The sequence below is a fragment of the Cinclus cinclus genome, chromosome Z, assembly GCF_963662255.1.
Source record: "Cinclus cinclus chromosome Z, bCinCin1.1, whole genome shotgun sequence".
In the NCBI taxonomy this organism is placed as follows: domain Eukaryota; kingdom Metazoa; phylum Chordata; class Aves; order Passeriformes; family Cinclidae; genus Cinclus; species Cinclus cinclus.
Genome location: NC_085084.1, coordinates 38,998,740 through 39,142,918, shown reverse-complemented (window position 1 = coordinate 39,142,918; position 144,179 = coordinate 38,998,740). Strand labels below are relative to the sequence as shown.

Below are 144,179 nucleotides of genomic sequence, written 5' to 3'. Positions count from 1 at the left end.
CCTCTTCCCTGCACATCTCTGAGGCTGGTGTACTCCCACTCCAACATCCTTATCCTTTGCATCCTTATCCTTTACATCCTTATCCTTTACAAATTTCCTGTTTGCCTTCAGATTCTTACAGCTCATCAGTTGGTGTCAATGACCAGGTTTGTTTCTGGCTATTCTTTTCATCAAAGATAATTGCTCAGACTTGAGTCTGACTGTCTCTTTTCCTTTATTTATTGCCACAGCTGAGAAAATAAACATCCTCACACTCCCCACATCCATATGAAAGCATCAAATTTATAAGTTTTTCTGTCTAGCCCTGTATTCTGTCCCTTTCCCCTGCATGTCCCTTATCTGTCTATGCAACTCAAATGATAGTCTCACTTTCCCCTTCTGGCTGTCTAACACCAGCTTGGGTTGGAAGGAACTGTAAAGATCACTCAACTCTTAGCCCTTTGCTGTGGACAAGAACACTGTCAACTACACTAAGCTGCTCTAAGTTCCATCCAACCTGGTCTTGGACAATTCCAGGAATGAGGCATTCTCCTGGCAACCTCAGTGCCTCACCACCCTTACAGTACTTTGCTGGCATAAAATTATCAGCTCCACTTCTTTCTTTATCAGTTAGTGGAACTGAGAAGACTTCTTTTGGGCCATTGTCTTTATTCACAGCAGTTGATCAGGACTTCTGTCCTGTGAGAGAACAATTTGCTCTCTTTCCTGTCATTTTAATTTTGCAAAGCCTCATATTGGAAGATCTTCAGGGAATGAAGATTCTCACACTTCCTGTATTATTTCAATCCTGTGCAACAGTTGTCTTCAACATACTTGTCAAATGGACAAAATTCAGGAGTAGGTATTCCAGTTATTCATCTGGCCTGCCAGGTGAGGCCATCAGGTAGATAAGATTACTACTTAGGAGCTCCTGCATTTCCAGTCTTCCCAACTGTCCGACAACTATCTGTACTTCTTTCCACAGATAAAATTATTAAATAAATTCAATCCCACTGCAAATATTGCTTATCTGTGTTTTCATTCCAGTTTAGGATAGAATAAATTGATATTTGAAAGCTTGGTGCTTTTTCCAGAGAATTGAAAAGTCCATTTTCTAGTCTTCTCTTTATCTTCTTCATAGAAACTTGGAAAAGTACTAACTGCAGTATGCAGCATCACATGCTAAGGAATTAATTACATTTTATTGTATGCATTTTTATCACAGACAAAAGCTCTCAGTCATGAGAAATCTCTAGAGTTTTCTGTGTAATCTCACTGAAAATACACAACTTAAAAATATTCAGGAAAATATCAGTCAAGGAAAGGTATTGTCACACCTGGCAGATTGATGGCTGAGGGAAGAATTAGGATTCCAATTAAGCACCTTAATAAATTGAGCTGAATTAGATGAAAAATACTTAATTGTTAGGCATCATGACATTTCTAATGCAGTGAAATATTAAGCACTTTTTAATAACACTTAGATTTCTTTTTACAGCTTATTCATTTTCTAGGCATCACAGTTGTTCTGCCTTACTTTTTTAATGGATTAAGGAACATAACAGGACCTGGTATCATTGTGCCCTCTACTTGTGACCATTTCAAGTGTCCTTAGGGGTTTCCTTTATGCAAATAACAATCTTTTTTCATTTGGCTTTTATTGTTCAGTTTCTCCCTAATGAGATGAAACTTTTTATACTGCTTTGGGATACTTAATAGCTTTTTTGTCTCAAAGGTTATGATTCTCTGGCTGATTCAATTAAATGGAGGAAAAATCCTGAGAATCTAACATAACAAGTGTTTTATCTCCTAAATGGGAACAGAGATTACTTCAGCCTGTCTTGTACAGATTTCTGATGTTTCATAAGAATTTGAATTATGTAAGCCTTTCTATAAAGTATTATTTCTCCTATTAATTGAGGATAGGTGAAAAGCACCATATATAAATAAAGGAATGTCTTTTACGTGCACAAAAAATACACAGAAAAACATTTTTATTGACTGTAAACAAAGGTTAGCTTAGAAAGCATAACAGGTGATCCTGCCCCTGCATTGAGTCTTAGTGAGGTGCATCTGGAGAACTGTGTCCAGTTCTGGGCTCCTCAGTACGAGACAGACAGGGAGCTCCTGGAATGAGTCCAGAAGTGGGCTATGAAAATGTTTAAGGGGTAGGAGCATCTCTCTTACAGGGAAAGGCTGAGGGAGCTGGGCCTGTTCAGCTGAAGAGACAACTTAGAGGGGACTGCATCCATGTTTATCAGTACCTGAAGGGAGGGTGTCAGAGGAGGGAGCCAGGCTCTTCTCAGAGGTGCTGAACAAGTGGCAACAGGCAGAAACTGATGCACAGGAAGATCCACTTGAACATGAGGAAGAATTTCTTTACTGGTGACCAGGCACTAGAACACGCTGCCCAGAAAGATTGTGGAGTATCCCTCACAGGAGATATTCAAGAAATATCTGGATGAAATCCTGTGCAATGTGCTCTAGGGTGACTCTGCTAGAACCTTGAGCAGGCAGGTTGGACCAGATAACCCACTGTGATCTCTTCCAATATTACCCATTCTGTGAGCCTGTGATATGTTTATAAAAGAAAATGTTTTGACAAAAGTGTTTGTTGACATTATTTGCTTTTTGTCCTTTAAATCATTCCTTATGCTTTGCCAAGTTCTACTTACATTCTGTCCTCTATATACTGTTATCTTTCTGCTGACACATGCAAATTCCCAAAATATTCATTACTCAGATGAAGGTGAATTTCCAATGTCTATCCTGTGCCTTCCCCTCTCAGTTTTTCATATATTTGCAGCATCCAGGAGTGACAGAGCCATTCTTGTGCCACTGATGGAGAGCACTGAGAGTTTCCCTTCCTACATGTAGTAAAGCAGTTCTCCAGCCATATCTGGAGTTCTCTATAGGGGTAGAAAGTGTAGTCAAATGAGATGGGCAATGCGCAGGCCTTCCAAGGTCTGAGAGAAGAAGTAGAACTACTGGGAAGACTCCACTCAGAGATCACTTCTCAAGGGAAGATGCAAAACACCCCAATATGACAACAACATGACACAGGATCCTCAGGTCCATTCCTGAGATGTATTTGATTCAGTCCAGGCAAATCAGACAGGAATAACTTGTGGTCTCAAGCTGTTTGAAAGGTTTTCCCAAGCTAATTGTCTTCAGAAGGAGTACATATTTTCTGAAGATTGCTCAGAGTCATGAAAGATTATTAAGAAGAGACATAGCAGGATGTATCACAATTCCACGTCAGCTGGGAACAGAAATTAATTAAAAGAACTTGGGAGCATTATTCCAATACACACATATTTGAAATGGTTATTGTAGTGAATGAGACACCGGAGATCATTGACTGAAATATTTACCTCAGGTTGTGGACCTCACCTGTCCTGGGAGTTGAGAGCCACATCTATCTTTCATGTTGATGGGTATGAATGAGGCATTTCACACCCATCTTGTGGTGGCATTACTCCACTGTACAAAACTACCCCAAAGAAGTTGGAGCAGGAATCAACAGGCACAATTTGCTCAGCACCATGGACCAGGTTAAGTTTCATACTAAGTACTCATGCCAGTACCATTTTCCTCCAAGGATGGGTGAATGATCAACCTTCTTGCAGAAGAGGTGATATTATTGATAGCAAGTCCTGGAACTCTTTTGAAGTTCAAGGTTGGTAAAATTTCCCACTGTGCTATTTTTTCTTTCTGTGCAACAAAAAAACCATATTTTATTAGCTTTACCCAAATGTTATATTTCAGTTCCAGCTGTATCTCTCTGTAATATGCTACAATACCAATACCTACACTGTGATTTTGTGCAGCATATGTCACATAAGAACCAAACTAAGTCTAACATACAAAATGTTTACTATAAGTCTTATTAAGACTTAGCTAGAAATAATGGAAACAAGAAATTATAACACATGGATCTGAATTCCAGACAGTCTTGGACTTTTTGCCAAGTCATCAAGACTCAAGTAGAATGCATAGTTTGGAACAGATGGACAAACTTTGCTTCAGACAGAAAAAAAGTTCCACAGAACTGAAGCATTCTATGTTAAAAGAAGAGAAGGATGTAAGTGATGTGAAAATTTACAGGTTTACTGTAATAACTTCTGAGTGGGAAGGTGCCCCATTATCAGCAATTCCCTACGCTTTTGAAAAACTGAACAAAGATTCAGCTGCTGGGAGTAATTTCCTATGCTTGCTCTCATCTTCAGAAAAGATTGGTTATATCTGGCATTTCAGTGTGTCTCTAGCATTCATTGTAGCTGCATATATTCTGCATGATATTGTTGATTAATTAGATTTCTGATAGTAAAGAATAGTAGAAAACAGATGCACAAATACTGAACTCTATGAAGGGCAACCAGTGTTGGTACAAAAGTCCTCTTTTTTTGCTCTGGCAAAGCTTTCAAAATTGTTCAAAAGCTTCACAATTCATGATGGAAACATAAGGTTTTTTTAAATGACTGGTGATTGGCTGGGGAAAGAATTTAAAAAACACACTGTAAAACAAACTTACACAAACCCCCAAACAAACAAAAACTGAACAATCAAAAAACATAGAGACTTTCTTTCAGGGATAGTCTTAGTCTGTGATCATGCTCAGCTCCAGGAAAATAACAAAAAAAATGAAAATTATGATGTGTTATTAAAAGGAAAAAAATCCCAGAAAGATTAATTGTCTAACAAGAATGAAAGAAGGAAATGTCCCTGACCAACACGTTGAGTGGCTTTGAAATGCTATTGAAGTTCTTGCTTCTACATAAGCACAATCCTCTATTGGAAGTGGAAGTGAAGCAGTAGAATTGTTTGTAAAAAAATAGTCATAAAAAGCACATGTGGAGAGGAGAAAGGCTAAGCCACTTGAACTTACTTGAAGTTTACTTGTCTTAGGCAGACACAAAATGCACATGGTTGATCATGTGGCAAGCAAAGAGTAGTGTTTTGCAGACTGTTGTAGGATAAGGCAAGATTCAGAAGGAGGGAGAGAGGGAGGGGTGCAGAGGCTTCCAGGTTTCAGGAAAATATTGTGTTTACTGAAGCTTGGAGCCTAAAGACATCCTTGTGCCAGCTGCAAGTCTAAAATTATCAATAATATTAAAAATATGTCCAAAGAGGTATAATGTAAGGAAGCAGAAAGCTTGTATTTTGCCAAGTCTTGTGCCTGTGGATTGCTACATTACTTCAGCTGGAGGCCAAGTGGGGATTGCAGTGTTTTCTTATATCTCTTAAAGACACATATACAGACAAGAACTAAACCAGACATTCATTTTTCTCAAAATATACTGGTCCATTCTGGACACAGTACTGCAGATGAAGCCTTTCCCTCCCCCTGGAGCATCAATTCAATATTCCTACTAACACATCCCAAAAGAGTTGCAGCAGAATCTTGCTGTTCTTCATGACCTAGTTTCACCCTCAAATTCCTAAAATTACACTAGCCACTGGGTTGCCTTTCTCATATGTGACATTTGGTTTTCTCCCCTCGAAATATATCACTTGCCTCTGGCATTTCATCTTGTTGACCCCAGGTCATCTGTCCAATTTGTAGAGATCATTTTGAATTCTGTTCCAGTTCTGTTCCTCCTGCATGCACCTTTCAGTCTGTGTCATCTGCAAATACTGTAAATGCACTTACTCTTCATCTTCCTAGTCATTAATGAAACAATTGAATAACACAAGGCTCACACAGACCCACATGGGAACCAATTTACGTCTCTTCCCGCAAATTACAGTGAATCTTCAATAACTGTTCTGACTGTCTTCTAAGAAACAAGTAGACAGCCACACAGTCAGGTCTTGGCTCCCTAGGTAGCTCCCTAGAACATTGGTTCATTGTGTGCTAACAGGAAGTGATGTGCAGGTTTACTGAAACTGATATGTATGACATCCACTGGGTGGTGAGGCCAGGTGAGGCCAGCTACTCCATCCTTGACAAATGCCTTCTCCCTGTCTTTGTCTTCCTTTACTCTACAGCAACCTCCATTTAGGCCCAAATCCTGTGGTTTTTGCGGCTCAAGTTAGAGTGGTTACCCCAGAGCTCTCAAAGAATCAGATTTCTCTTTTACAAAAGTGGATGTGTGTTTGCCCTGCATTTTCACAGGTCTTCACATTTCCTATACTACTTCTCAAAAACAGTAATCTTTATGATTACTTTGGGTGTTTCCTCCACCTTTCTCCATACTTGGCCAGGTTTCTCCTTGTATTTTTATCCTGTTCTTTTCCTTACCATAGCCAGTGGTTTGGGGCTTTTCTGTGCTATACTGTTGTCTGGTGACCGTTTAGTGAAGATTAGTGAGAGATAAAAAGAAGTGTAATATTTGTTCCTATCACCTGTTGTTTACTCTTTTTATCTCAAGTAGTAGCAGATCTATACTTTGCTTTTAAGTATTCTGTTGTTCTTAAAGAAGAGTTTTTCATTGCTTTCTCACATGTCTCATACATATTCCTCCCTGTTTATATCATGGTACTGCAGCTTTTGAGCCTGTAGGGTAACATTTGTAGTAACAGCTGTGAAGATTTCCATCAGTGAAAAGGAAATTCTCCTGAAGATGACATTACCAATAAAAATGCAGATGTGATGCCATAAAAATGCAAAATATGAGGAGCTGATGAGGCAAACATTAAGTGTAGTTAGTAAGGTCATAAGAGACTAGTAGAACAGACCTCTGAGAGGTAAGACAAGAACACATGCTCATGATTTTGCATTCCCTTTGTGTTGCTTTATTACCTAGCTCTCCCCTTGTTAGGATGTGGGCTGATATAGTCAAGAAATAGATGGGAAAATAAGAGAACCAAGGGAATTTTCTGATGTTTTTGCTCTTTCGGTATCATGTTTCTAGACCACACTCTCAGCTCCAGTCAGTTCACTAGGAATAATCACATGTAGTTCCTCTCTAAAGACAGCTGAATATCTTAAATGGCTTGGTGGCATAACCATTTTATATGTCTCTCTCAATGTGATGTTTCAGGCTAATGCATATTGCAAGCTGTAGAACTTCAAGTATAAATTGTTAATCAGAGTAACTGGAAGCAGTTTAGAACTGTGACATTGATGGAGAAGTAATATTTGCAGTTTTTCAGACTAATGTAAGAAAATTAAAGACCAATCTTGTTGTTGGCCCAATCTTAAAAAAGTAAACGCCCACAAAGTGACAGCACAGATGACTTGCAAATCTTGTATGAGAGAATTGGCATTAACTGCAAGGCTGAGCTGGAGAACAATGTCAGATTCTTACTGTTCATTAGGATTTTCTTACTGCAAGACTAGTTATTACATACCAAACTGGATACGAAATAAATTTCCACTGGCTTAGTACCTAATGGATAGAGGTATGAGTGACAGTACTGACCACTACAATGCTCATTTCCTACCACGTCTGCATATGCTACAGGTTTGTGAAACACCAGAAGACTATTCTTTTCTTATTGAAGGTGACAGTCACAGCTTCTTGTACCATGTGCTTCCCTATTTAGGAATTCTGACCTAGTGGCCCTGAGCATCATATACACAGTGATGATCAAGAATGACTGTATGTGAGAAGACTTCTTCAATCAGGTCAGCTTCTGCTCATGTAAATAAAAATATAGAGACAATGTGGTCATACTCAGCAGGGTCACATCTGCTTCTCTAAGGAGCTGCTAAGCTGACTTTTTAATTTTTTGGAATAGATATTGGGATTCATCCCAATAGAGATGGACTCCTTGAGGATTTTTATTAAGATTCTGGTCATCAGACGTGTGTTGAGTAGGCAATAGGCAGCTGATTTAGCTGACTGATATTGTGTGGCCTATTTGGTTTAAGCAAGTTTGGAGATATTACCTGGTTTTAATTTGGAAACTATTTCTCTGTAGAATTTTTTGTTTTTTGTAGGCAAAAAACGAGCCAAAACTGACACCCAGGAAATGGAGTGTACATGTAGTTTACATATAAGTGTAACTCATCTACATTATGACAGAGATCATTCTCCTACAATACTACTTTCAATGAAGCAGTATTAAGTATAGGATGTCTTTTGCCATCATGGAAAATTGTTAATCATATACAGCATCCCTGCCTGGAAAAAATACTCTTAAATCTGAATTAGAAGAGCCCTGTCCCCACTTTCCAGCATTGTATTGAATATGAAGTCAATTGGTACTTGTTAAACGGGATATGGATAGTGCACACAGGAAGATAGAGACAGCATAAAAAGTGTTTGACACAGTCCCACACAGCATCCTTGTCTCCAAATAGGAGAGACATGGATTTGAAGGATAAAGTACTTAGTGGACAAAGAACTAGCTGGATGGCTGCACACAAAGGGTTGTGGTCAACAGCTCAGTTTCTGTGTGGATACCTGTGATCAGTGGTGCTCCTCAGGGATCACTACTGGGGCTGACACCATTCAATATCTTGCCAGTGACACATACAGTGGGATCAAGGGCGCTCTCAGCAAGTTTGCCACGGACACCAAGCTCTGTGGAGCCATCAACATACTGGAGAGAAGGGATGTCATCTAGAGGGACCTGGACAGGCTGGAGAGGTGGAACTGTGCAAACCCCATGAAGGTCAAGGCCAAGAGCAAGGTCCTCTACCTGGGTCAGAGCAACCCCAGACACAGCACAGGAGGGAGGGAAGGGATTCTACCCCTCTGCTTGGCTCTTGTGAGACCCCACACAGAACACTGCATCTTGCTCTGGTGCCACCAGCATAAGGACATAGAACTTTTGGAGCAAGTCCAGAGGAATGAACCTGCTAAGAGGACTGGAACACCTTGCTTATAAAGACAGACTGAAGAAGTTGGTTCTGTGCATTCTAGAGAAGAGAAGGCTGTGTGGAGACCTCCTAGCAACCTTGCAGTATCTCAAGGATCCTATAGGGATGCCAGAGAGGGACTTTGCATCAGGAACTGTAGTGATAGGACAAGGAGTAATGGGTACAAACTGCAAGAAGGGAAACTTAGGTTATGTATTGGGAAAAAATCCTTTACTTTGAGGATGAGACACTGGGAACAGATTTCCCAGGGAGATGTGTAGAGGTCCTAACCCTGTCAGTGTTGAAGCCCAGGTTAGATAGGGGTTTGAGCAACCTGATAGAGTGGGAGATATCTCTGCTCAATGCAGCAGGGGCTGGGACTAGATTATCTTTAAGGTCTCTTCCAACTCTTAACATTCTATGTTTCTATGAATCTAACCTATTCAGCTTTGCCTCAGTTTTCTGTACAGAGCTTCATGTCTCCTCTCCTAGAATTTCTCCCTATTGGAATAGGCAGTCTGCAGTTCTGGGGCTTCCCTTTATTTCCTTCATCATGTCTAACCACTGGTGGCAGTGTCTTTGCTTTCACCAGGTTCCAGATTATTTGGTTTTAGTCTGGACAGTACGATGAAAAACAGTAAACTCTAAATTCTGGCTCTTCCTGCTCAACCAGCAGGCACTTTCTTTCCTGTCTTCTGTCAGAAAAAACAAACAAACAAACAAAAACCAACCAACCAACCAGCCAACCAACCAAACAAAACCTCCCAAAAAAAAAAAAAAAAATTAATCTGAGTGTCTGGTCCTGACTTTGGCTCTCGGAAGTCTTAATTTTTCTGCAGTTTTTCAGGGTGAGACCAAGGACAGATGAAGCAAGACTAAGGAAAGCACTTTTTTTTTCATGCTTGCTTCCTATAGGACTCTCCTCTTCTTCCAGTCTACAGCTTTGAAGGCTTCATGTTTTTCCCTTTCTTCTCCTTTCTTTTATTCTGATTCTTCTCCTTTTCTTCCATCAAGCCCTTGGTTATTGCCAAGAATTTATGCATTCAGTCACATTCACTCCAAAGAAACTGGATGGGAATGTGTCAGGAAGGAAAAACAGCTCTTGATGACAATATCATAAGAGAAGAAAAAAAGAGGTTATTCTGGAAATGTTCCCCTTTATCATATTTCTTCATAACATCTGTGGACAAGCTTCATTCCAGGTTCCCTGAGGACAGATTTCCTAAGTATGCTTCAACAGGAAGGGAGGAAATTGAGAAGTAAATTTTGGAGTTATAGAGAGTCCTGCCTCACAGATTAGATCCACGTGGGACTATCAGACTGTCTTTAGCATAAAGCTGGATGTGAGGTGTTCTGTTTATTACCGGTGAACAAAGAGTCTTACTGTAAGAAAAGTGCAGTTTCTGAGGAATAAAAACATCTTCATGTTTAATTGACAAATATCATCATTTAGAAAAGAAAAAAAAAAGTAAAGGGAAAGGGTACATATAATATTTGAAACATTATTTTTAAGCTATGAAGTTTCTTTGAAGTTTGACTTTAATATCAAAAGATTTCACAATCAAAGAGAGTATTAAAATCATTTATTTGTTTGTCAGGCTCAACGCATCAAAAACCCAGACACCTTTAGTCATAAAAGGTAGAAGAATTAAGGGGGAGGAAAATAGTCCTGCAGTTCTACACTGTTTGCTTCTGCAACTGAATGTGGACCCAGTGTTCATGTATAAAGGGACCCAGTGTTCATGCGCACTTCTCTGGCTGAGAGCATTGTACCAAAATATGCAGATGTCCAGGACTCCCTGGTTGTGTATGACCTTTCACAACAAACAGGCTTACACAGTTTGGAACAGAATGCAGATTATACTGGGCTATTTATGTTTAGCACTGGGAAGGCACATCAGAGCACTCACGTGGTAGGCCATGCTAATAATACAGAGTTAAGTAGATGCAGAAGTAAGGCAATGATGCAGTTTTCTGGGAACAAAAACAAAGTGATAGGACTCTACAGACAGCTTTGGACAGAGATAAAGGAATTCATATGGATAAAGAGCTGAGGAATGTCTTGAAATACCAAATTCTGAAGAGGGGAGAGTAGAAGAACAAGTGTTTGCTACAGAATGTGTTGACCTGGCCATGAAAACTTCATTAATTTTACAGCCATTCATTTTTTAGCACTAATGGAATGCATTCATAAATATACAAAGTTAGAAGAAAGTTTAGGGATATCCTTAGGAAGATATGAACAAGAAGGTCATTAAAGCATCTCTAACTCAATGCTGTATTTTGACTAACATGTAGTAAAAAATGGCATCACAGCTTTGCAATGAAATGGGATGAAGCATAAACATTTTTGACATGGAAGAATTTGAAAACTTAAAACATTTTAATAATTCAGTTTTGCAACACAAGTGGTTATATTTCCTAGTAGAAATTGCTTCTGAATAAAAACAGGTTTCCATTTATGGAAAATATTTTGTGTTAATAGCTTCAGAAATTTTTTATGCCTTTGCTAGGGGAAGAAGCATGCAATCAAAAAATTCCTGACCAGGAGTAGCTACAAAATAGGAGATTGATTTCTTCTTCTCTTCCATACTATTAAAACAAAATGGTATTCATGTAACTGTGGCTTTTGAACACTGTGCTTCTGCTAACAGCATAAATCACCAGGATTTCCATGTCTTTTGAAGGTACAGAACAGTGAAAATGAGAGGTCAGCCAGACATTGCGTTAAGTATGATCACATCAAGATAGAAAACAAGCTGCTTTCCCCCCAAAAAAGACTTGATTCAAGAGAGAGGAGTTCACATACCTTTTATCCAGGAACAATGCACAGTGCAAGTTATATAAAGAGGCTGGGATATATTGACTGTGCAGTTGATACTTGCTATATGATTGTGATAAAAACTGCAAAAAATTGTGCCAATTAGACAGCCATAAGTCACCCATTTGAGGCTAGATGTTGGTGGAAACAGCGGGAAATAACTGATCATGTCTGTGCACACAGTATCTTACTTCCTAGAAGTGGAGAAATGAAAATGAACATGAAGCAGGCTAGTCAAGTGTGTCTGTCAGGTGTGCTGTGGAACACTGTACCAGCTGTTGTATTGGGTAGTGAAACACATCTCTAGAAAAACTGCATTTTATTTTCCTTTGTATCATTTCTCTTCTTCTCTCAAAGGGGAAAAGGCAGGTCCTGGCCTCTGTGCAATTAACAGATGTTCTGAGAATTATTTCTATTTTGGTTTTGGCATTTGCTCTTAGCTTTCCCTGTTAATGGAGCTGCCTGGAAGAAAAAAAGATTATTTTCTTCTCAACAGTAAAGAAATAAATATTAGGTTGTTTGGGTTTTTTGTATAATATCTTGATGAAATTAGCATTTTCTTTCACTGCCATTTTCGAAGGGGGGAATTAATTTTGCTCAAATTTATGAGAAAAAGAAACTTTTGACTGGCAAGATTCCTCACTAAAGAGGACACAGTAAACCCTCAAATGGCATTAAATATTTACCAAAATAAAGCTGAAATATTTACCAAGAGAACAAAAACACTTTTGATGCTGCTACTGAAAAACTGCAACAAGCACATTCCCTTTTCATGTTCTTTCATCTTGTCCAAAAACTCAGAAGATAGTAAGAACTATTGTGAAAGAATTCTCATTGCCTCTAATAAGATTCTTTCTACTTACTTTAAAATCCAGAAGAGTCTTTCTTACTAAAGTGAACAGTTTAAATGTTCAGAGCATTCCAAAAACATTGATGTCTCCAGGATAAATCTGCTGAAGTGAAAGGACCTTCCCTGGAGTTTACTTTATTGAGATAACCAAACTACCTATGGTGTTAAACCAAATAATAATGTATGCACTCAACAGTCGTTCATCAGAATTTTTGGAAGAGTGCAGGTCCCAGTTTATTTCAGCAGAATGAGTTCTGCTGAAAAAATGCCACAGGAGAGTTCAGAAAAAAATATCTCTGCACATTCAACTCCTCATGTTAGTTCTTTTTCTTGCTCCATCTTCATAGACACCAGTTGAAGGGGGCTTGAAAGGTACTTAGATCACTGTGCTCTTGCTACAGAAGCAAGACTTCTCTTTTTCCCAAGTCCAGGTTTCACTTAGGAAGGCACTCTAGCATGCTTCATGCTTTGAGAGAAACCTCCAACTCCCCCTTTCTTGTGCTCAGAATGGCACAATATATGCCCTTTTGCTGGAAACTGGAAGGTAGCCAATCCAGATGCCTTTGATGTTTTGGGTTTGTAAGGTCCAGTGGTAGCCAGTGCAGGAATCAGGGGATAATTGCCTACTGCTTCTTCTTGCCTGCATGAAAATGAGTGCCTAGAATAATGTCACTCAACATTGGCTCACCAAACCCATCTTCTTCCGCTTTGGAATTGGAAAATGAAAACAGGATACTTGGGAAAGAAGGATTTCTTTCTTTTCTCCAAACACCTCTCTTCGCCCACAGATCTGCTTTAAGCAGAAGCTAATGTTAGTAATAATCATGAACTGAAACAATGGGAGATGTATCATAACCTTGAACTGGGGAGCACATGTCCCACTTGAGTTGCAATGGCCTTGTTGAGCATAGCAGCATCTCTAAGATAATTTATTATCCAGTATAACTGGGATTTACAAAAATAAATATCTGATGGAGTCTTTTAGTATGAGCTAATGTGATTAATTCATTTGGTTCCCTTTAAATCTTGGCACAGGCCCTCTGAGACCAACATATTTGAGAACTTTCTCCTGTGAAGTTCTGTGATGGTAAGTCCCTAGGGAACCTAGCAGGAACAGGTGGCAGCAGCAGATTCTTCATCCAAAATGTTTATTTGTGTTTAATATTACATTGATGTAGCAGGTTGGGGGTTTTTTCTATGTTAATTTAAAGAAATATATGGATCCTGATGAATATTGTCAGAAGTCTGGACCTGAGCTGTTCCAGTTCAGGAGTTGAAACTGAAGAAAGTACTTGGATTTGAAGAACAAAAAACCTATTAGATTATTGTCACAACCTTAGCGTGGTGACAGACTGATGTGTACATACCCTTGGAAACAACAGTATTGCAAACAGAAAAGGGTCAGATTTCCCAAACTGACATTAAAATTATTAAGGCCCTAAAGCCTGTAAAAGCATAGTTTATCAGGAACTCCAACTTATGATTTCCAGGGAGCAAAGCAATTACTATTTGCTCAAGGAAGGGATCAGCCTTCTGCTGCAGCTGTTCTTCCCTGTACTGAAAGATCAGAGCAAGCCACAATGATATTCATGTCAGCAAATTACTGACTACTTACTACAGACTTACACTTCTTGGCCTCTGCATGAAATACTGTAAGGTGCAAAGAATTAGCTGTGTTCTGTATACAGATGAACTAAACAATCAATTTTCCACAACTGCTTTTTAGGTACCAATTTTTATAAAAGCCGGTATCTTAAAATTATTTTTGCAATTTTATCTCCTATGTAGTGATGAATCTGCTTCCTCTGTACCGCTATTAAAATCATGTACGAAACTATCACTCTTGCATCAGTTTTTGGTTGAGATGTTATTCATCCTTGTTAGTCAAAAGGATACCAAATTAATGAATGGGAATAACAAAGGACCGGGAAGTTACTTCACCTGCCTGAAGAAGCAGGCCAAGTTAGCAGTCTGTGCCAAACTAAGGTTGAGGATTTTTCTACAGCTGCCAGGTAGGAGGGTCCCTGCTCCGTAATCCAGTTCGCAGCATTATTCTGTGTGACCTGAATACAAGGCAATCCTTAGTTAGCAGCTGCACTGTAAGAACACGAACTTTGAAAATGTTGTCAGAAGGAACTGGGTAAAGCTCAAACAAATCACAAGAAATACCTTGATTTTCAAGACACACCACAAGAGCGCTTCTCTTTAGCTAGATCTGCATCTCATAACCACAAGTATTTTTATTTTACCATCCACAAAGTATTGTGCCCAGAGTGCTGCTGGCCTAGGGATTAAGTAAGTGTCTTTTTTTCCTCTAGTCTCTGGGGCTACTATGAGAAGGAACCCAGGAAGAGAGTTTGCCTTCAACTGCTGTGCAATACAGCCAACTTTTGGTCACAACCTTTGTACAGCCTGTCTGTTTGTAGTTTTACTTCTTAAGATGCTGATGGGTCAAAAACATCTGTCTCTCCTAAGAAACTCCCAGTCTTACAGGAGTGCAAGCATCCACATTAGCAGGAAAAGAAGCAATTCATAGACAACACAAAAATGCACTGTGGTCATCATGAAGGCTGTTGCAAAAGGAATTATTGAAAAGGACTCAAAAAAGGAATGAATCAAGGAATTCTACAATTGAGGCTTTAGTACAGCAGAACAAGAAGAGGCTCAAAGCTGAGTTTTCTCACTGCTCCTTTGAATACTTCATGTCTTCAAGGAAAATGCATTCATTTTGATGGAAACATTTTATTCATTGTTTCACTTTACCTATAAAGGCCACAGACAAATGCAAATTATAAAGAAAATACTAATTTGAAATGGCAACTCCATGTTGCCATCTGTAAAAATCCCTGGAGTCAGTAAAGCCCATTCTGAATAGGATTTCAAGGCTGTAATTTTCAAAGCTATCCAAGAAATGCCGAAACTTTTTCTTGATTACCTTGTCTGGAAAATCTGTTAAGCTTTCATTCAAAATCTCAGCGCTACCACTCAGAGAAAAAGTGTGAAACAAGACAGAAATTAAGCTAAACACTACTGTAAGATGGCGGGTTTTCACTCTTTCTCCACATCTGTAAACAAGAAGTAAGGTGTCAGTAAAAGTGTGAGAGAGCAAATAAAAATTTCTTCTGATTAAGGGAAGAAAGCAGAACAAGGAAATCCAAGGAGAAAAAATATTTTTCACAAAGAAATAGCTAGACCAGTTTTTTTTTTTTCCCACCAAGTCCATAGAAAACAAGTTAACAGAAATAAAGTATTCTCTGGTCTCCAGTTTCCACAAGACAAGCAAGTAAAGACAGGGGACAGTTTTTCAGAGTTGTTGTACAATGCACTCAGTACTGATTACCAAACTACTTAAAAAGCCCATACTGGACTATCTTTCACATTTTGGATGAAAGACCTGGGAAGCAAAGAATTATGTAGGTTTAAAAAAACCCTAACCCTTTATCAGGCATTGAAAATATCCTTCCCTTTGATGGTCTTACGATGCTTTAAGTTACTTTAGAGCTCTAAATTTTGCATTACTTTACAGCTCTAGATTTTGCCTTACTATAGCTGAGCCAGAGGATTAACACGGTGCACATTTCATAAAACTATATATATTCTCTCCTTGGAGAATGCTGTCCCTGCTGTGCCTTCCATAGCCTGCTTTCTCCTTTCAGTCCCATTCAAATGATTTATTGAAAATGAGTGATCCTAAAAATACATTGTTTTTTAAATCTTCTGGCAAATTCAAGAAGATTTGATATGCAAATATATCACTGTGACAAATTCAATTAAGAAAGAAGAAAAAGGCAGATTAACCCAATGTCTTTCCTAAATTATACGAAGTTACTTTCAGCCAATTAAATGATGTCAGCTTTAGCTAAACATTTTCTTGAGAAGTACAATTAGAAAAAAAGCCCCTCCAAAGATATCTGAAAACCTGTAAAAAAGTTCTCATCTGTGCTGAAACAACACATTTTAAATTCTAATCTAAAACTATTGCTCTTAGAGTACCTGCATTTTGCGGGACTGCCACTGCTGAAACCCATTCTTTCTAGAAAGGAAATGGTCAGCTGGAATTACTTTTCACATGCTAGGAGTACAGTGATTCATTGTGTCCTCAGCAAGTTGTCTCAGATAGGTGAGATTAGCTTGGGAATGATGCTGATCCGAGTTTGACAGCATGCCATCCTAGTCTGCTTTACAAGAACTTCCTCTTCTTTCTTATGTTGTGGGGTGAGAACTGAGCTCAGGTACTGTTTGAGACAGGATTGGCATAGTCCCCACTATTCAGCCCAGCATGTTTAACAAAGCAATGTCAAATCCCCTGCTGACCAGGACTGGAGGAGGGAAAGAACAGAAAATGACAGAAGTTGGATTTTTAGTGAGGCATCAGGCTTTTCCCATAGGAAGAGGGACTGAAAAGGGATTCAGAAGGAGGTCATAGCAGACTTGAAGACAGCAGCTATTGAAGCAGGATTTCAGAGCTGTACAGACAAAGTAAGGGATGTAAGATCAGTATCAATCCTCCACCAATTTTGTTCTGCAGAGAGGCAGCTCTGAAAAATAATGAACAATTAATTGATTAGAAGATTAAAGCAAGCATTTAGCAGCAACAGGGATTAATATTATTCTTAACCCCTGTAAACCTGTCAACGTTTTTAATTCAGTTAATGCACAAAGACTTGGAAAACTACTCTTCTACTAAACTCCACTATGGAATCTGTTAACATCATAAGCCACACTTGGAAAAGCTGTAGAAGGAAATTTATCAAAGGTTTACAGACTCTGGAGATGGTTTCAGTTTTATGTAATTTACCTTGCTACTATATGCATAAATTTATAAATTGTATCACCCCCAAAATAATATTTGATGCAGAAATTAAATACATATTGATTAATAAGAGGAAAATTTCAGTATGCTACTGTCTCTCTGCACCATTAGAAATACAAGAGGTTTTCTATTTCCATTTTCTCACCTCATATTCTTTAGCCCATTAACTAAAGATCCTCTCATTGCTCTGCTGCAGTTAAGCTGCGTGTGACTGTTTTCTGGTATTCTCATCAATTTAAAGTAGCACTGTCATTTCTTAACATGCAGCACATTGAAATGCACAGTAAGTATGTGGTTAAAATTCAGTATTGCCCAAGTTTTGTGAGAAAAAGTTTTTACCATCTGTAGATCTCTCTTTTCGTAAAAAGTCTTGATGGTTATTGATTATAGATCTAAATTTTAAGCTTATTCTTTTGTACAAGTCCGATCTTCCAGCATGTAATGTAAAGATGAGAGAACATTTCTCTAGATGTAGAAGCATCCCCTTGAGCATTTTGATAGCTTTAAAAATTTGATACCCTCATATATTTTGCATTTATAATTCATAGGATTTGACTCTGAAACAGCCCCTTTCTGGTAGTTTCTGCAGAATGAAATCTCCTTGGAGTCTCATATGGTTGCTTTTTCCTAGCAAGAGGAATCTAATAATTAATGCATACCATAAGATATAAACACCCAGTTTCTATGGATTTCCATTGGTCTTCTTTTTTAAAGCTGGTTCAGCTCTGCCTCAGCAGTTTTCTTCTTCAATATAAATAAATATTTACTATATCATGATTTATATTCTAGGAGTGTCTCACAGTCTCAGACACCTGAAGCCACAGTGGCACACAGCACCTGAAAAAAACATCAATGCAAAATTTTAGATTCAAGGTGAAAAACAAAAAGAGGGAGAGAAAAGCCTGGTCTGGTGACCTAGCTCCTAGTCCACTTGTTTTTCTCCAAGCTAGTGACACTCCATCATTCTTCCTCTGGGATACAATGCACCACCACTGGAACAAGCTAGTTTTCCCTCAGGGCACAAAGAAGCAAGCATTATTCCACTGTCACCCTGTACTCATTCAGTTTGATTTTGTCTTAGCCACAGAATATCCTAAGAGCAGGATGAGACACCAGATACTGAATCTTCATCTTATTTTAGTGATACCTTTTGCTAGCTAGGTCTCAAAGCCAAAAAAAAAAATCCAAAGAAAAATAAGCACTCATGTTATGTTTGTCAATGAGAAGAGAATTTTGCTAGCAAGAGCTCAGTGTTTGTGACATAACTTTAGCAGGTTTTGTAGTGGACTGGGATATTTTGTCTGGCATATGTGTGTATCTGAGTATGTTTGACTGATTACATGCTCTATAGCAGCCTTTTCTCCCAGGAACTTCACATGGCTTGTGGACTTTCTGGGTAATTTGAGTATGTCCAAGTAGGTAATTTGAGCTGGCTCACTCATATCCAGCTCTGACAAGTGCTTTCATCTGCAGCTTCCTATTAGCTCTGCAGTGTTTATTCAATTCTTGTCCTTAGTATGGGAGGGAGGTTTCCAGTGCTGTGCTTATTGCTGTGGGATTAGTTCCTCCACTGTTCCCATCAGTTGTAATTGTTATTTTCATGCAGTTCCTTGACTGTGACAAATCTACACTGGCCTACAGGTTTTCATCCTCAAAACTGTGACTGCAATTAAATCCAGACCTTATTTGTTGGTCTGTCCTGCCTGTTTTTTCCCCTTTGTCTTGAACAGTTTAACTTTTGTCAAGCCACATAAGTAACCGGGGTTCTTTCAAATTGCTGGTAAACTGTAATGCTTCAATTTAAAGTAATGCCTAGCTTGAATGCTGTGGTCCCACTGGACTCCTTTCTGCTGTGATTGCTACTAAAATATCAGTGCTTGGTAGTGACTACTGCATTTAGAAGATATTTTTGTGTAGAGTGGACATGGTTTGGTAATTGTGTTTTACCCAACAATCTCACTCCCAAGAAAAGCATTCCCTTTTATGGCATGTGGAAGAGGTCTAAGGCAGAGTTTTAAAAAAATATATTAATTTAATTTTTACCATTTTATATGCAATGTTCTAAGAAATCATCCAATTCTTTATATCTGATCTTGAATTTAAGAGAAAATTGGTGAGTAATTGCCAAATAAATTGATAGGTGTGGTTTTGTGGAAATGACAGGGGAAACATTGCTAAGGGGAGGGCTTCAATTTGTCACTTTTTCTTAGCTTTGGAACATGAGTTCACAGAAAATGTGCAGGACTTCAAGGAAGGTGTAACCTTGTTATTTTTAATTTCCTTGTCCAGTGCTCCATCCCATATCATATTCTTTTGGAAGACATCTGCTACTTTACATAAGGACATTTGGTTGCTCTCTTTTTTCAAAGTCTCCTTGCCAAAGAAGAGCCAAGCTGTATCTGGTGATTCACAGAGATATAAGAGTGTATTATCTTCTTAAAAAGACATTTCCACAGCAAGCCTGACCACAAGGGGAGATTAGAAGAAGAGAGCTATGGAAGGAACCCCTATTCTGTGGAATCAAGTCTTGGTGGTGTACCATAGCCATTCATCTTCTGCCTTAACCTTTCACAAGAGTTCATAACATAGCTGGAATATGTTCACTAGCAATGTGTCCTTGGGAAGCAATTTGTCTTTAGCAGTTAGACTGCCATAGCTGGTAGTTTCCCAGTGGTGTCTGGTTCTCTCTTCCATTAATCTCAAAGTCATTTGTACCACATTCTGCCCATACTGCTGCCTTCCAGCAACTAACATTACAGCTTCTGTTTGGCACAAGGGTATGCTACAGTGACATGGCACCCATGATCCTGCAGGAATGTGTTTATCTATAAAGTCTCATCACAGAGGGTAAGAGAGTAACATAGTCATGTTGAGATGATGCCTGCTCATGTGGCATTTGTGCCACTCAGTTTGAATCAGTTTGAACCTAAAGACCTGGCTTTGGATGCAGTGCAGTTTTTGTTAAGACAATTCAAAGTTTTAGGCATTGGAGGGTTTTGTCAGATAAGTATCTCTGATCCCAGTGGGAAGTGGTAGGAAGCGTGCATTGTTTGATGAATCAATTAAAATTAATTTCCCCACAGCCAAGCCATCTTTTGCCTTATTAATATGGGTAAATTTCTTGTGAAACTGTCATTTTTCATCAAATTAATACCATCCCAAGAGCATGGAAAGCTTAGTATAGTTAATCCTCTTGAAGATGAGAGTTGCTGGGTTTTTTCCCCTCCCTAGAACATGAGGGTCTTCCTTGGAGAAGCATAAATAAGATTTCTTCACTGTCAACTGCCAAAGTCTATTGGCAATAGCAAGGCAGTCTGTGAAAGATGTAAGCTTAAGTCTCTACCGATTAATGAACCAGAGCACTGTTACATGCCTGCAGAGACCTAGGGTGGACCAGAGCCAGACATTCTCTTCCAAATAGCAACACACTGGAGGAAAGGGCATGTGCATTACCTTCAAATACAAGCTTACAGATGTGGCTATTATTTTTCTTATTTAAACATCTCGGAGTGAATGCACATAAAAATGTTTCATGGCCCGGGTGAAGCTCTCAGTCTTGGGAAAGAAATGGAGCAAGCCTGGAAGAGAAATGTTTCTTAAGCCTACCACTCACAGTAAACAAATCTTAGGCTTCTAGGCAAAATAAATGTCTGGGTATTTTTTCCCCAAAAGCAAGGAAGCTCAGTGACAGCTTAGGTTTGGGAGAAAGGATCTGTTCCACATTTCCCTTTTTGGCCCACTAATACCCAGAAGTTGGAGAAGGCCCCAGGTCCTCAGCGAACATATTCATAACCAAATAATCAGGATGTCATTAGGCAGAAGGAAAAGTATGGAAACAGAAAGCAAAGTATGAAGATGCTGTATGCTGCCACTGACTTCCTGTGTTCTAGTGGCTCTTGGGGAACCTGCTGGCACAGAATTTCTGGGGTGGTCTCTCAGAACAAATGTGGATATCAGCTTGCCAAACAGTGATTGAAGGCCACTGCCTGAAAATTAATTGTCACCAGTTTCTTTTCTGCCTGGGAAAAGCTTCTAGTATGCCGGACATGACTGGCATAAGTGACAAGGGAAAAAAAAGCTACTAATCTTGTGAATTGGTGGTAGAGAGGGCAGAGGTCCCAGATCCATGTCAACAGACAGACATAGAAGGAATGAATCCCGCAAACATGGCAATAGAGATATTGGATGGAACTGGCCAAAAGTGTTTCCACCTGGAAATGTGTCATCCTTTATAGGTAAAAAGGAGAGAGGTTTGGAAAGCCAATTATGATATTTAGAGTCAGCAATGTGCTTCTCTGTGATCACTAGGCAGAGCAGGAAACAGCTTTCTTTGCTAGGCAAGGAAGGCAAACGTTTTCTGGCAGAGATTAGTTGACATGAGAGATCAGCAGAGAATGCTGCAGCTCTTGGAAGCTCTTCCAGTATTTCCATAGCTAAGCCTGATTTTTCCAGGCTTATGAAACCTTTCCTCTGGCAACTGCAAGTCATTCACTCTCAGCAAACAGGACCTCTGCCAAGAGTGACTGTGCAGAGACTCACAAACTGCAGAAAGGAAAGGTATGTACCCTAGCCTTGTCTCTCCAGAAAACTTCAGGGGTCACTCAGCCTTGCTGAGCAGCCATTCCCTGTTCCATAGCATACCACATCACTATTAGTATGTGTTTGTGCCCTTCCTCACACCTTTTGCTTTTATTTAGTCATAAAATCTGTATACCCTGGAGAGAAGCAAGCCAGGAATTTACAAGGTAGGGCAGTCAGGGCTTAAGAGGTCTTTTATGGTCATCAGTGGAGAAATGTGTCTTAGCACAGTAAGCCACTTTCTCAATGCAATGCTGTCTCTATCTCTCTCATTCATTTCTGCTCTCTTGACCAGATAATCATGTTCTGGCACAGGAGATTCGCTGGGCAGTGAGCTCCTGAGAGGCCTGTGCCACTATCCCAACTGCAGCTAGTACCTGATGTCCGAAAACTTGGATGCAGCCTAGGTGCTTCCATGAGGAGCTGTTCTTCACTGGAGACTTCCTGTCACCTGTCTGAGAGTGGTCATGGCAGTCACAGCACTGTGGAACCTCACAATGAACTTGGCTTTTGTTCTGTGCTAAGCATTGCTTTCCATGCTCACTACATCCTCTCTTGGACCCTCACTCAGAGCTGTTTATGGGAAAGAGGCAGGAAGGAGGTCTTGCAAAAGTTTTGCTTTGTTATCTCTTATTATATTTACTAATATGTAAAGCCTTTAGAGTTTTATTCTTTATCAGCTTTGACTAAAAAAAAAAAATTAAAAGCCAAGAATTTCATTGTCTTGCTCTTCCTGGAAGATCCTTGGCCCTGACTTGGAAGAACTCATGTAGAGGTACTTGATATTCTACTTTTGCTGAGACTTAATTTAACAACCATTTAACAACCAACGATATCTGCTGAATTTCTTGAGTGATGCAGGATGGTCTTCTGTCAGCATTAGAAAGAAGAACTGAGGACTGAAACAAAACTTTTGAGTGGAAAACACTAGTAGTCTCTGAGAAATAAAAGCCTTCTAAGTGAAAATTGGTCATTCTCTGGTCTTCTTTAAAGAGGCTTAGATCAGCTCATGCAGAGGGGAAAAAAAGTCACCAACAGGTAAGTTTTACAATCAATGAACATTTAATTGTATTGAACAATGTCTCCCCTGTTTGGTAAACTTCTCTTAGGGAGCACTCCATGTGCTCCACTACATAAGTACGGAGTAGAATTTACAGCAGGTAAATAAATTTCCATCTAAAAATATACGTATTTGAATATCTGATGATCAGCTATATTGCTCTAAATAATATTTTTTGGTGTTATAACCTGCAGCAACATTTGGTAAGCAATGTCTTTTTTAAATCAGTTTTATCATTCCCAGGAATCTTTCTGACATAGATTCCTTCAATATTGTTGATATCTGTTTCAAGAGACCTCAGAGAAGGCTTCTTACGTAAAGGACAATGTGTGTTGCTGGAACAGCTCAAAGATGGTTCAGTATCATTATTATAACTTCACAAGCAGATGAAAATTAGTAGCTTGGTTGCTCTAGCTTCCCCTACTCAGGCCCATGAACTAGACAATGTACAGTGCTCTCTCTTTTTGCTTTGCCTGAGGGGGGATCTCCACAACCTGTTTTTGTGCACGACTTTAGTGTTCATGCTGAGATAGCCTTCACAATCACAGCGAATTAGAGAACTTGTAGAGTCTGCCTAGGAAATTTCCACTAAAATATTCTACTCTCATTTTTCTCCTCCAAATGTAGTGCACAGCTCTCTTGAGTTGAACAAAAAAAAAAAAATCCCAAACCCATGAGCAATTACCATCTGCTTGTGCATTATTTTAGATGTGATGTGGGGATTTTATTTTTCCTTTCTTTGTCATAGTCTATTAAGCTAGTCTGGATCATGTCCACACTAAAAAAGCTGCAAAACCACCAAAAAATGAATGTTGTTAATTTTTAGGTAAAAATATGAGATCATTAAGTGTTTCCTAACACTATACTATACCAAAATGTGAAAAATTCCCAAATGCCTTGCATCTCATTTCCATTTAGCAATGTGAAACCAAATTCTTTATTTAATCATCTAAATAAGAGCTTTCAGTCTGGAACTTGACTGTCAGTTGGCAATACGTGTGCTGGAATTTCTTCAAATATTACTTTGAAAGAGATAATAATGGGTTTTGTCCCCAAATGTCCCAGATGAGTTTCAGTAGCAAGATATTTTTTCAGAGAATCAATCTCTATTAATGTATTTATTTCTAAGTGTGTTCACCTTAAAATGTTCAGATTTAGTCTGAGATTCCCACAGCATTCTCCTGCTGAAACAGTGTTTCCATGGTGGAGTTTACTTGGAAAAAATCCGTCAGGATGGCCAGGCCCAGAGAGTGGTGTTGAATGGAGTTATGTCCAGCTGGGGACCACATTTTTGGGGCTGGTCCTTTTCACTGATACCTGGATGAGCAGGTCCAGAGAAGAGGAATGGAACTGGTGAAAGGTCTGGAGCACAGGTCCTGTGAGGAATGGCTGAGGGAACTGAGAGTGTTTAGCCTGGAGAAAAGGAGGCTCAGGAGAGACCCTGTGACTCTACAGCTGCTTGAAAGGAGGGTGTACCCAGGTAGAGGTGCATTTCTTCCCCAAATAGCAAGTTACAGGGTGAAAAGAAATCGTTTCTTGTTGCCCCAAGAAAGGTCTAGACTGGGCATTAGGATTTGTTTTAATTTTTTTTTTACCCCCAGAAAGAATTGTAGAACATTAGAACAGTCTGGAACAGGGAAGTAGTGGATGGAGTCACCATTCCTGGAAGTGTTCTAAAAACACCTGAATACAGCCCTTGAGGACGTGGTTTAATGGTAAACATAGTGGTAGAGATGCATTGATGGCTGGACCTGGTCTTAAAAGTCTTTTCCTTCTATGATTCTATGAATTTCCATGCTCAGTCTTCACAAAAAGGAGGTTTCTTTGTGACTGAGGGGTGAATATCTGATGAGCATCTGCTCAGGTCTTGATAAGACATGGAAACCTGAAAATGTGTCTCAATTTCAATAATTTGAAAGCAAGCTGCTAGACATTGGGTTTGTATATGCAGAAAATTAAAAGATTATCCAGCTATGAAACTGATAGTCCCATATCAGCCATGCACCAGCTTCAGGTTGATGACACATATAAACAAATTTGAAGTGATTGTACATATACTTCAGCTATTTTCAGCAAAAGTAAAGTGAAAATTGAAACAGAATATGAAGTATGAATACCTTAATTCCATTTCAGTACACGTTCTCCCATTTCATGCAGACTGTTTTTTCTTGGGTTTGACTTTTTTGACCAGAAACTGGCAAATTGGAAAGAGATGTTCTATTTTGTGTAAATTTAAAAGTATTTTTTATTAAAAATATAATAGAAATGAACTATACTTTCAGACAGTTGTTGTTTGTGACAGTCTAAACCTCTCATAGCCCAGCTGAAATGTTCACCACATAGATTTTAAATAAGTCTTTTTCTAATTCAAAATACACTCAGCTGCTGCAGTTCAGGGTTCTCAAATACAATGTTACATCTGACCCTCTCATACAAAAATAGATTTTCTGAGAAAAACAAATCTCGAATGAAAAAATTGTTTCCATCTCACCATGCTAGCAGAATTCAGCTTCTCAATACCAAGGGCTCAGAAAAACATGCGTGTTGGACACCACATGTTTCAGCCATTTATCTTTTTCAGATATACTTTTACCACCTATCTCAAACTGTCTGTAAAATCACAGATGACAGGCTGTAGCAGAGTTATCTTCAACAAGGAATACCCCGATGCACTTACATTCTTGATGTGGAGCTTTTGGTGGTTATTGTGGTGGTGGTGATTTTTTGTTTTTTTCTACTGAAAAGGGGTGGGTCAGTTACAGAAGAAATAAAAATCTCAATTGGGATTTTTTAACTGTGGATGTTTATGGCTGCCACAAACCTCCTGGGATGTGAATATACAGATCAGCATCATGTCAGCACTGTTTAGTAGCCTTTATTCAAATCACATTTTCAGAGAGAGCTTTATAGACCCTACATAATCCCTGGCATTTCAGGACTGAAATAAATTCAAGACATTAAAATGGACTTAATCAGGACCATGATGAGTCTCTTTGCACCCAGATTTTCATTTGGAAGTTTAATAATTGCCCCAAGTATGTAGTGTGTGCTACCACTGCTGTTAGTGAACAAAGGAAGCTTGCAGTAGGGCTAATAATTTCATCCCAGAATCAGTGTCTGAGAAATAAATCACTAATGCATCTTCATAACTGCAGCAATTTTTCACTTTGGAGGGCCTCATGATGTGCCTGCTGATTTCTTTTTCTGCTCTTCTGGAGAGGATTTTGCTTGACACAGTGTGCTTTTAAAATGGGAAAAGGTAGATTGCACCAGCCTAACCCAAAATCACCTGCTTTCCTTCTTCAGTATCTGGATCTTGTCCCCAGCACTAATCTGATATGATAGTTCTGGCTCCCTTAAGCTATCTGTTTCTTGGGGGAACCGGTGAAAAGAATTTTTTTGCTCTGTAATCTTCCTCAAACACAGACTTCACCTGGAACCTGAAGCACATGGAGAGCCTGCCCTTGAACTCACAGTCTGCAGCAGCATTACCATGTGCTTGTTTCACTAGTGCTGGGCTCAAATACTGAGTAGGTATTCTGGCATGTAAATAATATGGGTAGATTCTCCATGACAGTCCTGTGGCTGCTACTGTTAGTAAAACACTCCCAAAAATTAAATTATCAAACAGTGGTCCTAAGGAAGGACAGGTAAAAGGATATCAGGTTTTTCCTATGAGATGTATGGTAATATCTTTTCCTAATGTGATGCAACACTTTCGTGCTGAATATAACAACTAATGATTTGTGCCTGAGCAAGGAAAACAAGCCTTAGCTGTGTGGAACTTGTCATTCAAAGAATTTTGTATAAATCATGAATTCTGGAACCTGAGATACATTTCCATTGTCATTGCAAATCAGTGTGTTACATTTTTTGTATTAGATTCAAACATATTCTCACTAAACCAGAGCTAAATGTCTGTGTTTCTTTCAAAGGAGTGTTATTCTGCTCTTCCTAAGGAAAACTAATTCCTAATAGCAAAACTTATTTAAAATTTGATAACATACACATAAAACATCACCCTTGTTTTTGACAAATGAAAAAATGAGCGTGTATATACAAATGACATCTATGTTGCTCCTCAATTCTGTTACCAGTCTATTTGTATATAAGCAACCATGCTTCAATTTCCAAATGTAGCCTGGTAGGAATTTCACAGGAAAGCATTGCAAACAATTTATGAAATCACTAGGGTTTTTTATTGGCTGTGATTCCATTTTAAAAGAACATCATACCATTTACCCACATCATGCAGGAAAAAATACCAGGAAAATAACAAATTAAAACCACATTCACAATGTCTCTAAATCATCCTCAAATACTGCATGCATCTAAAAGAAAGCTGGGGAGCATTTCTACTAGAAAATGCATGACTAATATAAATTTTGCTCTGTGAGTGTGAAAGAGAAACAGGATTTTTTTTTAATGACAGTACTGAAACATTTTACTAACTCAGTGCATGAAGAAACAGTTATCTTAATAACATATATTCAGAACAAATACAGACAACTCTCAGATACAGAAGACATTACATTTAGATCACAACAGCTAATTTCTAACAATGCTTGTTCTAGCACAAAAAGCTTGGCAAAAAGATGTATTCAGCAGCACTGGTATGGTCTTTCTTGATGAAGGAGAGAGGCTGGGAGGGATCTAAGCCAATGTATGGTACTAGAAACATAGACAGAGGAACTCCAAAGTGATTAAGCACATGATCTTATATTTTGTTTTATTTTAAACACAAGAGTAGCATTGATAATTAATATTGCAGTCTGATTTCATATGGCTTTCTCTACATATAAATGTGAGTTCACAAGGTTCAATGGCAAACTAAATCATTTACCCTCCAAATGAGAAGGCCCTTTGACTATATTTTTACCAACCAGTAAGGTCTTGGAGCTGTGAGGGAAAATGACTGCAGTGTCTAGCCAACAACCTTTCTGTGTAAATAAAAACTAGCTATAAAACTAAAATACCTCATTTACCTGAGATTGAACAGACCAGTGATGCAAATAAAGCAATGTCATGAAAGACAAAAATATATTCAGAATCCAAACAATGAACCATGCTTCTCTTTGGTCTCTTGTTTAAGTGCTTCATCACCTGCTTGAGTGCCCAGGGGAAAAGTGTGTGAGACAGTGCTTCTGACTTCCACACATGAGTCAAAGTGTCTGTGTCCCTTGTTACCAGTTCTGAGTGGGAAGGAAAATAGATGGGCAGAAGAGGACGGAGAGTGCCTTGCTCTCGAGTCTGTTCAGCATGGCTTAGGCACTTCAGGACTGTGGAATGACTTGAGGAGAGGTCCACTCTCATGCAATGTGCCAAAAGTTATGCGAGGCAAAACCAAGCAAAAACTATCCTGTACCTGTGGTAGATCTTCTGTCATGTTTCTTATGGCAAAAAAAGGAAAATGGGAACCACCAGCTCACACCTGGATGAACTCTCTGCTGTCAATGGAGGAAGGGCTGCTGCAGGCATGGCCAATTGAGATACTGAAGTGATGAAATGGCTGAGCTGGGAAGCTCCCACTATGAAAAAGGTTCACTAAACACTATTTAATAAACCACCTCTTTCCTTTTCCTCCAGATTTGTGAGTCTGGAATGAGGCATCCCAGACTCAGTATAGTGATCCTATGGCCCTCTTCAGGGGTTCAATCCAGATGTTCACACAGCTCAGGAGCTCACCTCACAAGGGCAGTATTTTATGTGTTCTGAGCCCAGGGATAGTGCTACCTGGTTAAGAAATTTGAGTACAGTCTACACAAGGTCCTGACTTAGACCACTGATGATTCAATGCCACAGCTGCTGAGGCACAATTATCTGAAATGGTACCAAACAGGCTTCCTTTTTCTCTGTTCTCCCCTTCTCTGATTTCCTCACCTTCCACAGATGTGTGCACAAACATGCACATCAAGCTGCCAGAAAGACTGTGAAAACAGTCAGCACTAACATTCTGCAAGGAGAATGCTAGGCAGAAAATTCTGGTCTTACATTGAACAGTATTTGCTTGGATGAGGAAGGGAATCAGTAATGAGGATTAGGGAAAGGTCAGCAAGCAAGTGGTACAGAAAAGCCAAAGAAAAGTGGAATAAGCTTATCTTCTTATTTATTTATTTGTTTGCAGAGTTCTTCAGCTCAAGGCCAGGGAAACGTAAGAATGGTGTTCATTTTAGCACAGGCACATTTCTGCTGGTTCCGCCTATGTATTAGAGGATGTGTGACACAGAGATTAATCAAGGCATTTCAAAAGTATCGATGTCTGCGTGTCAGTGATCTAGGTAAGGAGATCTAGTGACCAACGAGTAGCTGAAGCAAAGAGCCAGGCTGTGCCTTTTAGCTTTCAGGGATGTTGGATAATCTGTGGCAGAGCATCAAAATGAGCCCCTACCCTATTGATAGAAAACGTTTTAAATTCTGTGAGATTTACTTAAACAGCCTCAAATTACTAGTTGCTGAATTTGCATGGGGTGAGTAGGACACTATTCCTAGAAAATGGTAAATTGTTTAACACTACCATGCTGTACCCAAGCACTGATTCATAGAGTGTTCTAGATTATTAAAAGTCTCAAGAGGGAAGCAGTCATCTTGCTTAAAATGAAAGTTAGGGGAGGAAAAGTCCCACTGACATTATCCAAATGAGTAAAACCTGCCTTCTCTTTCCTCTAGATAGCCTTTGGCAGCTTATACTTGAACAAACAAGTCTTGTTCATAGATCCAGCTTGAAACATGTCGCATCTTTATCAACTTGTTCTGACTCGTATATCAGTCAAACCTCTTCAGCCTCTGCCATGGAGTCAATAGAAAGTTATGTTTGAAATTATTTGAGAAGAAGTGAGGACTATAACACCTGAATTAAAATTGTGCAAGGAGGGCATACTCTATTTATTCTCTTTCAAAACACTCTTTTTCCTATTACAACAGATGCTACTGGAAGCTATAAAGCTCTCATGGTCAATTCCTTAACCATGGTACAGATTTCTTCTGACTACCTGAAAAGAGGATAAATGTGGTACAGATTTCTTCTGCTTACCTGGAAAGGTGATAAATGTCTTCTAAAATATCTTATTCAGGAAAATACTGAGATGTTTGCCTAAACTCAGTTATACTAAAACAGTGTGAAAAAGATCCATTGAAGTAAAATGCTTAATTTAGGTGCATAATGAAGTGTCTGATATTATCCTCCTTTTTGTTACCAGCAGAAAGAGTGTATTTGCTTTCAAATCTTGCCCATGTACTCTGCCAGACAAACCCTGATTCTCCTGAGAAGACTCTGAGACTGAGACGGCATGACACTCTGACAGCATCCACTACAGAGACCTAGCCAGATGCAAAATTTCAGGATTAGCTCTTCAGATGGCAAGCCAGATACCTGATCATGAGGACCTGTACTCAAAATACATCTCTCTCTGTATTGAATCTGTGTAGGTATTAGCAAGTCAATCTCCCATAGAATTTGGATTTTATTATACAATTATGTGATATCTACAGTGTTTCATTGAGGAGACCTCTGTACCTGTGTCTGCAAAAGGCCACAAAAATAATGGTGAGAAAAAAATCTTCTCCCACCCGGTGATCTCCATCAAGGGATGGCACACACTTCTGTAACATTAATTAGCTCCTGCACAGCACTAGAGAAGCATCCTTACCTTATGCCTTTATAGTAGGTAGAGTCTGAAACCTACATTTTACAGGTGCAGAATCTCCATGGGGCAGAAAATAAGTGACCTCCCCAAGGCAATGCAGTAATTTAGCACAATAAGCATCATGGATATTTATGGATCTGCCATGACTAACATTCAGGCCACCACACACTCCCACACACTGCAGGAAAGGGTGGGCAGGACACAGCCATGGCATTATGCTGGAACCCAACCCGCATGCACTGCTGGAAACGGGATGGTTGAATATGGCAGAAACAGGAAGATTGGTTAAACAGAGCAGAAAATACACTTCTCATTGTCTTCAGAAGGTTTGGGGAGGCCCTCTAGCAGAGCACTGTGCACTATTCTATGGTTTCAGCTGTCTGTGTGGCAAGTGCCTGACCAATTTGTTCATTCAATGTAAATGTATGGCTAATTCCCAAAGTAACATGACTCTTGCTTAGATTCTGAGGCATTTAACTTCTACAGCATCTGAGGGCAAATGACTCACTTCTTCCACAATTCTGAGTGATGTCAGCTGTGTAAGTCATGCATGATTTACTTTCCAAACTATCTTTTATTTATGTCACGGATGGAATTAAAACAGAAAAGCTCTACTTCCATTGGAGAGCTGAGATATCCCTTCCGAGAGCAGATATGCTCAACAAAAAATGGCTAATGTGACCCAATCAATAGCAACATTGTAACAATGAACAATCATTATCAATTAAAAAAAATATAATTTAAAAAAAATAAAGAGGCCACTGTTCATACTTAGTGAACACTCCTTCTTGCATTGTATGGAAATGAGATTGTTCCTTTTCTATGCTTGATGTGCAGTTGCCTTATTTCACATACATAATACTATGGCTTATAATAAAAGTTGTGTAGTCTGCAGCTTTTTAATCTTTACATCCATTCAGAGGCATCTACTGGATGTGACTATGTACAAAATTAAGGAATGGATGAGTCTTGGGGTGGAGGAAAGGGGAAGAGGCAGGTGGAAGGGAATGGGAAGCGAAAGAACTCCTAGTGAGCAGTAGAGGGCAGAGGTGGGGAGGACTGCGGGATGAATGGCAAGATTGTAAATCCCCATTGGGCAAAAGAGAAATCCTTTGCAGTACTGTTTATGCCCATCTAACAGTCTGCAGCTATTACTTCTTGAACATGTCCTGCAGGGGCCCTGGTAAGTATTTGATGACTGTGTCTAGGATGCTCTCTTCTTCTTCCTCCTCCTCATCCCCACATCCAGGAGGGATCGCCTTCTTTGGGCGTGTCAGACTCCCTTCAGCATTAGCTTCCAGTGCAGCCTGGGCCTCTGCTTCCTTTTCTTCCTTCTTCTTTATGCCATACTGCAAGGGAGAGATAACACATTGTCTTAATTATAATATGAGAAATAACACATCTGCTGAACAGGATGGCTGATGAAGCCAGCCATTGCATGTGGTTACTCATATTCTGCAGTAAGAATATCACATATTCTCATTTTGCCCTTTTACACAGACACTAGAAGTATCCATACTAACAACCACTAAGTAAAGCCCAGTGGATGGGTAGCCTTTGCAGGACAAGATGCTGAGATAACTTAGAAGTAAGCACAGGGGAGAAACTGGGACTATGAAGCCATAGGTCTCTAGTAAAGAGAAAGCAGTCTCTGTGTTAGTAAAGTGTTAGGGTGGCATTCTGGCATTCTACTGATGTTGATCCTCCCCTTTCCTCTTAACAAGTTCTGATGCTCAGGTCCATCATCCACAATGATTTTGGAAGTCCAACTGTAGCATTTTATACTTTGTAGATGTGGCAAAACTTCAGGGAAAAATTAGTTATCAACAAAAGAAAAGCAAACAGGTCAGGACAGACAGGATGGCAGTGAAGACAACAGGCTTAGATATTCTCGTAAGGGACACATCCTATACCATTCACCCATGTTCTCTTGGTGTAAGTGGGACAGAAAGACATATGTGAAAATAAACCATCATGAGAAAATAAGCTGACTCATACTATTCAAACAGAAACACTCTGAACCCTGTGAGTAGAATAGGTTGAAATTTGCTACTTCCACTAATAATTAGCAGCATGCCACTAAGACATTACATGAGTAACCAGAATCTTATTTTATGACATTACATTCAAGAGGCTAGATCTAATACAGGACTAAATATATGCATATGCTGCCCTTTCCCTAAGTGTTTGCAGAGCTTCACAGGCATTAAGGTGATTCACACTCAAAAAAAAATCAACTCAAACTGACACATGCAAATCTACAGCAAGAGGTATATTTGCAAGCTATCCTCTGTATTACCAAATCATAGAATGGATTGGGCTGGAAGGTGCATTTCAAGGCCATCTAGTCCAAGCAGTAAATAGGAACATTCTCAGCTAGGTCAGCTTGTTCAGGGACCTGCTCTGTTTACTCAGATCAATTCAAATTTCCCCAACTGCTTCCACTTTTTCTGATGATAGCTGGAGGTTAAACTTTCTTGGTACTGTGATCATGATGCAAACTCAGGAATTGTCCCATTCTCCGTGCCCAGCTGTGCTTCAAAGAGGCTAGCTGTACATTTCAATGATGCTTGTGGTCCCCAGGCTCACAGCTCCCTTTCTGGCAGCAATATTCTTTTGCTTATCATTTTTACCTTTCAAAAAGCCACCAAAATGGCTGCTCACTATCAGCCTCTCAGCCACCAGTCACCTCAAAAGCACCTGCACAATTCCTTACAATTAATTTTGCATGAATACACTTGAAAAGAACATTAAAAAGAAAATTAAATATAATTTCAAAAACACCAAATAATTAAGTTGGTATATGTATTCCATATTAAAGTACCAATAAAATGCTACTGCTGAATAGACATGAACTAGATGCTATTTTAATTATTTCTTCTTTTCATTTTTTCTACTTCTAAGATAAGTACAAATAGTTAACCAGTAAAACCAATAGTGCACAGCCGCTTTCATGACTTTCAGATTTCAGAGGTCCATTGGGTATGACTTTTCCTCCTGAACATTTCTGAGCAAAGGCATTATTTTTTGTTCCTCTCTCCATCATTGTTTATAGTTAAGATGACAGCCTGCAAGGTTGAAAGCAGTGGCTTTGAAACACTCTAGTTTTCTAAATCAATTATCTCATGCCAAAATGTTCATTAAGGACATTTGTCTTACAATTTTTATCACCTACTGGCTGCTGGTCACACCTGATTTCATGGGAAAGATATTAAAAACAAATGACATCTCCATTCACATGTGAGACTAAGAAAGAATTTGACCAGTTTGTAGCTACAGGGCTGTACACTACAAAGGATATTCAACACAGGACCAGCTACCATGCAGTGGGAATGGCATGCACTGCTGGACTGTAGTCAGTCTGCATGGCTGTATTAATCCCATTCTCCCTCTCAGGCTACAGGTAGATGTCTCTAGGTGATTCCCAGTGTAATTGATATGCAGATTGTGCCTTCCTTTGCCAGCTAGAGGACAACAGTAGTGGAGGCAACATAAATCATAGCATGGGTAAAAAGCATGGGTACCCTTCATGCTTTCAAATCCTCCATCTCAAAACAAGTATCAGCTCAAGATGTGTTGATCCTCTACCTCAGGAACTTGCTGAACAAACATCCAGCTCACAGGAAAGAGTGGAACGAAACCAACCAGTTAAGAGAATTCAGCATTATCATTTAAATTTGATGGTATTTTGTAATGCTTTGCATTAACAGAAATGTAATCTGTGAAGATTCATATGTGAATAAAATGGCATACTTTAGGTTTGAAATTGTTTCAGAGGAAACAAAATTATAGAAAGGCAAGTCTTAATATAAGCAAAAATTTTAAATAGTGTCTTCACATGAAATCATTTGGCTGAAGTCAACAAATTTTTTTTTTAAAATAGGACTAAAAATAATCTTCCTGGTACTCTTGTTTTCCTGAGGATGAGAAATATTTCATTACTTCCAAAAAATTTGAAGGATGAGAATAGTTTAATTTTTTATTCAAGGTTCAACCCCACAAAATTTAATATCAGAAGTTGTATCATTACCTGCTTGGCCTTCAGTCACATATTCATATCTTGTACTATATGCAGGATTATGGACCTAACCCAGGAAAATACTGAAACATTTTAAGTATGCGTACCCTCTTGCCACTCCTAGAGTTTTTACTCTGTGGCCACATGGGGATTATTGTCACTGGGTCATGTTAGAGAAATATTGGCAGCCTGGAATCCTCAGTCATCAGGTGGGAAGAGTAGGGAAAAATTACCCGGGCCTTTGGCTTAACTCATACTCACTGACTGCATGTCAGGAAAAGACCAAACTAACATGCTAACATACAACATCAACTTCCTCCCTGTCTCTTTTCTTCCCTATTCCTCCAGTTTTTCACAAAGCAAAGTAGGTGCATGAACTAGAAACATTCTGGAAATTTAATCTAATGGCAGTAAGAGTGTCAGGGAGTAGAGAGAGGACTGATGAGCCAATGGGATCTGCAGCCTAAAATGTGAACCTACCATAAATATAGTTACAATTTCTTAAGACAAGCCAACAGTTGCTACTAAAAATGAACATGTTTATCTAGCAAATATCTAGGCCACAGAATGAATAAACAGTAATATCATAGTTAAGACACTTGCAGAAGTAATGGCCTATCTTTGGGTCAGGAGTGGAGCTGCTCTGCAGGAAGACAACTGCAATCAACATGCAAGGCAGCAGTTTTCCTTGGATCAGATTTGGAGCTGCCTACTTAAAAACAAGTGGCTTATTTGAAAAAGCTAAAGAACTAAAAAAGGAAGTTTGTGGGAGATACAATGACAATTCAAAGACTCTATGGTGGGAACAGAGAAGTCAGGAAAGAACTCTTCCTCCCAAGGTGTCTGAGAGCTTGAAACTGGACCTCAGACCAAGTAATACTGCATATTAAATAATACTGCATGAAATAATACTGCATATCACATAACACTGAGCTTTATCTTCTGGGAAAAGGTTGGCATGTGAAGTATAGTGGTTACTTCTCTCTTCAGGGAATTTTACTTCACAGTGGTTTTGCACAGCTGCAGGTAGTACTGAAACTATGACTAAGCAGCTGTGGCAGATACAGCCATCTTTTGAACTACTATTTTATTTACTAGCTAGGGTTTGAAAAGCTACTGAGAAATTTAAATGCTTATTCCTTATCTTGCTTCCTATAAAACTTATGGGAGTCTATACTAACAGCTCTGTCTGTTAAATTTCATTCATATTCTGAACCTCAATACAAAGAAGAAAAAAAAAACTTAAGCCAGACTTGAAAGCATATGGTTAGAAAAGACACTGAAAGGGCAACATGCACACCATTTTATCTCAAGAGTTAACTTTACCTGAGTAAGTCTTTGTCTTAGAGACTTCAACTACTGAAAACCTCTCATCTGATCTGGAACTTAACTATCCTTTGCAATTAAAATATTTTTCCTCATGTCTAATGTGATTTGTCATGAAATGCCTTAAAAAATGTGGGAAATATGCAGCTACTGCAGAAAGACTAATCTTTTGTCTATCATTTTGGACATTATTTATCAGTTGTGCAAAGTTCTTAGTTTTTTCTTCCGCTACCAAAGAGAACATCAGCCCAGTTTAGAGCTTTCCATCATTAATGCATGGAATTTTCTGCCAGGGACATAGATAGGATTCAAACAAATCAAGAGCAGTAAGTAGAGTTCAGCATTGACCTTTAGTTCCACAACTTTGAGAGTCCAGAGTGCAGAAAAAGAGTCCACTTTTTTTTGATTTGTATAAACTTGGAAGTCTTTCTACATGATTTCTTTGGTCTCTCTGTGAGTGAACAGGCTGTCAAATACAGGAGGTGAGGTGCTGAAAGCCAGAGCCCCAAGTACACTGTTCTCACCACTGTTTAAAGCACAGAGCCTGCTTTGATGTAGATCTGCCCAAAAATGTGCCCTGGCTTTTCTTTCATCTCAAATCTGCTGGTTTTATTTTGTGTTAAATTTGGCTCTTTTTGCTTGTTTGTTTTTGTTGGTCTACTGGTCTTTCTAATCATTTCGTTTATCCTGAGCTTGATAGAGAGGATCTCCCAGAAAACTTGTGGGGGAGCCTTTTAACACATATGAAAGGAGGACACTCTCTTTGTCTCTCAAGTAACCCATTTAAGTGCAAGGTCTGCCATGCAGTGTTAGAATTGCACAGACTGCTTTAGGCAACTCAGAAACACCGACCCTAGATAATCTCTGTGCTTTCTGGGGAGTAATGAACTAAGAATCACAACCTGCCACATGAACAATCAGGCAAGTTTCAAGCCGTGGCAATGAATGAAAGGTATGAGAGAGAATGCTGGGTCCATGACAGCCAGCAGGGTGTGTGGGGGTGTGTGCATGGAGTCTCTGTGTGGAGTGAGTGTAGGTGTGGGCATTTTCTTGTCTCTACATGCTGCTGCACAGCTCTGCTGACCCTGTCAATGTGTTAGTAGAAGACAGCTGATTAATAATGGAAAAGAACAAGGCAAAGTCTGGCAACCACAATCCTAAACTACATTGTTCAATTGTGTGTGAGACAAATGGGAGCATAGCTCATGAGAGAGATGGCAGAGAGCAAGAAAGGAGGACAATTAAACTTTAGGTTGGGGACACCTGAGATGCAAAGGAAGGGCCTCATCTCTTCTGGAAAAGGTGCTCCAAAGCCATCTCCCTGGGGGCTGTCAGAGTTTTTCAGGCAGTTTTCCTGCAGTGTTTATTTGTAAACCCGTCTCATGTCCTTTGAATCCTTTACCCCATCCAAGGTTCCTTCTCCCCATAAGTTCCCTGTGGCTACACATGCCTTGCTACTCTGTGCTACCTAAAGTTTTCAGCTCTGTCAAAATCACAGCAATTCTTCTTGTATTCTATCTTGTTTCAGGTCTTCCAATATGCTCTTCAGTCTTATCCTCCTCATTCTCTCAGGGGGCTCCCACAGCAAACACAGAGGTCTACAGGTTTTCTCTTGCACCACAAACACAGACCAGATGCAGATTTCAAAAGGCTCAGCTGATCTTCATCTGCCTCCCATCAGCATCTTCTTCTGGTGATACTGGGTAAATCTAGCAGTCTTTCCTTTTCCCCCATGGCAATATTGCTGAGAACCACACCCCTGGTTTCTGTTCCAATTAGCTGTGGAACTGCAGAACAATCCTACGGGAATACTCAGTGCCCCAAGCACCCAAAAGTAGTACTACCCTAAACAATAGATATGAAGTTTGCTTTTCTGCTGCTCCACAACAGATGGAGTGCAAGATAAAGCACTGCTCTCTGGAGGAGAGAAGATCTTTACTCCAAAAAACCTTGTTTGTTTACTTTGATTGAAAACAACATCATGTCTGTCTACTGTTGCTGTTTAAGTAAAAAACAGAAGTGCATCAGGTTCCTCACTGCAGAAGCCATCTCCGAATTTTATGTAAACTCAGATCAAGGGGAATATTTTTATTGGTTTCAGTGGAGACCACCTCAGACAAACATAGTTAAAAGGAAGAGATCATAGGATTATAGAATGGCTTGGGCTGGAAGTCACCTTACAAATACCTCCTTACCATCCCAAACTCCCTACAGACAGGGACACCTTCCACTAGCATAGTCTGCTTAGAGTCCCATCCAGCCATGGGACAGAGGAGAGGTGCACCAGCCCTTTAATTATCTTTGTGACCCTCCTCTGGACTTGGTCTAACAGGTCCATGTCCTTCTTATGCTGGGGATCCCAGAACTGGACACAGTGCTCCATGTAGGTCCTATGAAATTACAATAGAAGGATAGGACCACTTCACTAGATCTGCTGGCCAAGCTGCTTTTAATGCAGACCAGGACAAGGTGATTTTCTGGACTGCAAGTGCACATTACCAGGCCAAGTCAAAGTTCTCATCCACCTTCAAGTTCTTCTCCTCAGGGCTGCTCTCCATCCACTGCCCAACCTATATCTGTGCTTGGGATTCCCCTGACCCAGGTACAGGACCTTGCACTTTGGCCTTTTTGACCTTCATGGGATTTGCAGAGCCCCATCTCTCCAGCCAGTCCAGGTCCCTCTGGATGACATCCCTTCTCTCCAGTGTTGAGTCCAGAGCTTGGTGTCTGTGGCAAACTTGCTGAGAGTGCCCTTGATCCCACTGTATGTGGCACTGACGAAGATGCTACACAGTGTCAGTTCAACACTGAACCCTGGTGACACCAATCATCTCTGGTGTCCGCTTGGACATTAAGCCTTAAACCACATGTAGAATCCTAGAAAACAAGGCTAAATTTATGTCTCAAACACTGATAGCCCAATAGCTGTGGAGCCAACCATGTTGGTAATAAAACAGCCAAAACCAGCCAAGAATTGTTGATAATAACAGGCCATGGCAAAGAATAAGACTGGCTGGAGATGGGGGCCATGCAGAGATAAGTACATAATTTTTCCAGGACAAAAATCTTTGTTCTGGCTCCTGTAGATAAACCTGATAGCACAACACAAGCACGGGAATGCGGTAAAGAAGTGGGCTTGGACTGTAAGGGGGAAACATGACCATACAAGACCTCTGACACTGGAACCTGTCCCTGATGATGATTCCTTCCTTCCTCCCTTCCTTCCTTCCTTCCTTCCTTCCTTCCTTCCTTCCTTCCTTCCTTCCTGGAATCCTTCCTGGAATCCTTCCTTCCTGGAATCCTTCCTTCCTGGAATCCTTCCTTCCTTCCTCTCTCATTTCCTCTCTAATTAATCTCTTCCCTTGTCACTTCCTTTTCATCTTAACCCTTTACCCAAAATCCACTGTCATATGCTTTTATGGTAGGCCAGGAACTAACTAATTCAAATTTCCATGCCAAGAGTGTAATTTACTAATAAAACGTTGTGAGTTTTTTGTGGACCCACTGACTTGTGTTGTTACTTTTGACTACTAGCATTTTTGCATTTTGCATGCTCCCTTAAGGATAGGATGTTACACCACAGTTCTCTGTGTCCATCCAACCAATTCCTTAACCACTGAGTGGTCCAGCCATTAAATACGTGTCCCTCCAGTTTAGAGGATCTACTCCATGACCTTTCTGGGCATCTTTGCTGGGATTCATTGGTCCTGAGTTTAGAGGTGAAGATCTGTATATATTGAATAGCTTTTTTGGACTCCTATTCACTCCAGGACTTAATCCCAGGGTATTCTACCAAGCAGATCTCTGAAGAGTCTTAAGTCTGCTCTCCTGATACCCAGTTACAGAAGTTACCACACCCCTGTGGTGCCAATAAGATTCCAGCCCTGAATAAAGGGGTCTCTAGCTCCTCTTGTTTTGTCTCCATGCTGGATGTGTTTGCATACAGGCAGATGGGAAACACATTTTGGCTTAACCTACTATGTGTGCTGACTCTGCCAAAGCAAACTGGCCATTCTGCTGACTGCTGAAGTGGCTGGACTACACTAAGACTTCCCAGTCAAATACCATTTTTTCCAATTACTACATGCAGGCAGTGTGAACCAAAATTTGTGAAAAAAATTTACTACTCTTTGGAAACCAAGACTCTGAGAAACTACAGACATAAGTATCACATATTTTCAGAACACTCAGCAGAAATGTTTTAATTTTCTCTGTGTTTGCAAATATGATTATTTTCTTCCTTTTGTGTGTGCAGCACCCATATTGAAATGATGCCTTTCTGCAATATGGTCAGCCTCAGTGAGAGGGAATGAGGTCTTGAAAGCTTCAGGAATGGAGATAATTAAATTACTGCTGACTAGCAAAGTTCTTCCATCTTGTAATCTGAGAACAAATCTCCAGAGTAAGCAGAGAATATCTGGCTCACGAAGAAGAGAATAGGATCAGAGGCTCCAAAATCAGTATTTTAGGTACCTGGAGGGTGGACTGAAATCAGTGCACTGACTCATTGACCACAGGGCCCAAGATAAGTACAGGACATGCTGTAATCCTAAATCTGTTGGGTCCTGTGGAAAAAATCTCTCCCCCACAATGCAATTTACAGTTTCAGTGAAGAAAATCTGGGTCAATTCTATTATTCAAAGTACTGAAGCAAGATAAGAAGAAAGAAAATTTACATATTCCACAATAACAACTGCAGTGTAATTGCTCATAGGTAACAGTGAAAGTTTAGATTTGCTGCATGATCATCAAGATGGGGTCAAGCTGTAGAAGGCTCCCATGAGAACAGAGGCATTTTCCAGGGATGCAGAGCAGGTTATGATTTCCTGTCTTTCCAAAGTCTACATTTAGTTTTCCACAAGAAAAACTTCCCAGCAGCCAATGGCAGGATCCTGGAAATGGATAAATGCAATTACTTGTATGAGTTTAGAAGAATTTATATTATGGCGACATATCTGAGAGCATAAATAAATCCATTCTTTGTGTGCACTATGTACAATCAGAACATGGAGTATAAGCTACTCATCCTTCTTCCTGCCTCCTGTATTTATTTCCTTTGCCAAATGAAAGCCTTTATTTTGGTATGAGGCTGGTAAAATTATTTCCCCAGGATACTGAAGCAATTTAGATTAGACACAACTATTTCTTTTCCATAGCCTGTGTTTGCAACATGTGACAGCTCTTTTTGTTTGCGTTCTTGTTTGGTTTAGACTTTTTGCATTTGTTTTTGTTTTTGCATTACTAAATCTTATTTTGAAAGCTCTAGCCCAGCCAGTGTGCTTTTACAAGAACTTAATACAAGTGTTCCAGAGGATAAGGAGTGGTTCACCACAGGATGAATAGTAATATTTTTTTTCTTGAAGTGCAAAGCATGATGAAGATCCAGATAACTGCCAAAAGAAATATAGTTTGTACTCTTCAGGGCAAAAGGGAACTCATTGCTAGCTCATGAGGCTTAAAAAATTATCATTATCCTGCCTTTCTAGGTTTGTTCTTGGTGAGGTTCAGCATTTCATTGATCACAAGCTTATTGATCACAAGCACTTTTGCAGATTGGAGCTTGAAGCTGAAAATTCAGAGGTTGAGCCCTAAATGGCTGATTCATTTTAAGTTCAGCTTTCAGTAGGTAAACTGTGTGAGCTCTCTTGATCTCATCTCTGCAAATCTTCGAGAAGCCATGGAAGGCAGAATTTTTAAAAACAGTTTCTTACTGTCTGTTTTGTTTCTAACACTGTTAGAACATTTCCCTGTGCACATATCAGCTATAGCTATTATGAAACTTTACATACTCCCTGGCATTTTGTAGTATACTAAAAAGTGCTCATGAACATGCAGGATGATGTTATCAGCAAAGTAATAGGTTAACAGAGCTCATCACAGCAGAGCAAGAAAGAACTTAAAATGGGTTCTGGAAGAGGTACCCTTGTTTGTGACTGGAAGTGTGTTCCAGGTAAATTTGTGTTACCTACACAAATTGTGTAGTCCAGCACTGTGAGGGACAGTTGCATTTAATTGTAGACAGGTTCTAATATAAACCTTCTATTAGTAGGTTTAAGGGAAATGAAAAAGATAATTTTCTATCTAAAATAATTCAACAGATCCTAAACATAGAGTATTGCACCAAAGAAAAAAAAACAGAATGGAGCCAACTAAGAGGCCCAGGTATAAAAGTAGCACTCATATCACTACAGCTGAGAATTCAGGGAACTAACCTGGAGGAAACAGGGCCCTTAGACCAACATTTGGGTATGTATCTGCAATTTTTCTCAGCTTTCTGTGTGACCATATGGGAGACAATAAATTTCTTCTTGGTGAACAAAGAATTTAAGTGTGAATTACCCTTCTAAAGCGGCTACACTGAGTGCTCTGAAACATAGTCACTGCTTACAATGATGCCATACTGAAATATAAGAAGCTGTTTCTGTGCCATTTTCATATCTTATACTGTCCTCAGTAACTCTCCTGGGTTGATAGGATGAATTTGACAGGACAATAAACTGTCTCAAACTTTCCAGTAATAATTTTTTTTAAGTAACCTACACCAAAATTGTAAATGCTGACTTCGTTGACAGTACAAGATAATGTAATTCAGCAATACTAAGAGATCAAGAAAGATTAGTTTGGTGATTATCTTTAGTCCTTGCTTTGAGACTATTTAACTGTTCTCATCAATTCCTTGGGGATTCTTCTCTGTGGAATAAATCCTGCCATTGCAGCTAGGATCTAATTAGCACAGCCACCCTGCCAGTACATTTGTGGACACCAAGGCATTGTCACAAACTGTGTCATATACTCAGTAAAATCAAACATAGTTAATCAATTAGTTTCAAACCTTTGACACATTCTTTCCTTTGAAGTACAAACAGTATTTCTCAATCCCATTAACTGGCAACAGAAGTGAGAACTCTGACATCAAAATGTTTTAAAAATAGGAAGAAAACTTCTGACATCCAAAAGAGCAAGTAGGAAATAATGAGTGTTAATTCATAGGCTGCATCTTTTCAGAAGGACACAAAAAAATGAAGGGCAAGTCACTTCTTTTTTTTCCAGCCCTTTTCGAACTGGCACACCAGCCTCTTCCTTATATAATTCAAGGTAGTTTTCTTGCTTCCCAAGAGACTAGAGAAGACATGTTTGTAGTGCAAGCTGGTAAGGGAAAAAGTCTGGTTCATCTTAACAATCCAACCAAAGAGCAATAATGGTGTTGAAATGAGAGACCCACTCAGTCTATATAGAGCTGCAAGGTTGGGTTGCTATGACAAACCTGAAGATCTGTTTTCACCTGTAAACAACCACAGCATAAAAAAATCTCAGACCACTGCAACAGTAAGCAGCTAGCCTGGACTGATAACTCAAAACCCATTCCAGAGATGAGATGCATATTTCTCATTTCCTCTGTGTGGAATCAGCTGTTGAGCTTTGCTCATCCTTTCTCTTGGCTGGCCATGGTCAGAGAACAAATGTTTTGTATTGTCAGGGACACGTGAGCAAAGCCCATGGAGCTCACAGCCCACATCAAGCTAGGAGCTGTACTGCAGAAGGGGGAGATGAACCATATGTAGAGGAGCTTGCTGTTTCTACTGTACGTTTCTCCAGGCATACCTTTGTTCTATGGCAACAAGACAAAGGCATTTGAACTCCTAACCAGCATCCACTCACTAAAGTACCAAAAGGTGCCTTTTCAAAGGCTCTTTAATAATTTTAATAAATTTCAAAAGTTCTCAAGCTCTTGATTGCGGTCTCCAGTTTTTCTTGTCCTCTCCATATATGCAAGACCTCATAGCAATTCAGACAGAAGGGTATGGAACAGCTGAAATGTTTAACCTCTTAATGCATAGAAGAATTCATCTTATAGACAGCGAGTCAAGAAAAGAGCAACAAGCCCATTTTCTTTCTCTTTCTTGGTCTAATTGAGTGAGGATTTTCTGTCACAGTAGTGAATGGGATGCATGCAGCATGTTGGATTTTTGTTGTGCCCAAGTCAAAAAGCAGCAGTTCAAAGAACTTATGGGGTAATCGATACCCAGCCATGTTCATCTTATTCTCCTAAAGCCAGGCAAAGGGAAGCTGGCTCTCTATTTTACTTTTATATTGTCTGAGCACTTCAATGTCATTAACAAAGCTTCCAGTAGCTGGATGTGGGGTGTGAGAGGCAGGGGAAGACGGCAGAGAAACCTCAAATCACACCTTGGACGACCTCAAGGGGCAAGGAGTACTGGAAGGGAACCATCAGTAACTGAGCCTGCAAATAAATGTGACCATACACATCATCAACATGCTCCACTGATTATGTTGTTCTGTGTCACAACCAATGTTTAGTACCTTCCCATTAGAAAATATCTGTACACGCCTAGCAAAGCCATGAACCACTAGGAATCCTGTTACTTAAGAAAATTACATTGCCTCTGGCCATTAATAAATAATTCTTCAAATGAGAGAAAGGAGTAATTAAAAAGATCAAGTAAGAATACACTTAAGTAGCTTTTTTTGGGATCACACGAGCTTTTTCGGATCAGCTGGTTGGTGTTTTTGGCCAAAGCCTCAGCCTTTTTGGTAATGGACCTAGTTGTCCAAATTGCTGCTAAAACCTGAAATCTTTTCATGCAACAGTTTTTGCTGAGAAGCTGGGAGAAAAGCCCTTTCAAATCTCAGGGTTTGCTGCCGCAAGAGAAGTCCTGTGTTAGCGGAAGCATGCCTTTTACTAATAGTCGAGGTCTTTAAAAATTACTACCAGTCAAGTATACTCAGAAGAAGGTAGCATGAACTCGGTGACAAACCTAGGAACTCTGATACTGAGAGAAGGAACACTGTGGCTTTTGAGAAAGACCTGAAAGAAAGGGCTCTATGTGTGCAGAACAGAGAACCCACCAATAAGCTCAGCCCAGACTAGAGCATTGGCAGAACAAATAGAAAAAGTAGAAACACGTCTTTGTGACTGAGCTGGCTAGGCTGCAGAATGAAAAGAGATGTTGATTCATGGCCACTGATGGACAGGTCCTGGCACCATGAAAACAGGTCAAGCAAGTATATACCCTGTGATCACCTTTCAGATCTTGATTAGCAGATGCTGAGGTGTGTGAATTCAGGTACTTATTGTTCTTGACCTTGTTTTTCAGGGGTTGAAATCCATAATCTGCAGGATTTTTATCAAAGAGATATGTAGAGTGTGGGAGGGTAGGAAGTTTGCACATTGGCAAAAAAACTAGTGTGCAGATTTTTAAGTTGGACACAAGCTTCTAATTCTGGAGTACTTTCAAGAAGAGTGGGAAACATGGTGCGCATCTCTGCTGATAGAAAACCTTCCTTTTATTTATGTATTCATGCACTCACATAGTCTTTAATGGTAACAGCTTGCCTGTCACTTTCCCAACGTGGCAGGTTCCTCAGCCCCAGTTCCTGCTCTTGTTTGACTTCATTCTCACCACAGAAAGAAACTAGCCCCTCCCACTTATGTGTCAGGAGAAAAAAAGCATGTCTTAGAGAGACATAGCCTCTGATTGCATGAAAACAAGCACAACTCAGTGATATAGCATGATCATATCTGTCTCTAAAAGTACCTGCCCTGCTTGCTCTCTAGACTGCCCATCAATATTCCATCTCTCACCAGATTCCCAGTGCAGTTACTGCATGCATGAGGACTCTGTTGTTATTATTAAGTAATGCTGTGTGAAAATATTGTTTGTCTAGTTATTCAGTATTATGCTTGGAAAATGACTTTTCTGGGGCACTAACTTCATCAGCTTTTATCAGAGCAAGTGTGTGGCTCCCAGAAGGTGCAAGCTCATGCTGGAGGAGAGATAGAAACACCACAGACAATGAATAACATATAAAGCAGAAAGATTATTTACTTCAATGGATTGAATAAGGAGACATGAACAATATTTTTCTGCTTTGCCCTGTGGCTTTTCCTGCTTTGATATAATCATCTGAAAAGTATATTTAAAACAAAAAACAAAACTCCAGACACTAGAACAATTACCCTCTGAACCTTACCTTAGAAATGCAGGGCATTTCTACACCAGAAGAGACAAAGTCTGGGAGCACTTACACCCATATCACAGGGTTCATAAGTCGAGATGCTGACATCAGGGGTCTTACAGGGGTAGTCTCCGTGACAAGAATTCAGGGGCTGCCCTTTGCCAGATACAGCCACCTCCAGCGACAGAAACAGACTGCAAACTGTTTTAAGGCCATGATTAAATAAGACAAACTAAGCTGCCTATTTAGCATGATGTCCTCCCATTTTGGGCACTCCTCCACACAAGGGCTTTGCAATGAACCTGGCAATAGAAGAGGAAGAGTGAGCACTTGCTCAATAGTTTGACAGCTACAAGTTCAGCACCTGTTCTAAGCCCCTCTAGTCAGTGGGGAGAGGCATACTTTGTTAGCATCAGTACATTTCATTCTAAGGTGTGCACCTGGGACATCATGCTCTTAGGTGTGCATTTCTCCCAATGAGTAGCAAGGAAGAAATGATTGCCAGCTCAGGTGGAGACAATGAATAGTTTGATAGCTAAAGGTTGGTAAGGCAAACTTATTGGTGAACCTGGTTATCTCTATAATAATCCCAAATATTCCCAAACCTGTCTCCTCACCTGACTTCATCTGTTTCTCACTCAGATCTCTGTAGGTGTCCATTGTGAAATACTTTAATTATTTTAAAAACAGATACTTAATTACCCATTCTTATTCTGATTTATTCACAAAAACTAGAAAGGCTTGAGATTCTTTTTCCATTTTCTCCCTCCGTCTCTCTCTCCCTCCCACCTCACCCCATCTCACCCTACTCCCTCTTAGGCACAATTCGTTCCTTCAACAGAAATGGAAACAAACATAAATTTGGGTTCAGCTAATGAAAGCTAGCAATAGCAGTGAGATAGACTTCTTTCAAGTCTCATATCCTTACAAGACCTTTTAGTTGCATGCCAGACACTCAACTCTTTCTAAATGTAGTGCCTATCACTTTGAGCAGACCAAAGATCAGTGTCACTAGCTCTGATGACCAAGACAAAAGACCATCCACAGAGTTAATAAATTTCCAGTCAGTGCCCAAATGATAATTTCAGCAGGGGAATGTACAGTAGGAGTAAATGAGCTCTAGGAATGTCAAAGCTTGATGTCCCATCTCACTAACTATCCCTGTTTCCCTCTGGGGACTTTTTTCAGTGGTGCTGCTAAGATGGAGAATTCATTCCAGGAAAACATCAAGAAACGAGCCTGGGATGCTTTCCTCTGCACATCCTGAGCCGCAGTGCAGTAAGAGGCATCTTCCAGCAGTTCTTTTCTTTGGGTTCTGGCCTGCCACCACTGCTCCCCAACAATCTGAGGCCCTTGCAGACTGTCTCCTTTAAAGGAGTTAGTGGGGCTTAAGCTTTGCATGGCTGCAGAGTATTTAAATCTAATCAGCTAGTCAAGACTTTTGGTGTTTTCTGTTTCTAATGTGAATTAAGATATTGCTCCCAGAACTGAGGTTTCATCAGGTGCCCCTTTATGACAATCTGAAGAAATTATGCCAGTACCTGTGTGTTGGGACAATCTGTGAAACTGAACACCACATATGTTTCTTGCAGCAGAGAGGGGATAAGACTGAAAGAGAAAGGAATCTTGGGCAGAATGTGTGAAGGTCCATAGCTGTCAAAGTCAAGTGCAGAAAGATAGAGCATAATACTGTGTAAAAATATTACCCTCTTAGTATTTTTTTTGGTATGTACTATCTAGAAGACTATACTGGCTTTGTCTTCCAGCCATCTCATTAAAATTTTATAGCCCTGTCTCAGCATCCCAAGTTCCTTCCAGTCCTGGCACTCCCCTAGAAACTGTTTCCTTCACTGCAGAAGATTAAAATTATAGCATATCTTCTGCTGGGCATTGAGCAGAGTAGTTGTGCTGCGGTTTGAACAAGGGACCCCATTCAGGTTCCTTCCTTTTTACATTAAAATATGACATAAAACCCAGGTATATTACTTAGATTCAGGGTGAATAAGGAGGAAATTTGAATTAGAAAACAGGGATTTGTGGTAGAGTGATTTCTGTGCCCAGCAAAAGTGGAGGGGAGGAGTGACACAGTCACCAATGTTAAGAACCTTGACTGACTTGCTTCTTTATATGCCATAGAGATAAATCACTGTCTAGACTTAGAAGGAGAAGAAAGGAGAAAAAACTCACCACAGCTGAAAAGGTGTAGTAGGAATGCAGTGGCACAGGAAAACTGCAAATACTGTATTACAATAAGGTTCCCATTAGATAGCCAAAAGTTGCTGCTCTGAGGAGGATTGCAAAATTTAGGGTAATACTAAATGATTCTGCCTCTGGCAGCAACTACTTTCAACCATCAGCAGTTTAGGGATATCATGAAACCAAGCTTGAATTTGGGTTGTCATATTTATCTCTTCTCCATGAATAGACATGTTTTTGGTTTTTTATCCTGTTATATTTCTCATTTTCAATTCTATTCAAAGATTTCAGAAATGATGCTTGATAACAGATGCAATTTGCACACTGAACAACTGCAACACACCTAAAACTGTGACAAGGATTTAATAAGATCTGCAAAGCTTTACATCCCTCCTCCTCTGATGAGCTGCTAGGGTGACTTGCCAAATCCCACTCTTACTGGGCATCTCTGAGAATTGGCTGAGATGGATGCAATTGTCATACATTCTTCTGAGCTTTCATTTTGCAGCATCACCCCTCAACATCGGCTAGGGACTGAACTACCACATCAAGATCAAATTTCAGAGTGCAGGAAAGAGAGTGAATGTTGTGGGTGGATGTGAGCACTCTAATCTGAAGGAGCACTTGTTCACTGAAAAGGTTATTATTCAACCAAATGTAGCACAGTTAGATATTCTGTTAATATTCATTATATTTATTCAAAGATATAGGCACAGGGCCAACTCTACAGCCACATGGAAATCTGAGTTCTAGTGAAGATTGTGTCCTGGAGGACATGCTTTCTAACTGGTTCGTCTCACTCAAAGCTTTAGTGCAGAGTTGGGACATATGCTTAGAGAAACATCTTGGTGTACAATCTTCCCATTCTGTATGTTTTACATTTTAAAAGCTTTAAATCAAGTGACTCTTAAATATTTAGGGAAATCACTTCTTTCCAATTCCTCATTTGTCTTCTCTGTCTCTTTTCTAGGCAAAAATGAAATGGTTTTCCAGTGTGTGCCTGTGATGAATACAGGTAATTTACAATTGGCAAAAAAAGGTCAGAAACACATCAGCTCTTTGCTGTGTTTGGGAAGTGTGTAATAAAGAAGAAAAAAAGCTTTTGACATTTCACTAAATACATACCAAATAATCATAAAAATCTATCCTATACACTTACCATGCTGTTCTTTATAATTTAGTTAAGTGTTGTCACAGTAGACTTTACTGAACTTACTTCATACTAGTCTGAAAACACAGACACAGATCAGAAATTACTTTCTAAATTTCCAGATGTACTTATTTCTAATTGCTATGCTTATTCTTTTCTGAGGTAACCCCATCCATATCCTTCACCAATTTACATGTTATAAATATTAAAGACACTGGGGCTATATTTTATTTATTACTTTGTGTCTTCAGATCTTCATACAAACTTTCATTTCTTAGTATAAGATTGCATTTTCAACTGTGGTTTCAAGCTAACTTAATGCTCAAAAAAGATCAAGTCATTCCAATTAACATTAATTAAAGTCTCTCAGTGATTTCTCTGAGCAGTAATCAGTCTAGGGACTCTCCTATTTCTTCTTCTCATCTCTGTTCAGTTGAATAATTTTTACAATATTTTAATTTTTTTTTTACAATATTTTTAAAATATTACTCTGCTAATCTCTTCAGAGTACTTGCACAAGGCAGTCTGTTTTGCCTAGTCTGCCAAGATCTAACATACATGAGTGCTTTTCCTTTCTCCACAGCCCATGAACAATGTCTTAATCACATTCCTTCTCTTCTTACAATATTGGAAATCAGTGGGATTACTGACTCATGCTGTAAACCATACACTTAAGCGAGCATAGGTGTTAAAGGAACATGGAGTTTTTCCAGCTTTGCCACTAAACTGCTGTGTCATCCTGATCATATCACTTAACTCGTTTTGCCTCCGTGTTTTTTGTCTTTTCTCAGCTACCCTGAGCTCCTTATGAACAAATTTTTTGACATTCCCTAACACCACAGAAGTCAACAGTACTTTTGCTTTACCTTTGGCTTTAATAAAACCCTCAAACTTTTGCTGTTTTGAAAAACGACTTTCCAGTTTTGATTTTTTTTTTTTTTTCCTTCCTCGGAGCCTGAATTGTTCTGTTTAAGTAAAATCAAGACATTCCACTTACACTGATCTTTTTACTTGCTGCCAACATGCTATTTGAAGAGCTACTTCAGTGTTACAAAAATCTGTTTCCTAAGACAGGGATGCATCATCAGGCCACAAGCATTTGGTTCTTCCAAATCTCTTTCAAACTGACGTATTTTCTTCAAGAGTCTTCAACATCAGTGTTTTCAGCAACTGTTTTCAGCAATTTTCTTCTTTGGCAAGGGGTTGATGGAACTTCCAGAGCTACCCACTGCATACCTTCTTTTTGCTGAACTGTGATTTTGCTTTAGGTCTCTAATGCTCCTTTGACCAGAGCAGAGATACGCTTTAGGCCATCAGTTTAAATTTGTCTAAAATTCATCCTGGACCTTTCTGTTCCTCTGGGAGAGGCAAAGAATTTTGTCCAGTTAGACTGCAAATGCTCATACCGGGAAAGGAGGAAAGCAACCTGAAACCCATTCATATTTCAGAATGGTTGGTGATTCAATTCTGGTTGAAGCATCAATGGCTTAGGGGTAGCTAAGTGAAGTCATTAGTAAGCAGAGATGGTCTCCTATCCTAACATCATCCCAAACATGATTAATTTTTCATTCTTTCCTTTATTTTTCTGAGAAAATGCAAAGCAAATTCCAGCTGTAGGAAACATTTTTGTCATTAAGTTCCTTTTTCCCTTTTTTCTTTCTTTTAAAAATAATATATAATTTTAATGAGATTCAATAATGTTTCTCAGTAAAGCTGCAACTTTTGAAATAATTGGATCCGCCTTTATTTCCATCACTGAAACACAGGCTTGATGGCTGAAAGGAAATCCACAGCCATTGTTATGTCACATGATGATTTAGATGAATTTTTCATGGGACATAATCGTTCTTAATATGTCATGCAGAAGAGAAAACAGATTTTCTGTTCTTTCTATACACAGCTGTCTGTCTTCTTCATAAAAACATTCATTAGGTCTAGGGCCAAGGACTAATCATCCACAAGACTTAAAAGCTACCTATTTGACAAGGATTCTGTTGGAACAACCTTTATTCCTTTATTAAGTATTTCAGGCTAACGATTCAGAAGAGATAATACACCAAGCCTAAGAATGTCCATTACAGTGTGAACCAAACTTCTAACTTCAAACAAAAATCAATTCTTCCAACCTCATATTATCAAATGCAGGTTTGCTGGCTCTGTGTATTTTTATTTCTGTTCCTGATGTACCCATCCCATCAGCCTGATGTCTAGTATCTACAGTCTTAGTCATCCAAGTTTCCTGTTTTCACTTCAGTGCTGTTATCTTGCATCATCTTTGGCTGTAAAAGGCTTTTTAAAATTTTCATCTCACATTGCTTGTGTCTTCTATGCCTGGAAAAAAACTTCCAGAATTATTAGCAGTTCTGCAAAAAATTATTTAATTGCCAATTGATATTATTTGAACTAATTTTTTTTAGACTTTTTTTTTAAATAAACCTCTTATTGTCTTTAATTCTACCACTTCTAGAGTTTTGCCTGTGCTCTTATTCTTCCATTATAAATTCTGGCACATTTTAACAATAATCTTGATGGTATTATTCTTTCATATTTTCTTCATTCCAGTGTATTTTCTACTTTCAATACTGATTTTTTTCCCTCCAAGACTGCCAGGGTTTTTGTATAATGTGGATATATCCACATGAAAAAATTTCTTCAACAGTTTCAAATTATTAATTATGTTTTCCTAGTTAAATATAATGTTGTGGCTCATTTAGCTCTTTATTGTTTTGAACTTTCTAAAGCCACCCACCAGAATATTTTAACTTAGCCTTGCAAATCAGTTGAATTTGAGACTAATGCACCCTTAAGTACTGAGATGGATTCCTACTTTTCTGTCAAGTTGAGGCCTTGGGATAGAGTTTCCCTGTGACTGGCAGCAGCCCAATTGGCTTCTGGAACAAGTGGCATATAACAAGTGGCAGAGATCTACCACCATTTGCACACACATTGAAGTTTCTTGCATGAGTTATTGACAAAAGTAAGTAAAATTCATCAGGACTTAAAGAATTGAAGGACAGACAAAATACTGGCAAGTAATATATAGAAAACATCTCAAATCATGTAAGTAGATATTACATACAATATCACATTATGGCATTTTATTATCAGTTGATGTTTACTGTTTCAAAAAAAGTAAAATCACCGACAGGATGTGTGAAAAGCAATCATGGAGCAGAGAGACTGATACCTTGTGCCAGATAAACCATGAAAAGCCATCCCATGAACACATACACCAACAAAACATTTTTAACTCTCCATACAGAAAGTATTGCAAAGCTTCCTCCTTTGCACAGTGTGCAGTGTATGTGGCAAAACAGCCCTGCACATTTTCCCAAAGAATATGCTGGTTCAGAGCAAAGAATCAGAGTACAAGCAGTTCTTACAGATTCGACAGACAGGAAAAAACAGCCTTCAAGTGGAAATGACAAAAAATATTGGAATTAGCATAATGATACAAATGTATAAATCATGTATTGATCTATACATTTGCCTTTAAACAAGTTAAATACTGTAGAACATTTCTCTGCAGTTTCTAAATAAAATGATAAATAAAATTGTCAGTTACTTTGAATTGTAGATAACATTTTGGGCTGGTTTTTCTAAGTGAAAAAAATATCCATGCATTTATTATCCTGTTAAAGCTTATAATCAGCAATCTACTGTGACTTGGAATTAATTGGTGTTCTTTATTTTTTTTTCCTGCTCTGGGAGTGGTGTGGAATCCAAATGTGATAAGGGTCATAGACTCAAAAGCAGCTTGTACCTGTTCTTGCTATGCTCTGTGATGGTCTCCAGAGTGAGATGTCTTCTTAAATGGATGGTGTAGCACAAGGGAGAGGGATTCATGACAGATTGAAGTTCTGCTGTCTTTATTAGGATAACAGTCTACAGCAGAATGATTAATAGCATTTCTCTATCACGGTATTCTTCTCTTAGCTGTGGTGTCATCTTCCTAAAATGTTCTGCCCCTCAGCTCAAGACAACCAGCTGAATAAAGGAGCCAGAGAAGGACCTTTAGCATCATAAACCAGTGGTTCAAGAGGGATGGAAGAAATCACTAATCTCTAGCAAAAGCCCTATCAATGTACCTGGACCACACCCCACCCGTTGCTTTTTCTGTCACTTTTCCCAGGTCTCCAGCAGTGCCCACGAGGCAGCGGGAACCTTGACACGAAACATATGCTGCTCTTCCCCTGAAGGACTGTGGAGACCACCCCAACCATCTTACAGCCTTATCTCAGACAAGAGATGGAAATAGAAGCCAGTCTGAGATCACAGAATCAAGGAGTCATTAAAAAGTAGACCTTCCAGATCAACAGTCCAACCATTTACCTAGCACTACTGTGTTCACTTCTAAACCCCAACCCCAGCTGTCACATCCACATATTTTTTTAACACTTCCAGGGATCCTCTTCTCCAAGCTATACTGGAGATGAATGTGACATAAATGTTACTTCACCTTTCACCCTGTCACAGGAGACCAACTGTTTTGGAAACCCTGAGGCTGCTTACTGGGGTAGAATTTACTGCAATTCCCAGATTATAAGGATGCTACAGTTCCTGAAGTTTCATGAGCACTACCTATAACTACAAATTACTAATGGTTCTTGCCTTTAAACTTCTACTTCTGTAAACCAGAAACCATCAGAAGTTCTAGCCACTGTAACTAGGATCATGTAACATGTTACATGCAAGGCTGGAGGTTTTTAAAGGAGCTGAGCTGCGATAAATAGCATAATTGCCAGAAAGTGTACAGATTACCCTTTTAATTAGAACTGTGATAGCTGTTTCATGTTCTGTTTGCAAAAACATAACAAAACAGTCCAACATAGCCTTTTGTTAGTTCTGCACTAACTTCTAAATTAGCCTGTTTCACAGACATTGTGTTGGGCAGATTCCAGTTTGATTTTTCATTGGTATTGTGAAGCTGTTCATTGTGCCCTTGAGAACAGTGAAGTCAGGGAGACCTGGCATCTCCTAGTGAGACCCAGGTGCTTTAATAACTTTTATTCCACTTAGCCAACACTTCAGAGCTTTTAGGTTTGATTTTAATTAGAGGAGCTGTGACATTTTTAGTATCTTTTAAGCAACCTCCTTACTGCACAATCATGATGCTCTGATTACAGAAGACTTGGCAAACAGGCACTGTGCCATGCTGTTGTAAGATAACTGCAATAGCAAGAACAGTAGTTTTATCCTATGGGGCTTTTACCAGACTCCTCCAAAGCTTTGAACTTTTTATTTTGGTTTTCTTTTACAGAACAGTGTACTAAGTTATAGCTGCACAACAGTGCAGAGCTTACTACATTGCTTCTGAGTCATCACTGAGCAAATGTCAAGAAATTCTCCTAAAAAAAGTACAGCTAAATTTTTATGTAAAAGCTTGCAGGGTGTATGGGTGAGGTAACAGAATGGATTTCATGCTGTTTGGTGCTGTCAGGACAGACAAAGGACCTTCAGTGGTTTCTCTGCATCTCAACTACCTCGACCCCCTGTAAATCATCAGCTGATTCCTTAACTCCACATCATATCAGATTTGGATGGAATTGAAGAATTTTTACATTTAGATTTTGAACCAAAAATTCAAATTTATCTCTGAAATACTTTCCACAACTAGAGGTAAAGAGTCCATATCTACCAAATCAATAACTTTACTAAACTTGAGGTATAAGCTTTTCTTTTCTGGACAGCCATACTAAAAGCAGATGACAAATCAAGGATAGTCTTTCAAAGAGCTATTGGTGTTATGTCAGTGCTCCTATTTACACTGATCTGTGGTTAAGACATCTGCCAAGATACATGTTGTAGAATTAGACAAGGAGGAGCTTCACACTATCATCTCCACCAGGACTTCAAATACTGGTTTTGTCTGCCTTAATAATATAGAAAAAACACAAGAGGTACTCAAAGCACTGGGACTGGAAAACAAGTTGTCTCAAAACTGCCCAAGTGGTTTCCTTGAAAATATAATGTCACTGAGTTTAAAACCTTCCACTGAAGAAGTTTTTATCGAAGGTATGGTTTCATAATTAATGCATAATTTCATAATTATGTCTCACACAGACTTGATTTATTTTAGTGAGTTCAAAGTGTTACTGTTGGAAATTTGCTCTTATTAAGTGTTATGTGGCACCTCTAACATAGATGCATGCATGGATCATTAAACTAAACAAAGAGTTTAGACAGGTCAGTTCCCAGTTATATAGTGTGGGAGGCCAGAATCTAAGGCCTGCCTTCTGTCCCTTTCCTGATGCCCCTGTATATGCTCTCAGTATTTCAAAAGTCCCAGGTTTGCCCTTGAGAAATAGCTGTATTTTGCAGAGAGAAGCTGCCTTTGGAAACCCAGAACCAGCCAGTAGAAGGAAAGGAACACAATCTTGTTTGTTTTGAAATCTGATTTCACATTAGTGAGCCAAGAAGAGATCAGAAGCAGAGCTGGAAACATGAAATGAGTGTTTTATTTGAACTGCACAAGTGAATGGCCAGAAGGCAGAAGAGAAAAATCAATAGAAATGTTGGTTGTTGAGTTCTCTCATAATCTGTGATTTCTTTTGCCCTATCACTGTAATGGCTTCTGCCAACCAAATCCACTCAGAGATTCTTGTAAAGAATATTGCTGATCAGACCTGTGACTCCAGTTTCTGGAAGGGCCCAGTGGACTCAAAATGCCTTTTATACAGGCTCCAGTGTGACATGTCAGAATGAGAGACAGATTATGAGTAGTGTGACAGGCCTTTCTCCTTGACACTTACTGAGCCTGTCAAACAAGGTCGAGTGCTAAATCTCTGAGAAAATTGAAGCTTAAACAAGGGATTGCACACACCTGGCAGGGGAAAGAGCCTTCAGAGTAGTCCTGAACCAGTTATATTCCTGTTCCTTCCCTCACAGTGTCAGATGCCCTGCAGGAACAGGGATATCCTTTTCTCTGGGCATAGCTTGCCAGCTTCTTTTTTCAGATTTTTGTATTCGCTTCAAAGGAAAGCCCTAAAGCACCTCCTACCTCTCTCCACCTCCAAAGCTACACCTAAAGTATATGGCACCACGAAGTTTCCTTAAACCACTTGCCAGACACCCAGTCTGAATGACAGAAGAGTGGACATTCATCCAAAGGTGGATCAGTGCTATTCCATTTGTTTCTGTTTGCAGATAACCCTTCCATAGCAAATATCTTGGAAGCGGAAAGAATACTTTCACCATGCACTGAAATTTGACAACAGCATATTGTTTTCCTTTGCAACAACCTGTAAAAAATATAACACATATTTTTCTGCTATTCCCGTACTTAAAACAATTGTAGTGGGATTGTTTGATCACTTTTCAAACATCTGAATAGAGATGTACAGCATTCTCACTGTCCAAACTGCACTCCTCTAGCAAGAGCTTAACATAAAGCCCCTTTGCAGCTCTCAGCTCAATCTGGGCTCCTCAATTCCTCCTCTGGAATACATCTTCTTTCTTATGACAAGGGCATAAGAAGAGAGGCAAATGAAGAGCAAAAGCACACATCAAGGCTGAGAGTCTCCTTCAGGACCACATACAGGTTATTGCCATTTTTATTGAAAGTTAGGATGAAAACCAACTCTCTGTAATAGAAAGTAGAGATTTGAGGAGGCAGAAAGACCAGCTGGCATATGGATAAGAGGCAGTGGTGATGTACTTCCTAATTTACAAAGCACCATCAAACTTCCAGGAGTTAACTAAAATGCTTTTGTTAAACAACATCAGACTGATGGCTCTGTGTCATTTCCAAGGCTCTGCTGAGATTCAAGAATGCCTCAAAAATTTCTTTCTATGTTTGTTCTTTACAACTTTCCATTCATCTCTTATATCAAATTTGACCAGAAGAAAAAAACACTGCAGAGAAGAATTGTAATATTAGCGGTAACATATGGATAGAGATTTTCTCAGAAGACCTGGTCCTCTAAAACTTGCAGCCTCACTTCTGGATTAAAAATCAGCTAAATTTAAGCCAGAAGTTTAAATTCCCAACTTGAGCTAAACCCCTATGTTACTGGAAAATAGCTCAAAGTGGATAGGGGCAGAAATGTCTTCCTTGACATTTAAAGAGAGATTGTCTGCAGAAATTGTACGTGCTGCCCTTACTTCATTGAAGGCAGCTTACTAGATCCTTCCCTTCTAAAGAAACCTAATCATCCCTGCAAATTATTGTATATGGAAAACTGTGATTACAACGCCAGAAGGTAGGAAGTGAGACTTTTCTAGCCATATACGCAGCTGTGTCAAGCACACAAACATGTTGAACCTGATTCTCTCCACTTTCGCCTTTGCAGATCAGGTTTGCATTTTAAAGTGGTAGGTTCTGCCTAAAACATCTTAGTCACTCATTAAATAGAAGAAAGAAATTCTTTCAGCAACATCCACTAGTCAAGATCCAAGGATTCATCAGAAAACTAAGAATATGAGAGAACAGTTGAGGGATTTTTAAGAAAGGTACACTGGTATGCCTCTATCCCAAAAAACAACTTGGCAGCAGCTGGAACAAAGTTCCAGTTTTCAAGTTCAAACAATGAGGCATGCAAGTCCTGACTAAGAAAACAGCTAGAAACCCCACTGTACTTTCTGTATTATCCAAGGGGCAGTTTATCAGCTGCTTTTCTCACATAAGGCCTTGGACTATTTCTATCTCTGGTTGAAGAATCTTTCCTCTAAATTACGGTCAGCCTGTTAAAACAAGGAGACAGATTTTACATCCCTATAACTGAGCATGACAGAAATAATCCAGCAGCTGTAAAATTAATAGTGAGATCCTACAAAACTATATGGTGCCAGTTTCAAAAGTTAGCTCAGTCCTGTTATGACAGGGCTAAATTCCAAAGGGGTTTCTGTGACATCTGGCTTGTGACCAAGAGCATAAAAGCACTGTACATACTCCACAGTACCCGGTTTAGGCTGATACTTCTGTGAAGACCATGTCAACAGTTTCAGGAAATTATGGTAAAATTGAATGTGGTGGCCTGAAGCTGAAAGGCTCCATTCTTCCCTCCATCCTAACGAAGGAAAAGAAATTGCTCCATGCACCCTTCCTCTCAAATGAATAACCTGAGTGTGTGCTTCCCAACAGAAGCAGACATAGAAACAAGATTCAAACCTGTACCAAAAGGGAGAGAACCCTATAAAACCATGGACAATGGAAATGGTGAAATAGCAATTTTTTCCCCAAAATTCCCTGCTGCCCTCCCAGCAGCAGCGAGTCTGTCTTCTCCAAACTCTAACACAGTCAGAGGAAGGTCACAGTCTTCCTTCTGCATCAGCAAGAGGATAATTCTGGCCTGGAGCCCCAGAGAAGGCATTTTGCACTGGACTCTAATGAGATTAAGTTGGCCCTCTTCATGTCTGCCTCAAAACTGGACAGTAAGGAAGAGAACTCTTGAGACCCCCAGGAAGGCCATATGAATTGCCAGCCACTACGAATAGGGCATGCACACTTGCCTTGTCCTGCCTTGCCTTGCCCAGTGTAACTGTAAGTAACAAACATCTAGGGGGAATGAAGACACACAGCAAGCAAGGTTACACAGCTATGACAAGGAAAGTGGTTCCAACTTTATCACACTGTCCCATGCATGCACTCAGACCTTGCCCTGGATTAGCCCTTCTTCTTTCAGGCATGGGCTGACTAATCCCCTCTGACAGTCTTAAGTCTCAAGCTGTATAACTGAGAGCACTGTCAGAACAGATCCAGAACTTCATGCTGATGCCAGTACAAAGTCATATCTTGCTCTAAGGAAGCACCAGAATTTCAAAAGTTGAGCCTGGCTCTGGTGACTTGAATCAGAAAAGAATGATGCATCCATCAGCTGAGCCATGAAGGTTCCAGGCTGCATTCTCAAGCAGGCACAATTCCACCGGTCTCATTAATTCCTGGTGAGTTATCTGATCATTCAGGACTCAGATAACAAACTGCCAAAAGAAGAGACATAATGTAGCTATTGCCTGATTTGAAGCACTAATGGGAGTTCTTTGACTGCAGCAAAAATGGAACAGACCTTTTAATCTTGTTTGGCGACCTTTGCAGTCCTTGAATTAGCTTGTCATAAAAAAGAATCAACAAACGTATAAGCCCTTCCTCTTGCATCTAATCTGTAAGCTAGGAAAAGTTACATGAAATAAATGGTGCAGCTGTACTTATTAGAGGCAATGGTGCTAATCAAATTACTCTCTTGTAATTGTCTGCATTTTGAGGCTGACACAAATAGTATGATCCAGAAGGATCCAAAGGACAGAGCTATCTACTTTTAATAATATGGTGAATGAAAGATTTGAAGTGACTGTGTTTGAAAAAACTCAGAGCTTGTCCAGCCACTTAGTCAAATTTTATACCATCCCAAGTTTTTTTCCATCAAGGAAACAATATTTTATTCCCCAAAGCAGTGGAGCAGCAAATAAGCTCCTCTGCTTTTTGATGTTTTCCTTTGTTAGGTTTTAACCAAGAAAAGATTCCATGTAGTCTCAGCTCCATTGGCTAATGGATTTCCAAATGGCCAGGAGTGGGCTTCATAACAAATTCCACAGACCAGTGACAATGGGAACATGGGTCATACAGACTCTGGGATGGCCTTCATTTTTAAGTTCTTCTGTTTACTCCCTGTGGAGGTGTTCATGTTTTCAGGAGAAGAAATGCTACATATGGTTAGACCATAACCCTAGGCCTTCAATACAGAAATGTGATTTCCTACTTAGCCACTGCATGATTTTGGGCAAAGTGCCCAATTTCACGATCTATAATCACGTGCAATAATGCTAAGTAAAAATTGATATTAATCACATTATTAATTAAATTAATAATTACTATTCAACATGGTCTGTATTATATTATACAACCTATATCACTTACATATATAGAATAAAAATAATTAAATTAATTAAAAATTATTTAAAAATTAGATTTTGGATATCTCTTGGGGAAAAAAACCCTTCCTCTGAGCCACTGGATCTTACTGGCTGATGTAAGGTTGATGTAGTAAGATTCAGCCACATTTACAATCACAAAGAGGCATCAAAAAGCCAGAAACTGAGCTAAATGGTATTTCAGACGTGAATGCAGAGTTGCACTGGTACCTGAATTTGCAAATAACCATTTGTTGATGTACGTATTTTGTGTCTTTCCAAGGACATGAACCAAATGCATGGAGTTTCAATGAGTCTCTCCCAGGAAAGTTTGAGACACGGCTCAGAATACCCTTCCTAGTTAAATGACAACACTTACAAAACTACATGTCATGTGTTTGGATTTGTTTTGCACCCAGTCCTGAGTGACTAAACTTCTCAGTACCATGTCAGCAATGCGCACAGGTTTTGTCAGCCAACAAGACAAAAGTTGTTTAAGTGAGGATTTCAGTAGAATCACTGTACAGGACACCCTAGTCAGTGAGTAACAGTAAAACAAAGCTGCATTTCAACAGACATTTCAGTAACTTCAGAAGCATCACCAGTGGGATTTCATTAGCAAGTATCCAAAGTGACATCTACTGGTGCAGATTTGGACTAGCGCAAAACACAGAAATCAAGTTAGAGCAAGGCAGAGCTGCACAAAGAAGCAGACTAATGAGCCCCAAATGTACTAGTGGGGAAGTCAGCACCTGCTGGGTTCTGCTGGATAATTGAACCTCTAACTATTATGGAAGCAGATGGAAATGATGCCAATTTTCTGCTGAGCTCAAATGGTTTGCTAAAGATGCCTTCCCACTATGAATTTTTTAAAAATGGCCTACAGCTACAGCACAGGAAGGAATGCATGTTTCCCATAAGGGAAGTTCTGTTAGTTTAATGCCAAGAGATAAGGCCTGGAACATGCCTGGTTTTCATTCAGACCACCTCTGGAGTTCTCTAGATCTACCTGGTTGGATTCACTAAGACCAAGACATGGTGCATATTCTCAGACTTCTAAGGAAATATCAAGATAAAACTTCTCAGTTTCAGAGGAACATATTCTCTAAAATCCCCTTGAAGATGAATTTGTTTAATAACTGTCTTGGACGTCCTTGGCAGGAGCGTCAATCCCTGTTCTGTGCTGAAAAGCACAACTGGGAAGGCACTACTTCCCTGTCAATTTGCAAGAGAGACTGCTAAACTTGGGCATACCCAGATAACTTAATCAATTTTTTAAAATTTGTGATTGTATTTCCTCTTACTGGAGTAGGCCAGTGGGTTCACCCTTTCACAAAAAACAGTCAATGCCTTACAGACAAGTGGATGCTTTTGGAGATAAAAAACAGAAAATTAAAATTCGTCTGGCATTTCCAAAAGTAGAAAGTGCTAGAGAAGTGGGTGATTTAGTAAAATTGCAAAGGACTGCAGTTTGGAAACAAGTTTGATAGTAAAAATCTGTACTCAAAGCTATGGAAAAAAATGGTAACAGAAACTCCAGAATCTGACTCAGGATCCTCACGTTAGAACATCCTTGCATACAACTGGTTGGGGGTAAAAGTTCTGGTGGAAGGTCAGAAGTCTAGTCCAGGTCAAATCACTGCACACCCTTGGAAGCCTCCAAGAACCTATATGAAAATGATCTGCAGGGGTATAATGCTCTTGAATCACAATGCAAATGTGTTTCTTTCTTCCAAATCTGCCTGGACTCCCTACAGCCTGTCTTCAATACCCAGTGTATCAAATGTGGGCAGAACGCCAAAAGATGTCCTTGCAATGTTCTTCTTCCAGGATAGCCTGAGACTTAATGCTGCAAAGAGTGCAGTTGTTATCAGTTTTCACCATTAGTGTTGTTATGACTATTCCCACCCATCCCACTCACCCATTCCACTTCATGGAAGGCACAGTATAATCCCTCCCTTGCAGAGCATCACACCAAGAGTGTCACAGCCAAGACTTCTTTCTTATAGCCAGAGGACCTGTGACCCAGTTGTAAACACTTCTGTCTATGCCACAAGGAGAATCTGCACTGAACTAAACTAAGCAAGATATTTTTTATTTGGGTTTTTTTATCCCAAATTATAAAAATCCACTGTACCTCTTCATTTGCACAATACATACAGATCTCTGAAAATCTATTTTAAGACCCCAATACTGAACAGTACACTCATCTTCATTAGAACACAAGGGCTGGATAAAAATTTCCATCATTGGTTTAACAGCAACAATTTAAAAGGGAAGAGATCAGACAGAATCTTTATGTTCATAGTAAGATTTTAATCTTTGGAATTACAGAATGTGATTCATTGCTGAGGAAAATATTTTCTTTGAGATCTTGCATATTTTGGCATGCAAATAATACAACTTCTACACTTTTTTCAGTTGCCAGTAGTCTTCAATGACAGATGTACTATACATTTCTTGCTCACAAGGCAAAACTGCACTATCAAAATTACATTTTCAGGCAGTGAAATTTCAGTCCTTTGTACAGGGATTTTTGAAGCCCTTGGCAATATCTGCATCTGAATTTATACAAGAACAAAACATCACATAACATCGAAGAGTTTCGCTAAGAGTGTGAAGCTATTTTAGATCAACAAAGTTTTATCAAATTTAAGTTTACACTCCTGAGGTGGGAGTTTAGTTTCAAAGCTCTGATATTGCTGAAGAACAGACCCAATTCACATTCTGCTATTTTTCCTGCCCTAAAATGGGATTTTAGGAGCTATGCACCAGTTACATAAGGAAATATGCTAATGAAATATTAAAATTAAGTAATTATATGATGTTGCATCTTGATTATTTGACATAAAAATCTAGGGCTGCAGCTATAAATCCTGATTGCCTTTTTGTATGAGTGATTTAGTGCTGAAAGTAAGTTAGGCAATCAGATTAAAAAAAAAAAAAAAGAAAAAAAAAGAGAGAGAGAGAGAGGAAAAAAAAAAGAAAGGGTTCATTATGACAGCATGTCCCCACTGGAAAAACTAAAGACATTAATTTAGGGTTGTTTCTGTTGCCAGCAACCCAAATGCTCCTACATTCCTAAAAGAAGTAAATTCCAATATCATCTACCTTGAGTCATGGAAGGCCAGGAAATTACATATCTCAAATATCCACAAGGAACTGAATAATTTTCATGATTTTCCTGGGACTTAGAGTGCTGTGTCCAGCTCTGGGGCCTCCAACACAAGAAGGACATGGAGCTGCTGAAGCAAGTCCAGAGAAAAGTCACAAAGAGGAGAAACAAGGTCTAAAGTACCTCTCCTATGAAGACAGGCTGGAAAAAATAAGGCTTCAGGGATATTTACATCATCCAATGCTGAAAGGGGGCCAAAAGAAGGCTGGAAATTTACATATACAAGGCCTTGGAATCATAGGACAAGGGGGAATGGCTTTAAATGGAAAGAGGGCAGGTTTATACTACAGAACAGATAGAAATTCTGTACTGTGAGGATGGCTGTGAGACATGGATTTGTAAACGATTCTCAATGCCTAACTGAAAGCTCACACAGTCTTGTACATCTGTATGCAAACTCTGAGATAAGGTGTGCTAACTTAGAACTAAGACATGGAATAGAGAAGACGCTGTTGAGAGATAGCTTGAACTAGAAACAAGTTTCAAACCATGGCCTTGCAAAAAGACCAGATGTTTTGGAGAATTAGAACTGTGAAAGATGCATTGTAGTAAGACCACATGGGGTACAATAACAGGTGATTTGTGTAAAAGTATTAGTAGCATTGTGTGGCAAATGCTGATAGGCTGAAAAACATTTATAAGGTATTGTAAGCAGGAAATAAGTTGGCTTCTGATAGAATGGCATTGAATTTTACATCTCTTATGTATCATCCTTCAACGAGACTGATAATGGAATAAAACTTTTTCAAATTCCTCTCAGTTGCCCCATCTCTGTAGAGCTGGGATTTTCCAGCAGGTGGTGAGGCACTGACACAGGCTGTCCAGAGAAGTTGTGGATGCCATCCTTGTGCCCCATCCCTGGCAGTGTACAATGTCAAGGTTAGATGGGGCTTTGAGAAACCTGGTCTGGTGGCAGATGCCCCCCAAAAGAGGGAGGGGCTGGAACTTGATGATCTGTATAAGGCACCTTCCAACTCAAGCCCTTCCATGATTCTTTTGACAATTCCAAATACTGCAGAGAATCTTACTGCCTAATGGCTGACAGCATTTAATGGCCCAATAAGAGATATGGGAAGAATTAGTGGCACACACCCAGAGGCAGAAGGGACTCAAACAGAGCAAGCACTGCAAGGAGCCACTCCTGGTGGGTGATGTGCTGCCTGCAGGAAAAAACCTCAAAGCCAGATTTTGCCATTCCTCTCTTGCCTGCAAAGGCACAAGCAGTTATGAGCATTTCTTGCTGTGCCTTTGAGGCTCACTGATGGAACAAGTTACATTCTTCTGCCACCAAAGCTTTAATCACATAATAACCCTTCTGCATTCATACCTCACAAACAGAAAAAACTTAACAAAACTCTGTCCCCCAACCTGATAAATATCAGAAGAAACTGTGCTTAAGATGAACTCAGCTAGCTTAGTGAAAACATAAAAATAATAATAATAGCAATAGGGAGTTAAACCCTCAGATCAGGAAATTCATTATATTGCCGTCAGAATTTTTATATTATATAGTAAATGAGCTTGTAAACACACATTGTAAGACACATCAGAGATGAAATACTGAACATCTGTTTATTAAGAAAACAATTAACTTTGTCTTATGCAATAGGAGAGCTGAGGTTCCTAGAAGTAGAAACAAATGATTATGCACTTTGTCACACCTTTACACAGCATCCAACAAGGACAATTACACTTGTAGAGACCACTTTAATTCTTACAGATTAGAACTTTACATTTTACACTTTTCCATACTTTTCATGCAGATTTCATGCCCCATTGGAAGGGCAGAAATCCTTACTAATATAATTAAACTCCTGCTTTATTTTTACTTTTATCCTACATGTGCTCTGTAGGACATGAATCCTTATTGGGAATCCTTATTCATGTAGCCGATTTTCTGTTTTATAGTACATAATCCATGTTCTATAAACCATGTGCTATATGGCATATGACCAGAATGTAAGGCTGGTTAAAGACAAGCTGGGTCAGAGACATTTCCCCCTTTTACTCAGACACTTGTGTATATTAAAAAACACTGAAGCAGCTCATGCTCCACCACAAGTATGAGCCTAAACTTAAATTCTGTCTTGAAATCAAGCCATTTGGACCATGCTTCCTTCCTTTTTGGTTTAAATCTACTGTTTTAAGGACAACCTTGAGCTTCTGCTACTTTTCAACAGGGATTCAGCAATGGTGACTACTAAAAACATGTGTGAGATTTTCAGGAAGCCAAACTGTAGATACTGTCTCACTAAGACAGGTAGAGTGTTAACTACTGAGCATGGACATAGGGTTTCTCAGGACTGGGCTCTACCACTGTGGTAGAAATTATTAATTATGTAAATAATTAATTATGGATTATCACACAAAGAAAGTAATTTGCTTTCACTGCTGAGGTGTGCACATACAGAAACAATTTGTTTATAGAAGGCAGTATTCCACACAAGAGCACTGGAAAAAGAAAGCTCCTGCAGCATGGCAAACTGACCGTACTTGCTATTAGCAAGGTAACAGGGATATTAGCTATCCACAGCCTCACTTGCCAGACAAAGGGGCACTGGAGGCCTCTCAGTAGTCCTGCCTGTGTTGGTCAGGTGTGGCAACTCTCCCCAGAAGATCTGTGAGGCATTAGTATCAAGAGCAAAACAAGATCAGATCAGAATGCAAGCTACATGCACACCTCCTGAGGCAGAATGAAGCTGGAGTATACCCCAGTTATGCTCTTCACATTCTTTCAGTCCATTTTCACTGCCTGATGCTGGACTTTGATACTGGGTAGTAACTCAGACAACTGGTGGTCCAGCTATTTCAAAATGTCATGTTCAAATGTTATTCCTAAAAATTTATTTCCAACTGAAAATGCAGCATATTTTTAATGGGAAAAACAAAACAAAACAAAACCCAACCAAAAACAAAACCCAACCAAAATCCCCTCATTTCTGTGTAGTTCATACTACCATCTCCCTAACTAATTTCTATGCGCTGCTGGCTTGAGGGCATACATGTCTCAATTTAACAGATTGGATTTAAAAGTTAACGCAGGCTGGAACGTATCTGTGGTATCTGTCATGATTCCTTCTAAGCCCTGCCACAGCTCCACATTTCCTGAAGCCCTAGACAAGAGAGTGTATCCATAACAATTGTTGGGAAGCCAAGGCAAAAAGTCAAAACCAACAAACATGATGAGTCCATCCTTTTATCAGCCTCATGCAGAGCCATATGAACTCACTGGTGAAGCTGTGATTTCCTGCCTGGATTGCTTTCCTAACATTCTGCAGCTACACTAAGGAATAATTGTGACTGTGGGTTCACAACCTAGGACACACACTTTCAAACTTTTATTCTGCATAAATAATCTGTTCCTATTCAATCACTCGAATGAATTGCTATTTTTTACTCTCTCACATGAGAAATGAGCGAATATCATAATGGAGCTTTCTAAAACTTAAAATGTCTTCAATTTTATTCATACCTGCTAACAGAAACTTGGGCTGGTATACATACCAGGCAGAACATCTGTTTTAGTTTTCTTCTTTTCTGCATTTTTGCTTTTACTGGAGTTAAGAGAATAAACAAAGGTAACTTCTAAATAATCAAGTAATGAAGGAAATAATCCAGCTCTTTTTTAATTCTTTGAACATCTGTTTCATACTTCCAACCCCCAATCATCACTACTAGAAGACAGTCTTGTATATCATCAAATCCATCTTTGTCAGGACAAGGCAATCTCTTGAAGGGAAGGGAAGGAAAAGAAAGCTAAGGGATACATCTCCTTTTTACAGCTTTATCCATCTTTTCTGATTCTGCAGAAAACAAATGCATACTCCCAGGAAAAAGAAAACCACAGGAAAATGAGCTCACAATACAGATGGCCTGCCCAAAGGAGGACTTCCTGATGCTAATCTCAAAGGTACTCCACCACACCAGTCCAAAGCCTTGACTGAGGTCAAATAATGTTCCTCCAAGTATTCTTATTCTCCTTTTCAGCACACCCAACTCCTTCCAAATTGCTCAAGGATTCAGTGCAATTCTAAGGGACTTTGCCACTCAGCTGTCAGCCAGCTCAGCAAAGTCCAGATAGTTGCCAGTATCACAGGGAAATCCTCTCTGGCTGTAGCTCAGCCTGTATGCATCCTACTCATGAATGAAATTGCCTTGGAATTATAAAAGAGGACATCTCAGACTTTTTTAATGCTTTTAACAGCAGTTTTCCCACCAGCAAGAAAAAGGCAACCCCTATCTACATCTGGGAACAATTCAGTGGTCCAGAAGAGACAGTCACCAGTGAAAACCAGGCATTAGCTCATTTGCTTGCAACTCAGAAATTTACTACTCTTTTTTTTTTTGTCCTCATGACCTTTGTCATTGCTTTGAAACAGTTCTACCTGTAAACATACATTAAACATATTATGCACACATTGATAAGCTTATATTAATATATTAGATTCTCTAGATATATATTCATTAAATATATTATTGCTGAAGTTGTTCAGCCTGGAGAAGAGAAGGCTCCAGGGAGACTTCATTGCAAACTTCCATACCTCAAAATGGCTTATAAAAAGGAGGGAGAGGAACTTTTTGTACAGGAATATAGTTACAGGACAAGGTACATGTTTTTAAACTGGAAGAAGAAGGGTTTAGATTACGTATTAGGAAGAAACTCTTTCCTCAGATGTGGTGAAGCCCTGGCAGAGTTTGCCCAGAGAAGCTGTGGCTGCCCTGTCCCTGGAAGACTGAAAGGCCAGGTTGGATGGGGCTCTGAGCATCCTGATCTGGTGAAAAATGTTCCTGCTCATGGTAGAGGGGTTGGAAATAGATGATCTTTAAGGTCCTTCCAACTCAAACCATTTGACAATTCTATGATTCTATGATTAGAAATTAACAATTTTTGACCAGGTAGAGGTTCTGTATTTCTGTCAACCAGTACTCATTTTTAAATTATCATATGGATACCTTTCTCTGGCAGTGTAAAAGGTAGACAATTCCCTCAAAGTCCTTTCTTTTCTTAGAAGCATTATCCCAATTTTCTTTATTTTCAGAACATTTCTTAGGAACTCTTTGCAGGCTGCACTGTGCCACCAGAGAAATTTAATTTACCTTTATTCATGCTTCCATCATGAATCTTAAGAACTGGGTCAGAAGTTTGGCCCAGTGCAAATATAGTTTTGTTTATGTCTTTTCCAAGACATGTTCTTAGAGCACAGAGGTAGGAACTCCACAGGGGAACACCTCTTATACTGAGCAAGACTTTCTCATTCTATTTACAGGTATTTTCTTTGGCCCATGACGTAAGTCAACTGACAAGCCTTCATCATTAGAAACCCCTTGTCCAACCATTGCCCACATTTGTCTCCAAAATACCTGAACACCAGGACATCTTCTTGCAAATGTAACTTATTCCAAAGAGACAGACCTGGCTTTGAGGGTGAGGCATCAAAACTGTCTTCTCCCTCCACACATCAATCCCTAATAATTAATGTATAAAAACTTTCTTTCTGATAAATCCCATGTGAGTGGTAGAAGCCTAAATATTTACAGTAGAGTAGATTTTTCCCATATCACTGGTCAACACAATAAAGCTTTGGAATCAATACAGAAGATAGCTGCAACATACCTCTCAGAAACTCACTGAATTATGATGCTTCTCATAAAACACAAATGCAAGCTTGGAAAGCATCCAATCTTCCAAGGGTCAAGGAAGCCTCTATCACTTAATATAATGTGAGCACTTAATAGATAATGAGAAAAACAGATGGATTTCTCCCCTCACCTTCACTCTGTATTTAAACTTTGCAGACCTGTGGAAGGTGTGTCTAAGCAGGAACAGGGCTAGAGGAAGAGTGCAAAAATTTAGGAAGTTCTATGTGGCGGAGTAGTTAAATGTTTCTATCCTTGTGCCTAGAGAACTAGTCACAAATAAGCTGATAACAGGTGTTCTTCTTTGGGCATTATAAGTTGACCAGTGTGTGTTGAAAGCCAGTTACCTACCTTGTCTCGAATCCCTTGTCTCATAACTTCTCTTTCAGCCTCCATCTTGGCATATTTGGCTTTCCTCTCTTCCTCTTGCTGCCGAAGAGCTTCCTGTCGTTCCTCTTCTTTCTTAGCAGCATCTGGGTCTTTCTCCTCATCCCCACCCAGCATCTTCCCCATGTCTTTGGTAGCCCCTAGAGAAAGCACAGGAGAAAATCAGCTCTGTAAGAAAGGGGTGAAAATACCCAGGATGACAGCTCTCTCCTTCCCCATGCTCAGGGCCATCTGTCATTCCCTCTGCATCTGGAAAGGTTTCTTCATTCACTGAGGAGGCAGCACACTCTCCCAGGCAGGAGGTGGACAAAGCACTTAACCTGATCAGGTAAGTTACCTGGCACTGGCAGCAGAAGCACAGCAGCAAAAGGAAGAGACCATATTTGTAGATTTGCATGATGGCAGGACAGTTTTTTTGCAGTCCTGAAAAGGACAAGCTGCCATCCACATCATGTTTTCACTTTATCGGCTCAGCCAAGTGACTGAAGATTGATTTTGAAGGGTCTTTAATGTAATAGATAGGTAATACATCCAGAACAAAATGACTCCAGGGCCGGGAAAGGAATTTGAAATCTTGATTGCAGGGATGACTAATCACAGTCTTAATTGTTGTCAGAAATTACACATCCCATGACAGGTAGGACCACATGGCATTAGCAAACAGTTTGAGTTGATGAATTCTAGGCTCCTACCGTGTATCAGGAAAAAGCAGCATCTCTGCATGTCTCTTATCAGTTCTTGGAGACCACGGCCTGCAATGCTTAGTACCTCCATGGGATCATGGTTTTGCCTTGTTCCACTGCTGAACACACATTGTTCCCAAATGTTTAGTTCCTCAGTGTTCCTGAGGCAGTTTTTTGCTGTTCTGCAAAGCCTCTGCACAACCATGCAAATGAGGAGGTTTCCTGCCTGCCCCTTTATCCCCAAAGTGCTGCATAAATCTATTTATCCTGTATTTCAGAGACATTTTTATTAGCAAATGACAGTCAATCCTCTAGCCAGGTAGAAAAACAGTTGCTGAGGAAAGGGGAAGAGCATGTACTGTGATACAGCACCATGAGTGCACTGGAGGGCAGCAGCAGGGTCAAGCCTGGTTACATGGATGAAGAGAAGACACATATCTTTTGGAAGCAGTGTTGGACATTGCCTGCAGCAGGAAAACACTCTGTATCTTTTACTAAAAGAGGTTCCTTCATCCTGGAAAAGCCCCGTAGGTCCTTAGATGCTGAGTCAGGACACCTCCACATTGGCTCATTGCTGGCTGAGGTTTAACTGAATTAAACTGAGACAGCCTTGCTCTTACACATAGTCAGAAGTATACATATTCAATTTCTCCTGTTTCACATAAAGCAAAGGTTTCTGGCCTTTACAAAGGCTCAGACTGGAAGGAGACACTATCAAAGACCTGCCAAGTAATTGTTTGTTTTATCAAAGGCTAAGTGAAGGAAAGAGTTCTCACAGCTCCTTATAAATTACTCCTCAGTGTGTCAACACTGCTGGAGGACTGTGATTGCTCTTGCTTTCCACATCAGTTCTTGGGACAGTGATTGTGAAACCTTGATCCTTAAGGGAAGGAACATCTCCAACCTCTCAGAATGATTCCTCCTGAACTGCTGCAGTGATAGCACTTACCAGATCAGCTATTGCTTCTAATAACCACCAAAGAATTTGTGAAGAGGTAAGCAGATCCCTTTTCTCTCCACATTCCTTTTCCAGGTTACATATTTTCCCAGAACCCTAAGCTGAAAGCAACCCTGAATCAAAAACAACACTCCAATCCCCATAATGTGACAGAGAAATGCCCCCTTTATATCTCATACAGAGAAGTATGGGGAAACTGGTAATTTTAAGCCTTACAAGATCTGGTTGTAATACACAGTGGGGTTTTTTTTGCCAGGTGGTTTAAAACAACAGTAAACATGACTGCCTCTATTCAGCTGGCTAACCACAAACTTCCTGACACTTCCATGGTTAGGAATTTGTGGTTTAAAACAAAAAGACACCTAGGAACCCCAGACAAACCCCACCTGGAATATTCGTGGTCCCTGTCTATTATCAGACTTCCTCTACCAGCATTTTGCATCCTTCATTGCAGGATAAGAGTAGTACAGAAACTCTTGCATATTGATGGAACATTTACCCAGACCTTCTGGTGATTTCTTTCCTGTAGTGTAAGGAAGGCTACCTGAAATTGCAAGTAAGCAAAAATTTCATAGCAAGCAAATAGGAAATAAAGCCCACTTGTGTCACACGTCCCTGCTGCAGGAACCTGTCTAAGCAGCCTTACTGTGCAAACGTCAGTGATCACAAACCTCACTAACACCTTTAATTTCTGGGTCCCCCTCAAAAGATTTCTCCACTGATGATCAAACTAATTTGGGCTCAATAATCTATCAAGTTTATCTCTTTTTAGTTTCTCTGCAATTAGAGCTGCACAGACAGCATAAAACTCTAGTTACTTAGGAAACAGAATTCAGCAGCAGAGAGAGACTTTTTTTTTTCCCTCTAAGCACTACTTCCAGGCTATCATTAAACCATAATGTCAGCTCAGATCATCATGTAAGAAGTGAAATTGCATAACTTTCTTTTATTTCTTAGGCAAGACCAAGTTTTCAAATACAGAAGATATTCTGTTGTGCAGCCATTCAGCATACAGGACACATAGAAGAACAAGAATGCAGTTTCAGGATCCTCATAGAGTCTCTTAATTCATCTCTGATTTCAAAGTCACCTTCTAAATGTTTAAAATGCTACAGTGGTATCACTGTTAACTAACTGGAAGGAAATGTATTATAAGAACCAAAATTTTACACTACATTTTAACTAAGAACTCTAGTGCTACTTTTGGAAAAGCTTTTTTTCTATCTTCTTTGTTCTTCATCCTAAATTGTAGACTGTTGTTAACTCTCCCTGGATAACAGCTTCTGTTTTTAATAGTTCAGCAGCAAAGATTCCAGAAAATGCATCTCCATGCAACAGAGGTGCCTCATTATGGGCACAAGCAGAAGGAAAGAGCAGTTGTTCTGTCCTTAGGCCCACTTTTGAAGCTTCCAAGGAAACAGGGGAAGGACTTACTGAATCTGTTCTGTTGATGTACCTGAGAGGTTTTGTCTTTATTTTGTCTTTTGGTCTTTCACACCCCAATCATGACATATACCTTGACACAAAGAGAAGACTGCCACACTATTTACTAATCAGTAAAGAATTTTAATCAACATTATTTCTTACATCTTTAGACAAGGCTACAGAAAGGAAATAGAAATGGCTAAAGTGCTAGGACAATGTGCCAGCTGTCACCATTCTACAAACAGCTTTACCCTTAAAGGACACAAAACTTCCACATGGAAAAGCATCCCAGAAGTGGTGTGAAAACAAGTGGCGTGGTAGTTATTTCAAAGAAACACATATTCCCTTAATCAATCCAGGCTAAATAGCTAAACAACCAGGTTTTAAGCCAAATACTATGGGTAAACTTAGATATGATATGCTGATATGCTGGTTTTAGCCAAGGTAGAATTGATTTTCTTCACAGAGAACTTTTTATGGGTTGCATTTTGGATTGTGTTGAATACAGTGATGATAATTACATTTTTGTTACTGTCAAGCAGGGCTTTTCTGCTTTTCAAGACCTTTTCTGCTCTTTGTACTGCCACACTGATGAGGAAGCTGGGGGTGAATGAAAAACTGGGAGGGGACACAGCCAGGACAGACAACCCAAAATGACTGAAGGGATAATCCAGAACAGTATTTAAAGCTGGGTGCAAGAAGGAGGAAGGAGGGAACATTTGAATAATGTCATTTTTCTTCCTAAGTCATCGTGAGGTGTGAAGGGGCCCTGGAAATGCAAAACACCTGCCTGTTCATGGGAAACAGTGAATTAATTCATTGTTTTGCATTGCTTGCAGGTGTGGCTTTTGCTTTCCCTGTTAAACTGCCTGTATCTCGAACCCACAAATTTTCTAGCTGGTGTGGGAGTGCTTGGTTGCTGGCTGAGGTTAAAACGTGTCATATGCATTTATGTGAGTTTTGCTGGGTTAAATTGTCATTATGCATCTGAAAAAGAGTAACACAGTTGCTCAGGTACATGTGAGAGACACTCCCAGTGAAAGAGCAGAAAAGCAGGTCATCTGTATGAAAAGTTTTATCACAGCTTTGGGGCTGTGATGGACAACAAGCTGACCACGAGCTCACAATGCATCCTTGCAGCAGAGAGGGTTAACAGTCTTCTGGGATGCATTAGAAACACTGCTGTCAAGGGGTTGAAGGATCCTTCCCATCTATCCAGCCCTGTTGTGACCAAATTTGGAGTGATGTGCTCAGTTCTGGGCTTCAAGATACAAAAGGGAGATGCCGCTACTGGAGTGAGACAGCAAAGAAGTGAGAGAGCCATGAAGACATTTAGGATACTCAAGGAGCTTTGATATAATAAGAGCCCGAGAGAGCAGGGACTGCTTAGCCTGGAGAAGAGGAGGTACAAGGGGGTCCAGTAGTGTAAACACCCAGTGAAACAGAAGGAATATGAGGCAATCAGATGGGTGCCCAGTGACAGGAGAAGAGGTAAGGTGTGCAAACTCAAGTACAGTGAATACAATTTAAATATTAGAAAAAGATAAAGTTGTAGAAAGTCACTGTAGAGCCTCCATCTGTGGAGATATTTGAAAATTCATAAGCCACAGCTTTGAGCAACCTGCTGTAGGTAACCCTTTCGGAGAATGAGGCTGGACTAGACAACCCTCGTAGATAAGCAACAGCTTCAGATGTTGTGTGACTCTTGAGACCTCATAAGAGGTAAGTAAGTGTTTTGAATTACATCTGAAAGTGACTGAAGTTAATTTTGGAACAAAACCAGTGAACAGTACATGCCCTCTATCTGAAAAAAGGTAAATTCTTAACTGCCAGACTTCTGTTACAGAAGCACCACCAACCATGAGCTAACCCCTCAATAGCTGACTGACATCCACCCACCTTTCATGCAGAAAACGTAAACTTGCAAATCAACTTGCAAGAGCACTGTTGAATTTGCTACTTGATTAAAAAAATGTCCTAAATATGGCAGGCAAAGTTGTGTGCTGGGAAAGCTGCAGGACTAGGATTAATAAGGATGATTTACAGAGACATAGGAATATCTTAGGGCTTCTTAATTAATTAAAGAATGATGGAAATTTGCACACACCATTGTTTCAGGTAAGATAATTATGTGAAATCAAAAGCTTTTCCTTTGCACAAATTTAATTTCATATTGTAGACGAGTAATACCCAAACCTGTCTTTTAAAATGAGTACAGTTGTGTATGATTAGATCAGATAATGATGCAAAAGTTGTCCCTCTCAACAACAGGTTTCAGAGGAAGCAGCAAGAGGTCTACCTGAAACAGGCATGCGCTGAGGGAATTTTACAGGGTCTTTTTTGGAAGTACTATTTGTGGCTGAGCCATATTTAGATTGAACAGACAGGACAACAGATTCCTCAGAGTCTCTAAATCACAGCATGTCTCTATCACATCTTCCTAACATAAGGAGCTAATCACAGAATAGTGTTCTGGAGCAGGAACAGGTCACTCATTTTTGCAGAATCACTTCAGAACCAGAACTAAGTATGTTTTATTGATATCAGTAAGGATCATCAAGGCTATGATATAAAGCTTATGTCTGAAAAAAACCCCAAAATATCTGACTTCCTCCTGCTACAGTTTCAATAAAAGTGAAACAGCCCTTCAGGAAGGTATTGTGCAACATTCAAAAGTGGTACTTCCATGAAAAAAAACCACATGTTTATATATTAATACTGAATAGTGCTAAAGGAGCCATCACAATTTAACAATTAACTAAAACTAATAAACCTACTGAAATGTATTACATGAAGAAATTCTCAATTAAATTCAAAGCTCAGAGCAGACATGAGTATCTTTCTCTTCTTACTTTTTATGATCCACTCATCTTACAGAACTCAGACAGAACTCATTTATATGCATTTGTGCTTCCTGGGACAATCTATGAGTTTATGCTTATTTCCAGGTCAGTGAGAAGCCTATCTTCTTCAGCACTAACTTTTCTGTGATATCATGGGAAAGATATTGGAAGGATTCTATGAAGTTGGTTCAGACATATCAAGTGATGAGGCATGGGTCATGGGTCCTGTGCAAGTTATGCAATGGCAGAACACAAATGGGTAAGAGGAAGGAATAGAAAGGAGCAATCAAAGCTTCATTTCACTTTGTTCATAAATTAATGCTACTGAAAAATGGTCTGCTGCTGGGGACCTTTGCTTCAGCCATTCCCCTTCCCCAGACTTAACTTTCTCTATCTCTGGTATTTTACTTCAGTCTTTCTCTCTCCCTCTGTATCCAACCCATACAAACTGTATTGCCAAACAAAACTTTTTTTCTTGCAGGGAAACAAAATGGTAAGCTGAGCAAATTGTCTCTACAGGTACATGAGATATTTAAGGATATTTGGAGGTATTTAGAACAGCAACTATTTTGAAACATCACCACTGAGGTAATGTGTCATTCCCCCTGCAGACACCAAGGCAGACTTTAAAGGCTGATGTTGAAGGGCCTTTTGCCAGCTTGGTACAAAGCCAAACAGAGGCACTTTGAATTTTCTAGAAATTATTTTTCCCATGTTATTTTAGGTAGTAATAGGTTTTAACATGTGCAAGACCTATGTTTCACTCTGCAGATGGGTATTGAAGCCAAAAAATTAATGAGGTAGATAGCCACTTTAACAGAAAAAATGTTTTTCTTACCTTACAAGCTGCTGAATAATCTTCTTTGGCAGATAATGGAAAATACATTTTTCCAGCAAGACCTTGTCAGCCTAATTAAAATAATTTTTAACCTAAAATTTTAGTCTCCTTGCTTTTATCTCCACAAAGTTTCCATCTCTTCACAGTGACAGTTCTTCTCTAGCTACATAGTACAGTACTTGCACAAAAACATCAGTCTCCTGCTACCTGCACATTTGTGCAACAAGTGTATAAATCCCTTTCCTATTGTCTCCTTCTAGCTTACAACTAGCAATTCCTGTTTGTAAGTGAATTCTTCCCTTAGTATAATATTTATTTCTTTGCACTGGTTTCATGTCTTCTTAATACAACATTAACTAAAACAATAAAGTTCCCTATGAAATTTATATGGAGACATTATTTTCGAGTGACATTCATTTGATCTGATATTACACTCGCAGTCCAATATCCTGAACCTTTGGAGCACTCATTTTTCATGGAATCATAGGATCATACAGGTTGGGAAAGACTGTTGAGACCATCAACTCCAACTACTATCTAACACTGTGCAGTCCACCACCAACCACGTCCTTAAGTGCCATGCCTGCATCTATTTAAAATGCCTCCAGAGATGCTGACTCTACCACTTCATTGCTACAGTTTGGTCCAATGTTTGAGAACCCTTCTGCTGGCAATATTTTTCCAACTCCCTTGCCATTCTCTGGATATGCTCCAATACCTCAATGTCCTTTCTGTAGTGAGGGGTCCAGAACTGGACACAGCACTCAAAATGCAGCCTCACCAGTGCCAGGTACAGGAGGTGGTTAAATGGTCCTACTGGCTGCACAGGCCAGGTGCCACTGGCCTTCTTGGCCACCTGGGTACAGTCCTAGGTCAGCTGCACTCAGTCGGCAGCCCCAGGTCCTTCTCTGCTGGGCAGCTTTCCAGACACTCTACCCCAGCCTGCAACACTGCATGGGGTTATTGTGACCCAGCAGCAGGATCTAGCACTTTGCTTGTCATTTATTATTGAGGTTTTTTAATTGCCAACCACAATTTCAATTTCATGACGAACTAGAAACCAGCACTGGGCTAATACATATCTGTTATTGAAAATGATACTACAGGTGTTTTTCCAGGTTGAAGCAGGTACTACATTTTATAATCAGTTTCTGAAAGATGTCAAACACTCCTGATGGCCTGTCAGTTGTAGCTAATTTGCATGCATCTGACTTAGTGTTCTTCTTATCTCGTACTGTGCCATGCACTTCTGATTTAGTATAGTTAATATCTCTGAGGAGTGAGATACTCACTTCAGTTTGTTCACTAGCTTGCAAAACTCCTCTGCTGCAAAGCAAACAAACAGACAAACAAACAAGCTTACTTCCTAGTTGAAATATATTCTCCTAATATTCTCTGATGGACTCATTCACTCTCTTTCTGCTCTGTGACCTTCCACGAAGCCTACAAGGTAGCATGAACAATTATTTTCTGATACATGAGTTATGCCAAATAAATATCGTAATATGACCATTTCATGCTGAGAACATGGTGAGATGATTGACACAAACATACAATACAAAACAAATGTGCAAAGACAGAAACTGCGGGAAAGTTAATTGCTACCTCTGGTCTGGGAAGGGTAAGGCTTTGCAGAGGAAAGAAACTTAGTTTCAGTTCCATACCTAAACCCATTTCACATTCTGCACGGGTTTCATTTCCATCTGACTGCATCATTCTGTGACTGAAACCATGGTGAAGCACTTCCACCACTCTCTTTGAAGACACATAGGCCATTAGGAAAAGTTATTGCTTCAGTCACTCATAAAAGTAATAATTGCATTGATTGAAAACAGATCGTCTGGAAATACATAAGCAAGTCCTGTGGAGGAGGAAAACAAGACAACTGGATCAAAGAATAGAATTTAAAAACATAATTTATATTCCAGTTTTGTTATACAAGGTATTACTTCAGTGTGGGTATGTGTTTAAGAAGTACACCTGTAAGTACGAACCTGTCATACAAGGAAACACCTGATGATGCACATGCAAAGGTCAGTGTTAGCAGTATCAGTGTGTCTGTGACCCAAAAATGTGTCTGGGGCTGGGGGCACACTGTCAGACAAAAGCAGCTCAGATCCCTCCACAGACAGAACTTAGCCTTTCGCTCACACATACTCCACACAGATATTTGAATAAACAGGTACCATGAAGGAGCACTCTCCCTTCCCCAGTCCACACTGATGCTGGTGTCCACTGCAGAAGAGCACAAGGTTGTGAGTCTTCAAGACACTGCAGCTGTGCAAAGAGGGGCCTGGAGGAGGTATCTTTGTTCCTGAGACCAACACACACAGCAGGCAGGTTCCTGAGACTCCTTTTACCTACCTCCTACCAGTTAAATCCTGATACAAGGCAGCAAGAGGAAAAAGCAAAAAGCTGGAAACAAAAGCAATCATCAGTCTGTAGCACCCAGCACTAAGAAAATATTCAACCACTGTGCTTCCACTGGCAGTTTGCACAGGTAGAGAGATGAAAATGATAGAGACATGATGGGGAGTGATTCTAGGGTACCAGACTGAGCTGCCAGCTGAAGAGTGCAAATCTGACTCTGCTTTTGGAGGGATCATTACTACTCCAAGATGCCTGATGCACCACAGCCCTCCATTTACGTTGCAAAGTGTGTTCAACCCTAGTTAAAACGCAGTCTGCCTTGCTTTCAGGCACATTGTATAAATACATTTCCAGATACACTACACAAAAAATAGCAATCTGCAAACCATTCTTTTGAACTACTACACAAATCTTTTCCCTAAAAGGCAAGGTGATGCCTTTTATTACTTGGTAAGGGATTAAGAGACATTTTAAGATTAAGAAGATTTACAGCAATTAAGATAATGTAAGTTTCTGTTACTGCCTCTGTTCCAGAGCTGCTGCATTCATCTTTGGGAGGTACTCCCATTTCTCCTTCTCCAGAATTTTGTTGATCTTCATTGTTTGCATTGTAAAGCCTATGGATACAGACAGTTTTGAGTCAGATCTACATGTAGAAGGGTGCAGTCCCTTTTTCAGGGGAAAACTCCAGGCAACCTCACAACCATTAAGCAGGACCATCTTCCTGTATAACATAAATTCATAGCTTCATGGTTACAGTTTTGACCAATAATCCCTGGCAAACACTTGTCTTGTCCTCCTGACCGCTATGACCCAGATAGGATGTAGCTGTAAATAATCCCCAAACAAAGGCAAACAAAGGTTCCTTTTCTAGTCCATGGAGGTCTACTCCAGCTAGTTACAGATCTTGGGATGAAATTCTTCAGGTCATGTGGAAGTGCCTCCTTTACGAGGATAATTCTCCTCTGGACTTTCTTGCCTGATACCTACTGATGGAGAAATGAATGTAGGCATCTTGTTCACAGGACCCCACCTGCACTGCAGCATTCTGGCATTAGTCACATGCAGCTTGTAGTTCCAGCAGAGAAAAAAAAAAAAAAGAAAGCAGATCTGTTTGCCACAATATTTATTTGCCCCTGATTTATGATTGTTCCAATCCTGCTTTCCTGCTTCAGAGAATTATTCAGTTCAGCACAGAAAGAACAGCTGAATTAAAAAAAAAAAATCTAACTGTGTATATCTCTGCTGCTCTTACAGATTTCCTAAATTCATCCTGGTGACAGATTCCAGACCTTATCTGTTACCTTGGAAAATGATGGTGTTCTCCACGGTTTCTGACTGACAAGAATGAGTCCATTCAGAAAGCCCAGAAACATCAGTCTGTGAGATAATCCCGCTGACTGGAACCTTCCTGTTGCTTTAAAGAAAGGCTAACAGAGACTGGAGCAACACCACACAACAGTAAATTTGATTACATGTTTAGTATATACACATAGAATTTATCTCAACTGACAGCCAACACAAACCTATCTAAATACAGCTGTGAGACCAAGGAAGCCAGAAGAACATGACTTCTCTCTCTGGTGGGAAGCAAGTCACCTTCTCTGCTGCCATGGAGGGACATTAAATGCTGCTCCTATATGGACTTCCAAATTCCAGATTCTCATGTTATACTTGGGGCAGGGGTGGAGGAGGATGTGGACTAGATGACTTTTAAAGGTTCCATCCAACAAACTACTCTGTGATTTCTTACCATATACCTTAAAATAGTACATCATCAAAACCAGATGAATATGTTAAGTAGTACTAGGAGCAAGAAAACATTTTTATTAATTAAAAAAAAAAACACCACAAAAACAAACTAAATAATTCAAAATATACCAGAAGAACAGACATGCTAGCAAGATATTATGGCTGCCTCAGTTCCTTCCTCAGGGACTTGGGTGGGAGATTGTAAACTGCTCCCTTGGCCCCCCACAGATTTTCTAAGAAGGCATGTCTCCTTGAAATAGACTACTGTACTGGAAGGAAGAAATGACACTGCATAAGGGCACTGGGACCAGCCATAAGCTAAACTATCACAAACAGAAACATCCTCACACAGGAAAGTTCTAAAGAGACTCAGTCAAATCTTCAAGAATCATTATGAGCTTTTTTCATGCAGTTGAGTTCTTATTATGAGAGGTCATTGGGAACTTCTACATAGCAGCAAGGGAAGTTTAAACAGCTCTAATAGAGCTTAGCTGGTAAAAATACTTACATAATAGAAAAGGTAGGAACTCCTTAGAAATAATTACTTCACCTTCACTCATTTTCTAAATATGCTTCAAGAGAAGTGGATGCTTGGTAACAGAAGTGTAGCAATACACTGGTGCTGTAGTGCTTCTTGGTAGCTGCAGTGATTTCAGTGGAATGATAGTATACCGGAGGAAAACATTCTTTGGAATGTGCTTTTACTCAAGTTAGGAGCTTGTAAGTCCCATCTTACTGAATAGAGTCAAGTTTTCTTTGAAGAAATGTTAAAATAATTTCTGTCAGTCATCTATCATGTTTTCTCAGTCCTAAGGGTCAGTAGGCACACTGTGAGTAGGAGGAGACAGGGTTTTCATAAGTGAAGCAATACCAGTGATTGCAGACACATTGTGCCCAGGCAGAACTCTTCAAATTTGGATTTCTCTCAGAGGTTACTTCATACAGCCACAGACAGAAATGTAACATATACACTCACACACACATACACAAGCATTGTATCTGCTAGCCAGAGTAGCTCTCTCTCTCCCCAGCTTGGATTATTCTAGTTTTTTGTGGGAGTTCCATCTAGGATGCAGCACTGATGGAACAGACCAAACTATCTGGAAGAAAAAAATAGAGACTAAATGTCTAAGTGTACCTCCAGGACTTTAAGAACAGAAACTATCAAAAAGCCATAACCTTCCCTTAAATAAAAAAAAAATCACTTCAAAGATATAATTTCTTCTCAAATCACTCCTGTTGTAACCATCACAGGCTTATTAACAGATATGGCATCACATGACATCATTGAGGATTCTTTGTCAATGCCATTTAGTGGCCTATTTTCAGAAAACTGCAAAAATGTATAAAAGTACCCAAAAATAGGAGAAGCACTGCTGGAGTACTTGCTCCCTTGTAAGTTCAAAGCTTTCGAGAGATCTGAGATGCCAAAACTGACCTGAGAAGAAAATAACTGAAGTCACTTTTAGTCTAAGACTTAGGGGTTTATTTGAAATGAAGTAATAAGAAAAATCAACTGAAAGGCAGTCATTAATGCATTACATCGTTTCATATTCTAAAAGACTAGAAATCCAAATGCAAAGTTGAAATTACATTTTCAAAAGTAAAGGATAAAAACAAAACAAGAGAAACAACTTACAGGAGAGGTCTGCTGAGCTGTTGTTCATGCTTCAAGTATGATAATTAGGTAAGATATGTGAGATTCTTTTCAAAGCTGTCATCGTTTGGTTATTCTGTGGTCATTGTATCTCACCTGCAAACCCGAAAATCTTTGTCCTGGCAAGATGCAGATTCTGAGTAAAACTTTTGCTCGGCATAAACTTCCATAAATAAGTTGCCTTCACAAGTATGTAGCTAAAGAGTGTCAGAATGTGAATCCCTATGCCTCTGGACTCTGGAAACACAGCTCCCATAATTGCCCTGTAGCTACTGTCTTTTTTCATGTCTTGTTTAAACCACAGTCTGGTTTAGCCTTTAGTGTTGATTAACACAACTCTGAACTCCACATCATTATCTCTCCCTCTATGCAGTTGACTTCACACTTTTTTCACTGCCTGCAAATGCTCTTCAAGGATCTTGTGCAGTTTGCAAACTCAGGCCTTTGAACACCTCAACAAAAAACTGCCTCACAGACTGTGTAAATCTAATCTGACATCCAGAAAAAAACATATTTCAGGACTAAGAAAGTCTATTTCCTTAAAATATCTAGAAAAAGAAGGAAACATCTATTCCCAAGCTGAGGCATGTATCATTTCTCTTGCACATGTTCCTGCCATGTAGGTAAGCCTTCACTTTTACACCAACATTTGTGATTCTGAGTCCTGAAGACCCCTATGGGTGTAACCTTCAAAACAAAGGCTGTTTTTTCTTTTTACATGGACAGAAACAGATTACTGAGACAGTTCCCCAGGCAGGCTTTATCATTTGTTGACAAGTCCAAGGCCAATCCAGCTATCTAACATTACTGAAGTCTGTACTTCAGGTTTGCTCTTGGTGTCTCTTTCATATCCTGGTGTCTTGTTCAGTCTCTACAACAGTAGGAACTGTACAACCCATTTTGAATATGCAGATTTCAGGACAAATACTCCTGAAAGAAGGTAGGCAAATTTTCTTGCAGAATTTTATAGTAATTGGCTTCAGGAGACAAAAACCCCACAGTGCTGATGGAACACTCAGGGAGCAAAAACCTCTTGTAAGTCACCTTGCAGCCTTGATTGAACAAGATGTGCTTGTTCTATTTTCAGTCTTCCATCAGTAGCTCTTTCTTTCACCCTTTTTAATATATAGGCCATGCCTGCTATTGATCCATGCATTTTCAGCAAAGTATGGCGTTACCTCAGTCTATAGAATTACTCAGAAAAGCTCAAGGGATCAGGACATAATTGAGCAAGAAAAATAATTGATGTAATTTCTGTACTTTTTACTTTTTACGTTAGGAGAGTCAAAAGAAAATTGAAGGGCATGAAACACTTTTGAACCAGGAGAAAATGGTTTTTGAAAACTTTTCTATGAAAGACTTTAAACTGTTGCCTAATTTGAGATTTCACATCCTCATTTAGGGATAAAAGATGAGAAAACCAAGATTTCAAGAGCTCGCAACTCTATATTAACCTCCACTCGGAGAAATATTACATAAATGAAAAGGTAACAATACAGTACTAAAGCAAAAAAAGTATTTATATGTATGCCTATCTAGGGGAAAGGACAAGGGAAGAGTTGTGCAAGACTGTTGGTCTGACTCCTTGAATTCATCTAGATCTACATGGAGAAAGCTTACTATGTAAACAACACAGCTGCATTCAGCCTGCATTCATTACTTTTGTGAATATCACCTTCTCCTTTGCTCCAAAGGAAATATTGCAAATGATGGTCAGGGCTATTCAGACAGCTATAGCTCAAGCAAGCACTTCCTTTTTCCTTTGGGAAATGTCCATTGTTGTAAGTCTATAAAGCCCATTCTCCAGACACACTCTGTCCCTCTTTTTCCCTGAATGGAAGGTACAGCAGGAGGGTGAAAAGCAGTCCTCCACAAGGCTCTCTTTACAAGCCACAGCCACATCTGTTGCCTTACCAGAGCAACAGAAAACTTAGTGTTTGAAAGAGCCTCTGAGGAGGGCAGTCTCACCCAAAATCTTGATACTACACTGCAGTATCATATATAGTTCTAAATACACAAACATCAAATCCAGTACAATCAGGAGAGATTATGTCCTGTTCTTCTTTAAGAATTTTAAGGTAGGGGCAGCAGAATCCCTCAGAGCCATGAAGAAAGAACAACCATGTTCATTTGTGGTATAAAATGACTGCTTCCCATACCATGCTAAAGAGCTGCAGTTTTTTTTCTTGTGGCAAACAGATATTCTATCCACATTGGTCCTTTGTATTCATAGATTCACAACAGAAATACTACCAAAATAATTGTTTTACAAATGTGCATTATTCAATGGTTTGTCAAATACCTTAATCATGGAAGCATCAGAGCAGGGTCTCTAACCTAGAGGAAAGATGACTATCAAATTATCATTTTCCATTTTTTTTCACAGTGTATCCTCTATGAACTATATTGAATGTAAACATGAGTTGATATGTCATTACTGTCAAAAAGGACCTAGAAATACTGTAATTCAGACTTAAGAATGGACTAAGTAGAAGATAACATGAGATTTTGGCAATAGCTAACCCTAAACAGAAAATTCTGCAGCTCCAAGTTTGGTCCCATTTGATGTTTCTGTTGCCTGTCCGCTAGACTCGGGAATAATCCACACACACAAGCACTGGTTACACTGTGTATTCTCCTTGCTGTGATTCAGAGCAATGCATTATTAGCAGTTGGTAAGAGGAGAGAATACTGTCATCAAAAGTCAGGGCAGTATTTCTGGTGGCTGTGGAGCTTCTCCTGTACCCGCCCTAGATGTATGCTCACAATAGTAGCTGATGTACTTGAATTAACTCAGATGAGATGTATTCAAGGTAGGTTCTCTAACAAACTCCTTCCCAAGCTCTTGTTAGCAGTGCTGCTCAAGCCAGGCATTCCCAGCCAGCTGGGAGGCCACTGGCCAGCCAAGACTTCCAAGAGAGAGCAGGGAAATATCAGAACATTTCAACACATCTGTGATTCTTGATGATCTACAGAGTCATCAGCATCCAGAACCAGAGTGTTCACTGCACAATACTAGTGATGTCCTCCCCTACCCCAGGCCTAGAGGAAAAAAAACCCTTGGATTTTTAATACCTACTTACTATGACAGAATGTGGAATTACACATATTACACAATTACACATCTCATAAAAACCCCTCATCCCTGTATGGTCTACAGCTATTACACTACCTTGCTATATTCCAAGTGTTGAGACCCAAGGGAGCACAAGGAAGAAATACAAAAGCTTTCAATGCCAAACAAGGAAAGGTGAAACACAGAGACCCAGGTCCTTATGCTTCAACTGGGAGAGACTGGTATGAACTCCTCTGTTGGCAATGCAGTAAACCCATGCTTCCACAGTGAAACTCAGTGCTGACAAACACAATGCATCATTTGGTATGAAGAGCTTTGCTCAGGGTTAATTTTTTTTTTGTACCCTTAGTCCTTGCTCTGGAATCAAAGGTCACTGGAGCAAGGCTGAGATGACAGCACAATCAGAATCCTTTCAAGGCTATAGCTTGTTTGCTGTTTGAAACACAATCCAACACATAGCCTGCTGTACTAGCTGACATGTAATGCTGTAACCATGCAGCCATACAGACATATGCAGAGGAAAGGAGGGAAAAGCACAGTTAAAAGCTTTGCATAGCGAAACAAATACTAGTCACTTCAATAGTCAATTAAATAGATTTAGGAACCTCAGTTACAACCAAGAACTGCAGGCATAAAGTGGGATATCCAAAGGACAATTTCAGAGATATTTAATAAATGCTCTCCAAAAGAATCAGGAGGAGGAACTGTTATTTTAAATCCGTTTCTGATCACAACTATAATTAATTCAACATCATTTTTGCAGACAGTTGAGATCCAATACTGAAAAGCCACCCATTTTTTCCTGTGAAAAGCCAAGGGCTTGCTGTTCACTCTATGCTTGGGGGAAAAAATGAACAAAAAATGATATAGGTAATATATACTTAGCTATAGGAAGTGAACACAATTTAAATAAAACAAAAAAATTACATCCTAATCAAAGAAGATCCTGGAAATATCTTCTAGCAGCAGAATAAAATTTCTGAATACACTAACAGCAATAGTCTGAAGGAGAAATCTAAAAGAAAAAATGTGGTTTTTTGTGGGGTGTGTATGCAGACAGCATCTGTCATGAATAGGTGCACATTCACATAAACATGTAATTTAGACTCTCTTTGTACTGTGCAAAAGCTCTGTGCAGCTTGTCAAGGTGAGATGCCATGCAGGTAGGTCATCAAGAGTAATGGAAATGTGACAGCTTGGCTACAAGAAACTATTAATAGACGGAACTTTCCAGTCAGGGAAACAGACACCTTTGTGGAGCTCCTCAGAACTGGGAGAAGGAATGACTTCTCACTGTCTCTTTAAACAAAAGACCTATGCAAGACCTAAGGAGGAAGCAAGTTTCAAATAGTTTCAAGCAGTCTGAGGAAAACTGAAGAAACAGAAGAATGTGGTTGTTCTTAAAGGAAGTAACTGGCCAGCGAAACTGCTTGCCACAGGATGTTGCAAATTCAATAAACTGTCATGGAGACGACAACACAGAAGCTCCAGAAGAAAAAAAGAGGACTACTAAATACAGAGAAACTGCTTCCTGTATAACAAGCACCCAGAAGAACAAGTATGGCTGGAAACTGGAAAAATATTATGGGAAACAGAGTTCTAAACTTCCTCTGTTCTTATAGCCTTCACTATGAGCAGCCACAAGCAGCCATGAGCAGCAATAACATGTGGAGTTCAAAGGACCTGTGCTTTGATCAGGCATGATGTCAAGCCTACATTAGAATTAATGTAGAATTGGGAATTATATCCATAGGTTACTAGGTTTCAGTATTCAGCCAGGTGCAGGAGAATGAATGGGAATTAAAGCATTTGGGTTAGAGTTCTTAAGGAAAAAGAAAATGAAAACAGAAATTAAAAATAAATAAATAATAATAAAAAAGTTATTACAAATTCTATTGCAATTTATGGAAGCTGAAGCACATCATATTTCCCAGTGTCCCAGCAAGACATGATTTTTTTGTTGCCATTTATTTCCCAAAGTGAAAGCAGTCCGTGGGTATTTGTGGGAGTATTTTACAATGTTGCTACATGACATGGATAACTTTTTTGGTATTTGGAAGTTTCAAAAGGGCTGTTACCATCAGAACACTCAGACATACCATGTCTGTCCTACTAGAAAGATCCTTCAGTAAGTAAAACGCTTGCTTCCATTTCTTTCCCAGATGGGGAAAGATTCCATCAGGCCACAGGAATGGACTCTGTCAAGGGTTAAGATCATGCTAATATTACTTTCAGAGATGAACTGAGTCCTGCAACAAAAGTTTCTTGCTAAAAATTGAACTATTCCTTTCTGTCCCAAATTATTTTGTCCTTCTTGTTCAGCAAGAAACTGTATCAAGGACATAAAATGTGAGGAAGATGCAATGACAGAATGATATGACATAGTTAAAATGGACCTCACCTCTTCAGACCCATTAATAATAATCTAGTGTTCTTTTTTCTGCTTCACATATATGAACTGCATTTGTGGATGACAAAGCAGATAAATGAGGTCTAAGCCATGTAACAGTCAAATAACTGTTAGTGAAGGAAGAAATAGAACTAGACTCTAGAGAATATTTTCCTTTAGCATGCGGAACATGTTACATATTGGCTTAAGAGTTTAATAAGATAAGTATACTGTTCAAGGTCATCAGCTCTTTGATTATAGACATTCAAATTAAGCATTTGGATATTTATTTCTACTAGTAATTTAAGTGTACAAGCAACCTAGTCACTCAGGAAAAGTGTCTGGAAGATAGCATCCCCAAAACCAAATAGAGCCATTTCTGTCATAATTCTGTTTTTCCTTAAGAGTTAACACTTTCTCTGTTACATATGGAACGTGCTTCTATCAAACAAGAAGCTTTGAAATAACTCGACCTACAGGATACCCAAGAATACTTCAGGTTCTTGGAATTCAATGTGTAGACTAACACTGTACTTCAATGTAAAACTGAAGGTCACAACAGAAATTAAAATGAAATTAAGAACACAAACATCAGAGTTTGCAGCAGGAAAAGGAGACCATTCCAAGCCCATCATCAAACACTCTACTTATCCATAAAAAGAGATTTTATAATTGAACAGAAAAAAAGATAAGTGGCTTATTATTCAATACAACTTGATTCTTTTGCAAGAATATAGATGTATGTTCTTTAATACTGCAAAATCCAGAAGTTTGAAAACAGTTCTAATAAAAAAAATCCCATTATGTAAGCCTACCATTTCAATAGGCTGCATTTTACCTCATCAGTATTTTTCCATCCATCAGCAGTTGTCAAACTTCAGCTGTAAGGGTTCATCTGTGATGTACATTGTGCTGTTTATATGGAATACCACAAGTAAAAATCCTTCATCTCCCCATCTGCACAGTGACAGAATTACAGGGCACCCCACTGGTCATGCTTTGTCAAACACTGACACAAGTACTTCTGATTTGAATTGCAAATTTCGTGGAGCTATTTATCTACTACAAACTCCCCTCAAAGAGCCATTTACAGTTAGTGGATTGGTCCCTGAAGAGGGAAGAAGGGAACTATATATACTCAGGATTTTTCTATTCTGTATTTTATTTTGGCATTTCCTGGCATTCCAGGTTCTTACTTCATGCATGTGTGTGATGTTTGCCTGTGATCATACTGTTGTGTTAAATGCTGCTCTACAGTGTAGCTGAGATACATGGATGAAGAAAAATTTGCCATGAAAGAGTCTGGTGCCCAAAATATTCTTGGGGTTTATTTGTTTGTTTGTTTTGACGGGTGGATTGGTTTGGTGGTTTTTTTTGTTTGGTTTGGGGTTTTTTGAGAAGCAGGTAAAGTCTCCTGCCAGGCTAATAATTTCTGCTGCTATTCATCAAATTATACACACTGACTGATATTTTGCCTTCAGTGACAAAAATGGATGAATTTCCAATTCATTCTTCTTACTTCATCTTTGCACTGTAACCCCGAATGTCCCTGTGCAAATCATTCCAGGGCGCTCCTGAAGACTGGGATCTGCTAATTAGTGGGATGCCTTCTTGCTGACGATGCCTTCTTGCTTCAGATGCAGGAAACATCATGCTTGCAAGCTCTCGTCCTGATGGAAGATTTCAATAACCTGGACCTCTTCTGGTAAAGCAGTTCCAGCTGGTTGCAAGGAAGCCAGAAGACTCCTGGAGTAGGTGGGGAACAACCTCCTGGTCCAGGTGTCAGACAAGCCAGCCAGAGGTGCAGCATTGCTGGGCCTGGTGCTCACCACTGCAGAGGGGCTCATTAAAGAGGTCATGTTTGGAAGCAGCTGGGGCTGTAGCAGACACACCCTGGTTGGGTTCAGGATCTCAAGGAATGGGAGGTGGCAAAGAGAAGCTCCAGACCCTAAAATTTAGAAGAGTGAACTTCCAGATGTTTAAAGGGTTAGTGGATGAGATCTCCTGGGAAACTCCTTGAGGACAAAGGAGCTGGTTAGAGCTGTAAATTCTTTAAAGACATTTTTCTTCGAGCACAAGAGCTCTTTATTCCTGTGTGTAGGAAACTGAACGTGGCAGGCTGGAAACCGGCATGGCTGGGCAAGGATTTTCTCCTCAAACTGAGAGGTATGAATGAGATGTACACACTGTGAAACCAGAAACAGATGACATGAGGAGAGTAAATGGATACTGTTTGAATGTGTATAAATGGGTTCAGGAAAGCCAAGACAATACTGGAACAGAACTTGCTCAGGGATAAGTATACAAGTCAGAAAAGAAAGGCCAAGGAGAGTATACTGCCCCCATCTCTCAAATCCCTGAAACTCTGAGTGAGTGGGGGGGGGGGGGGGGGGGGGGAATGAAGTCCCTCCCACTATAACTCAAGAGCAGGTTCAGGATCACTTGATGAAGCTACATAGCCACAAGTCTATAGAAATTGGTGGCACACACAAGGAAATCATCTGATGTTACCAAGCCATTATACCTCAAATCTGAGAAGTTGTGTTGGTCAGCCTAAGTCCCCAGTTACTGAAAAAAGGAATGCATCTCCCATTTAAAAAGGGGAGGCAGGAAAATCTAGGGAACTACAGATGGGTGAGCATCACCTCTGTGCCAGGGAAGATCATAGAGCAGATCCTCCTTGCACATATACAAAGACAAATAAAAGACACGAAAGTGACGTGAGACAGCCAACGTACCTTTACTGTAGGCAAATTATGCCTGGCCAATCTGGTAGCCTTCTGTAATGGAGTGATGGCAAAGGTTTACAAGACAAGACTGACAGATGTCACCTACCTAGACTTCTATAAGGACATTAGTACAGTCCCACACCACATCCTTATCTCCAGATTGGACAGACATGGATTTAATAGATGGACTATTCAGTGGAAAAGGAATTGGCTGGATAGATACAGCCAGAGAGTTGTGGCTCTGTATCCAGGTAGAGCTGGTGACAAGTGATGTTTGTCAGGGCTCCCTGCTGGGACTGGTGCTCTTCAATACCCTCATCAGTGACACAGACAGTGGGAGTGAGTGCATCCCCAGCAGGTTTGGAGAAGACACAAGGCTGACCATGACATCTGACATAACAGAAGGATGGGATGACATCCAGAGAGACCTGGACGAACTTGAGAACTGGGCCAATGAACTTCATGAAGTTCAAGAAGTCCAAGTGCCAGGTGCTGCATCTGGATCAGCAATTCCACATGTAAATACAGACTGGGAGATGAACTCACTCACTGAGTGCAGCCCTGCATAGAAGGACTTGGTGGTTCTTGTTCGTGAGAAGCTGGACAAAAGATACCCGTGTATCTGTGTAACTCAAAAAGCCATCTGCATCCTGGGATGCATCAAAAGTAGTGTGACTAGCTGGTCAAAGGAGGTGATTTTCCCCCTCTACTTTTCCCTCATGAAGACCCACTTGGAGTACTGTGTCAAAGTCTGAGTTCTTCAACACAAGACATGGCCCTGTTGGAGCGGGTCCAGAAAAAGGTCATAAAGATGCTCAGAGGGATGGAGCACATCTCCAATGAAGACAGGCCAAGAGACCTGAGGTTGTTCAGCCTAGAGAAGAGGCTGAGGTCAAGGACACCTCATTACAGCCTTTCAGTAACTTTAGGAGCCTTATAAAAAAGTCGGGAGAGAGACAATTTTATGTGGGGATAAGGGGCAATTAAACTGAAAATTTTAAACTGACATAAGACAGCTTTAGATTAGATGTTAGGAAGAAATTCTTTACTGTGTGGGACACTAAGGCACTGGCACAGGTTACCAGTGAGAAGATGTGAATGCTCCACCTCTGGCCATGTTCTATTTCAGGCTGAATTGGGTCCTAAACAATCTGACTTAGTGAATGATATCCCTGCACATGGCAGGGGGTTGGAACTAGAGGATCTTTAAGGTGTCTTCCAAATTTAAACATTCTATGATTCTGTGGGTGGGAACTTGTGACAGAAGAAATAGCTGTACTGAGGATGCCAGCATCCTTGGAAGCACATCTTGCTATATCTGCTTCACAGCATATGAGGCTGAGCATAAAACCAGACCATTTTTCAAAAACTTCAAGAATCCCGTAGCAATTAAGCTCTTTTCAAAAAGCAATCCTCTTTGCTGTGTACAGACCACATACATATTGCTAGGATTCATTATGTTCAGGCATTAATTCCTGCCTCTTCTCTGTCCTACCAGAAATTATCTTCCTAAAGTCTTAGATTCTAACCATGTGGCTGTGATCCAGGGTGACTGTGAAACCTAACTGGCCAATTTGATTGGTCTATGAGGCCTCCAGTGTCAATGAAGTAGATTAATGACACTTTTCTGACCCTTCAATCAATATATTTAGCTGTACAAGGAATCTTGCTACGAAATACGCACTAATATAAAGGTGCTTCCAGTCCACTGTTAATTTATTCCAGGCCAGGAAAAGACCAGGTTAAAAGAGTATAAGGCACTTTGATATGAAGTCTGACTTTGTCTCTGAATGCAGTTATAATATCAGCACAATTATGTCAATACATAATTAGGTACTGGTATATTTTCATATTCATCTAGCAATTTTTATCTGAGACCAGACTGCCTAGTACAAGAGCATTAGGACTGTACAAACTGCCTAATGATAGACTCTGAGTTACCCACAGCATAGTCTAGGCTGCAATAACAAGAGACTCCAGCTTAGTGTTAAGTGACTATTCTCAAAAGCAGTTATTGTTGCTAGATATAGCAACTTCCTGCCAACCCAAATACCAAAAACACCACTAACAGTCACAAAAGGATGTCAAATTACTCCATAAGACTGCTCCGTAATGGAGCTTCCAGTCTCAGCATCAGCAGCACTACAGACCACTCCTGCCAGTATATCTTTTCCAGCTCCACCTTGACTACTAAGGACTATCAAGCAAAGATTTTTCACAACTAGCTTTGTTCTTACCCCTGCCAGACTAACCAAGGAGAAAACCTGTAGCATGCTCCAAAATGGAAATATCACAAAACATTTAAATCGTTCCATACAATGCTAGGGTTTGTAGAGACAGTCTCACAGAGGGCCTTTGTTTAAGGAAATGGGGAAAACAGACATCAGAAAGACCAAGATTCTTGTGATGTGCTGGGACAATCTTTAGAAGAAGCAGTGCAGCTTGTTAACCTATTCATGCCAGAGTAAGCATTCAGGCTAGAGAATACTGACTGATGCTGAAGCAATAGCTGTAACAAAAACAGTGAAGAGACACTTAGTGACTTCAGCACACAGCGAAACATTGCATTTGTGAGCACTAATAAAATCAGAGATTTCCTTATAACAGGAAGCCTAGTATTTACCAGCATTATCAGGTGAATAGAATTCTGAGAGAAAACAGAAGTGCTAACTCCTGACACAATTTTTGAGTTTGGTATTTGCCAGTATTGAAATTCTCCTCTAGTCCTTTGGAGACCTCATTGTCTCCTGCCTTGGGAACAATTCTCCCTACACAGGTCCCCCTGACCACTCACAAGAGGACAAGATAACCTTCAAACCAGCACATAACACAGAACTTAGAGAAAGAGTTTATTTTAACTTGTGTCTAGGTTACCACAGCATACATACCCTGTACTCTTCTGCGTTTTGCTTTTCATCAAACACTGAACACCAGGTTGGAAGTAACCTCAAGTATCATTTGATCCAAAACTTTCTTGACATATACACAGTCTAGACAAGACAGGCTACCAGCCCATCCAGATGACTCTTAAAAATCATCAATGCTGGAGTATCCACCACTGTCTGGGGAAATTACTCCAGTTGTTGATTTTTCCCATTGTGAAAAATTTTCTTCCCATGGCCAATTGGAATTTCACCAGCATCTTCTACCCTTCATCATCTTTTCTATGTGATTTATTGTAGAAATGGAGTCTTCGTCTTCTTTGTAGTCACACTTTAAATACTGGAACATGGTGTTAGGCTCTTCCCTAAACCTTCTTTGTTCAAGGATGAACAAACCTGGCCCTTTCAGCTGCTCCATATGTAGCAGGTTCCTCTGTCCTTTGATCCTCTTTGTTATCCTTCTCTGGACCCTCTCCAGTCTATTCATAATTTTTTTTTTCTTAGAATCATAGAATCTTTTAGGTTGGAAAAGACCTTTAAGATCATCAACTCCAACTACTAACCTAACACTGAGAAGTCCACTACTAACCACGTCCCTAAATGCCATATCCACATACCTTTTAAATACCTCCAGGGATGCCGACTTCATCATTTCATTGGTCTGATGCAATGCTTGAGAACCCTTCTACTGGCAAAATTTTTCCTTGTATCCAAGCTAAACATCCACTGAAACAACTTGAGGCCATTTCCTTTCTTCCTGTCCCTTGTTACCTGTAGAAGAGACCAACACCCACCTGGCTAAAACCTTCTTTCCAGCAATTGTAGAGAGATAAGGTCACCTCTGAGCCTCCTTTTCTCCAGGCTAAATGATCCCAGTTCCCTCAGCTACTCCTGATCAGACTTGTGCTCCAGAGCCTTCACCAGCTCTTTTCTGGATATCCTCCAGCACCTCAGTGTCCCTCCTGTAGCGAGACGCTCAGAACTGGACACAGCACTCAAGGTGTGGCCTCACCAGTGCCCAGTACAAGGGCACAATCCCTGCCCTGGTCCTGCTGGCTACAGTATTGATGATAGAGGCCGGGATGCCATTGGCCTTCTTGGCCACCTGGGCATTAGATGGCTCATGTTTAGCCAGCTGTCAATCAGCACCCGCATGTCCTTTTCAGATGGGTCACTTTTCAGCCCCCAGCCTGAGATGCTCCCTGGTGTTGTGACTCAAGTGCAGGATCCTCATACAAATGGCCTCAGGGTTGCCCAGAACTCCCTGCAGAGTCTACTCTCAAGCAGATCAGCAGTATTCTTATGTTCCATCACATTTGCTGCTGGCAACACATACAAACCCTTGAACATCTTCTGGGCTTGACATACGGACTCATTTGTCACATAGTTGTTCTTGGCAAATTCAGGAAAAATCACAACCTTTCTTCTCACTGAAGCAGTGAAATGAAGGGATTTTACCTGATTTGCCCAAGTTGTTTTTTGTTGGGTTTGTTTTTTTTTTTTAACTAATCATCAGTTCTAAAACATTACATTTATCTGACAAGCTACATCAGGTTTTCTGCTGATCTCTCTGCAATGTCATCTTGCTTTTTCTCCCTCTGTCATTTTTCTTCTCTGTAATATAAAACATGAACAAGGTCTAAGAGAAACTTGACAAGAGCTTTATTTACAGTGCAGGTAATACAAGATTTGTATGCAGCCACCAGAGAAAATCTACTCTGAATATTAATCTGATATTGCTAAAAACAATATATTGGTACAGCATCTTACATATTAAGCCCAAAAATCCATGCCATGTACTTGTCAACATTTATAGCTCTAAAATAACTGTTATAATAACTCTAAATACAATCCTGTTTCTGGGTTTCAGGTTGCATTCAAGGCATCAGTCAACAAACTGCAGTGGCCTGGTACAGCCTGATCTACCATTAGCTGGGCTGTAGCTCACAATATGTAAAGAGCAGCTTCTTTGACAGAGCCCCTGGCTTCCATCAATATTTCTAGTCTCTCTTGAGTACTTCTTTCACTACCTTGAAAAATGTCTGGTCTGAGTCTAATGTCAGATTGTTATGTGGGATAAAGGACAAGCAAGGAAAGAAGACCCCTTCTTACACATTTGCATGGACTTTCCCATCTTACTGCTAGCCTGAAGCATAGAAAGCTGCTAATATTTACTGTCATACTCATCAAGAATACGTTTGCATTCTAACGTTGCACAGAGGTGAATAACAGGCTAAGAGAGTTTGAGGAACACTTATCTGCTGTTCTGTTCTGACCAAGCTGGAAGTACACTTCCATTTTAAACAAGGCTTGTGTTTTCACAGCTTAAACTTGAATACAGTTGTTTCCACCACAAAGCACAAGCAGTCCCTTGAATAACTTCTACCCTTGGGAAGAAAGCTAGGCCTGTTTAAATTGTCATTATAGAGTACACAGTCAATCCTAATCCATCACCAGAACGGGATCACTTTGCTGCTTCCCCCAATTCTCCAAGGAGCCATTGGGAGGCAGCGTTCCCCTTCTTTCATAGGCTGGGCAATCAGTTCACCAACAGCAAGATGAACATGTCAATATGGAACATGGAATCTAAACCTTCTGTTATGGACCTTGCTGTGCACCTCTCCCAGATTATGTATCTTTGCTCTTGCAGCATCCTAGAAAACTGCAAAACCTTTCCTGGCTAATTCACTAGCTGAAAAGCAATTGAACACCATACACCTGGAAAGAATATTGCAGATAATATGGGTAGTCTTGGTAGTCTGTGTACAAGCAGCTTTAATTCTCACTGAAAGCCATTATGCCATTACTTAGTACCTGACATCATTGTGCAAGCCAAATAATGCAGATTTTTTGTGGCACTTTGCAGGGTCATGAGACTGGCTGAACAAACAGCAGCATGGTGATTTACATCTACTTTTATCTATTCAGCATAGGCTTACCAGCCCTTGCCTTGCCAGTCACCTAACAGCATACAAACTCACTCATGCCTTCTCTTTAAAAGGACATTCTGAGACAGACCAAGGATTCAGCTTTAGTCTTTCAGAATATATCCTAATGTATTCAACAGTATTTTATATTGTTTCAAATAACAGCATGCAGTGCCTACCCTTCTGTGTTCCAGAAACTAAGATAATTGGTTTGCAACAATATTTCAACTCTGTCTTGCATGTCATCCCATTCCCAGATGGAATTGGCTCAGTATGACATGATGCAATTTTAAGAAAGTGTATGTTGACTGGCATTGATTAAATCATACTCTGAAGTATGCACTTACCTTCCTTGTGTCAAACATTTTCTTCATCTTTCTAACATACAGGTGAAATTGGGTCATCCTCTTTCCCTTTCAACATTTAACTGTGGAAGTAATACCAGTTTTCTTCTGGACTTCCCATAGTATTCCAGTAACATACTATGAAAACACAATCTTACTTTCTCTGATTTCCCTGGGCAGCAATATTGAGATCTTGCAAAAGCTCTCTTCACCTTAGGATGGAAATATTTCACCTGTTTCATGCATTGTGACTGTTCCATTTTTTCTAGTAAAAGCATCTACCGAATGTATTCCTTTTTGTGCAGAACAAACTCAGGTCTCATTCAAGAAACTAGGTGTAACCATATGCTCACTTGGTAATTCTTCATGCCTCCCTTTGCGTCTGAACTGAGTTTTCCTTTCTATGCTAGCTTGCTCCATTTTGCTTATATATCCACATAATTCACTCTAATTTATTGCCAGAAAAATATTGCTTCATTGGAAGTTTTTGCTCAATACTTAAACCAACACACCATTTTAAAAAATAAGGGTGAATGGTGATCAGGAAAGAAATGTGAATCTGGAACTAGGAGAAGTATTTTATCTTTTCCAAGATAAAATATTTGCTGAACTGCTTTGAATTACTGTTTTTACAGTTCTACCAGCACGTAGATAGTTGTTTGCCTAGGCATCACTCTAAAATGCACGCGTATTATCTCATTTCCATTGCTAAGAAGAAATGCTTTTATTAAAAAAAAAAAAAAAAACATAAAAAAGCTCTGCAGTGGCAAAAGCTATTACTAAATCATGCTTTCATGCAACTAATTCTGATAGCAGCCACAAACAGTTCTTCCTTTAACCACTGGTAAGAATTGTTTGCTAGTATGGTCAACAGTCTTACAGATGCAACTTGCCATATTGCACCCAAACCTTCTTTCACATAAAGAGAAATGGAAAAGGTCAAGCAGAAAATCTTTAAAAGGAAATTAAGGTACCCTGAACTCCAACTGATTCTGGAACAGGCATGTTCAGACACACAAATATTCCCAGAATTGTTCTTTAAAAAAGAATGTTCAATTGTATCTTACAAAAATATGCCTTTGATTTAATTTCTTTTTAATAAGTTGACTAGTATGCTTGCACACAGAGTTACCTGCATGCTAAGACATACTGGAAGTATCAGTGGAGCTGCCAAATCCAGGTCTAAATGTCCAGAAGAGAAAGTGCAACAATTCTAAACTGCAGCAGATGCTAGAAGAAAAATAACTTTCTCTGTAGGTCTCTGTTCTTATGAATGCAAGCCTATGATCACCTGGAAACAAAAGGCTCTGCCAAATCTGTTCTACAGAAATGCTTCATCACAAATTAATCTGACTGAATCAAAAATTAAAAGCTTGCCCCCAAGAGAGGAAAGACTAGGACCTTTCCAGTCCCTGGTTCTATTATGAGATCCTTGACAATAAATCAGCAGAAATATTTTTGGGTGATCTTAAAGCAGTAGATAAGGACCATCACATTACACTGAACATCAGAAGAACAAGATTTAACACTGGATGAAGAAGGATCACAGGGAGAGGTAGAAATAAAGCCTGCAGAACTGACATAAAATGTTGTCCTGGTTTCAGCAAAATACAGGGTTATTTTTTCATAGTACCTGTGAGGGAGTGGAACCTGGAGCTGTGTGGCATGGCCAAGACACAAACACCATTTGGCAATAACTTTTGCCATTGCCAGGTGCAAGGAAAAGAGGCTTTCTTCTGAGAAGAAAGATGTTTCTTCCTTGTCAGAAAATCAGCTGTGATGGGCATAGAATCTGTTCACCATTGTTTCCTTGTCCTGGGTTTGGTGACTTTTGTGCCTCCAAATCCTCTTGCCAGCCACCCATGGGCAGAAGAGAAAGGGAGGGGAAGTGAGTGAGCAGCATGTGGTTTTGGAGTCTCAGGGAGGGGAGGACAAAACTGGGGGATACCATTCCTAAACAACTACAAATGTAAATTGAGGCCATGCCAGACCCTTGCCTTTTGGTCTATCAACCTTCTTCCTCTCCTCCTTTTTCTTCCAATGACAGACAAGAAAGTATAGGGAAGCAGGCTACTGAAACACATCTGGCACCGAAGCAGGATTTTGGTAACAAGGGTTTGGATGGAATTCTAGGACCAGCATTCTCATGCACGCCATCTGTTCATTTCTGATTTTCATTTCTGATCTGTCCTTCAATTCTTATCCCCATAGTGCATAGGATGGGCTGGTAAACTCAGGTCTGGATCACTAGCTGAAAGAATAAGGTCTGAAGCACTTCAGGCATTAGTGTAGCATCTTTTGACTGTGGGTACAGACCATCATGCTGTACATTTGGGAGCTTTAGATGAGATTATTCTGCATGCACAGGCAGAGTCATACAGGCAGCAAAAAGGTCTTGATGAGCTCACAAAACTGATTTTAATTGCACTATTTCTCATCTATGTCCCAGCTCACTTGTTTTACTTCACACATCTCAAGGACAGAGCCTGAGATTTCACACTCAGTACAGAAGACATTAGCAGAAAATCTCATCATGCCCAGAACTTTTTAATGACATTGGGGCTTTTGAAAAGCTCGGTTAATGATTGATACCTCTGGTTTCTAAGTTCAAGCATCCAGCTCTGATAGATATGACTATCAAAATTTTTCAGTTTGATACTGATAAACCTCTGCAGTCCTTTGACTTTCTGCTGTCTTTTGAAAAATGGATGTTTCTGAAAACACAAATCCAAATCTATATTCTATTTTTCTGCCTGCCTCACCTGCTAAGATCAGCTTTCCACCAAGGACAAAGGTACCATTTGTACAGTGAACTGACCTGCACCCTGTCTCTTGTTTCTGTGTTAAATATTTATGTTCAGTGGCGATGTGAGACAAGATGCCTTTCAGTGTTCCCCCATGCACTTTGGCAGTTTCACAAACTATGCAGCCCCAGCAATTCTTCCTTTTCTTTCTTTCTTTCTTTTTTTTTTTTTTTTAAATTGAGGAAGATATTCTTGAGGAAAACCAGGGCCTTCTAAGTATGGCATCTAGCACAAAATACACAGTAAAAAGTCCAGAACACCCTCCTATGACTGTATGACAATGGCTAAACCACAGAACATCTCAAGCTGAAAGGGATCTCTGGGGACCTTCAACAAAAGCCTTCTCAAAGCAAGGCTAGCTACAAAGTTAAATCAGGCTGTCCAGAGTCTTGCCCACTCATGTTTTGGAAATCTCCAAGCAAAGGAATACCACAACCTCTCCCTTTAAAATCATGTGAAATCATAAGTGAAAGCACAAGAATCATAAAAACTTACTCACCCAGAATAACTGGAGGGCAAAGCCTCTTCCTCATCCAGATGTCTGGTATTCTCCACCATCAACACCCCTAATATCCCTGACCAAAATACAGAATCATAGCCAAATCCTCAATAATGCCTTAAGATGTTTATATCTGCCCACTTTCTATCATGCTCATTGGCACTTGTACATCTTTTATTCCTTTTGGAAAAGCATTGTGAAGTTTTGTTTTGAAATTACAACAGAATGGTTGACTTTTTGTCTTGGCTTATTTCCAAGTTCATCGCCCTTCTTTTGTAGAACTGTATTGCTACTGTTGTGTCCCACCCTTGTTTCCCCCTTAAAATTCAGGGACATTACTTGTTTTTATCCTAGACTGTCATACTCAAGAAACTGTCAAGAAACTGTCTGTCATACTCAAGAAACTGCTATCATTCAGTGTACTCCCCAGCTCTGCCTATGTCCTTTTTTTTTTCCTTTTATGCTTTGTAGATAAAGTAAGTACTTCAAAGAGAAGATCTATGAAAGAGTCTTTCTTTTCAGCTTTCCCCCCTATTTCTGTCAGACCTTGTTTGATGGTGACATAGACATTCTGCCATCCCTGAAACATAAAAAATAGCAGCATACAATGAACTGCATCACATGGCTCATGGATTAAGTTAACCACTTAACTACTTAATGCCTCAGAGGTAATACCTGTTTGGGAACTGACAAAATGGCTCAGGCCTGCAAGACAACTTCCCATATGTTCTCTAGGATCCTGGCTTCTTTGCAGCCTTTTTGCTTCATCTTTGCATTAAGTAGTTCTAGTTCAATAACATAAAGTCTACCTGACTTCAATTTTATGTTTAAATATTAGCAGAATGATTTTCCATTTTAAGATTCAGTGCACCCTGGAAGGAAAAATAAAATTTATATATTTGACTTCATTCTGTTTAAATAGAATGAAGAAATCCTCAGCAAATAGCACAAATAGCAGCATGACTTGGGATTGTTTTCTGGTTGGTTTTTTTTTTCTGTTATAGCATAGACCTACTAGGCATGAGCTCAAAACCCAAATATCATACCAGACACTGAAGAACTAACCCTATAAAACCCAGACAATTCTTATACATGTCTCTGTCTGAAATTTGCTGAATGTTTATTTCATGAAAATATGGTCTGTGTCTCTGTGGGTTACCAAAAGCTCTCATCATTTCATGGTCTACAAAAGAATGATTCTGCACATTACCAAAATCTCATTCCCTGGAACCTTACTGAGTAGAAATGCTATATTTTCTTCTGTGGTTTCCAAGGAAGAATTTCTGAAGAAGAAGTCAATCCCACGTCGCTTCAAAGTGATCATGAAGAAGGAAACTCTTACAATTCACTTCAGGGCTTCCATCATTTAATGCTATTTCTTCCACTGCTTCGGTGGGAGTTAAGAAAGGACTAATAGTTTTAGGGAGGCAGTAACGGGCAGATTTCTTTACCTTCCACCCCTCATGTGTGTCTTTGTGCTGCAAAGCAGGCCCAGCTACTGTAAGGTGAGAGGTAAGAAAACCATTTCCAACACAAATACAGTCAAACTTAATATAAGGATTTGGGCTCTGTATGAGGAGTCATCCAGAAACCTTGCAATGGATGTGGTGGATCAGGCCAACCCCACCTCCCATCCTTATGGCATTCAGTCTCCTGCAAAGACTGCTTTGCAGCCAGGGACAACCCATGCAAAGTTTCATCTCAGGTCTCGCAATAGAGGAGGTCTGCTGACAAGGGATGTGGCCAAAGCAACACTCTGGCTTCTTGAATTTGGTCACCAGCACAGAGTGGAGGGAGTCCTGCATAAGCAGAGGAGCTTTTTATTTCAAATCATTAATGTCCACATATTTTCCTTCTGATACTCTCATTTATCCTTTATTTTGCACCTTCCAAGGGCATGACATAAGGCTGTAAAGACTTTTCTACATAAATAATGAGAGAACAGTATTCAGAACTGGTGAATAGAGAAGGGGGTGTCGTGCTGCTTTTGGTGTTGAATAACACTGAAGCCAGTGTATCATCAGTCCCAAAGTTAACCATCCTGATAGTGAGGTGAAGATGTGGCAGAGCAGATAAAGGACCTGACAAAGCAACAAACAAGTGATACTTCTGATGACTTACCTAAAGCTGAGCTGACACAGCTGGCCTGCAGACTTCTGACTGACAGTCAGTCAGTCATCCCAGTCCCATTTTCTAATGGAAGAGTTTTTTAACATACCCCTTCTAGAAGTGTGTATGGAAAATTTTCCTAACTTTAATATAGTTGCTTCAATACAATTGCTTTAATATAACTGTTTCAATATTGTTTCAAAAATACTGCACTATACTATACCAGTAGTTACAGCTACCTATGCTGTGTAATTAAGTAATTAAGTAATTCTGATTAAGATCTCTTCATTTAATCAGTTTCCTAATAAATTACTTACATTTATATCAATATATCTGATTTGCCATCCTTAAACATGCAATACAAAGTTGTATAAAGATTCAATTACACCTATAAAATCCTTTAGACATAAAGCATCGACAAAGTCTGGGGTTAAGAGTGGATCCAGCCACTCCTAGACTCTTCCCTGAGAATGAGTTTAAAAAGCAAGGCGGTCCTTTCTGCACCTTGTGACTCAGTGGGAGGGCTTCTCTAACCAATGTTGTCTGAAACTCCCATTCTGCCCACAACAAGCAGGAAGAGAATGCAAAGGTTAAAACAAAGGTGAGAATGTCTGAGGTCCAAGCTTCAGCATCCAGTCTTCCAGATAGGCCTGTGTCAATGTCTCATAGACTTATACACCAAGTAAGCTGAGTGGACCACACTTGTGATCCTGTACAAGGCTTAAGGTGTCAGTCAGCACAATGACCTCACCCATTCTTGCACTGCTTAGTCTTCTAAACACTTGGGATTTACATCCTAGCTTTGAAATCCTAGATAGATGTAGGGCCAGAATGGAGATAAAGCTGCTTTTTTATCAATAGTAAATGGGACGTTTGATCCAGAGGACAAAAAAAAGCTTTTCAGAAAATGCCTGTCTTTGAAATGTGCTGATTGAAAAGATGGGAAGAGCTGAGCATTGCACTAGAGTTTTCTAGCATGATCATATGTGTTCCCTCAGTTGCCAAACAAGTAGATTCATGATGGTTCTGTTCTTACTCAGCACACCTCCTTTCAAAATCAGAAAAAAGATTCCCTGTATTTTCCAAAAGGGTTGAAAATGGTGGGAAGGTATTAGTCATTTCACCCCTCAGCATTGGCAGAGGTCATCTGGACTCTAGACTGGACAAGGGAGTGAGCAGAGCAGTGTCCATACCACTGTGAGCATAAACGAATACAGGTACACTTCTACCCCGCAAAAGAACAGTTCAAAACAGGATAAAGTGACCAGCTATGACACATATTCTATTTGACTTTGTGCTCTTATGGCTAATTGCAGAAACCAAGAGGTGAGCCAGTGCTGTCACTGGAGGTTGCAAACAGCATTTTATGTAACCTTCCCAGCACATGAGACTGATAGAGACTTGTAAAGTAAATTGCTGCTCTGTTGTCTTAGGGTGCCTTTATGATGCTTGTATCCCCAATCACTGTTCTGTTTATGCTGGATATTAAGTTCTGCACCTCTAAGACTGGTTCCAAGAGCAAAGGGGGAGAAAAGAACTGCACGGTTTGTTTGCAGAAACTGCACTCACAGCCCCGCATTCCTTCTCATGGACTGTGTTGTCTGCAGCATGGACACCGGGAGAGAGCTCTCCTTTGCTTTTTAGTTAGGTTTGTTTTTGTTTTTTTTTTTTCTTTTTAGCTAACTGAGACAGAGAAATAACCCAGACTGTGGCTTTTCTTTTTCTAGAAACTGTTCAAACCTGCTCTGGACTTTGGGAAAACCCAAAAACACCAGGAGGTCACATCTGTGGCCCACCAGGGCCTGGGATGTGGCATTTTCCAGCACTAGAGGGACTGACAACAGTGAGAGGCTTTATTGTTTAATAGTATTTATTTTTTATGCTTGTGAATACTTCACTTGTCAAATAAACAGTATTTTTCCAATTTTCTCCAAGGAAATCTTTTCCTGAACCAGTTTGGGCAGTGTCCACTTGAATTTGCTTTCTAGATGGACCCCATTCAGAAGTTTCCTTCCAAATTTGCTATAAACCAGGACATCTATATATATATAAAGAAACACACACACACAGACACACACACACAGGAGGAAGGCAGGATAACAATTTTGTAGAAATTGTTTCTAGAAATTGTTTTGTAGAAATTGAAGCGTTTGTTCATTAGCACAGGCAAGAAGAGATTACAACACTGTTTTAATGTGCAAGTGGCTGACAGTCCTCTCTCTAGCTTATTATCTGGGCAACATCTGTGACACTTTATCTGCCTCCATGTAACAGAGGTCACACGACCCTCTCAAATGAGGCATTTCTCTTCCCCAGCACCTCCTCCACTCAAGCACAACAGTGTGCTCAAGTGGCCATCCTTCTAATGGCTTGTGCTGATCTTCACCAGCAAACAAGTACATATTAGTCAGATCTTCTCTTTCCCACCAACAGACAGGTTCAGCCCAGGACTTGGGAGGATTCGTGAGTAAAACCTATCTTGCAGCAGTGGAATAATTTATCCTCCCAAGCTGTATTCTCTGCCTCTGAAAGTAACCAGGAGGAGAGGAGCACAGCATTAGGAACAATGACAAATCTAGTCCTGTCCTTGGAGCTTATTTTTCCAGTCAGTTGTCTCTTAGGTTTTGTGACAAAATGAACTAACTACAGAGAAGATGAACTCTGCAATTTTCATGACTGGAAAAAATTATTCTTTTTTCCAGGATCATGCAAGCTGGGAGCCTGAGTATTGGATGAAACCTACTTTCTCTTTCAAGTTTGGAAAACAGAAATTATAGTCTGGCATACTCCTTAAATTTTTCTGTGGCATGAAGGCTATGATTCAGTAAACCTAATGACCAAGCCTGAAGATTTGAGCAAGATCAGTTAATTCCCTGATTAGGCTGTGAGCCCTTGAAGTGCTTTTCTCATTATCCTCTTACTTTGATTTCAGACGCTCCCACTATAGAAAAACCTGACTTAATTCAAACTAGCAGATTTTCCCCTTTTCCAGTTTAAATGAGAAAGAGAGCAGTAAGACTAGTAAGGAAAACTTTGCAATCTATAATAATAAGATTTCTGTATATCCAGATGTTCAAAGAACACTCCTGCAGCAAGGGTCCTAGTTATCAAAATACAGCAAATCCCTGCAAAAATAATAATATTTCAATCAGTTTCTTAGCTAGACATTCATAAACCAGATGGTTAATTCATCTACTGGCTTTTTTTCTACATCTTTAAGTGATTACTTACTACAAAAGCATTACTTTCCAGAGGAATCCTGAGAAGCCGTCAAAACCCAGTTTATATTCAGCAAAAATATCTGGAATAGTTGTAGCATTGTCCTTCTCTGAAAGACTTCTCTTGCCAGGGCTGAATAGGAGATTTTTATTTCCTCAGAAAAAAAAAAAAATCAACTATTCTGCATCTTTTGGTTTGGTGTTTTGATTTGTTTGATTAGGTTTGGATCTTCCCTGACTTTTAGCTTGCTTCCTTGGAAGATTATTAATATGACACCACCCTGTGGTATAAACTATGCCACACCATTCTTCTTTCTGCTCTCCCACTGACAGAGATACAAATTTCAGCCCTGATTTTCAGTTTTGCACAGATGAAATGGAGCAGGCCATGAGCACTAACTATTTAACATTATCACAGCTACTTTTCATACCCTCTTTGCTCCCACTCCTCATTTTCTTTGTTCTTTCCTAAAGAAACAAAGTGGCTAAAGTGGCTGAAGAAATGCAGAGCAGTCTTCTGATCAATGCCTCTTGGGATAGTAAAGGTCATTATCTTTGTCCTGGTGGTTGATCATTTCAGTTCATCAATCTTTCCTTATATTTTGCTTTTGACATTAACAAGTATCTTCCAAACTTGCCATGACACCACTGAGCAGTATTACTATGATACACAGAGGCCTTGTTTTGAACAGTTTTACTTTCACCGTCACATACTTCCTAAGAACATCAAGGAATTATGCTACACTATTAAGGAATTATGACCTTCCCGTCTAGGAGAAAGACAATGTGAAACTTACCCAGAAATAGAGCCAGGAAATATTTTCACTCTCCTCATAATCAGCTAGCCATGCACCTGGTGCTGACTTCACTCACTGCCACAGAAAAAACTGTGGTAAGGAGCCAAGCTGGATCCTTGATTTCATACCATGATGACTTACCAAACTTCACTGCTTAACCCTGGAAATGGACCTGTATACTAGACACTCAAAAGCCTAGAGGATGACATGCAAAATCAAACCACAGAACACTGCAGCAATTCCAGAAGAAGAGCTGTCTACCAGAGGAAAAAAACCAAAGCCCTAAAACACTTCTTAAACATGTTTAAAGATAGCAAAAAACTTGCAATACCAGCACCTGGCTAGCTCTACAATCAGAGTGAGAGAATTCCTACTCACAGGGCTCTTAATGATATATTTGGAAGTAATTCCTCATTTTAACAGTGATCTACTCATAGATTCATGCTCCTTTTGGCACCATAGCCCATCTTATCAGAAACAAAGGGGCTTGTGGGGTGGAAATTAAGAGTAACTTGAACAGACCACGTGAAAATGGATCATCCAAACTGCACAGTGAGAAAAAAAAGGTACCTGAAGAGGAAAAAAAAAATCAATGACAAACAAACAACTGGGGAAAAAAAGAAATTTGGCAGTTCCCAAAGAACAAGTTAATCATTACTAATGAAGTAATTAACATTTTTTTAAAGCCTCTAAAAAATGAAATTGGCTCTGCAAGTTCTAATTAATACTGTAATAATTTATCACAACGTAAAATGAGAAATCTTTGCTCCTCATTAAAGCAATAACTCAGTAGAATTTTATCAGGAAAAAACAACCATGGGAAATAGGGCTGGAAAAATCCCAAAGAAACCAAACACTTCATTCTCCTACCATGCCTAAAAAGCTGTTTCTGCATCATTTTACCTGATGGATTTTTAAAAAACTTTTATTTCTTCAGAGGAAGAAATTCTACCCCAGCCTACCTGCAAGACAGCATATAGATTTTTCTCTACCAGGTATCTGAATTCTGTCCACTTTTCTCCACCCCCTCCCTACATCAGTATAAATGTTGCCATCACATGCATGGAGAACAGTCATCTCTTTCTTCAGTAGTAAATATGTAGATGTTTCAAGCCTGCCTGTGTAAGTCAAGGGTAGTTTAATCTGACCCTGCTTAAGCAGGAAAATTGAAGCTCTCAAGAGGTCTCTTTCAGTTCCCGATATTCCATGCTTCTGTGACAAAAGAATAGGAAAGATCCAAACCAGCATGCACTATCTGTTGGGCAAGGGTTTGGTCCAAGACAGACCAGTCTGCTTTCCTGGGATGGAAAGAAGCTACTTGAAGACTTCATTAATTCACATTCTCTGGCATGTCATGACAAATTTTGTCACACAGATCTGCTTCTATGTATTATAGACAGCTCATTCAGGCATCTGCCTCACTACAAGATATTGCAATGGTATGGAGAAAAAACTGAGCTCTAAAAAGCAATAATTTTTTCCTTGTCCACTTGGTGCAGCAAGGGACTCTGCTGTCACTGCTGTGACACCTCACCTCACAAAACAAACACAGCACATGGCCCAGATGACAGCTGTGCTCACAGCAGAAAAGGCAAGAGCAACTGAAGGACAAAGAAAAATTCACAAAGCTTTTTCCTGAGTGCTAAGGAAATTCTGGACTGTTGGTTGAATCACAAATAACAGTTTGCTGTTTGCTTTGTTCAACAGTTTGTCCCAGCAATAACAACAAAATATTCCAAGGCACCCATTCTTTAAGCTGTTTTCCCAGCTTCAGGTTCACTTTAGGACTTAAATCAATTACCATGAAAAAATAAAAAGCACAACAACAGCAATATTTCCTGTAGTATATTTTTCTCTCACCACAGTGAATTATGAGCAAGCTGAGTGTCTAAATATCAAAAAGGGATTTTAATTATCTGCACATGCAAAATTTTCTTCAGGATGACACATGAAAAGCTGTAGATGAGAATAACTGGTATTCAAGGAAACCATTAAAAGCTGGATACTTATGTTTCCTCAAATATCTTATCCTCTTCACGATCCCACTCACTCCTGCTGAACATCAAATCTAAATGGTGTTTTCTTTCCCTTGCACTCTGGTAATTGAACTGTAAACTGACTCTCTTTATCCAATCAAGGCATTGTATCAAATGTGGTTAGCACCGTGTCAAGAAAAAGAAACTCACAATTTTCCTCCGAAACTATCCAGACAAGGGCAACAGGTAAAAAAATGCTGCCAGTAATTTCATCTGCTAGAACTCATATCCACAGGCAAAATATTAAGGAAAAATCTGGAGCTTCTCTGCTTCAAATGAATCAGAAGCTACATGTGTATTTTCTCCCCACAGAAATTAATTTTTCACCGTGACACAGGATATTGTGGCTTGCAGAATATTGTGTCACTAGTTGGATTTTCCTTAGAGGAGAATCCCATTTTCCTCAGAGGAGAATAAAGGCACAGCCAACAGAGTTTACCTGAGACACTCCAACAGTTTGACAAAGACAACTGTGGACTACAGACAGTAATAGAGTAGCAGTAGGCAAAAAAAAATCAGTGCTTACACCACAGAAGCATGCTAACATCTTGAACTAAGTTTTTCTGTGCAAATTCTTCATGTAACATGAGGAAATGGCAAATTTAATTCCATGGAATCAACTGGAAAGTTTAACTCCTTGAAATCAATTTAAACTGAAATATTTGTGCTCTCACCAGTTGGGTGACTACCATCCTGGTAAACCCTTTCCAATATACCTTGACTACAGGTATAAGGCAAAATTGTTGCAAGGCAAAATTACTTTTGCTAAAGGAAGGCAAGAAAAGCAAGCCAGTTTTACAACCTGCAATAAAATGCAAGACTCCTGGGAAAAGCAAAAACAAAACAAAACAAAACAAACAAACAACCCCCTACAAAACAAAACCAAAAAAAAAGTGTAAAACAGCAAGGAAAGCACTTGTGCATTACACCTGTAAACAGAATTTTCAATTTAATCTCAGAAGAATTCTTACTGCCATCTCAGGCAAATAAAGAGCAAAGATTTTACATATTCCAAAGCCAATCTTTATTCTGACAATTGTACAGATACCCTGTGCTAAAATTGTTATACTGAATTGGATAACAGAGAAAGTCTGAATTCCCAGCCCATTAAAGTGTTTAATGGCTCAAGTCATGATTTGACCAACTGGAAAGTCTCTTGGAAGTTCTTAGGTCTCATGGCCACCAACATTTTACCAAATGGCAGAGGGAGTTATGGAAAAATAATGCTGGAAAAGGTGGGCAGTTGTTTTACACCATCCCATTTTTCTAAGAGCTGAGGTTAAGATATTTCTAAGAATCTACCCCTAGATTTGTTAATTTAAATTAATTTCAAATAGGTAACTCTCAGAGAAACAGTAAGAGGCAAGGTGCAACTGCCCAGTTTCTGCTCTTGTTTAAAGATTTTCCCACTTCAGTCTCAACAATTTGTTTTACCCATCTCTTATCAGCATTAGAACATTTTTCTCCATTTTTTAAATTAATGTTATTTTTTCAGAGTATCTTAAAAACTAAGTAAAAACAATGATAATAATAACAATAGCAATAATAATTTGAAATTACCGAGAGGGAGCTGTCCTGTACATCTGAAAGCAAAAAAGATAGAATAGGCTAATCTGTTTTCTTTGTTGCTTTTCTGTGAGAACCTTCTTTCTAATCAAATATGTGGGGCAGTGAGCTTCCTATCTCAAGCCACATGCATAAACTTGTATAAAATCAAGTCATTGTACCTGAGTAAATTGGGGAAAGAACAAACAAGTAAGCCATAACCTAATTTTTCCAAATACATTGTTATTTTGCTGTAAATTTAGCAGTATCACTGTATCTTCTTTAATACCTAGGTTGCTGTTGTTCATTCCTCACATTGCCAGCAGGTCATATGAAGATGACTGTCAAGTGATGGAGCTTTCGGAACTCATCCTGTTTATTTTTTCTTACATCAGAAAAATAACTATTTATTTAAGTAGGAGAGCATTTTCTATGGCTCCTTAACTGGTCTAGTGAATATTTAGAGACAGCTTTGCAGAAACAGGAAGGTTTATGGCAAGTAGACAAATAAATTCCATTAATGTATGACGGGCAAGCAAGTGTTGTATGGCAATAAAACAGTACAGAGGGTGTGCTCTTGATTGATCAGATTCAATTACTGCTTAGTATCAGAGCTAGTGCTTTCAAGAGTCCCATTTCCTACAAGTGGTTTTCAAGAGTCTTTGTCAGTCTGCTTCAACTGCACAGCAGTGTACCCTACGCCTTTCACAAGTCCTCTTAAAGTATCAGAAGACAAGGGGGATTTTGCCACTGAGAATGCGATTTCCACTTTTGATTATGCAATCATCTTCAATAAAAACTTCTTGAACACTTGAAATGTGCCCTGGGAGTCATGCACCTGAGAAGAATTCCTTTAGGTGTGGGGTCATAACAGATCTCACTGCATTTCTCCATTCCAATTTAAATTCCAGAAAAACAGCTGAAAGATCAAGTGATGGGATGAGGAGCAGGATGCGAAGACCTCAGGCAGTAATGGATCTTCAGGCAACATCCAGCAGCCTGGTGGAACACCTGCATGTAGTGCTGCAGACACTACAAGAAGGTTCCAAATGTTCAAGGGTAGTCTGGGCAAGCTCAGGGCAGGTAATTCCACTGAGGATCATTAAATACAGAAAAACTACCTATATTCAGAAAGCCATTTGACTAAAAGTAGAGAATGAGAGGGATGGGAAAGTATTAGGGGAAGTTTTTATTTTGCCTTGTACTTCTATTTTCATAAAAAGCATTCCTTTGGCCAGTACTGGAGACAGGATGCTGAAATATAACAGACCATTGGTTTGAGACAGCGTAGACCTGCCCTCCTACACACGCTTCTGGAGTATTGGATCTCAGAACAGTAAAAAGGCCCTACAGTGAGCAGATTATGTGAGACTGGTGAAACAAACAGTGTGAGCTTCCCACACCACACATAGGATCATAAAGGTCCATGTTTCTCTGCTCAGCCTTTTCAGAACTTTAACAAACCTACACATTAACCTCAGTGGTACAGGACGTAGGCAGAAGTCTGCCTACCTCTTTGCAGAAAAGGACAGCCAAAGCTAGCATCTAAATGACAGTAGGCAACAGCTTTTTGGTAAGATTTTCTAAATATTATGTATCTTAATTACACAAATGGACAGCCAATGAGTTGCAAATTCCCCAGAAAAGCCTGCCTAGCACAAGATCTTTTAATTCTACCTTTGAAGTGAGTGATTTACAGGAAATGAGCTAGAGATTTTAGTGTTGACTGCAATCAAGACCCTTATCTTTAAAATGAACATGATTTATAGCAATTTTATGCTAATAGCTCTCACCATCATTATCACAATAGAGAATATATATCAAAATTCTTTATTCATCCTAAATCACACATCAGCCAGACTTCCCATTCAAAGTATCTGATTGGGACCTACAAAAGTGGAAGGCACAGTGTGCTGCACACAATGACATTCGCAGCCTTTTAAGCTCTCCTCTTACTTTGGACAGCTTATAAAATGGCAGAACATTGTTTTGAATGACAAATACAGTTCAACACAAACTGCAGGTTTGGGGGTGGACGTCCAGTTTTAGAAAATTGATGAACATGAGATTTTTGTCCTTCTTCAAATATCATACTGAATTAATTTTTTTAGATAAACACTCTCTTGCGCCCAAATAAAGAAGTCTTATGACTATCAGGTGTGTACAGAGGTAACACGCATGGGTTTGAAAGCCACAGCTACTGCAGGCTGAACAACATTCTGTTCTTCACTCAGGCTGTTGCTGTCTTTCCAACACATCCACTGCTGGAGGCAACACTGGGCTAGACAGTCCTTATATTTGATCTGACAGAGTCCTGCCTTCTAATGTGCCTTTAATGTGAATATAGTGAAACAGATTGCACAGTTTTTCTGGTGTGCCCTCTGTTCAAAAGGAAAGATTAAACTTACAGCATGAGAAAGTACAATAGGAATTAAATCTTGAGGGAATTTCAGGGATCATAGGTGAAAAGCAATTCCTAAGAACTAACAGGAGCTAGGGCACAGAAACAGAATTTTTTGTATTAAGATTTGTCTACCCAGTATTTATTGTAACTGGATTTGAAGTGAAGAATTTTAGCCTACATGATTGGAACTGTATTGCTTTCAATGAGCCAGGCCAATCCCGCTGCACGCTGAGCAGCACTGAGTGCCACAAGGTGGTATCTTTCTTGCTCAGCACTTTTTCACTTCTTATCAGGATCCCCTCTGTGTTCATCCTGCATCTATTTATAACAAATGCTTTCCTATAGGCCTGCTATGCCAAATACCAAAAATTGCTCCCACTCACTGCAAGGCAGAAATTCTATTCCTGTGTAATTTATTCTGTCTTTACATTTATAACCTAGAGTACAGTACAGATTCAAACCATTTGCAACCCTTCATCATTTTTCAGATATGTGTATACTGCAGCTCTCTTCTCCCACATAGATTAGTCAGCTCACATCACCAGTAAGTGCATGTAAGGGAGACACAGAAGCTGCTGCTTTTGAGAGATACATGTAAAAGCTGAGTTCTTACATTTTGTGAACTAGCCTTCATCTCTGTGAAGTCATATCAATGGAGAATATGCCCTGGTGATTAGAGACCTGCAATCTATTTTGGTACACGTCAGAAAAAGTGCAGGACGGGTAACCTACATGCACAGTGAAAGTCAAAATTGTAGCTTATCCTCAGAAAAAAAACCAAACAACTGTTTTCAGACATGTGTCCTTGTTGCTTTGGACAGGTTCAGGCTGTAATAATCAGTGTTTGATCAAGTATATATCCTTCCTGGCATAGCCTTTCTGATCATCTGTTATCAGTAAAAATATTGGTATCTTTTTTAATACTTTCCACTTCATTATTTTTAATCCTTTCCAACTAGATTGTGGATCCTGCCTGCTGACACATGCATTTTCTTCTTCAGTACTCTTAAGTTTCCACATGAGAGTTGGGCCTTCTCTCAAATTCATAGCTGGGAACTGTGTCCTATGCTCACCTGTGTGTCTACACTAAAACCATACCAAAATGAATGGCTGCCCGAAACAAGCTTCTTCTCTGTGAGAGCTTCTCTACATGACATCTCCCTCACTGAGGATGTCTGGTTGACCCCAAACTTCACCATGTGGACCACCTGTGCATGAGATCCTTTTCCATGACTGCTTAGCCACACTCCTGGGATTGGTTTGGTCAGTGCTCTCACACCGTATATACCTGAGTACACAGGTAAAAGTGATCATACATATATACTTCCTCTTGGTAATCTTGTAATAACAACAGGTTGCCAAGAGAAGTTTTGAGTGTTCCATCATTAGAATTGCTCAAAGTCAGGCTGGAAGGGGATTGAATCTACCTGATGTAGTACAAGGCAGAGACATTAAAAATAGATGATTTTTTAAGTTCCCTTCAAATCAAAAAACATTCTATGTTTCTAAGAGGTTGACGAAGGATTCCCAGTACTGATGATTCAAGCTAACATTGTCCCCAGTCAGATCGAAGCTATCTTCCTCAGGGCATCAAGGCACAGTGAAAGAGCAAGCGTTACAGATTAGGGTAGGAAAAGAGATACTAGAATGTGTATCCTCATCCCAAAATTATCTCAGGTACACACCCCTAAGATACAACCCCCACCCACTGAGTACAAGCTCCTCAAGCTTGTCACATAGAGTCACAAGCTTGACTTAAAGTCACCCAAGCTCCATCTAAACATAATGAAATTAGCTAAAAATACAGAGATGTTGAGGAGAAGACTCCATCATAACTTCTGGTATCTGTCAGTAGGCTAGACCTGTCTTCTCCCCTCACAGGACTACCTATTGTGTAAGAAAAGCACTCTGTGCCTGCTGAATTATTAACTCAAGGTGGGGACTGGGGACCAGAGCTTGTTATTATATTGCTTTGAATTAGTGTATTACTTTGCATATACTTTCACAGCCATGTCTCCAGCAATTCTTGAACCTTAACCTGTCACAATTTTATTAACAAAGAGAGTCACTCTAGTCAGAATGGCAAATTCACCCAGTTCACATCTCAGTGATTAGGCTTTACCTTTGAGTTTTAATTCACTCTTCTGTGAAAAACAGTAAATACCCTCCCACCCTTTGGAAAATACTTTTCTCTCTGGCAGTTCTAAAGATGCAGGATCCATTGTTAATACCAAAGAGGTGTTCCAGTGCATGCAGGAGGGATTAGGAGGGTACCACCTCTATGGCTGACAAAAGTGTAAGAAATCTAGCTTCTTGCTAAACAAATGGTTTTTTCTGCTGCTAGTTATCAAATGAGCAGAAAAACAGTGGCTACTCAGTCCCAGGAGGACAGGCAGCCTTCAGACATTGTAATTACTATTATAAGCTCCCCTAAAATGCGAATGAAAATATAAGTATCTCTGTGAGCTAATGAGCCCCTACGCCTCAATTCCAACTAGCAGCTGCTTATCACAATTCACAATCTGCTGTGCAAAAGAACCCAGAATCACAGCTGCATCTGAAGCAATACTGGAGACAGAGAACTGATGCAAAGAAAGGTGGGACACGACCTAAAAGCATGGCTGGAAAAATGTGTGACTTCACACCCTTCAAATGGGCCAAACACCAAATGTTTAAAAGGAGGGGTGAACAAAGATTTCTGCTGCCAAGAATAAATGGCAGTGGCTGCATGAAACAAGGCCTAAAGACTGTCTTATAAAGCAAGTTAGCAATTGAAAACTGTAGCTTGGATCTCCTTACAAGTCTCAAAACATCATGGTTCTCAGTGATGTTCTGGCCAGCTGTCAATAGTTCTGCACATATTTTCAGTTTCCTGTCATGCAGAGACCACAGTCTAGGCCAAGACAACAAAGAAGGAGAAGGTATAAAGGCTCGACAAGTTTTACTTTCCTCACAATCTACAGAAAACAACAGAGCCCTAAACTACTAAAGAAGCAACACATACACTCAATTTTAGTTCATGTTTTTTACTTTAGTGACCATTATTTATAGATAAATATATTTTTTTTTCAAGATTAAAGCCACAAACCATTAGCTGGGATCAGAGCAATCCCATTGATCTAAATCTTCTTATGCTAAACATCCCAATTTTTCAGCGGTAGAAAATGTCATGCTTTATCATTAGGTGAAACCTTATACTGTTAAGGCTAAAATCAATGCAACTGTTAAAAGCTGATGATTTTTTTTCAACCCTTTAAGTCTGTGGTAAGGTGAACAGATAGTGACTTAAAGAGAGATTGAGAGATGGGGAGAGATGAGGAATATGTTTCTAAGCACTATTTTAATGCACTTTTTTTATACATGGCTTTTACTCAGATACTAAAAAAACAGTCCCAGTTTCAAACATAATGAAAAAAGGAGAAAGCCACTAATAGTGAAACATTTGAGTGCTCTTGTGGTAAACTTTTTTGTTGAGTGTCATGCCTCATTTGCAAATGGGACAATCTGACTAATCCTTGAGTCACTTCCATTCTTCCTTTTGAAAACACCAAGGAATTTCCAGTTAGAAAATTTAAAAAGAGCAGACCAGGTTATCTTCTTTTGTGAACTCAGTACACTTTTTTCTAGTGCAGAAAGAACTCTTCCCACCACCATGCAAGCAACCTGCACACAAGGGGCCACAATCACTGGGAAATTACACCTCCTCCTAATAGCCGGCATGAAAAAATGATGAAATGTCAGTGCTGCTAGAAGAAATCTCAAACATGGTCCTAAATTAGCACACCTGAAGACCACCATGGCCTTAGATTTCTTTCCTTACAGAAGGGAAGACAGAGTTAAGAAGCACTGTCTGCCTCTTCAGGCTGAAAACTTGAAGTGTTGTTTGACTGGTATCCAAAATTCATGTCACTAGTAAGTTTACACCAGTTACTCCTGTTCAAGAGAAGTGCAACTCTCATGGATAGTCAGAAAGGACAGCAGATCTTATTCACAGTAGCTTCAGGCAATTACCCAAGGGACCTACTCCCAGCACATGTCACTGTATTGTGCAGCTCCTGTAAGTCCTACTTGTCTTCTTGTGAACATGGCAACCTCAGCTATTTCCTCCCATATCCTCACCTCTCATCTTCACTATATCGACCCTATTTTAAGACCAGACTCTTGTTGATCCTGACAAAGGAGCCACAGCACATAAAAATGGCTCATATGCTCATTATGTCTTTCTTCCAACCAGAATACAAAGCAACACCCCTGGAATATATACTACCCATGCAAACTGCCTCTTGCATACTGAATTAAGGCACAGGTGCTTCCTGCTCTGATATGAACAGAGCAATCCTTCTAGAAGTCTTCCATACTCATGGGTTTTAGTTTGTTCCCAAAAAGACCAATATCCATCAAACCACAACCACACTGAGGAGCACATGGAGAGAGGTAAGAGCACACTGGCAATAAGAAATTATCTGCTCCTTGCACTTACAAAGAATACAGTACTTTAGAAGACATAACACCAATAACAACTTGGTTTCTTGGTTAGAGTGTAGCATCAATCACAAAACTCATAGATGTTTTGCCAGCATTCCTATCTAAATTCTAGAAGACAAGGGCATGTCTCAGTTCAAGGATACCAACAGCTCTGAGGCAGATAACAGCACAAGACCTCTCAGATACCATATTCTGTTGTCAGGATATGTCCTCACACCACTCAAAACCTTCCTTAGTTCCACAGTACCTCTCCTAATTCCACAACCCTACCAAACTTTCACAGGAGCAAGCAAAGGAATAAAAAGACTAAATCATTGCAATGAACCAATAAAGTTGTCTGCTGTTTAGCAGATTTGAAAGCAACTACAGACCTTTTTCATTTTGCAAAAATTCCATGTCAATGTAAATTGGGTCTGTAGTTGTGATCTTCTGCCAGGAAGACAATCCTGATAGGAGCAGCAATCTCAGCTAACATGGGCATCTGGCAGATATGGTAAAGAAATATTACTGATGTTCTCTCCTACCACCTTAAGGGAAGCCTTTCTCTCACAGGTTCCTTAAAAGGTCAGTAAATATTGCTTCTTTGAGGGAACCTCAAAATTCCCCACTTAACCACAGTAGCTGTAGCATCAGTATGTTTGTAGAAGCTGCCACAAAAAGGCTTCTGGAAAACACTTGTATTACTCTGTCAAGTATGGAAGGTGATGCACAATTGATCTGCTGTCAGGTTGGAAGAATGTGCTGCTGGTAGAATATTCTGTAAGGTCTATCCTTCATTTTAATTAATGGTTTGAATGACAACATGGACACTTATCCCATAGTAAAGTGCAAACAAGCTGATGTAAAAAAGCAACAGATGCAAGGCTTCTTAGGAGACAGAATACTTCACATTACCAGGGAAAAAAAAAACAGAGCAGCTTTCAACCACAATGGCCTTTCCACAGGTCTGTATCTGTATGAAGACAAGCAAAAAAGAGCTGTCACACAGAGCAAAATTATCATTATAAGTCTTCTCAAATAATGGTATGAAACAGACAAAGTGCAAAACCAACAGTGCCTACTAAAAGAGGAATATTTAAGTGCAGAAGTACATGAACACTTCCTGCAAGGAACTTACTGGCAGTTTCACTGAAAAGATGAGGACAGATATCTAAATTATTGTCACAGCTAAGACATGGAATACACAAGATTACATTTTGCCTTGCCCCTACAATTATTACAAGATCATGATGAGAGGAAAATCAATGCAGTGTGCCAGAAAATAGCTTATACTGGAGTTTAAAGAGAAGAGGTACAAAATACAGCTCTTTCTCAATCTGACATAGTGTAAGTATATCAGGCAGAAAATCCTTCCATTCTTGTGAGCCACTGTGTTCTGCTGGAAGTGTTTAAATGACCTTATAACCTTTACCCTGCTCTTTTTATTAGTGGCCAGAATATATGCCAATGCTGTATTTCATACTACCCTAGCAAAGAACTATCCCAGGTCCTTTTAACCACTTCATGATCACATTTTGGGCCAGAGAAGGAACACATGCTTACTTACAGGAAGAAGCTGTGAATGTTCCCCAGTGAGCAGCTAGGGGAAGACACATTTTTTTGGATATTAAATGATGAAACACTAGTCTCTAGTTAAAATGATACGTGTTACCAATATCAACCTGGTCTATCCATTTGAGTTCTGTAATGACCTTGGTCAAGGTCTTCAGCTGGAATGCTAAACAGACAAGTTAATCAAACTGAAGTTGAGATAACAAATATCTTTTCATGACAAGTACATCCTTTCCCCAAAATGAGTCCAAGTCTCTGCATCCTTGATATTGTGTGGCTAACTGGTTTGTAGTACAGCCATGTGTCTGTGCTTATGCTTACATGCATAGATCACACAGCAGTGGAACCATTTTTTTCAGATAGACCACACAGCTGAAGTGCAGCCTACTTGTGCCATGACACTGAACTGGAACTCTAAAGGCCTTGCCCCAAAAAGCAGTGACATTACCACTGCCAGTCCAGCTGGTTTCCTCTCACACATCTGTTGCTATAGGCACAATTTCAGAAGAAAGTAATGTCAGCTTCATGCACACATTCTGCCCTCTGGTATAAACCAGATTGAGCTTCTCATAACCTACAGACCTGTTGACAATACAATGGCAGCATTGGAAAAATGTCTAACAATTGACTGCCATCCAACACCAGAGGTCTACAAAATGTCAGGAATGACAGCTAAAGAAATACCTCTGCTTCTGATTAGTGGGCTGAGGTGAAGCATGGTGGGCAGAGAGAAGAAAGCTCTCTCCCATACCTCCTGTTCCCCAATATCCTTCAGAGGCCCAGAATATTCTGGAAAACAGACAGGACTTCCCGTATCACCTGTGAAAAATTATCATGAGCCAGAAAAGAAAACAAAAATCTGTAGATTGACAATCTATCTCATTTACCATACTGGCATGTTTTTGTTACCAGAGCCAACTAAAGTCAGCCAGATTTCTGAGTAGCTGATTGCATTTTGCTCTCTATCCTTAAGCAACAAGGCTGTGAGGTCAGGCCAGCTTCTCCAAGGAGAAGGCAAACTGTGACAGTACCCATCTCTCCTCTCACTGTCCCAGGTGCACTGCTTGTTTTGTTTTTGAGGGCATAGAACCACATTTTAAATGAGAGAAAAAAAATCACAACAAATCCTGTTCTGCCCCACACAACTAATTTCTTATTTTTTTAGGGGGCAATTAGTGCCAGTTCTAATACATGTCTTAATGAAGACTGATTCATGAGCTGACTCCCTTATAAGGGCTTTGTAGTTAAAGAGACTGGGAATAGGAACCTTGTTAAAATAAAGCTCTACTGAGTATTTTGCATTTCAAGATAGTTACCTCTTATGACTTTCTCTATTTGGTTCCCTAATTAAAAGGTTAGCAAACATGAAAAGGGAGCATTTTACAGAACACAGGGAATCTTAGGTCTCTCCACTTGAGCCCCTGAATGGAATTTAACTACTCAGAGACTGTCAGTGATTTAATCACGGCACATTAACCCCTACACATATGTTCCACTCGAAGTTGCAACAGCTCTTTCAGCACCACCATTTGAATATTAGCCCCGTAATACAGACTGGTGAGCTGTGCAAATTCATGGCTATAATTTCTCTGTCCGCACTGCTGGGCTCAGCAAAAACCTGAGTGCTAAGCATCAGAATCTAGACACATGGTTGCAGAAATATTGTTGCAGCAGTCCAGAAAGGTTAACAGGTTTATTGGTGGATAAGTGTAGAGCTGAGCCCTCAAAAAAGAGTTATTGTTTCACTTCCCTCCTTCCATCATTGTGACGGTCCTGATGGATCACTGGCAAAAATAATCACCAGAATTCCTATGAAGCACAGACAGAAGCTCTAGCTGTAACAAATAGCATTAGCAAAATGTCAGTAGATTCATGCTGTTACCACCCACCAGCTGCACCATTAAAGGGTATCTGCTCCTAAGGAGAACATGAGAAAGGGATGCCCAACAGTGCCATGGAGGTAGATGGGGTGATTTACAGCTCTGTTCAGGGTGAAAATATGAGCATGAATCACCCAGTGCCTTCAGAGAGAAGCTAGATTGGAGTTGTGGTGAGGAAAGAGGAAAGAAAGCATTATCAGATCTAAGGCCTGCCCATCTTTCTTACATGGAATATGTAAGGCATTCTTGATCCTGGGTATGACTAAACAAACAAATCCCCTCTGTGCCTTCTCAGGACACTGCAACAGTCCTGAAGTATCTAAGACAAGTAATGCCAATTAGATCCTTCTGTTAGGCACCACATTTTAGATGAGGATAGTCTGATCTTGGTGGATACTTATCAAGAGACAGTTCCTAAGCTCTCCTGTTAAGCAGTTGTAGTGCTTTCTTAGCAAATAAATAAATCAGAGAGATAACATTCTGACAAGAGGGGTCTTGGCACAAAGGAAAAAAAGGAGACAAAGACAAGCCAAGAGGTCTGTGCCCTCAGACCATTTGAAATTGTCGCCTTCCCCATGTTGTCAGTCATCTTTAAATCAAGGTCTTCTAGAACCTTCAAGGTCTTCAAATTGCATGACTATATATTATATTCTCTGATATCTCTCATTAGTCTTCCTCAAAAGACAAACATTTCCCTACAAAAATGAATAGCAGTTCATTGTTATAAAATATTTGAAGATGGAGCAGTGTGATTTTTCTCTTTTGCTCTAAGTGAGCTGTACTTGGAGCAGATCTGGCCCTTGTCATAATCAATGAACTCAGTCATCTGCTTTGCACACTGTCTCCCAGAGTATCTGCATCCTGCTTCCTTACCATCCCATTCCTTCCTGACAGGGATGTTCAGCACAAATGCAAGGAGGAGGATTTCCAGAGGCCCTTGTCTATTAGCTCTTCTCTGATCCCTAAGAAAGTTCTTCTGGTCCAAGGTACGAAAGGAAGATTTTTGCCATAGATTTCTTTCCTGTTTTGCTGAAGCCAAATGGGAATCAAGGCAGGTAAGGAAAGCAGCCACCTCACACTGCAGAGAACAGACTTTCCAGCTCTGAGACAGCTTTCAAAAGCTGAAGAGGTAAGTGAGCAGCAGCAGCTGAAATTGGGTAATGAGATTTTCAGAAGAGGAAAGGGTTGGCTTCCCTTGCCTCACCATCAAGAAATGTATTTAGAGAATCAACTTTCCCCCCACTGTCAGAGACAGAAGTAAGAGCAGAATTCCCATTGCTTTTTTTCACCTGGTTAAGTCATCATGCTTGAAAGTGCAGGTGGCAACAGTGATGCCATAACACAGCAACACACCATGCTCAGCATTCAGCCCAAAGAGATAGAAGGCACTCCTCCTGGCATTGGAGTCCCAGCATAAATCTGATGCTGGGCTCCAACCACAACTTCATTGCTGCTGCAGATATCTCCCCAGAGATACCTGCCTGGAAATGTAATAGATTCTACATGTCTTCAGGGTTTATGAGTTCTGATTGGACCTTTTCACTCTTTAAACATCATGGGAAGAGGGATTTTACTTTCCAGGCTGTTCTGCACTGAACAGATTTGTTTTCAGTTTGTTCCCTGGGCCTTAAGAGAGAATAGATGAGGAAATTTATACAACACTAAACCAATGTCAGCTTTCATTAACTATAGATTTTTTAGGATGGACCACATGCTACCTGGCTCTCATTAACCTAAAGGGTAATTTTGCTACCAAAGATTGCAGGATGAGAGTTTGGTCACCTCCTGCTGCCTGGATTACTTATTTACCCTCCTAATGCTTTTTATGATTTATCAGAGAATTTACACTGCATAAGAGTTATAAATAATACACAACTGTCAATGTGTTTTATGCATTCACTTCAGACAAAATATGAATCATGCTGCCCTTGCATTTGCTGACTTTGGGCTTCTTTTGGATTTAAAGTTTTTTGTATCTTTCATAAGCTAGACTATTTCCTTTATTTCTTGCCATGAAAGGCACACCTTTTCACTGAATCACTTTTGCATTCTATACTGTCAGTCAAGGCTACTGTGAAATATCTCACCCAAAAGCTACTAAACTAAATGTTTGTCACTTAATCCTAATCATAATTTCCAGTTAACCATTGAGGCAAAAAATAAATTACTTTATCAGCTCCACTCACTTTACATCTGCTTTATTCCCAACTGTAACATAACCAGTTATAATTGAGTTGCAGTTTAATCAACTAAGTGGGCCACCCTGTGAGGAAAAACGGAAGGAAAAAAAAAAGGAAAAAGAGGAAAAAAAAAAAGAGATGAGAGAATCTAGGTCGCTCTGTTCTGAAGACAGCAAAATAGATAATTGCTTCACTCCACAGCATCCATGCTGCACTTGAGGTATGTTTGAAATCTTATGTAACTAATATCATCCCTAGATTAACCAGACCATCCCTAATAATATGCCATAAATACCTCTTCCATACACATGAAGGTGATAGATCTGACTTACCTTTTCAGACTGTGTGAAAACAAGGAATAGTCCAAGCAATGAGATTTTGTGGGGATTTTTGTGAGTTTTTAAGAAGAGGAAGAAACCCTCTTTGATTATTTAATTTGGATCTGCAAGAAATTAATAAAAATGCTAGTCTTCAGCTTCTGTAGATTGGCAGATCTCTGTCAAGAAAGACAGCTGAAATTTCTAAATTACATTATGCTGTATCAAAGAAATGCCTGTGAGTGCCCAGGACCTTGTTGTGCAGAATAGAGTTCTGAGTTTCCCTGGTCACCCTGGGAAAGAGAGATCATCCCTGTTGGGCTAGATTAATTCTACTGGCTTTTAGTTAGAATTAATTTTTTGAGCATACAAAAAAGACCTAGTATAGGAGAGTCTTGCACAGTATAAAGCAAAATGTACACGAAAGAGATCCCTAAATAAAAAACAGACAAATAACTACATAAGAACCAACAATAAGACAGAATGCCTATAACAGAGAAAAAATTAATGGGTAATGTTAACTCAGGGCAGCTAGTTCACAATAGTCAACTGGAGTAAAAACAGGATTGAAACTGACACAACCTACATTTCACCCAGGGAGAGGACTCACTATGTGAGGCAAAATCAAAAATTTGCACTTTGACTTCACTTTCCTGTGTGGAAACAGAACACTTGTGTTTGTGGTAGTGGTCGAGAGGATGCATTTTACCCACCTATTTTAAGCAACTGTTATTGCATCTACCAGCATAGCAGTAACACATGCAACTGTTTTGGAGGAGAAGTGCTGAGTACCAGGCAGAAGGAGTACCACCTGAAAAGTTCTAAAACACATTCAAAACACAAAACCAGAAGTCCCAATCAAGCACCTCGGCCATGAGGTAAGTCATTGTGTCCTCAACAGGCAGTCTCAGGCCGCATGACCAAAAAATATGTTAAACACCTTGACATGGGTGTTCAGAGAGATGTGCATTGCAGTGGGATCTCTGCTTCACACAGAGTTCATTGACAACATAATAAGATGTACAATCAGAAGAAAGGGACAGCACATTCATCCTCTTCCAGAAGCCAACATCTTGCAATAGCAGTGATCTGATGTTCTACCACTCACCTGTGTGCCCTTGCTGAAGGTTTTGTTTGGGTAGCCACTCCTGAATTAGTCAGTCAGTTCTAAGGAGACTTGGTTGAAAAGTTATCAGCTGTGGGGAAGGAGCCTTGCAAGGCTACAAGAGATATTTGAGCCCAAGAAATTCAGTCATGTATATAAAACATGAGCCTTTCTCTGAGTGCTGGGCCAGAACAAGGCACCCTCTGAAATCACTGCCTAGATACGAGTGACTTATGATCTTAGTCATACTGTAATGTGGGCTTGAATCCAGATTATTGAGATGGCAGACAGCAGGTGCATAAACTATGAGGTACTGAGGAAGATGGAACATCTTATTTTCAGACAACTGTTCAAAACCAGGAAGAGGTCCCAGAGAAACACCTAGTTCTTAAATTATTTTTATCTCAACTGGAGCAGAAAAACTAAAGAGTTAAGAAATGCATTGAAAACAGCTGTTTCCATGTAAATTGCAGGAAATCACCATGGAGGGAATTTCAAGCTACACCTGCTACATGAAATGCAAAATCTTGGGCTGAAACACCACAGCTGGAAAGATATCTAGTATACCCATCTATTATAGAAATTACTTTGTAAATACACCAAGTCCTTTGAAGTAAAATCACTTTCAATCTGAATCCAAAGCTGATTTTAAATCATCCATGAGCATGAACATAATATAGCTGACAAACCTCTTCTGTCATACAAACACAAAGGGGCTAAAACGTTTTTAGAACAGGGAAGATTTATCACAGCTCTGTAACTAACTTACCTAGAACATAATGCTGGGTCCCATTAAGCTAGGTTTGCATTCTAGACACCACCAGATGTTATCACATATTGGGAAAAAAAAATTGTGTACAAACTAAACCACATTTTAGGGAAATTCTGTTACAAATGGACAATCTTACAAGTGAAGACTCAAAGACAAACTCTCTGTTGAGGTACTCAGGACCAATAATTATTTCCTGCCTCACTGGCCCTACTTCTCTGAGCATTATTAATATACAATTATTTCAAATGCACCCAAGACTCAGTTTCCATTTATTCCTGCTTGCTGCAGCAGCAGCAGAATTCCCCAGAGAGAGGACCTCTCTTCTCTACCACAAGTCAAGCGACAATAATTACTGACTCAAGGATGCTCATTTCAATTTATTCACATTATTCTTTTACCAATATTGTCCCTCACTTTAAGTAGCTCTTCCTTCACTGCAGTGCTCACCTCTTTCATGTATTTAGAGTAGTGGTGTCCCTGCTTAACCTTTTTCCTCGGCATTTTAATCTATCTCCACGTAATTATAAATTTCTCTTCATGTACCTTTTAATCTTGTCATTTTGCAGCCCAGGTGACATGGAACAGAAACTGCTGATATTTAAAGGAAAATACAGAGGAGAAAGTTGCAGTTGTCAAGAAAAGTGATTGAAGTATACAGAATTCAAACAAACAAAACACCACAAAACAAAAATTAAATACTCATTTATTTGTAATGAAGTCAAGATTTTAATCTAGTTGAGTCTGTTCTTTTCTTGGGATAATGGTATCCTGTAATGGTTCCTATGCAAGGAGACTGGGAAGGATTCCATTTAACATAGAGATCAAGTCACCTTCCCAAGAACACCTAGGGTTCTCCCACAGATAAGGCCAGCAATTGAGACAACCATCTTACACTCAGTTACCTTTCAACAGAAGCTTCAAACTTCTTTTCTGCTGGTCAAATCTGAGCTCACCAGCAAAAACAAAAACATGAGATAGATCCAGGGACACAGAGACATGGCAGCTCAACTATTTGTCAATGTAGTCATTGACACACATTTCTTTCCCATCCTTTTTCCTTTAATTGTTGCCTGCCTTCCCCTTCACTGCTCTAATTCTCTCAGGAAGCTGAAGTTATGAAAACAGCTTCACCTTTCCCCGCATTTTTTTTTATTTCTTCCATTATTTTTCACAGAAGGTAATTCACAGCCATTTGAATCCCAAATTTATGTTGATGTTGTTGTATGTTTGACATTTCTTCAAGGTCAGTATCATTGCAAATAAGCCATGAGACTCAAATTGTGATGCAAAAATGTAAGTAGCTACTAAGCAGATTCATTCTTGTAGGTAATGACAAATTCAAATTGGAAAAAGATGCACATAGTCAGCAGATTAAATTTTTTGTTTGTATTAATGCACTTCTGCCATGACAGCATCCACCCAGCTCAAAAGCAGTACATTTGAAAATACAGGAGAGACAGGGGGTAAAAAAAAAAAAAAAAAAAAGTCCTCAGATTGCACAGGGTGGTCACCAGTTTGTCCACAGCAGAGAGACATGATTTGTTTGAAGTACTTTGTTTCTAATTTGATTTGTACCAGTGATAGATCACTAATAGCCTTTGCCATGTCTGTAACTGCAGCTGTTACCCTTTAACAAACCACATGAGCATCTGCTCAGCAATCAGCTGAAACTTTCAGCCTTCTCAGCAATGTTCTACATCCTGAGACATGTACTCCAATCCCAAAAACTAACCTGAGAGGAACATAACTGACTACCCAAGCCCCCACAATCAGACTGTGCATGAGAAGATATGACGGCAACCAGCAAAGTGGTCAAAGCAGTAAGCTAGCAAATGTTTAAGGTTCTGTGTTGCACTTGACTTCAGCACATGGAATGAATATACAAAGACAATGCAGAGGTGCAGCCTCACTTCAAAGAGGAGCATCCAAGGCTAGGGCAGAGCACTTTCTGTCCCACCACTGAAAGAGGAGAGACAGAATTTTGAAGAGCCATCAGTAGGGTCTTTACAGTTGTTGGAAGTGGGCATAGGAACTCTGCAGCTTTGAGGGACTAATATCCCAGTTACCACTTCATTAACCATACCCTCTCTCCAATGGCCTGAAAAACTGAATTCTCACCCCAGAAAACACTAGAACCTGGATTTGTCTCTGAGTCTCAGAATCAGTGTCTATTCCCTGTCTTGTTTGAACACTATCACAAAAAGCTCAGAGAAGGGACTTTGGCCATCAAACAGAAGAAAATTTTTTACCTGTCTGACATGAAACAAGCCAATGGCAACACACTAGAGTTCTGTCCCTTTCTTTCTGCCAGCATTCCCAGTTTATTTCCATCCCTCTTCCAGGCCTCCTCACAATTTGGCAGACTTCAAACACTGCTGGAAAACTTCTCATCTCCATGCAAGAGCCACATGAAATTTCCCGTGATGCCATCTTGTTGCTAGGGTGGATTTTTGTGGTGTTGCCTTTGGGGGAGTGCCCAAGATGAAAGAGACATTTCCATTTCTGTAAGAGCAGGATGCCTGTCTTCCTTTAGTGGACAACACTTGCAGAGGTTACTTAGAGCTTTTGGATGCCTATACTTACTGCAGTGCTGACGAATACAGACCATATAGTCTTGACTTAACTCAGCAAGACTTCTAAACCCAGGTAGATTTCATAGATTCGATTTCATAACTTTATGAGTCATTTGACTGCACCTTTCTAGTCAGAGAAGAAAGCCCTCCCACCTATATCAGCCATTATATAAATCAGTCTTCTCCAATGTCTGTGCTTTTGCCAGCACATGAGCAAGTGAACAGGTCTCCATGGCTAACAGTTGAACTACATCCTGAACGTCCCTCTGATTAAGAAACAACACAAAGGCAAGCCAGTAGCTTATATTTAGAGCATCCCATTTCACCAGGAAGATCTCAATAACTGTAATACATCATCCATTAGGCTTCTGCCCTGCTCCTGCTGGACAAATCTGCTGCTGCAGATAGCATTTCCTATGCAACACAGGCTAAAATTTCAGCACAAATCCTATTTGCACCAAAACCATGCAGCTGGCAAGAAACCACCAGTTTGCTTCAATTATGAAAGATTTTAAAAAAATAAAATAAAATAGAAAGAACTAGTCAGAAAGATTCATGTACACAGCAACAGATATTAAAATCAAAAGCATGCAGAACTTCCTTCCAAGTGGACAGAAAACCCAAGGAGAAGAAATTTTTTTTTCTGCCATGAATCAATCTTAGACTACTTAATCTATGTGATACTCTGTTATTTCTCCCTCTCTGGGAGAGAAAACTTCCTGCTTATGCATGTCACCCCACTCCAAGCAGGCCTTTGGCAAGCAGATGGCTGCAGCACAAATCTTACTTAAGCTCTTTGTGGCCTACCTCTACAATCAGCTGAAGGTTGCACATTTCCTCCAAGGATATTTCAATAAGCACATTGCTCACAGTGTCTGCTTGCAAGTAAGACAAACATAAGTAAGATCCCAGCAGACACAAGGGAGAGCTTTGTGTTATTCTAACAGCAACAGGCCAAACAGAGTCAAGTAAATATAAAAGGAAGTTTTCTCTAGAAAGGCACAGGAAAAATTGGTCAGTTTTTCATCTCCAGGTCTGGATCATGGATGCAATAAATCAGCTGACCATCACTGTAGCTGTTTCACTGGTATCATGTCAACAGGAACCATCTGCTTCCTTAGAAGACATATTGCAATTTAATCAAATTTCTTGAAGAAAATCTCTTTGCCACCAGTATACATCAGGGAAAAAAAAAAAAGCTTTTAATACCATTCTTTTTGAAAAATGTATGCCACCTACCCCTGTCTCCTGTGACTGGATCCCAGGAAGAAGGGATCAGCACCTCCTTCTCCACTTCCTCTCTTCTAAAGGCTGTAGAGGGCAATGAGCTCACCCCTCTGCCTCCCTTTCTCCAAAACAGAAAAAAATAGGTCCTTAGCCACTCCTCAGAAGACATCCCTTTCAGCCCTTTCACCAGCTTTTTTCCCTCCTGGATGCATTCGATGTCCTTAAAAACATTTTTAATTAGTAGGGACCAGAATGACACACAACACAGGTGTAAGTTATCTGAGAATGAAAGTAAGTGGCACCCCAACACCTACCACATGCTACAGTGAGCTTGAGATCTCATGTCTCTTGTCTGATTCTCTAGTCTGTGATTTGGATGCACCTGACTCCAAAATGAAAGATCTCAGGTATTAAATGCTTCAAGGATCACAGACAAAAGAGACCCCATAAGCCAGTACCAACACTATGTGTTGGTATTACAACTTGCAGTTTTGCATTACAGGTTCTGTCCTGCTCTGGAGCTTCATACATTAACATAAACAGTGGAGCACAGCCTAGTTGATGCATGAGGTCCCAGTGCAGCTCAGAGGCTCAGCACAGAACTGGAAATGTGAGAGACAAGATACTGAGTTGGAGAGGGAAAAAAACAGAAACCCCAGTGTTTATTTCACAGTGTGCTTCACCATGAACAGGTCTGCATTGCCTTTGACTGCACTAAAGCTTGCTAACTTCCACAGGAAAAATTAAAGACTTAATCCTCACTTCGCATGCAACTAAAGTGGGGCAAATGCAGTAGTAGAATATATAGAAGGTCACTGTTAAGATGTTAAACACTAGTGTGGTTTTCATTCAGGCTTATCTGGCATTCACACACCCTCACATCTTCCCTAATGTAAGCTTAGCACAGGAGCTACTCTTTCAGAGCTTAAGTCACACACTGACTTAAATCCCATTATCTTCATGAGGGTTTGGATCTCTGTCTGCCTTCAAGAACAAGGGGACTCCCTCTGGACTGTGTTTTGTGATATACCCAGCTGAATCAAAGCTGCTAGTAAGGGACACGAAGTATGCAGTGCCCCCCTGCCGGCATGTTCCAGATGGCAATCAGGTTGCATTTCTTGTGCCTATGGTATTTTAAGAATCCTTCTGAACCAAAACAAGTGTCCAGTGATTCTTAACAGGAGAAGCAGATGTGAAGCAGCAGTCCCCACTCTAAACTGCTGCCAATAAATCAGTAAATCATGCCTGTATTATCTATCATAGTGAATATCTATCCAGAAACACAGATGTACCCTTCCTCCTAGTGGGGTTGCACTGCACTATGAATTCAAGGGGTAGTGAAAGCATGAAGAAATAATTTAGACAGTACAATTCATATGCAATGTTACATGTGAAAAGATTTGCATAATTTATCCACAGGCTGACATTAAAAAAGGTCAATATTTAAGGCAGGCATCCCAATATTTTACTATTCAGTTCTTGCCATTTCTCCTATTCATGGCAATAAAAGTAACATTAAAAGAGCTCTGTGTAGCATCATATTTAGACTAACTGTGTGTTCTGTATACCAGAATTTCACAATATTCTGGTGTGCAGAATGTTGCTTTGTGCAGTAGGAAATCTCTCTCTTTCTTCAAACACATCATGATCCAACATTCCTCACTTTCCATAGGTTTCCTCATTTCTTTTTCATAAGAAAATATCTCAGACCTTGGCCATCAAATCACCCAATAACAGAATGACACCCAGAAGAGCTTCATTAAATTCACTGTCCTCTATTTCAAACCAGTTTCCCTATTTGTCCAAGCCAGCAGTGACAGAAGAAGTGATACAGCATAGTATAACATGGGAGTCAAGTGCTCATGCACAGTTTGCTTTAACACAATTTTAGGAACAAATAAGCAAGGTACAGTGAAAAAAGCTTTACAGTTAAACTCCTTTAAGACCCATTCCAGACCCTCCAGTTCCCTATGTCTCCTGGGGAATCACACACACTGGTCATGATAACAGTAGCCCAGCTCTGACCTGGCTTGGCTAAGAGCACTTCTAATGTAAAACACAGTCATGAAATTACTCTGATTGTCTTCATTTAAAGAACTGTCACAGGAACAGCAAAGTGACCAGTCACCCTGGCTATATACCTTTTTCAACATCTGTGATGTGGCAGGGTCAGAGGTACAAAATAACCCCTTGCTCTTACTCCTGTGGAAGAAGAAGCAGCAATTTTAAGCCTGTAGGTGTCCTCTTGCTACATCCTTCTTGTTTTACACAGCTAATAAACATCATGACTTCTCCATGGCTTCTGTCACTGTCAGAAAATAAACAAATGTGTCTTCTATATAGGGTGCTGAAAGGTCTCAGAAGCACTAAATAAATAAATAAATAAATAAATAAATAAATAACCAGCTACAGGAGGAAATCAACCAAAACCATATTTTGTTTTTCCTGGACCACAGTCCCCACTGCTAATGCAAGGGTCAAGGATTTTGCAGTGAAGAGGCCAGGGATTTAAAAAAGACACATTTCAAGTTGGTCAACCTCCAGGCAGAAATTCTGCTGCCAACACGGCAGCAAAATCCCAGTGCTGGCAGGACAGCAGAGGATGACCTTCCACTGCACAGAAACAGCAGACTTCTGCACACCCTCTTTAACAATAAGCCAGGGAAAGGACACATTCTACTTCAGCAATACAATAACCTATCAATCTGATTTCACTAAACCTAAATACCTTCATCAGACTTCCAAACAAAGCAACTTGACATCACATAACTGCCTTTCCTTAGCTGTTAACTAGCTAACTTAATTCACCAACCTTTCAAAACACCTCATTGTCTTCTTCCCCTATAGGAAAAACTCCAAGGAAAAGCAAATCAGATCATTCTGTGTCTTTAGAGACAAGGTATATCTTCAAAGTTTGCTTCAAAAGCAATGCCAAAACTCCCACAGAAGCATTCTGCTAAGGTTAGTGTTACTGCTAATTAGCAGAGAGTGAGACCTAGTCATCCTCAATAAGGTGAGTGAGGAGGTAGGACAATGATGTTTTTCTATCAGTACCTTACTTGACTACTGCCTATGACAAAACCTGGTTCCAAACTCTTCACATGCCTCCTTTCCAGTAAGGAAAGGTCAAAAGCAATCACCTGCAAACAGTTTTCAAATATAGGCTCTTAGCTATCATAAGATCTGACCTAAGCTTCATTTTGCAGCTGGGAAGAGAAAATGAAATACCCATTATGAAAATCACATACCCATTATGCTCTGTCAAGGACACCCAACTGGCCCTCAGCCTTTGTGAATTTTCACCATCTGAGATAGTTGAAGGGTTAAACTACCTTAGCTGTAGGTGCTCTGCAAGCAGAATCTATAGCAGGTCTGATTCTGTGTAAATTAGAGGAGACTTTAATGACAAAATTGCAGTATTTTTTTCTTTTTTTCCAGGAGTGCCATAAGAGATTATGAGAATGGAATAAGAACTTTTGCACCATTCAAAAAATCCTATGAAACAGAAAAATTTATTAAGAGGTGTTCAGGGAAAAGCCATATTAAACTGATTTCTAAAGAGGCTACCTAGAGCAAAGGCTACACGGTGTTAAAGGAATAAAGTAGGTATTTATTTAAAGGTCTTCAAAGGATACACTTTGGGCAGTGCAAGAGCCCGGCCATGGCTCCAAACAAGAGGGACCCAAGGGGGACGACTGATCACCAGTTTTCACACTTTTATAAGTTTTAGTTCATTTACATATTTGGGTTAATTGTCCAATTACAGCTTCAGGTTATGAAGTCCCATCCTCCCTGTTTGCCCTCCTCAGTCGCTGTTGTTTGTACTTTTGTGCTCAAAGATGCAACGGTGTCCTCAGTTCTCAGGCTGGAAAAGGATTATTTTGCCCAACTAAACTGTGAAGAGAACTTGCTAACACTTTATATGAGGTTCGGAGTTATATACCAATATAGTACAGAATATGGAAAATATGAAAGCTAAAATTTAAGGCACCATAATTAAAACCAAAGAGCCATGAAATCCACCCTACCCAAAGCAAGCCTATCAGTCACTAGATATTTGCTGTTTTTCTCAGTTTGACCATCCTTATGAACAATTCACAGATTATTCTGAGTTGGAAGGGATCCAGAAAGACAACTGAGTCCAAATCTTAAGTAAATCTCCCTTGGATATCAGAACTGGCAGACAGAAAGGGTTCTGGCCCCAAAACTAAGGAAGCAATCTATAACCTTTAGTCCTTGGTTTGCTGTGCCAGTGTGGCCAGCTTGCATGATTTGTATCAGCTTGGGCTTTAACTGGGAGAAATCAGTGTCCAAAAGCACCTTTATTTTCCACATTATATTTGCAGAAAGAAATTTGTTTTATCTTGTTGAAACTATTTGTAATTTAAAAACAGGACTCTGCTTAATGAACTAGCATTTCCTGGATTTTACCATTCTGCATAGACTTCTCCTTTATTGAGTAAGTGAGTAAGTTCCAGACACATTAAGTCATCTGGCAGAAGAACTGGTGCCCTGGACAGCATCTTGACAGACATCAGGAGCTCAGACTTCACAAAAACATGCTTTTTGAATTAACCTTCTCAGAAAGTCCTATTATCATGCAAATCCTGACCTTGGCATGCAACATCATGTTAGAATGAAGGTCTGTCCAGGGTGGATGTTGTTAAGTACAGGCAAACACTGCTTCCAACTCATGTTAAGTCACCAAGGTGCAGAAAAAAGCAGGCATCATAGATGTTATCCCTTTGCTGCAGCCCTCCTCCCCCCACCTTCAACTGCAGTCTCTTAGCAGTTATTTCCCTTTACTGGTTTCATGGATCTCCAGCTGTAGAGGCTGTATTGCCACTTTGAAGGTACATTAGTCCATTTCTGTGAAAGCAACCTTGCACTAAGCAAACAGTGCAAAGCTTGCACATCTTAACACTAATTCTCCTTCAACACAGGCACTGAAGAGTGAAATGAAACATTGCATTGCTACCACACAAACTATTACTTTCTCACATAGATGTCTTCATACCTTGTTATTTCATACAATCAAATTAGTCTCTTCCTTCTCCAGTTTGATCTCCCTATTCAAAATACCCCCAACTAAAACTTGGGTTGTCTGCTCTGTTCTTAACTGTGGCAATTTTGCTCCTGTGGTAAAAAACACCACCACTTTCAGAGATGAAAACATTGTTTCCTTGCCATGAGTGAGAATCCTGAAGTAAATGTTGGAGTTGTATATGACATCCATATCACCACACATTAAACATTCACGCAGCCCCATGATTCTCCAGTTTCTTCAAAAAAAAAATTTTTTTAAATGCACACATGAGATAGAGTACAAGGGAGAATGATCAACATCCCCTGAGGCCAATATTTCAGTTCCCAACAGCATTCAGCATCACCTCAGTGATGCATAGACCATTGCTTAGACCAAATGTCCAGGTCAAGCAGCCTAGAAAGTAACTGTGTCAGAAGTTATTCCCAAGTATTTGTTCAGTGTTTTCAACTTCTCCTACACATATCCCTACTTTTTCTATTTCTCATCATTAGGTTAAAACACTTCCTCACACACATAAGCTAATATACAGAAACATACAGACGATTGGCCACAAAACCAGGTAAAGTGTGTCGGAATACTTTATTATCATTTCCACCCTTACTGTGGCAGTGTTCTTATTAAAAATAACTCTCAAAATACCAGGGACAAAAAAAATTCTGCACTGGCCATTTTTGCTCAGGATTTGGCCAATCTTTGGGGCAAAGATGAAAGAAGGCTTAGACACACAGACAAAATGTCACTCTTTCTTTGGGCTTACTCTGCCTAAACCAGATTTTGTCCTTTATTATCCCTGCCTTTGTGTCATGGCATGAAGCAAATCAAGACCTGCATACTGCACAGCAGGATATATATCCAGTTGGTAGGGTGCCAATTAGGCATAACCCAGGGCCAGCTCACCTTGTGTGGGAGGTCTTTTCTCTGACATGGGGCTTTGGTCTCTGCTTGGTGCTGCCCTCTCCTGCTCAGACTCTTCAAACACTCCACTCTGGAGTGGAGTGATCATGAATCAGTGACAGGCATGCTCTTCCAAGTCCTCAATAAGCTATTAGGGGTGCAGACCCTACCATAGTAGATCATCCCCTCTCTTTCTGGGTGCAAAGGGGTAGGAGGGATTCAAGGCCCCTTGTGTGCCAATCACACTTACCTCCTAGAGCTTGTTTCATAACAAAATCCATGATTTGTTCTTTGGGGTCCTGCCCACCTTCACACCTCACATGCACAGAGACCTGGAATCCTTGGAAGGCAGCCTGCAAAGAGGCACAATCAATAGAGGAATAGTGTCTCTAGGAGAAGAAAAGGCTAATGCCTGGTCTTCCTCAGATCTCTCCCCACAGCCTTCCTCCCTTTGTCTGTGTGCAGACAAGTTTCCAGCCCTCCATCCCTTCAGACCCTGCTTTGCACGACAAGGCACCCGAGGAACAGAGCTTCATGCTGGCAAGCCATCAGCGCTGGGAGGAGTCAGGGATACACGGTGGGTCCCCCAGACTGGGCAAGTGCCCGGGAGCAAGTGCAGAGGAGTAATGCGGTGCCCTTTCGTGGCTTTTCTCCTGCAGACGGGCAGGAAGGGGTTAAACCTTTGAACTTTCTCATTTCCCCGCCTGCTTCTCGCCCTCTCGGTTTTCAGAGGGTTTGCTCCGAGGTGGCAGCTCCGCCCGGGACCGCCGAGGGGGCATTTGAAGGTGAAGCGCCCTGCAAGTGCCCGGGAGAACAAGCCGGGGATGCCGGGCGATAAGGATGCGGATGCGGTCCGAGTGGCGGGATGGAAAGTCTCCCACCAGAACCCCTCGGGAAGCCCCCAGCGCAATGACAGCGAGGGCTGCACCTCTTCAGGGTAAGCCGGGACGGCTCAAGGTTGAGACCGGCCGGCCCCAGGGGCAGCACAGCTCCAGCTGCTGCATCCCACTCCCCGCCCGGCTTCGGCACCGGGTCACAGCCGTGCCAGCAGGAGGGACGAGAGCCGTCCCCGTCTCTGTGTGCCCGCACCCCGCCTCTCCTCGCTGCCCTTCCCGGCTCGGCACGGCCCGCCCGCCCCGGTGCCGATACCTCTCTCGGCGACAGGCGCTGTGCTGAGACGGGCCGGGGCAGGTGCCGGCTCCTGCGGCTCCGCTCCTCTCCTCCGGGCCGGCGCCCGTGTGCCCGAGGGTTGCCGGGGAAGTTGCGGGTGCGGAGTGGGGGAGAAGGAATGAGTCCAGAGCTTCTCCCTACTTTTCCCCCGCGCCCCTCTTTTTATCACAGCATTTCCGGACCATCCCACCGACACGGTCCCTCCTTCCTCCTCCCCTCGTTGCGGGAGCTGGACTCTCCCTCCCCCTGCCTCCTGCTCCCCCGCCCCTCCCCTGCGCCGCCCTCGCCCCTCGGTGCTCTCCGCCGAGCAGGCCGGCAGCGCTCCCCGAGCCCCGCGGAGCGGTGCGTGTGTCTGCATGCCTGTCCCCCACCCCAGCCCCAGATGTCTCCAGCAGCCAGGTGTCCTTGTGCTCTGCCGTGGGGGCAAGGAGAGGCGGCTGTCAGCCCGCTGTTGCATTTTGCAATTGCTTCCTTGCCTCTCTTCGGGAGTCTGTGTGTGTGCCAGGGGAAATCTCTGCAACCACGGCTTCCTGCAAAAGGGGGAGGGTGTGGGAGAGCGTTCTGCATTCTCTGTTCTTAGTCCTTCCTGGAGATCCCCTCTCATTCCCTAGGTCCTGGAACGAGTTGGAGAGGCAAGGAAGAAGACAGGGAGGGAGCACAGTCTTCTCCTCCCTCTCGCTTCGCCTCGGATTAACTGTGGCCGGAGAAGAATCGCCGGCTGCTCGTCTCTGTGCTCTCGTTGTCCAGACGAGGGGCGGGGGGTGGGGGCCGGGATGGGGGAAAAGAGGAAAGTCGTCTCCCCGCGACTGCCGCTGAAGGACGCGAGTGCAGTGATGTGTTGTCCAGCCCGGACTCGGGACGGCATCTGAAGGTGAGAAGGAAGGAGATGTGTACGGTGCGAGCGCTGCGTGGCAAAGCAGAGCAATATCCACTCCAGAGCACCGGCGCCCACCTTTAGGGATGCCTACAGCCGGCTTGGGGCTGGGTGGGGAGGAGACGAGTTCTGCTGCTGATCCGCCCTTTTGTCGCCAACAGGAGAGGTGGGACAGCAACCCCCAAAGTAACCTGTGTGGGTCTAAAAGGTAGGAGGGGGCTAGAGCGGAATGCTGCCGGCAGTAGTGGGAGCCCGGGGATGGGGAGCAGCGGCGCCTCCCGGGAAGAAGCAGGCATGGCCTGTGGGCCACGTCGTCTGAAGGTCAGGAAGGACGCCCGGGCCGCACCTGGCACCGCGGAAAGCCATGCAGATCCAGCAGGCATGAAGGGAAGTCCCACCCGGGGCAGCGATGCCGACCATCGGGGATCCGCAGTCTGTAAAGATACCAGCCGCAGATGCGGGAGTGCATGTTTCTACACTCAGGGCAGCCTCTGCCACTGGGATCTGCTTTGACACTCCATGCCTGTCATTGTTCCAAAGGCATTTGGACAGTGTCCTTTATAACATGTTTTAATTTTCTCTCATCCTGAAATGATGAGACAATTGGACTATATGGTCTTTTTAGGTCCCTTCTCCTTATGCTGTTCCGTTCTATTCTGTAGGCTCCCAGAAAAACGCTTTTGCAGCTGACACTAGTGTTAGTCTAAGAAACTCACCTGGATAAGCGTGTGCTGCACTTCTACCAAGTCTCAGAAAGGAAAAAATAATACCTTGATGGGGTGGGAAACCCTTGTTTTAAACTTTAACTCACCCCAGAAATTACTGTTTAAAAGACATGATGCAGTGGTTTTGATGCTTTTTCATACATAACATAGGAGTGTGTCAGCTGTGCTCAAGCAATAAACCTAGGAGCCTGCTGGAGCTGTGTGCCTGGGTTTCTGTGCTGTTAACACAGTATTTCCAGTTCTATGTTGCCTCCCCAGGTGCCTATATGACTTTGAGCAGAGTTTTAGTTTGGTTCTGTCATATCACACCTCACATTCCTTTTTCATAATATGATTGCTCTTAGAGGGAAGGACAGTGTCCCCACCCCACACTAAACCTCCATATGCACACCTTGCTCTTACATCCCAGAGTCTGGAAAGGAACAGTTCAAATGCCCTCAAACAGAAGGATCAGATAAGAGTGTGCTAATAGTTCAAACACCCAATTACCTAAAATCATCTTCTTCCTATTTTGGGAATCCTGGACCATGCTTCATCAAGGAACTTCTGTAGCAGCCAAGGGTCAGCACAGCCAGCTGGGGTTGCTGAGAAATGTCATTGCTCCTGTTCATAGGCTCCTTTACAAGCTTTGCAATAATGAATGTCCTCCCTTCTGTGCAGAGAAGAATGATGTCATCCATAGAGACTTCAGAAGCCAGACAAAACAATAAGGACATCCAGAAGACCGTGAGAGATCCTTGAGCTTCTTGTTGACCTGTTTAGAACTGCTGGTGTGTTTCCAGAGCCAGCTGACTCTCTAAGGCTCATGCACCCGTGGTTCTGTTTCCAAAATGCACCCATATTTTCCAGATTACACAGCTGACACAGAAAATCATGACACACGAGACAGTAAAACATAGCTCTTAGCACCAGCTACATCACAGTTCCTTTGTCTTCAGGAGAACAAGGCACATCAACATCAAATCACAAACTCCACCAAGATACTCCTAGTACCAGCTTCAGCATCTCTACCCTGCCTCAAGCACCAGCTTCCAAATAACTCCCACAGGATGTACCTTCCAGACAGAAATCCAATTGCTTGTGAGCCTGACATGGGTGCCTCCTGTCCAGGTGACACCCTGACTATTCAGTCAGGAAGGTTTCCACTAGTACACTCCCCACCACATGAGGATCAGGCACAGAGGCAAGAAAGGACACAGTCGAAAGAGATTATGTAGTCTATAGATATGTGTCTATTCATAGTCTCAGAAAAGCTTCTGATAAAAGTATTTTACCTTGGAGGCAGAACCTTTACTCAATTTGGTGAGAAACCCAGCTGGAAAGATGGACTCATGGGGATCTATTAGGTGATTTACCTGCCATATGTGATGTCTGCTGCAAGAGAAATAACAGCTCCTGCAGTCATGGTAATGGTAAGAGCAATGCCACATGCATCTTCTTTCTGATGGCATATAACAATATCCTAGGTTAATAATAATTTATGAGTATGAATCTGGCAGTAATGCAATTTTATAACATTTACTGGACAGTAACAAATCTCAGAAACAGCAGTGTTTTCTCACCAGAGTGAGGAATAGAGACTTGTATCTGTGAACAGGATCTATCCCAGCACCATGGACAGAGGAGAACTTCCACAAATGCCAGATTTTTGTCTGGTTTGCGCTGGGTGGCTGACATATGCCTGCTCCTGATTGCGGAAATAGGGCTTGTTCTTCCTTGCAGAACCAGAACAGTAGGAATCCACTTTGTGACCTTGCTTGGTGCAGATGAAGAGCACTGAAAACTGAGCAAAGATCTCCATGGAGTTTTTTACATGGAACTCAGATTCCTTTCTTGGCCACCAGCTGGGAATCTGTGCTTATTGATATCCATGTAAGAAGTGGAATAAGCCAATAATTTGGTTTGGTGACATTTTCCATAGAAAAATGTGTATTTGTATCTCCAAAAAGAAGGAAAGGTCTGTTTTCAGAAGAAAAAAAAAAAACAACTAAATTAGTCAGGATGTTTCATTTCAACATCTTAAAATGCAATGTTTGATTATTCAATTCCATATGGTGTTTGACTACTAAACTGAAACCAATACTATTTGAAAATGATATTAACAAGAAAGCTCACAAACAAAGTGAAAAGGTTATGGAAAATACTTAAGCAGCTGCCCACAATGAACATACTTTGTTTCTTCTTCCCTTTCTTATTCCCCCCCCCCCCCCCCCCCCATCTTATTATGAGCTCTCAGTATTGTAACTGAGCTCTCGCTATTGTAACAATTCAGTTGACTGCCAGCAAGACCTTCACAGGAGCAAGATGATTAGCTTTTTATCAGTGTAGCTACTGAGACAGAGGAGTCAAGTACTTGCTATGGGTAGTTTGTGTACATCAGTTGCAATCCTTTCAAAGGTTTAGTTCACTGAACAAAAATCTACTGTATGTTTCATTTTCTCTTCAACTGACAATTCTGGCTGTCAAAACATTTCAGAATTCAAGCAATTTTTGCCTCTTGAAAAGTATTGCTTTGTTTCTTGTTTTTCTATTCAACTTATGGCAGGTTTTAAGTAAGGTCTTTATTTTCCAATCAAATATGAAAAAAACCCACAAAACAACATAATATTCTTTTTAAGAAGTGTGTGTTTCCCTTAAGCCAAAACTATAAAAGGATTTCTCAGACATTTCTGATAGCTCTGAAGCTCTGGTCCTTTGAGATTTCTTGAAGATGAACTTTCTAGTTGAGCATTTGCTTCAGCTATCATGATACGAAATTTTAGCTGCCCACCCTTAGAAAAACTGAAACAAACATCTATTGATTGTTCTGTCTCAATGACATGTGAAAACAAGAAAGAAAATTATGTATTTATATATATATATATATATATATATATATATATATATATATCTTAAATGAAAATGAGCACAGATGCCCCAGCCTATTTAGTAATACCCCCTTTGTAGGCTACTTTTTACAGCCTCTAGCTCCTAAGCTGACAACTTCTTGTTTGTATTCTACCTTTCCTACTCCCCTAGTCCCTGTATTTCCATTCTTTTCTTTGTTTCCTGTTCTCTGGATAAACTCTTGCCTTACCAGACTGATTGAGAGTCCCTTCTCAGCAGGACTCTGATTCCTGCGGATAGGCATGATCAGGTAAATACCCTGCAGCTCTTATCTCCAGGACTTACAGTTCTACTTTACTAGGCTTCTTTGGCAGACAGAAGTTGTCCATAAAGCCAAGAATCCATCTTTATCACTGCAGTGATTAAGTAAAGATGCCTCTATCCAAAGCATATCAAGTTTTTGTCGTGAGATTATTATTTCAAGCACTTTTGGCAGGAATTTTTCCACCAGTGAATAAGTCATCCAGAGCATTCTGTGATGTGTCAGCTTATACATGAGTTTAGAAGTGAAGAAGGTTAAAAAAAATTCTGTTCTATATTTGATGCTGTTGAAACATTCTACTTTGATGTATCAAAAGTGCTGCACCTTTCTTATGATGACCAATAACTTTGTCTTGACTCTTTGCTTCAAGCAATACATGTCTGTATGAAAATAAACAAAATCATAACAGAGTAAATCAGATTTTTTTCAGAATTCTTTTGTCATGGAGGGGGAAAAAGAGGTCACACTTTTCCTCTTTGTTGCAATTTAAAGTGCAAGCAAGATTCAAAATGTCAAACACACTTTACAACAGAATTTCTATTTTCTCAGGCAATTCAGTGCCTCTCCTTTTTTTTTTTAACTCTATGTCTTGGGAAACAAAAAGATCACAGGGAAACAGCATACTTGGCTGAGATGATATAGCTTGGTGTCAGATGCTATGGCTTGTCATTCTTTTCCTAAGTTAAAAGAGTAGTCTCGAGTTCTCACCTCGACTTGGATGGAAGGTCCTCACCTCAAAATGTCAATCTCTGAACCATAACAACAAATTTAATTGTTTAACATTTTAAACTTTTCGTTAAGCATGAATTGAATGTGTGCTTGTGTTAGTTTAACACAGCCTGATTTTCTGTGGGGGGTTGGAGGAGCCACAGAGGTGACTTCTAGGGAAAAAAAGAAGATTGAACTGCTCAAAGTTTCTACTATGTCTAGCAGAGCTAATCCATGAAGGCTCTGAAAATGGACATATTACTAGCCCAATTAGAGAAGTTAATAAAAAAGTCCTGGGTGCACGCTCTCATTCTTCTTCCAAGGGGTGTGGAGGTGGCTGGCAGGGCCATCACAGCGCAACCGTGCGGCAGCAGCCATCTCGGCACAGTCCACAGTGAACTCTGCCTGCCTGGCCACTTTCAGCCTGCCCTTCCTCCTGTGCTGTGAACAGAAGGGCAGGGATGGCAGCAGCAACTTCTCCTTTCTGGTGTCCTACATGGACGGAGGCGCTGAGCGGCCCCGATGTCACAGGGGGCACGGAGAGCAATTCTCCAATGCGGAGCCCAGGAGAGATCAACCTTTCAGTGCTGTGAAACCCTGTGAGAACCTGTCAATTGATAGAACTAGAGAACAAACAAACCTAGGAACACCAATTCTCTCCTGAGTCAGAGAAAAGGGAAAGGTGAAGACATGTGAGAGCAATGTGGAAATGCTAAGGTGGGTGAAAAGGAGGGAGGGAGAGAAGGACGAGTTGCTCTAAACCTCCTCCAAAGGTGCTCAGTTGGAGCTCAGGTTGTTTTGCAAGCCATGGTGAGGACTGTAATATAACCCTGTAATTCATGAAATGCGTGAAAGGATGCAGAATTCACCTGCAGCCCATGAGAAAAGGTGCTCATACTGAAGCATGTGGATGCTGAAAACTGTGATCTAATGGAAAACTCAGAGAGAGGGTGTTCAACCAGAAGAGAAGTAGCTCTAGTTTTGAATGATATCCAAGTCTAGAAAGGCCCTGCCTCTAGCTGGCAGGGAGAGGCAAGGGAAACCAGGTCTTTGGGACGGTATGGATCCAATGGCCTGGCCCATCAGAGCCACAGGAATATGAGGCATTAGTTGATACTGGTTCACAGTGCACCCTAATAGCATCAGAACATGTTGGGGAAGAGCCTGTTTCTATTGCTGGAGTGACGGAGGAATCACAGGAATTGACTTTGCTGGAGGCTGAGGTGAGCCTGACTGGGAAGGAGTGGCAGAAGCATCCAATTGTGACTGGCCCAGAGGCACCGTGTATTCTAGGCATAGACTTCCTCAGGAATGGCTATTCCAAAGACCCAAAGGGACTCAGGTGGGCTTTTGCAATAGCTGCTGTAGTGGCAGAAAACATTAAGCAATTGAACACCTTGCTTGGACTGTCAGAGAGCCCATCTGTAGTGGGACTCCTGAAGGTGAAGGAGCAGCAAGTGCCAATTGCCACCTCGACAGTGCACCACCAGCAGTACAGGACAAATCGAGATGCCGTGATCCCCATCCACAAGATGATCCGTGAGCTGGAGGGCCAAGGGGTGGTCAGCAAAACCCACCCACCCTTCAACAGCCCCATCTGGCCTGTGTGCAAGTCTGACGGAGAATGGAGATTGACTGTGGACTATCGTGCATTGAATGAAGTGACTCCACCGCTGAGCGCTGCCGTGCTGGACATGCTGGAACTCCAGTACGAGCTGGAGTCCAAGGCAGCAAAGTGGTACGCCACCATTGACATTGCCAATGCATTTTTCTCCATTCCTCTGGCAGCAGAGTGCAGGCCTCAGTTTGCCTTCACCTGGGGCATGCAGTACACCTGGAACTGACTGCTGCATTCTCCACCAAAATTGTAATGGTTTGACATAGACCAAAACCAGGCACCCACCAAAAAAACCCTATTTACTCATTCTTCTCCACTGTAGTTGGGCAGAGAAACCACTACAGTGCTTATCTTTAGATATTTCAAATACTTGTAGAGCAATTACTCTTAGGTGTGATGCAGATGCTGTCAAATTAGGCTGTTACAGTATTATGCTCATTAGACTCGGATGTTTCTGAAGAGACCATGGTGGTTAGATTCAATCTGAAAACTCAAGAGTCTTCATACCTTCCTATTTCAGTTTTGAACTTGATCTTCACTGCCTCACTTTGATAAGAAATCTAAACATATACGGAGTAATTTCCTAAGTAGAGTGTATTTGCTAAATGAGACGAAGGGAATAGCAGTACTTGAAAATAAATCTGTGTCATCCACAAGAAATAGACATATATGTCTCCTCAGAATGTGTTTGTTGGTTTTGGTTTTTTTGTTTTTTTTTTTGTCTGTTTTTTTTTTTGTTGTTTTTTTTTGTTTTTTTACCTCAGTGGAACTGTAAAAAGTAACTTGTAATGTCATATAAGTAAAAGCATCCAGCCAGCTTGTTCCCTGCATTTACTGGCACGATATTTCTTCTACTGATCCATTCAGTGTCAGTTAATCAACAGCGCCACAGTGTTGTGGGATCAAGGTTACATGCAGGTAGCAATGTTGGAGATTCTATCCCCTTGCATTGCACAATGAAACACAAGGAATACAATGCAGTGAGGGAGCCCATTTAACAGGACATCCACAACCTAATACATCACACTGTTCTTTCATCAGCTTCTCTCCATGGGGCTCCATGGACATACACTACCATCCCTTTTTCTGCTTCATTCTTGCACTGCCAGTTGATCATATATGTCATAGTCCCCATAATCTTTTTTCCTCCTGGTATTTTTTTAAAACTTCCTCTCTTCAGCAACTAGCACAGCTTTCTGACAATACTGTAGCTTTGCATTTCATCTCTCTGGCTGCAAGTACTCTCTTTTTTGTTCAAATCAATGCTGTGGAGAAAAATGTTGCATCTTTTATTGATTCTTCTCCCACTGGCATATTTTTTGCCCCACATCTAATAGCCCTTCATTATTATCCCACTGTCTTCAGGGGCTATAACAACTAGTCAGACTCCAAGGATTTAGTCTAACCCTGTAATAATTCTTATAGCTAGAACTGATTAAAAAATAGCTTATTGTTTTCTTCTTTTAATTTTTATATCCTCCCCATGTCCAGTTCATGCAAGTGAAACCCATAATAAAAAGGAGAAGAGTTAACTATGCTATAAAACATCAGTGGAACACATCAGCTGTGACCATATGAAAGAGTCATAAAATGGGTCACTGACTACTGGCCAGTAGAAATCAGTAGCCTTAATAGTAGCCTTAATAAAGTTCTTACAACTAAATATGATGAGTATTAGACAAGTATGGCCAAAACACAGATTTAGATTTAAGCTAAAGCATTAGAGAGTTAAGTTTAATAGTCTGAAATAACTAGAGTTAGACACTTCCATTAGTGCATGTGTGCTGAATCGAAATTAGTTCTTCTAAGCTTGAACATCTCATATGATGAGTTTCCCTTAATAGAAATTATGTGATTTTAAACATGATCTGTCAATTTAACTTTTATACAGGACTGTAAAATCAGTCTTGGCTAAAAATTAGTAACAGAGTAAATGAGAAAATTCACTGTGTTTGGAGAATCTTTGGGAAATGCAAATCTGAAGGGGAAAATGTCCTGTGTTGACAGTCAAAGCATTTCAGGATTAACTTGAATACTTATCATAAACATATGTGAATATCTGTGAAATACAAACATTGTTCCATGCATACTTATCTCCATTTAAATTTCACATTGCTTTTTGCTAATTAGCTACATGCCATTTCTCACCTAAATTCCTTTTGTAATATTTAATCTTCAAATGACAGCATTTATCAGCCAGATGATGTGCACAAAGAAGGCAGGTCACTATTCTTGCACATAAACCTGAATACCTCTGTCCAAGCTCCCTCTTGATGTGCCAGTAACAGTGAGTAAGAGTGAGGACATTTTCCCACTTTCTGAGACTGTCTGGCACGGGGTGCCAGGGCTGGGGGAGCTCCATGGGGGAGGCCTGGTTGATGTTGCTTCAGGGTTGGCCCATTTGTGTTCTCA

The 144,179-nt window shown here is 40.2% G+C and overlaps 1 protein-coding gene across 1 annotated transcript; it reads right to left on the bottom strand.

Moving 5' to 3' along the window:
* Positions 1-31,647: 31,647 nt before the first annotated feature.
* On the bottom strand, positions 31,648-134,303 carry CPLX1 (complexin 1). Its single transcript, XM_062513931.1, has 4 exons — positions 134,229-134,303; positions 133,775-133,877; positions 69,173-69,348; positions 31,648-31,845 (listed from the first exon to the last, which is right to left on the bottom strand). The coding sequence occupies exons 1-4, from the start codon at positions 134,301-134,303 to the stop codon at positions 31,648-31,650; spliced, it is 552 nt and encodes a 183-aa protein (XP_062369915.1).
* Between the last annotated feature and the right edge of the window lie 9,876 nt (positions 134,304-144,179).

Bases quoted from the DNA above. Each gene is read 5' to 3' on its own strand.
- CPLX1 (XM_062513931.1), bottom strand. From the start codon at position 134,303: ATGCCCCCTCGGCGGTCCCGGGCGGAGCTGCCACCTCGGAGCAAACCC. The intron at 133,878-134,228 runs GCGGGGAAATGA...GCCTCTTTGCAG, and splicing joins ACCGAGAGGGCGAGAAGCAG to GCTGCCTTCCAAGGATTCCA. The intron at 69,349-133,774 runs GTAAGTGTGATT...TGCTTTCTCTAG, and splicing joins TATGAAACAAGCTCTAGGAG to GGGCTACCAAAGACATGGGG.